Source organism: Sus scrofa, chromosome 2 (genome assembly GCF_000003025.6).
Source record: "Sus scrofa isolate TJ Tabasco breed Duroc chromosome 2, Sscrofa11.1, whole genome shotgun sequence".
Lineage (NCBI taxonomy): Eukaryota > Metazoa > Chordata > Mammalia > Artiodactyla > Suidae > Sus > Sus scrofa.
In genome coordinates, this window is record NC_010444.4 from 23,009,355 (window position 1) to 23,153,533 (window position 144,179).

The following is a 144,179-nucleotide window of genomic DNA, read 5'->3' on the forward strand; positions in this document are numbered from 1 at the left end:
ATTGTGAAATTCTTCACAGGTAAAGTAAAAAGATTGGGAGATATATTGACCTAATTACACTCACTGCCAAACCAAGACTTAGTCCCTGTACATACCTTCCCCTGAAATATATTCCACACTGTTTTAGTTCACTGTTCTGTCCTGTATGCCCAGGACCACAGAGTATGTGGTTGAAGCAGTTCATGCAATTTCTAGGCATGTCCCAAACACCATGCCAGAAAACAAAGCATTTCAGACATAAGATCAATTTTCTCCTGATCCTAAGGTGCCCACAGAGAATTGGAGATTCAGATACATATTTAAATTATCTATCTGTCTCTCTATCGTCTATCTGACTGTATTTTTAGAGCAGTTTTATATTGACAGCAAAATTGAGAACAAGGTATAAAATGTCCCACATATCCTCTGCTCTCACACATGCAGAACCTTTTTCATTATCAACAGCCTCCACCCGACATGCATTTGACACAACTGTTGAAGCTACATGGACTCATCATTATCACCCACAGTCTGTAGTTTGCATTAAGTTGCTCTTAGTTTTGTACATTATACTAGTTTGAATAAAGGCGTACACTTACACAAAGTTGTTCATTGCCCTAAAAATCTCTGCCCCACCTATTCATCCCTCCATTCAACCTAATCCCTGGAAACCACTGATCCCTTTGGTTCCACAATTTTTCCTTTTTCAGAATATCATATAGTTGAAATTAAAACAGTATATGGCCTTTAACATTGGTTTCTTTCACTTAATATACATTTAAATTTCCTCCATGTCTTTTCATAGTTTGATAACTCATTTTCTTTTTAATGTTGAATAATATTCCATTGTCTGAATGTATCACAGCTTATTCATTCAATCACCTACTGAAGGACATCTTGGTTGCTTCCAAGTTTGAGCAATTATGAAGAAAGCTGTTATGTTAATTAATTGGGGTCCTCTAGAGAAACAGAGCCCTTTGGAAATGAGATAGACAGAGTCAGAGAGGAAAGAAAGAAATGGAGACAGAGATGGAGACAGAGAGAGGAAGACAGAGAGGGGAAGAGAGAAAGATGCTATGAGAAATTGGCTACCTGATTATATAGGCTGAGAAATCCCACAACAGGCTGTTGGCAAGTTGGAGACCTACACGGGAAAGGTGGTGGAATAATTAGTCTAAGTGTGAAGGCTTGAGAACTAGAACACCCAATGATTTAAATTCCAATTCAAGGGCAAGAGAAGAAGAGATGAGGTGAACCAGCACAGCACTGAAGCAGGGAAAAGAGGACAAAGCCCACCTTCCTCTGCTTTTTTTTTTTTTTTTTTTTTTTTTTTTTTTTTTTTTTTTTTTTTCAATGCAGGCCCTCAGTGGATTGGATAATGCTCAAAACATTGGAAAGGACAGTCTCTTTTACGGAATCTACCAATTCAAATGCTCGTCTCATCCTGAAAGAACTTCACAGAAAATGTTTAATCTGGGCACCCTGTGTGACAAGTCATTTTGCCACATAAAATTAACCTTAACTACTGCTATAAACATGACTAGCAGATTTTTCTGTGGTTTTCAGTTCCTTCGGATAAATACCATATTTGGTATGATTGCTGGCTAGTGTATTCAGAGGATGTTTAGTTTTATAAGAAACTGCAAAGCTATATTGGAATCCCATTGCTTTAATTTGCATGGGATGACACGATGTGGATATTTTTTCATATACTTATTTGCCATCTGTATGTTTTCTTTGGTGTGTGGTATCTTTGCCACATTCTTTCAAATCAGGTCATTGTTTACTCATTACTGAGTTTTAAGCTTTTTAAGAACCTTTTGGATAATGGTCCTTTATTGGACTTTTTGATATTTTCTTTCTTTCTCTTGAATTGTGTCTCTCATATAGCAGAGTTGTTAAACTTTAATAAAGTCCAGTTTCCAATTATTTCCTCCATGGATCTCACCTTTGATATCATATCTATAAAGTCATCACCATATCCAAGGTCACCCAGGTTTTTCCTGTTATCTTGGTCTAGGGGCTTTATAGTTTTGTATTTTACACTTAGGTCTATTATTCATTCAGAACTAATTTTATGAAAAGTATAAAGTCTATGTCCAGATTTCTTTTTGCATGTGAATTTCCACTTGTACCAATACCATTTGTTAAATAATATCTTTTTTTTCCACAGCGTTACCTCTGCTCCTTTGTCAAATATCAATTGACTATATTTATGAGGGTCTATTTCCATTTGGATAATTTCTGTTCTGTCTTCAAGTTTACTGATTTTGTTGTAGCCACTATGCCATGAAAAGCATCCAGCAATCTTTAGACTTAGATTTTAGATTTTTATTCTGGAATCTTTCATTTATTCTCTATTTCTATTTCTATATATAATTTTACCACTGCTACCATGTTTTTTCTTTATATCCTTAGACATAACAATAAATTGTTTAAAGTTTTTTTAATGATAATTGTGTCACCTCTGTATTATCTGTGTCTTGTGACTGAATTTTCTCCTGCTTACGAGTCACAATTTCCTTATCCACATGCCTCATAATTTTTATTATATTCTTGACAGTGTAGGTGCTGCATTATGAGTGCTTGGGTTTGGTTATCTTTCATTGAAGATGGTTAAGATTTAATTTACCAGATAATTTATTTTGGTATTGTCTTGATCCTTTCAGGACTTGATTTTTAAACATTGTAAAGTATGTTCTGAAGAGTTCTTATTTTATGTTGTGGTAGTCCCAATGCTAAAGTATTCTATTTACTGGTTTCTACTGAATCCCCATAATTTTTCAAGTCATATCTCTACATTTGCTGTCAGAAATCCAATCTCAACCTGGTACAATATTTGGGAATCTCAGTCCATGACCTTGGTAATTGTACTTGGACTAACCCTTCAGTCTTGCCCTATGCATGTGCATATTAATGTTTGACTAGGCTCAAAGGATTCTTTGTTTGGAATTCAGGCTTTTTTTTTTTTTTTTTTTTTTTCTGCACAGCTCTTTCTTTTTTAGTATCCTGTCTCATAAATTTGAAAACACCAACTTATCTTTTCAATTCAGGGATATCAATATCATTAGCTTCGGTTCCCTAGCACCTAAGCCATGGTCTGGAGTGATCATGCTGTAAGAATGGCCTTGTTTCTTTCCTTTCTCTATGAGATTATAATCTTGAACATTCCTATTGTCCAATATTTGAAAACAGTTATTTTCTATGTTTTATCCAAATTTATAGCTGGTTAATTTTGGATAGCTAGTCCAAGAGCAGATACTGTTTTGTTTTGTTTTGTTTTGTTTAATGGAAAAAATCATTTTTTCCTTAGGACTTGACTCCCTTTATTTCTTGTTAGGATATGCTCACTCCTTCTTCAGGAAATTAAGCCTTGTGGCATTGATGAAGTCAGCTTTCTTACCTCTCATTCTCAGAAAACCATTTCCACATATCTCATTAAGAATTACGTAACACTGTTGGAAATTCAGTATTACTCATCTGATCACAACTTTTACCTTACCTGTGAAAAAGCAGCTGTTAGTGGATGATCCCTAAGTAAAAGTCCATATTTAAAATTCAAATAGTCTAAGCTCTTATCCCTTAAATCCATTTCTGATATTTAAGAGAGAATTGAAATGACAGAATATGCCACTATTCACTAATTCTAACTTTGTTGAAATTAAATACTGGTATTGTCTGTCATCTTATACCTACTTTTCATTTTATGGACACACACAGTATAATGCATTGATTAAGATCATGGGTTTTCAAGTCAGACAGTTTAAGATTATAATCAAATTTATATATTTTATCAATTATGAGAAATTATTTAACTATTCTAAATTATAATTTTCTCTCTGCAGAGTGTTGATAATACATCCTAACTCTTAAAATAACCGTGGCCATGTCTGTGATTTTTTTTTCCATTTTATGCCATGTAACAAAGACTCAATAAATGACATCAATTATGATCCTTTACAGCCTTGAATTTAAAAAAGTTTACCTCAATTAGAATACTTGAAACAGTCTCCAGTTCTTTCTTAGCGATGTTTCAGTGTGTTTGGAAAAATGCTAAGAAAAATGTCTTTATATTATTAAATAGGAAGGGGAATAAATTAAATTATTTTGAAAATTGGCCTTTTTCACGCATGGCTATGACTTCCAGTACACACACGTTAAAAAAAAAAAAAAAAAAAAAAGCCTTATTCCTATGGCTAACAGTTCAGTACTCAAGAGATTGTTCACTAAGGAAGGCTTGTTATGCAGAGGAACAAATGCTGGTATTTGGAAAAAGTCCAAATTGGTTCATTTGGTGCTTCTGTATGAATTGTCAAGTCATACAAAAAGTCAGCAGGAAAATCCAAAACCACCTTAGAATCAATAACTAGTACCTCAAATACGTGACTTCAGCTTTGACCTTGACTTTGGAACATATTTCCCATTGTAAAGACTGTGAATCTGAGATTTCAGGCAATTCGCTTTTTGTAACCCAAATGTAATATTCTAATCAGCCACTGACTGTCATTTCTAGCACTCTGTAGGAGAACAAACATACATCAGATAGAATTTGTATTTCTGGAACACTAATGAGTATATTGTGAGGAGATTAGTAGCAAGAGCATAGTTGTTCTGAACCTGCAGACCCTTTTCAATCAAGAGTTTTAAAATGAGGTGCTGAAATTTACAATGTTATGTTTAGCCCCCTCTCCCAACAATAATCCAATAAACATGGGAGAATCACAGGACACTGATAACACCACCTACTGAGCAGCTTAGGCTGTCTGCACTAATGAGAGTTATTTCCAAGCCTGCCTGACATCCTGCCAATTTGAAAGTGTACTTTGCTTCAAACACACTGTTAAATTAGTGAACGTAGGGTAGTGAGGCACAACAAATCATGATGGGCTGCCAGAGTCCATCACCTTGAATTTGACAATGCTCCTTTAAAGGGCTCCTCCCATGCTCAAAATAAACACAATGAGCAGCTGCATTTTCAAGGATAAGAGTTGTGGAGGGCCATTTAACTTTATGAATATGTTTTATTCTTTTAACTTCAATAAAAAATCTGAGATCTACATTACAAGATTATATCCCTCAGAGCCTATATTTTACATCACATTACATCAACCCGGAAATGTGTTTTTCTATTCTTTCAAGTTTAAAATTTGCTTTCAACCTCCTATAAATAAAATTTGCCCAAGTCAAATAGAATTAGATCTACTTGAGATATCCACCAACATTTGATGCACTCTGTAAGGACGTGTTAAAATTCATTCTGCTACAGATGAAAACTGTAATTATTAAAAGTGTACACAGCCAAATGAATTAGCTGTGAAAATAATTAATTTTGTTACTATTTTAAAAAATAAAGTTTGGAAAGTGTCTTTAATTTTAAACAAGTTTCTCACTAAATATAAATTGTGGACACTAGGAAATTTATAAATTTATTATTAAAATAATAAACTAAGAATTTTTTTAGTGAGACATATAGTTCATCCATTAATTTCAATATTGCTTCTCTGGCAAAAAAAAAAAATAGGAACTATTTTGTGAGAAAACATTCATTTTGTTTGAAACACATTTTCAAGATTTTTTTTTTTCATGTTCAAATAACAAAAAACATAGGGGAAACAAGCTGTTTTAAACTGACATTCCATTTATGGCTCCTACATTTGCAAAGGACAGAATGCTACTTAATTTATGACTTGGTGAGGGATTGGGGAACAGGTGGTTTTGTTGAATAGGTAAACTTGCACTAGCAATAAAATGAAATAAATCACATAAGAACAGCACAATGAGCTTTAAGAATGGTTTAAAATTAAGCAAATGTTCCCTTGTGAATTTTTTTCCTTATTTCTGATATTGTTATCTCTCCTATCCCCCACCCATATTATTTTTCCCTGTTGGGATGGAAGGAATTTTCCTCTACCCTCTTAAGTTCTTTTGGTTAATCTCACCCCACCCCATCCCAGCTCTTAAAACTCTTCACTTAGTTTCATGTGTACTTGAGTTCAGACTCAGTTCTGGCCTTTCCTCTGTTACAACAGTTTTGTGAGAAGTCTTACTTATAAAGAATTCTCTAAATTTTTATTTAATTCTAATTAAAAATCTTTTGGAGATCTTAAGCTGGAGGATGTAAGAAATGTAGTACAAGAAATTTTAGTTTTTAAAATTTAAACAAAATTCAAATAGTACATTAAAATTTATACTTAAAAAGTCAGTGTAGGAAGCAAAAATAAATTATAGAAAATTCAAATGATTACATGTTTTATTTTGGAAATTTAAAACATATCTATTTGTAGAATGTACTAGGGTTCTCCAGAGAAAAGGAACCAGTGGGAGATAGATGATAGATAGATAGATAGATAGATAGATAGATAGACAGACAGACAGAAAAGAAGACTTATTTTAGGAATTGTGAAATTCCTAAAATTGTGAAATTTATTATGGAAAATGAGAAGTCCAACAAATTTGCTTTTTGCAAGCTAGAGAACCAGGAAAGCTGGTGGTATAATTTCTAATCAAAGACCTGAGAAACAGGAGTGGATGGGGGTGTAACTTCTAGCCCAAGGCCAATGGTCTGAGATATAGGGAGCTGCTGGTGAATGTCCAATAGCCTGAAGCCCTCTGATGCCTGAAGGTAGGAGAAGATCTGTGCTACGGATCAAGAAGAGAGAGAATTCACCCCTCCTTCACTTTTTTGGTCATAGTTGGTCCCTCAACAAACTGCATGATATTTACCCACATTGATGGAAGTAGATCTTTACTGTGTCAAATGCTAATCTCTTCCTAAAATACTCTCCAAGACACACCAGAAGTAATTTTTCCTAGCTATCTGGATGTCCCTTAGCCCAGTCAAGTTGATTTGTAAAATTAACCATCACATTGGGGAAAATTTTTAATGGAGTCCCTATTTATAATTAGATGGATTTCGTTATACTTTCCAGAATTGTATAGAGTTGGGAAAACTAAATTTGCAATAACAAAGTTGGTAGACTATCAAAGTAATCATAAATGATCATTAACTATTTGAAGAACTCTGTCTTATAAAGTACATGTAAAATGTGGATTATAAATGAAGGCAAAATTCAGGGTAAATGTGAATATTTGGGCTGAAAATTTATACATTGCTATGTTAAAAAAAAAAAAAAAAAAAAAAAAGGCAGGAATTCCTGTTTTGGTGCAATCCAACTAGTATCCATGAGGATGTGGATTCGATTCCTGGCCTCAGTCAGTGGGTCAAGGATCTGGCATTGCCGTGAGCTGTGGTACAGGTCACAGACACAGCTTGGATCTGGTGTTGCTGTGGCTGTGGCATAGGCTGGCAGCTGCAGTTCTGATTTGACCCCTAATCCGGAAACTTCCTATGCCACAATTGTGGCCCTAAAAAGAAAAAAAAGGGGGGGGGGAATGAAAATGTCCCTCAGTTAGCAAAAACTGATCTTATCCATGTTTGCTATATGGTAACACACCAACAGCACACTGTTTTTACAATTAAAAATAGTTCATAGTCTTATATGTAATTTTCAGCAACCCAAGAATCTGCAGCAACTAATAGGAAAAAATGGACCCATTTATAATTATTTTATGTTTAAAGATATCAAAGGATAAAAAAAAAACAATGAGAATATGTTTAAATTATTTTTCACATTTGACTAGCAATCTGTAATTTTGTTTTTTCCTGAAGCTATTTTCCAAATTACCATGGCCTAAGGATCTAGTCTTCCCAGGTAGAGAGCTTCTTCTGGGGAAAAGGAAACAAGCAAACATTTGAGGTTAGAGTGAAAAATTAGAAACTGTAAAGAACTCAAACACAGTACTGAATGTTCCAAAATTTTGGTGAGTTCAATGCTCTCTGGGAAAATAGATAGGTTAAAAGTTTCTAAAAAGCAGAGTTAAATCTCTCATGGTTTCCCAACAAAAAAGAAACAGAGTACTGCTGGAAAGGGATCCCCTTGAATAGCCACTGGAAAACTTCTTCAGATCAGACCCTGTTTGTAATGATAGTCCTGGACTGGAATCTCTGGACTGTGTTTCTCACAGTTTTTCAAAGCTGGAAAATCTTTGACCCACCAAACCCACAAGCAAAATCTTTAAAGCGGTTTCACCTTCAGAGCAAGGGAAAATTATACATGGATTGACTTCTACCAACATTGAAAATTAATGATGTTTCACTTCAGTTTCTGATCAGATTGGGGTGAAAAATCTCATGATTTTCCCAGAAGTAGATAATATCAGTAAGTGTCTCTGTATTTCTTTTGTACACAATATCCAATATATAATAAAAAACAGTAGACTTATAAAGAGGTAAAGATACCTGATTTGCAATTAATAAGAAAAGCCAACAAGCTATGATTCAGATATTGGATAAAAAGACTAACTCTGATGAACTTGTGAAACACAACATAAAGACCTAAATGAAAGATATAGAATTTATTGGAGTTTAAATTTTTTTTCTTGCTTTTTAGGGCTGCACCCACGGCTTATGGAGGTTCCCAGACTAGGGGTTGAATTGGGGCTACAGCTGCCAGCCTACACCACAGCTATAGCAATATGGGATCCAAGCCTCATCTGAGACCTACACCACAGTTCAGAGCAATGCCAGTTCCTTAACCCACTAAGTGATGCCAGGGATCAAACCTGCAACTTCATGGTTCCTAGTTGGATTCATTTCCACTGCACCATGACAGGAAGTCCAAGTTTAATTTTTAAAAGTAATAAATGGACTCTCTGAAATTTGAAAAAATGGGAGTTCCCGTCGTGGTGCAGTGGTTAACGAATCCGACTAGGAACCATGAGGTTGCGGGTTCGGTCCCTGCCCTTGCTCAGTGGGTTAACGATCCGGCGTTGCCGTGAGCTGTGGTGTAGGTTGCAGACGCGGCTTGGATCCTGCGTTGCTGTGGCTCTGGCGTAGGCTGGTGGCTACAGCTCCGATTCAACCTCTAGCCTGGGAACCTCCATATGCCACGGGAGTGGCCCAAGAAATAGCAACAACAACAACAAAAAAAAGACAAAAAGACAAAAGACCAAAAAAAAAAAAAAAAAAAAAAAGACAGAAATGCAAACAAGTAGAATAGATTAACATTGCTAGATTGCTAATGCAGGAACAGTTGAATGGAACTTACATATGTATAAAAGTAAGCTCTGTGGCAGAAAAAAAAAAAGAAATTTGAAAAAATGCAATACTTGAAATTAATATCATAATATGCATGCCTAACATAAAATTGGGAACAGAAGGACACTGAATTAATGAAATTAGCAAAGGTTAACAGAAAATACACGGAAAGAAACATGGATACATGAAGAAAGTAAGGGAGAAAAGAATAGAAATATAATAATAAAAAAAAAAAAGATGGAGTTCCCATTGTGGCACAGCAGAAACAAATCCAACTAGGAACCATGAGGTTGCAGGTTCGATCCCCTGCCTCGTTCAGTGGGTTAAGGACCTGGCGTTGCCATGAGCTGTGGTGTAGGTCACAGGTGTGGCTCAGATCCCAAGTTGCTGTGGCTGTGGGGTAGGCCGGCAGCTGTAGTTCCGATTAGACCCTAGCCTGGGAACCTCCATATGCCACAGGTATGGCCCTAAAAAGAAAAAAAAATATATTTATATATAATAAAAAAAGAAAAGTGGCTTGGAGTTTGAGACAAATGAGACATGATTTTAGAAGGAAAAAGAAAATAACAATCCACAGAGCCAATAACCACAGTAAACCAGAAGCGGAAGATCCAAAGATAGCTTTTCTTAAACACATTATAGTATAAATACTGAAAACCAAAAACAATGGGGAAAAAAATCTAAAATGCGATTTTAGTAGTGATAACACAACACATTGCTCTCAATGAAGCAAAGGGAAGATTGGCAGCTGACCTTTCAGCAGAAATGAGGAAAGACAGAAGGAAGTATAATCACATTTTTAAATTGCTAAAAGAATATAACTACCATACTTAGAATTGTATACTTAGAGGCCACACCATAAAGGAAGGTGAAACAAAGACGTTTTTGAATAAACCAAAACTGAGGGAATTTATTGTCAGTAGCTCTGCAATAAAAGAAAATAATTTCAAATAATAATGGGGGCATGTAGAAGGTAATGAAGAACAATATAAAAGGTAGATCTATGTATGCATGTAAGATATTGTCAATACAATAATGGTAATGTCTGTAAATTATGTATTTAAAATTAAAATACATGACAAAATGATGCAAAAGGTAGTAATATATCAAATTTAAAGGTTTTACTATTTGAGCAGACTAGACTAAATTACTTGTATCCAACAATAATAAATTAAGAATGCATATGCTAAACTGTAGAGTAACCATTAAAGGGGTAGTAAAAGAATGTATAACAACTAATAAAAGGCAAAAAAGGGAATTATAGAAATGTTTGATTAATCTGAAAGATGGCAAAAAAGCAAAATCAAAGAAACATAAAACAGGTAAGTATACATATAAAGTAAAAGTGAATAATAATATGAATATTAAATCAACCTCATCAACAATTGTAGTGATTACATGTAAATGTGTAAGTGGAGTATGCATGTGTATAACTAGATATAGCTATTAACTGCAAACATCTCTATCCTTTCATAACAGGATAAAATAGCTCCTTTCTTGAATACAGCTTCAATTTAATTTAATTCATTTTTTCTTCACTCTCACTCCATTGTTTGTGGTTTCGGACAGTAATTTTATTTTTTCTTATTTTGATTTGTCTTTTTCTGCTGCCTCAAAGGATTCTCTCACATATTAACAGTTGGGGATTGGTGAGCATTTGATATTCATCCACTCCATTCCTTTGGTGATCATATTCCCTCTTAGCTTTCATCTGTAAAGATTTATAAATAATGAATTTCCTTTTTCAGTTTAATCTTGTAAAGGGACTTTTCATTATTTCTTTAGCTGTTTTCTGCATTTCTCTCCCACTTAGGTAAAAAAGAAAATACAGTCTTGTAACTTACAAATAGGACATCTTTCAGAAGTCTAGGCACACCTACACCATGTTTGTAGATAAAAATCAGGTGTTGTCTATCCAACATTTGATGATCCTTTTTGTTCACAGTGGCACACAGGACACTTAGTTCCCTTCCATGAGTTCTAAGTTCAGAGGATATTATTTCATAAATATAATTTAAATTTCTCAATAAGTATAATGACTTAGATTTCATATAGTGAATTTTAGCTGTCATTCTTCTGTCTGTGTTATGAGATACTGAGCTATTCTGACCTTTTAACTTAAACATCTTGGAATTTCACTATCTCATACTGAAGGACCCAGGCATCTACTGAGGACATAGTCATTGGACTATGAGGTACAAGGAGAAGAAAATGTTATATATATTAAACCACTGAAATTTTAAGGTTGGTACATTATGTTGATGAATCTATTGATTCAAAAGAAATTATAAGTATACAGGCTATCCCTGTCAAATTACAAATGAAATTCGTTGCAGCACTAGAACAAAATACTGTAAAATTTGTATGGAAACAGAAAGACCCCAAATCACCAAAGCAATATTGAAAAAGAAAAACAGAACTGGAGGAACCAGGCTCTCTGACTTCAGACTATACAATGAAGCTACGGTTATCAAAACAGTATGTTACTGGCACAAAAACAGAAATATAGATCAATGGAACAGGATAGAAATCCCAGAAATAAACCCAAAGACCTATGGTCAACTAATATATGACAATGAAGGAAAGAACAACAGTGGAAGAAAGATAGCCTCTTCAGTAAGTGATGCTGGGAAAACTGGACAGCTACCTGTAAAAGAGTGAAGTTAGAACACACTCTAACAACATACACAAAAATAAACTCAAAATGGATTAAAGACTTAAATGTAAGGACAGATACTATAAAATTCCTGGAGGAAAACCTAGAACACTCTTTGACATAAACTGCAGCAACATCTTGTTTGATTCACCTCCTAGAATAAATGACAATAAAAACAAGATAAATGAATAGGACCTAATTAAGCTCAACCAATAAAACATATTTTCGTGTTATTTCACCTTATCCATGGAATCTCAAAGAAACTTAGTAACTGTTGGGGAAGAAAATTACTGAACTCAATCTTTTAAACCATATTAAGTTTACAATATCTTCTTAAGATATAAAAATACAACATTCATTTATATGAAACATAATTTTGTTTAAATTATAAATATATGTCATATATTAGATATAGTAAGGAATTTTGTTTTAGAGGTGTTTAAATATCCCTTACATATATAGTTATGGTATAAAATTTAAATATACCATTGTATTGATAACTTTTACAGTATGAGGTATTATGACAAAATTATAGTAAGAGATTATCTATCAAAGAGTTATGATGAAATTAAATAGCAAACATTAAATTCATAAGTCTTGTATTTTAATATTCCACTGAGACAAATATGATTGGAGTTTTATGGTATATAATATGCAGCAATTTACCTATTATAAAATTATAATTAAAACATTACTGCAAGGATGCAAATTTTGACTGTGGCATACTTTACAGATTTATTTATTAGATTTTTGACATAGCTCTATGACCCAAATATATTTTAATGATCATCTTTATTAAAAGGTAATTATCTTCATTATAGAAAATTCAGAAATGTGGAAAGCAATCAAAATAAACACTAATTTCTATCAGTATCTGCATTTTGTGTACAATTTTTTTCTTTTTTTCTTTTTTCTTTTTTTTTTTTTTTTTATGGCTACACCCAGAGCATATGGAAGTTCCCAGACTAGGGGTTGAATCAGAGCTGCAGCTGTCAGCCTACACCACAACCATAGCAATGTGGGACCTGAGCCCTGTCTGCAACCTGCAACACAGCTCATGGGAATGCCGGATCCTTAACCCACTGAACAATGCCAGGGATGGAGCCTGCATCCTCATGGATACTAGTCAGGTTATTAACCCACTAAGCCACTACAGGAACTCCTGTGTACATTTTTTAAAAATAGGAGATCCTTTAGAATATAATTCTACCTAAAATCCATCATTCTACTGTTAACCCACAATGTAATAGTTTGTACTTCTCATGAGGTGATACGAATAGTCTGGGAACTCTTGTCCATTGACAGTCTGGAGCCCTAATTCTATACATAATTCTCCAGGCTCTCTGGTTAGACTGTCCAACGGCCATCATTGTTCCATCATATGCTTGCTCTGTGAACTTAGACATAGTGTTTTTTCTGTATTTTGCTTTTTTCCTTTGGAAAACAAAGGTAATAACCTACCTAGCTCATAGTTAGGATTTTTTAAGAATGCCCAGATATACTACAATGATTAAAGCAAGGATAATAATCTATCTAACCCATACAATGAGTGACGATTCATTACAAACTAGATGTTAGGAGTTCATATGAATGCCTCGTACATAGTGCTTTGTTCCATAAATGTTTTTAAAAGTTTGTACAGCTTTGTCACTATGACTAGTAGTATTATTAAAGTTGTACAATAATCAACGTACACTTACCAAAATTGGCTGCCTATCTTCAAAAACAGCGAATGTTGAGACATCTGAATACCTTGTGCTTTCAGTACATTTCTTTGGAAGTCATTCATATTCTACAAACTTCAATGATAAGGAGAATCCAGCCTTTCCATGTCTGAAAAAAAAAATTTAAATTGTTCTTGGAGGTTACCATGGATCCTTACTTTCTTCTTTGAGAAAAGCAATATGGGGGGATAGATCATTGCCGACCGCTTCTCACCACCTTTGACTCTGAACATTACTGCCTTAGCTTTGGGCAGTAAGCATGACACCTTTGTCATCCACACTCAGACACCGAATGAGAAATAGCTGGTCTGAGGCCCACAACCATTCAGCAGATTAAAGAGCCCACAGACGTCTGAAAGCAAGGCTGTGATTTCTAGATATTGCTTGGCCTTGCGCTGAAAAAGAAATAAACTCTTTATAAAATGTATGGACTGGTTTCTATCTCACACTATCATCTTATTTTTGTTTTAAATTAGACAAAAAAAACAGGCGTAATAAACTGTTAAAACATTATGTTCCATGTATATAATATGTTTTATTATATACTCCATGTATATAATGTGTACACAGCTATATGCATTTTAACTGATGAATTATATTTTGAAAAGTACATATATATTCTACTGCACAATATAAAACTTAGAGCTTGATAAAAAAATACCTTTCAGTTGACTTTGAAAATTTATTTTGTTGAAGTATAGTTGATTTACAATGCTGTGTTAATTTCTTCTGTACAGCAGTGATTCAGTTATATATATTATTTTTTCATATTCTTTTGCATTATGGTTTATCAAAGATATTGAATATATTTCACTGTGCTATACAGCAGGACCTTGTTCATCCATTCTATTATGTAATAGTTTGCATCTGCTAATCCCCAACTCCCAGTTCATTCCTTCCCTACCCCTCCTCTCTTGGCAACCACAAGTCTCTTTTCTATGTTTGTGAGTCTGTTTCTATTTTGTAGATAAGTTCATTTGTGTCATATTTTAGATTCCACATATAAGTGATATTGTATGGTATTTGTCTTTCTGACTCTCAGTTGATTATTTGAAACAAACTTCAGAATTAATGCATTCAAGGATAAAAGTACTCATACAAATTTTGGGGAAAATATAATATATATATCCTCCTGATAAGGGGGAATAGGTAGAAATAAGGGCAAATTCACAAAAATAGAGCTTTGGGACCTTCTAACTTCATGGCTTTCCTTGGGTTTCCACAGAAAGCAGAAACTAAGTCAAGGGATCACATGTATATAACTTTTTGGCGAAGTGATTCCAGCATCATTCCCCTACTGGTCAAGTATCCTGCTCCCAAATTACAGATTCAGGAGTTCCCACTGTGACACAAGAGGAATCACAGTGTCTCTGCAACAACAGGTTCAATCCCCAGCCAAGCACAGTGGGTTAAGGATCCAGCATTGCTGCAGCTGTGGCATAGGTTGCTCCAGCTTGGCTATAGTCCCTGGCCCTGGAAATCCATATGCCATAGGGTGGCCAAAAAAGACACAAACAAAAAACAAATTACAGGTGCATAAGTGTTGGCATTTTCCTAAAGATGAGTGTCCCAGACCGAAGCCTCAGAAACAAGGTGGGGCAGAAAAAAGGAGATTCAGCAGAGGCAAGATAGCATCACAGCTGATTGAAGATGATTGCAACCAAAAGGCCAGAGTAAAAGACAAGCTTGGAATGGAATCTTGGGGATGGGACGGGCATGGGACAAAGGCTATGGAGTCTTGGAAGGCACCAGAGGTGAGCAATTCATCTATAAATATGTAAATCACCATTACTCTAAGAAAAAGTTTGGTTTTTTAAATCATTCTTTTTTTTTTTTTTTTTTTCGTCTTTTTTGCCATTTCTCAGGCCGATCCCACGGAATATGGAGGTTCCTAGGCTAGGGGTCAAATCGGAGCTGTAGCCACCTGCCTATGGCAGAGCCACAGCAACACTGTATCCAAACTGCGTCTGCAACCACACCACAGCTCACGGCAAAGCCGGATCCTGAACCCACTGAGCAAGGCCAGGGATCGAACCTGCAACCTCATGGTTCCTAGTCGGATTTGCTAACCACTGCGCCACAACGGGAACTCCTTTTAAATCATTCTTTATCCTAAAAGATATTATAGTTCTGAAAATAAACACTGAGAATAAGATTAAATTTCCTCTGTAATATTTTCCAGTTGTTTGGGAGAATCCTGTGTACATTTACAATGTTTGCACTCTTTTTTATTTCTCTTTGTAAGAATTTAATTACAGTGTTTGCTTCTTTTAATTTCCCTTTCTCAAAAGACAAAGCATAGTTGAGTATTAAAAAAATACATAAGCATTCTTATATGTTGTGTGTTTGAGAAAAGAATATAAGATGTGCATCTGAAAGATGCTACCGAGTAACCAAGTATCCCTCAGTAAGTTATCTAACCTCAGTCTGTTTTTCTATCAATGTAGTTTATTTGGTTCAAATAATATACACAGTCTTGGTTAAGAGAGCAGAGCTGATTTTGGACTTGTTTAAAAGCTGATTAATAGGATTACTCTCTTATTAATTGTGTGATCCTAGTTATATCACTTAGACTCTCTGTGCCTCAGTTTCCTCATTTAAAAATAGAGGAAAATCTGGAGTTCCTGTCCTGGCTCAGTGGTTAATCTACCAGACTAGCATCCACGAGGACATGGGTTTGATCCCTGGCCTTGACTGGTGGGTTAAGGATCCGGCTTGCCATGAGCTGTGGTGTAAGTCACAGATGCAGCTCAGATCCCACATTGCTGTGGCTCTGGCGTAGACCGGCGGCTACAGTTCCGATTGGACCCCTCGCCTGGGAACCTCCATATGCCATGGGTGTGGCCCTAAATGGACAAAAATAAATTTTTTTTTAAAAATCGAGGAAAGTCCACAGAAAAGAAACTCATGGACTTGGAGAACAGACTTGTGGTTGCCAAGCAGAAGGGGAAGGGATGGACTGGAAATCTGGGGTTAACAGATGCAAACTATTGCCTTTGGAATGGAGAAGCAATGAGATCCTGCTGTATAGCACTAGGGACTATGTCTAGTCACTTATGATGGAGCATGATGGAGGATAATGTGAGAAAAAGAATGTATATATGTATGTGTGACTGGGTCACTTTGCTGTATAGTAGAAAGTTAACAGAACACTGTAAACCAGGTATAATAGAAAAAATAAAAATCATTTGCAAAATACGAAATAAAGGAAAATAATAGTACCTATCAAATGCATGTAATGTGCTTAGAGTACTCATTTAAGTTTGAGAGCTAAGAAAGTACTTACCCTGAATGATGAACTAATTTGTCCAAGGTCATATAGCTTCTGATTAAATCTCAAGACTAGAACCCAGTCTGTTAACTTCCATCCCATTCCATTTCATGCCATTCCCATAGTGCCTCATACAGTAATCTTTATGGTAATTTTGTCTCTAATTTATTAGCATTAGTTTTTAAATTAGTATTTTAAATTATATAATAAGCTCATCAGTAATCACGAATCAAAAAGTTTTGCTAATCATTATGGATTTTTTTCATTGCTTTTGAGGTTATTTTAAAATATCTGGTTAAACATCCTTTTTAAGCAGTTATTTGGAAAGTATTTGGGATTGCCTGCTCTTAAGGATTTATTCTGATTCTTTAGAAGAATTTCTACATTTTAGAATCTCAAGCCTTATCCAGTTTGGGAAATAGAGAAGACTGACAAACTGATTCTCCAAATAGATTCTCTAATACCTTTTGGTGATACTCAGCATAAAATGGATTTATGATGCAGAATAAGACAGGAATCAACAATCTTAAGCTAAACACCTAGTAGGAGAAATTCCCTGGAGATATCACTATGGAAACCAAAGAAGCTCAAGTTAGCAATATCGGAGAAAGGGAAAGTACTGCACAGCAACAGAGCTGCAAACAAATTAAACCAAAACCCTGTGGTTGCAGCTGAAGCAGTATTTATAATCCCTTACAATGCATGCCTTTATTTCAAATTTATTCTCTCAAGATAGTGCTAGATTCCGTAAACCCCCCCTGGCTAGCAAAGACTAGGCATTCCAACTCAGAATCACTACTTCATAACAAAACTTATTTCAAGCTACATTAGGCATCCCCAGCTGGGCTAAACACCACTGTAATATAATGTTTGTTTCTAAAAAAATAAAAAAAGGACCTTTCACTCAGTAGCCAGTGAGCTGAGACTGCTGTATCTTAAAATCTCCAGTGAACTTCAGGATTATAAATTAGGTCCTGGTCTTCAGAGTTATAAATTAGACCCTGTTTTTTTCCCCCCTCTGCCTTAAGAGAATTTAGAAGAAACGATTCAAATAATTTGAGTGGTTTTACAGAACACCCACATCTCGAGAACTGTTTTGGGAAGGAGTTGATATCCCGAGATACCATAAAGGGGTAAAGAAAGATTGTTATTACTGGCCTTGAATGTGTTCAAGGTCATGTTGGTTTCATCTGTACATTGTTCACAGCATTTTCAGCAAGGGTTGTGCATTCTGTAGCCTAAAATTACACATATTTTGTGATTCTGTTGGTTCCAAGCAAAAAGTTTTATTGATGCATTCTAAATAGAGATGGTCAAATACTAGAATAAGCACAAATTTTAAAATATGTTAACATGCTCATATTTATTAATAGTGATCTAAGAATTACCTAAGGATTATTATTATTATTATTATTTTATTTTGCTTCTTACATATATCTGTCTCCAAAATTTCCTTGTTTCCTCCTATTGGACTAATGGATTCTTTTTTTGAGGTGGGGAGGGCAGAGATGCAGCATATAGAAGTTCCCAGGCTAGGAGTTGATGTACACTACAGCTTGTGGCAACGCTGGATCCTTAACCCACTGAGCAGGGCAGGGTGGCAGGGGGGCAGGGGGGGCAAGGATCAAACCTGGATACTAGTTGGGTTTCCACTGAGCCATGATGGGAACTCCTGATTCTTTTAGTTTGTATTTATTAATCCTATCTGTTATGCTTGGTCTTTTATAAAATTAATGTTGGTCTATATTTCCTTCTGATAGTCTAATATTAAGCAACTTGGGACTTTCAAAATTAAGTTGTTGATTTGTTTCAGAAATGTGAAGATAGAACATCAAGTTCTGTTCACCAAGCCTGTCATAAAGAACACTGCCTGCTGGAAAAACATAGATGGCAAATGCTTCTACTCCTCCTTCCCTGGAGAAAAGGGTATGTCCTGTGATATATAGAAATCTATATGGGTCTTCACTTTCCAGGTTACTCTGGAGTCTCTGAGGACAACTGATGACTCAAGTCATAACAGTCCAAACTGTAACATGCTCATAAACTCAGAGCAAGGAAGCTAACTCAGGGCAAGAAAATTTGGATTTCCAGTATCATTTTAAAATCAATGAGATGGAGTTCCCGTCGTGGCGCAGCGGTTAACGAATCCGACTAGGAACCATGAGGTTGCGGGTTCGGTCCCTGCCCTTGCTCAGTGGGTTACCGATCCGGCGTTGCCATGAGCTGTGGTGTAGGTTGCAGACGCGGCTCAGATCCTGCGTTGCTGTGGCTCTGGCGTAGGCCGGTGGCTACAGCTCCGATTCGACCCCTAGCCTGGGAAACCTCCACATGCCGCAGGGGCGGCCCAAGAAATAGCAAAAAGACCAAAAAATTAAAATAAAATAAAATAAAATAAAATAAAATCAATGAGATATGTGACTTGATAGTATTGTTGTTTAGGGAAATCCTATATTTTTTTAATTTTTATGCTGTGAACTATTAAATGATAAGTGAAGGCATATTAACAAGTTCAGAGTTTATTTGAGCAAAAATCTATTGGAATCAGACAGCAACAAACTGGAAGTGGTTGGGAGCACTTTGCCTTCCAGAGCAAGGGGACAGAGTTATCAGAGAAAGTGTGAAGCAAGGAAAGGCTATTATTTCACTGGTTAGAGCTTCAAACCTAGTTGGCTATTTGTGATTGGTTATCCTTAGTGTGTTGATACCATAACCTTGAGGCATTTTCAGCCTTAGATTCTGGTCTGTCACCATGACATGATGACCTAATCTAATAGTCTTGTTTAATTAGTTTAACACTATACTATATGTTTATTGGAATCAGAGAATGCATAAGATTAGGTCTTAGAGATGATCTATTTCAGTCCTCTCATGATTTAGCTGTAAACTCCACTAACACAAATATTCTAGGCTTGTAGTCATTTTTCAGAATTTGCCGTGATAGTATTGGGTCTCTATAGCTCCTCTCTTGTAAGCAGTACTGTTTTAGGATTTTCAGGGAATTAAAAGAGAAACAAATGGTAACTTGGCAAGAACTGTAGATGCAGTGCTTGCTGAGATTCCTCTTTTGGTCTGTTTAATGAGCCTTTATCACATTATGTATGTGATATATTCAGATGCGTGTGACATATTTCATTTATAGAGGAATATATTTATATATGAAAGAGTGCATGCAAAGCAGGGACTTTGTAAATAAAGTTAAATTACAATATATTCTAGATGGTTGTGCATAAGTATACGATGTTTTGCTTATTTTATAATGTATATTTGCCTTGGAGATTAAGTACTCAAAATATGCACTAGACAGTGGTACTAATTTTGAGAAACATTAGCTGGGGTCTAAACTCTACTCAACATTTTGTAATAACCTATGTGGGAAAAGAATCTGAAAAGTAATGGAAATGTGTATAACTGAATCACTCTGCTATACACATGAAACTATCACAACATAGGAAATGACATTGTAAATCAACTATACTCCAGCATAAAATAAAAGTGTAATAAATAAGCAAATAAATAAGTACATTGATAACCTTTTCAACAAATCCCTCACCTCAACTCATCTACCCATCCGGAGATTCTTAACACAGTAAACTCATGGCTCCGTTATAGATCACTCATTTGGAACATAATTTGAGAAGGCAGTGATATCTGAGAGAAGAATTCTCTGTCTGGGGAGGTGAGGGTTACATGGTAAAGGAATTGCTGCAAGCTTAGGTAGAGATGACTGTTTTTGCTTTTCACAGGAGGGAAAAGTTGTTCAAGAATTGTTCAAACCACAGAGCTAACAAAGAATGGTGTAGTGGTTGATGCACATAGTTTGAATGTAAGTACACTGCCCCTCTAATTTTTCAAAAAAAAATACTCAAATAACCCATTGCATAATTCTCCTTATATATTTTGAAACATTACAAATAACATTAAGATTAGATTTAAATTTTAACCTCGATTTGAAATTTTCTACACAAATATTTGTGGGTTTTTTAATCTATTCTTTCAGAATATTTTCTTCCCTATTAACAAACACATACACATGTCTGCACAGAAACACACACAGCTGTGTTTAATAAAATAAGTATTGCTTTTATGTGATGACCTTTTTTTTTATAAACCACAGCTACCATGCAAATTTACTAAGCTACTCTTTTAAAAAATTTTTTTAGAACAATAATTTTAGATTTACACAAAATTTGCAAAGACAATTACAGAGAAGGTTTCCATATATACTTCATACAATTTTTTATTAAGATCTTACTTACTCTGGTGCCTTTTTCATATTGCTACATTATTATTAAAGTCCATACTTTTTTTTTTTTTTAAGTTTTGATCTGATATCCTCTACTCTAGCTTAGGATCCAGGCTACAGTACCATTGTGTTTAGTTGTCATGTCTCACTGAATTCTTCTTGGATTTGAAAATTTTTCAGACTTTTTTATGACCTTGAGTTTTGCTAACCTGTAACCCCATGAAAAACAACTTGATAACAAGGAAACAAAGAAATGGTAAGTATACACAGTTCTTTTTGCCTTTGGCTCATTTCCAAAGTTACTTAGTTCAGGGACTTTTTCCCCCAATTCCCTTTAGTGATGTTGTTTTGTACATTTCCAACATGGATTGTTTTGTCACAGTTTACATTCTAGCCTAGGTTTCCCCAACTTCCTACATTTTTTCTTTAAGTTTGCATACTTAAGTATATTCCCTTTGTGCTGTCAAGTTCTGTCAAGTTCTGCTGACAAGTTAGTTTCACCAATTCCTCAAAGTGCCTGTGCTTCACATATTAAAAATTCCACATCCCCAAACCTCTGATAACCAGTTATATCTCTTGTCTCTAATGGTTGCTTTCTCCCAGTGTCATATAAATGGAAAGATACATACATTGTATAGTCTTTTCGGACTGGCTTCTTTCACTTAGCAATACGGATTTAAGATTCATCCATGCTTTTCCATGGCTTGACAGCATGTTAATTTTGAGTGATGAATAGTGCTCCATTGTATAAATGTGCTACTATTTATTCATTCATTCATTCATTCATTAACCAATTGAAGGACATCTAGGTTGCTTCCAGTTTTTAGCAATTATGAAAACAATTGATATAACATTCACGTTCCAATTTTTTTTGTAGATTTAAATTTTCATATAAATTGGGTAATATCTGGGAGCATGATCGCTGGATTATAAAGTACGGCTATATATAGCTTTGTAAGAAACTGTCAAACTGTTCTCCAAAATGACTGCAACGTTTTGCATTTCTACCATGAACAATCATGCCATCCGTAAACAAATACGGTTTTAGTTCTCTGTCTTAATAAGTACATCTTTCATTTTCTTTTCTTATCCTATTACGTTAGCTAGGACCTCCTATATGACATTGAATAGGAGTGGGGAGAGAGGATGTCCTTGCCTTGTTCCCACTCTTAGAGGGTAAGCATCTGGTTTCCATAATTAAATGATGTTAGCTGTTGGGAGTTTTGTAGATATTCTTGATCAAGTTGAGGAACTTCTTCTTTATTCTTAGTTTGCTAAAAGTTTTTATCAAAAAGACATGATGTATTTTGCAAGTCCTTTTTATGCATTAATTAATATAATCATGTTTTTTCTTTTTTATCCTCTTGATGTAGTAGATTGCTTTAATTAATTTTTGAATGTGAAAACTGCCTGGTATAATTGGTTGTAGTGTATAATTACTTATCTGTATTATTGGATTTGATATGCTAATATTTGTTGAGAATGTTTGAACTGTGTTTATTTCAGATGTTGGTCTTTAGATTTCGTCTTTTGAAATGTTTTTATCTAATTTTGAATTAGGGTAAAGCTGGCTTCATAAAAATGTGGTAGGAAATGTTCTGGCTACTTCTATTTTCTGGAAGAAATTTTGGAGAATTGGGATGATTTCTGATTTAAATATTTAGTGAAATTTGCCAGTTAAACCATCTGTGCTTTATATTTTCTTTATTGAAAGATTATTAATTTTTGTTCAATTACTATGAGATGTAGACTTTACTGGTTATCCATTTTCCCTTGTGTGAGTTTTGATAGTTTGTGACCTTCAAGAATTATTCCATTTTGGGGAGTTTCCGTTGTGTCTCAGTGGTTAACAAACCCGACTAGGAACCATGAGGTTGTGGGTTCGATCCCTGACCTTGCTCAGTGGGTTAAGGATCTGGCGTTGCCCTGAGCTGTGGTGTAGGTGGCAGGCGTGGCTCAGATCCTGTGTTGCTGTTGCTGTGGCATAGGCCAGCACAGCTCTGATTCGACCCCTAGGCTGGGAACCTCCATAGGCCATGGGTGCACCCCCTATAAAGACAAAAAAAAAAAAAAAAAAAAGAATTGTTCATTTTGATATGTTACAAAATGTGTGGGTGTATATTTGTGGAAAACATTCTTTTATTATCATTTTAATGTCTGTGGGATCATTAGTGATGACTTACTTCATTTCTAATAATTCTCATTCTCTCTGTCTTTCTCTTCTCTTTTTCACAGTAGTTATCTTGAGTACAGATACAGAAGTTTTATTGACTTGTTCAGGAACTAGTTTAGAGTTTGTTGATTTTCTCTATGGTAGCTTTGTTTTCAACTTTATTGATTTCTGCTGTAATTTGAATGTATCTTGCTTCTTCTTACTTTCAGCTTAAAGTGCCCATCTTTATCTAGTTTCCCATGATGGAATCTTAGGGTATTGATTTATGTATTTCTTTTTCATTTTTGTAAGTATGCATTTAAAGATACAGATTTCTCTCTAAGCAATGCTTTTGCTTCTTTCAACTTTGATAGGTTGCGTGTGTATTCACGTCCCTTTTATTCTATATATGTGTGTGTGTGTGTGTATTCTATTGAGAATTCTTTAATCCTTTGGTTATTTAGAAGTGTATCGTTTAATTTCTAGGTATCTATGAATATTCTGAAAATATTCCTCTTATTTATTTCTAGTCTAATTCCACTGATGGTCAGAGACACATGTTGTATGATTTCTATATGTTTCCTAGAGCTGCCATAACAAAGTACCACAAACTGACTGTCATAAACAACAGAAATTTATTCACTTGGTTTTGGAGGCCAAAAGTCTTAAATTAAGCCATGTCCCCTCTGAAGACTCAGAAAAGGATTCTTCCTTGCCCCATACAGCTCCTAGTAGCTCCAGATATCCCTTGGCTTTTGGCAACATAACACCCCTCCCTGCTTCCGTCTTCACATGGCTATTTGCTGTCTATATACCTCCACCTTCTCCATTGCTTTAAAGGCACCAATCATAGTAGATTAAGTCTCACTCTTCTATCCTTGTCTTTGATTACATCAAGCAAATAAGGTCAGATGCACAGATTCCAGGGATTAGAGCTTCAACATATTTTTTAACCTTTAACATTATTCTTAGAGTTTGCTGGTGGCTCAGTGGGTAAGGGATCTGGTGTTGTCACTGCTGTGGCAAGGTTTGATCCCTGTCCCAGGAAATTTCACATGCCTCAGACAAGGCCAACACCCCCACACACACCCAAAAAAAGAAATAAACATACCAAAACTTTAACATTATTCTTGTGAATTATTATTTTATTTTACTGTTTAAGGGCCACACCCACAGCACATGGAAGTTCCCAGGCTAGGGGTCAAATTGGAGCTGTAGCTGCCAGGCTATGCCACAAGGCACAGCAATGCCAGATCCAAGCGGCTTCTGCAACCTACACAACAGCTTACAGCAATGCTGTATCCTTAACCCACTGGTAGTGGAGCCAGGAATAGAACCCACATCTTCATGGATACCAGTTGAATTCATTACTGCTGAGCCACAACTGGAGCTCCATTCTTTTGAGTTTTTAAGATGAGTTTTATAACCCATTAAGTGGTTTATCTTGATGAATGTTCCATATGGGTTTAAGAAGCATGTATATTTTGCTTTAGTTCAGGGAGTATTATATAAACGGCAATTAGATAAGTTTATTTGACAATGCTGGTCATGTGATTTGTATCTTTATGAATTTTACAACTACATAATATATTAATTACTAACAGAGTGGGTTTTTTGTATCTCTAACTATAACGGTATATTTGTTTATATTTCCTTCCAGGTCTGTCAGTCTTTGTCTCCTATATTTTGGTGCTTTCTTGTTTAGTGCATACGCATTGAACATTTCTGTCTCATCTTGTAGAATTGACTACTTCATCATTATACAATGTGCCCTCTTGATCTCAGATAACTTTTCTTGCTCTGAAGTCTGTTTTGTCTGAAATTAATAAGGCTATTCCAGATTCTCTTAAATTCGTTTTCATATGTTGTATCTTTCTGCATCTCTTTATTTTCAACCTAGGTAAGTATTTTAAAAGAGGTGTCATGTAGACAAAATATAGTTGGATGATGTCTTCCAATCCACTCTGATGGTATATTTAGTTGGGTCACCTTTAAAGTTATATATTGATGTAAATGGATTATTGTCTATCTATAATGTTTTATACTCATTGATTTTGGTTTTTACAACTTTATTACTCTTTTTTGGATTACCTGTTGTTAACTGAACATTTATATGATATCATTTGTCTCTCCCACCCTTAAAATATACGATATTTATTTTAAAAAAATAATTTGAATGGTAATCCCACGGTATATATTTTATATTTTTAACCAATGTTAGAGTCACCTTCACACAAACTGCTTTATGTTTAGTGTAGGGACCTTAAACATTGCTTTCCAAATTCATTCCTCTCCTCCCTTCTGACACCCCCATCGTTCACTCCTCTCATCCAAATGCTGTGCTCCCCTAATGCATTGTTTCTATTGTAATATTAAATGTAAAGTTATCTTTCATTCAAATAAAAGTAAGAAAAATAAAAGATTTCATTCTGCAACATTTATTCCTTCTGACTCTTCTTTTTTGAGCTAGCTCTTCATTACTGACCTTTACTATTTTCCCACTGACAAAAAAGCAAAAAAAAAAAAAAAATTTTTTTAACATTTTTATAAGGAGGTGTAGTTGACATGTTCCCTCAGTTTTTATTTGTCTGAGAAAAATCATTATTTCTCCTTCACCTTTAGAGAATAACTTCATGGATGCAGAATTCTAGGCTGGTCAGTTTTTTTTTTCTCTGACACTGTAATGATTTCATTGCCCTCTCTTTATGCTTACATGGCTTCTGAAGAGGGTCTACTAGAATCCTTACATTTTTTCTGCTATAGGTAAGTAGGATCGATCTTTTCTATAAGCTCTTTTCAAGATTTTCTCTTAGTCTTTGTTTCCTGCAGTTTGAATATGATATGATTACATGTGTGTGAGGTCCGGGTGGGATAAGTTCTGGTTTTTATCCCACTTGGTTCTGTAACTTCTTGAATCTGTGGTTCCTTTTCTGTCCTTAATATTGAAAAGTTTGACTTTATTACTTCAAATATTTCTTTTGACCTTTTCTCTTGTTCTCCTTCTGGTATTTAAAATGCACTTGTGTGGGAGTTCTCGTTGTGGCTCAACGGTAGCAAATACAACTAGTATCCATGAGGATGCGGGTTCAATCCTAGGCCTTGCTCAGTGGATTAAGGATCTGGCCTTGCTGTGAACTGTGGTATAGGTTGCAGAAGGGGTTTGTATCCAGCGTTGTATGGCTGTGGCATAGGCTGGCAACTACAGTTCCTATTCAGCCCCTAGCCTGAGGACTTCCATATGTCATGGGTACGGCCCTAAAAAGACATACATAAATACATACATACATACATACATACATACATGCATGCATGCATGCATGCACCTGTGTTACACCTTTGATACTGGCACACTTCTTGGATGTTTTCTTGTTTACTTTCACTTTGTTTTGTTTTGTATTTCAGTTTGGAAAGTTTCTGTTGGCCCATATTCAAGCCTCTGATTCTCTCCTTGGCTATACTGATGAACCCAGCAAAGTTATGTTTCACTTCTGAAACAGTGGTTTGATTTCTAGCATATCCTCTTAATTTTTGCTTAGAGTTTTCATCTCTCTGCTTTGATTTCCCACTGCCCCTTCATGCTGTCACTTTCTTCCACTATACTATTCCTCATACTCTTCATAGTTACTTTTAATCCCTGCCTGATAAATCTGCATTTCTGTCACATCTGACTATGGTTCTGATGCTTCCTTTTCCTCTTCACATCGTGTTTCTTCTTGCCTTTGTAGGCCTTGTAATATTTTGTTGAAAGTCAAGTATATATCTGTAATAGGAAAGTAGGTAAACAGGCCTTTTGTGTAAAATTTATAGTAATCTTTCTAGAAGTTGGATTGTTTTTAGTGTTTGCTTTACCTGTGAATGAAAGAGGTTTCAATTTTTTCCAGTGGGTTTTTCTTTTCTTTTTTCTGTATTTCCTTTTGTCTCTCAGTTTTGTCTCGCCTACTCAGAAAAAAGTCTTTTTGGTTTTTTGGCCACACAGCATGTGGAAGTTCCTGCTGCAGGAACTGAACCTGCACCACAGCAGCAACCTGGGCCACTGCAGTGGCAATGCCTTTTCACAGCACCACCAGGGAACTCCAGAATAAGGCTTCTTCTTGAAGCTTTTTTTGCTGTAAACCACCGTTACCAGACTGGAACTCTGTTGTGGGGGGTATGGTATGAAGAGAAGGAGCATTCTACAATCTTCTGATTAAATCTCAGTCACTGGTTCTGGATGTAAGTTATGTAACATTCACAAGAGTTTCTCTTTTGGCATAACTTCCCACCTACTCCCCGCCTCTACACCTACCTTCTCTCTCTGTCCTCTACCCCTTTCTGGGACTGCAACATTGTATTTTCTCTTGAAACCCTTAACCCCTGTTGAATATTCTTGCTGACCTTATATGAGTCAAGAAAACTTCCTGTCATGGCTCAGTGGTTAACGATTAACGAATCCGACTAGGAAACATGAGGTTGTGGGTTCGATCCCTGACCTTGCTCAATGGGTTAAGGATCCGGCGTTGCCGTGAGCCATGGTGTAGGTTGCAGACATGGCTTGGATCCCACATTACTGTGGCTCTGGCGTAGGCCGGTGGCTACAGCTCAGATTTGACCCCTAGCCTGGGAACCTCCATATGCTGCGGGAGTGGCCCTAGAAAAGGCTAAAAGACAAAAAATTTAAAAAAATAAAAATAAGAAAGAAAGAAAGAAAGAAAGAAGAGAAGAGAAGAGAAGAGAAGAGAAGAGAAGAGAAGAGAAGAGAAGAGAAGAGAAGAGAAGAGAAAAGAAAATTATTAAGTGTAGGAGTGGAAGGAATGTCATTTTTCCCCAATGGGAGAAGACTATGATGAGGTTTTATCCTCTGGAGCATAAACTTTCCTTATGGAGAAGATGCTGAGGTTATTTCAGAATTATTAATTCTCCCTACCCTGTCAGATCTACATGGGGATCTTTTTTGGATTTTCACTGTAAGAACCTGGGGTAGGGTTGGGGGCGGGGGTTCCTAGGGATAAAGCTCATGAAGTATGGAGTCCCTGGTAATACCATTATCTTCAGGAGTTTCTCAGTCTCAGGCTTTTTTACACTGAGCCCCCAAAATATATCAAAATTGATACCAAGCAAGAAAATACGTCACCTAAAACAACTGACATTAAGCATTCCTTTCATTTTATGCTATGTAAAACGATCTTGGTTGTGTCTTTTTGGGTGAAACTGTCTCCCCAGACTTCAGAGTGATTATTTGCCCTGCAACCTCTAATTTCTAATGCGTTCACACAAATTTATTGTTTTCAGTATGACAGTTGTTTCTTGTAAAAACAAGAATAATGACTCCCAAAGCTTTTTACTTTTTGGAGCAGAAATCAGAATCCCGACTACTTTTTTTTTTTTAATTTTATGTATTTATTTATTTATTTTTTTGCTTTTTAGGGACGTTCCCATGACATACGCAAGTTCCCAGGCCAGGGGTTGAATCTGAGCTATAGCTGCTGGCCACAGCCACAGCCACAGGATCTATACCACAGCTCACAGCAACTCTGTATCCCTGACCCACTGAGTGAGACCAGGGATCAATCCCGTATCCTCACGAATACCAGTCGGATTCATTTTCCCTGCACAACAATGGGAATTCCCCAACTTAATTTTTGTTTTTTGGTCTTTTTGTCTTTTTACAGCCACATCTGCAGCACACGGAGGTGCACAGGTTAGGGGTCCAATCGGAACTGTAGCCACAGGCCTATACCACAGCTATAGCAATGCGGGCTCCAAGGGGTCTGTGACCTACACTACAACTCATGCCAACGCTGGATCCTTAAGCCACTGAGCGAGGCCAGGGATGGAAACTGTGTCCTCATGGATGCTATTTGGGTTCGCTAACCACTGAGCCACAACGGGAAAGCCATCTTAATTTTTAAATACAGCAATACACTTTGCAAATGTTTTTATGTTGAGTGAAGTATTATAGATTATAGATATAAAAAATATGCACCCCTTTGCCACGTTTTAAAATGAGTATCTAGGTGTTTCTAGTGTTGTTGTTGTTTTTATTTATTTTCTCTTGCAAAATAAAATGGAAAAACTACAGTGTTCAGGTTTTTTTAATTTCTTATATTTCTTAAAATAATGTTTCCTTCACACTTTATTTTCTCCATTTTTCAGTCACCAATTATCCTTAATTTAAGCTCTAATGTGCCAAGATCACTGACACTCTATTTAATTTTTTTCAATCTTTTTTCTATTTTTGGGGGGATTGAATAATTTCTTCTTTGTTTCTGTGTAATGGATCCTTTCTTATCTATTTTCCAATTGGACCCCAATCTCATCATTTTAGTTTTCCATTCACTTTCCATTTGATGGATTTTTATAATTTATGTAGTCATTATGCCATATTTATGTTCTTGAACATAATGATAATAGCTTAGTCCTTGTCTGCTAATTGCAACATCTAGGATATCTTACATCTAATTTCCATGGAATGCTCCCCCCCTTAGATTTTTAAGTGCAAGTCTAATGTTTGTTTTGTGTTGGTATTAAATGCTGAATACTGTGGAAGACATGTTACAGAGAGTCTGATTTATGTTATTTTCCTTTAAGGAGTATTGAGTTATGCTCTGGCAAGCATGTACCTTACTGTATGCAAATGTTCTTGATCTTGTCAAACTTGGCTTCACGGAGCACAAGGTAAAATGTATTCTGCTATTGCCCTGAACTTTACTTTACTTGGAAATTATGTTATTCCTGGATCGTCAATTCAATGTCCACAGATCACAGTGAGATCTTTATGCCCTTCTTACGATAGATCTCAAAAGTTCCCAAGCCTCAGTGACTTCTGATACTTCTTTTGGGCTCTTAGCCTCACAACCTCTGCTCTCTACCTGGCCTTTCAGAGTCTTGCTCTGTTCTTGTACAGCCTCCTCCTCAAATTCTACCTCTTTATGTTGTGATTTAAATAGTGCCACCAAGCAGAAATCCAGAGCAAGTGTGGCTTTCCTTTTGTTTGAGTATCACATTGCAGAGTTAACTGTGGTCCTGTCCCTGAAAACAATAGTGTCATCTCTATTGGCAGTTTTATAGTTGGTTACAGTAGAATAAGACATAGAATTCATTTTACTTCATCACTATAGGAATCAAAGGTTCTGTGAAACCTATTCGCCTTGCAACTTTTGCCATAAAAAAAAAAATGTATTCTTATGTAGCTCGTTTTAATTCCTTTTTATTTAAGGCTTTCCATTTTGCAGTATTTATAAAGAAGATATTTCTGCCCTGAAGTGGGGTACAGTAAGGACTTGTTCTAGTTTTTAGTTCATACAAAGTTTTCCTTTCTTTTTTTTTTAACACTTGCAAAATGTATACTGTGTCAACTTGGACAAAATATACCCCAAAGTAGTCCTTTCGGTGGTGTTTTACTCATTGTTATGCCTCCTCCTGCAATACAATAGCTTCCCCCAAAGAATCTTTACCTCCTTCTCATTTATTTGTACTTTTCCATCTTTATGCATCTTAGAATACCACTCTCAACTCCTCCTATAATATCTCCATAGAATTATATTGTTTCTTTCAAATCAGGCCTAAGAATCAGGCCTCTTTCCAGTCTAAACATCCAGATCTTTTTTACTTGAACTCTTCCTGCCTTTTATGTGCACATTCAAAATTCTCATTTGTTGAAAATGCCTTGAAAGCAGGGAGTCTTTGTCTTGCTTACCATCGATAACCATTTCAGCAACGAAAAAATACTTCTAACTTATCTTGTGCTAATTAGGAAACCCTATGGTGTGTGTGTGTGTGTGTGTGTGCATATACAATATATATATAAGGTTCCTTTTGAAATATATCAAATAATACTTTGTATGTAATAACTTGCAGACTTTTAAGTTACACAATTCTATACATTTTAACAGTTACACACACCCAGGAAATCACTACCACATTGCAATGCAGCACATTTTCATCAACTCTAATATTCTTGATGCTCCTCTGTAGTATAGCTCTCCCCTTTTCTTGATGTTTAGGCAGCCTTGAATCGGCTTTGTATCTGATAGTTTAGCTTGAATTTTATATAAATAGAATCACACACTTATTTTCTGATTGTGTATCTGATTTCTTCCATCATGCATGTATCAGCAGATTTTTTTTCATTATCCAATAGAATTTCATCATATGGATATAGTATCTGTTGTAAAACATTTACATGATAAATGTTGATGGACATTTGCACTGTTTCCATATTTTGTCTATCACAAACTACACTACTATGAATATTCATATAAGTTCTCTGTGTAGACAAATGTTGTTAACATTTCTTGAGCAAATACCGAGGATTGTAATGGTTTGGTCATATGGCAAGTGTATTCTAAATTTTTACCAAGCTGACAAACATTTTCTAAAATGATTGTTCCATTTTCATTCCCACTCATACTCCATGCAAGTTCCATTTGCCCCACATCCTTACTAACATTCTGTATGGCTAATCTTTTAATTTTAGCCATTCTAATGGTCACACAGTGGTATCTTGTTTTTTTTTTAATTTTCATTTCCTAATGACTATCAAAGTATAATTTTGTGTATTTATTTTTACTTAAAATATTCAAAATATTTTTAGTTACTACTTCAAGTACCTGATTAAAAAAAGAATCATATACGTTAATAAATCTAGATTTTTCTCACACACAATCATATATCATAAAATCTCTATTAAAATTCTCTTGAAATATATCATGTCCAATACCATAATCTTTTAACAATCACAGAAGGAAAGGCATTACAAGTACAGATCTTAGTGAAGTTCTTTGACCTGACATCAGTTCTACTGAACTCAAATCCTAAGATAGTCACAGAATGCAGCTCCTAGGCCATGCATTTTACTAAGACTATGTCAGTAAACTTGATTTGATAGATCAGATATTTGTGTTCTCCTTATACTGAATGTGAATTTATGTGATGATATTTAATGGACGTGGGGTCTTTGGGAGGTGAATTAGGTCTGGGGTGGAGCCCTCCTCAAGGAGATTAGTGCCCTTATAACAGAGACCCCAAGAGAGCTTCTACTCCTCTTCTGCCACATGAGGACACTATGAAAAGATGGCCTTCTCGGAACCAGGAAGCAGGATCTCACCAGAGAGATCTACAGCACTTTGATCATGTACTTTACAGCCTCTAAAACTACAGCACTTTGATCATGTACTTTACAGCCTCTAAAACTGTAAGAAATTGGTGTTTTTATAAGCCACCCAGTTTATGGCATTTTGTTAGCACCAAAATGCTAACCACCCAGTTTATGGCATTTTGTTAGGCTGGCTAAGACACATTCGTAATTTACAATATACCTGTCTTCTTAAGAACTGAATAGGCATATCCAAATAAAAGCACTGCTAGAGGCTCAAGCTAAAACTTAGACTTTCGGCATTTCCATTCTCATAACTTTTCCTTGTGGAGAAATCACGTGACTAATTAAAAGGGATTATGATAATACCAATGATTTCTACCCTTTCCTTTGCTGTTCTGTCCTTCAAGTACTGTGTCATCTTTAGGGTGACCCACTCAGAGAGAACACTGGCAGTCAAAGTCCTCTCAAAATATCTGGCAAACCGTGGTTCATTGATAGAAAACTTTGTTTCATAGTGAAATATGGGCATAAAAATTGAGCAGCTACCCACCTGCCCAAACTTTGCCATGGATGGGTGAAAAAATATTAGCCACTAGATCTAAATGCTCAGATTTTGGAATTTAAGTAAAATTAGAATGAGACAATTCCTTTCCTTTATGACTGTATACTCATTATGATATTGGGGCCTTCTTTTTTCTCTGAGTAAATCATCTTCTTTATGGATTTTGTTTTTTTTGTGGATTTTTTTTTTTTTTTTTTTTTGGTCTTTTTAGAGCCGTACCCATGGCATATGGAAGTTTCCAGGCTAGGGGACAAATCAGAGCTGTAGCTGTTTCCTTATACCACAGCCACAGCAATGCGGGATACAAGCCATGTCTGTGAACTACACCACACTTCCCGGCAATGCTGGATCCTTAGCCCACTGAGTGAGGCCAGGGATGCAACCTGCGTCCTCATGGATGCTAGTCAGATTCATTTCTGCTGAGCCATGATGGGAATTACTAAGTTTTTTTCCCCCTCCTCATTTCCCATTCATCAAATGCGTTCATCCATCCATGGCAAAGTTTGTGCAGGTGGGCAGGTTTACCTCCAGCCCATTATAAAAAATCTTGTACCCTAAGCTCAGGATTAGAAAGGCAATCCACTATGGAATTATGTGTCTAATATTGGAATTCTTGGTTTCTTGAATATTTATTTTGAGTCTATGTGTGTGATGAGCACTTTTATTTTTTATTTTAAAGAATTTATTAAAATATAGTTAATTTACAATGCTGTGTCAATTTCTGCTTACAGCATGTTTCTTGAATATTTATTTGTGCTCATTTGTAAAAGATTATGTATAATAAATAATATACACAAATAAGAACAGTAATGTTTTTCCATAGGTAAAATGTATTGTTCCATTTCTTATGTGAATCAGTAAGTATAAATTATTTTATTTATATTTTATAAACATCGTTTATTTAAAACTAGTTTATAACTACTCAACAACAAGCAGAAATTATTAAAAAAAAAAAGAAATTCCATTTACCACCTGAACTTACTCATTTCTAAGGAGATGTTAACATACTGTAGTTTTAAGGCAGTATGCAGTTTCTCCTTTAATTCAGTAAAAGATGAATCTTTTTTACAAAAATTGCTGTTCTGAAAATATCCTAATGCCTAAGCTATGTAATTCTCATTTAAAAGGATAATGACAGAATCAATTTTTATTGCCTCCAATATGATTTAGAGGTGTCTAATAATCTCAACTATGAAAAAGAAGAAAAGTAGCAGTGATTTACCATGTTAGCTTTCCATCAGCAACTGCTTCTGTAGGGCAAAGACGATTAAGCAACTCACTCAATGGGCAGCCAGTGCCCTGAAAATCATTTATTTAGCATTCTATTGGTGGTTTCCGTTTCATAAATGTATAGAATTATCATTATTTCTTTAATGTTATTCATTGTCCTACCCATCTAGTATTTCATTCAGACATATGTTAAATGGCCTAACACGAGGGCCAGGTTGTTGAAGTTTCAACCTATAATTTGTGAATCAATTTGGATAATTTCTATTGCTCTGTCCTTGAGTTTGTAGATCTTTTATTCTTCATTGTCCAATCAATCTCCTGTTAAGCCCAACCACTGAAATTTTTATTCTGAATATTGCATTTTCCAGGTTTAGAATTTTCATTTTATGTACTTTTTTTTCAAAGTCCACAGCCTTTTTAAATTTTTTTCTTATAGTTGATTTGCAATGTTCTGTCAATTTCTGCTGTACAGCAAAGTTACCCAATTATACACACCTAATACCTATATATACACACACATTCTTTTTTCACATTATCTTCCATCATAAGTGTTTAGATATAGTTCCCTGTGCTATACCATATTATCTCATTACTTATCCACTCCAAATGCAATAGTTTGCATCTACTAACCACAAACTCCCAGGCCATCTCATGCCCTCCCCTCCCCCTTGGCAGGCACAAGTCTGTTATCCATGTCCATGAGTTTATTTCTGTTCTATAGACAGGTTCATTTGTCCCATATATCAGATACCAGATATAAATGATATCATATGATATTTGTCCCTCTCTTTCTGACTTACTTCACTTAATATAAGAGTTTCTAGTTCCATCCATGTTGTTGCAAATGGCATTATTTTGTCCTTTTTATGGCTGAGTAGTATTCCATTGTGTATAGGTACCACAACTTAATCCATTCATCTGTCATTGGACTTTTAGGTTGTTTCCATGTCTTGGCTATTGTGACTACTGCTGCAATGAACATAGGGGTGCATGTATCTTTTTCAATGAAACTTTTGTCCAGATATATGCCCAAGACTGGGATTGCTGGATCATATGGTAGTCTATATTTAGTTTTCTAAATAGCTGCCAGCCTATACCACAGCCACAGCAGTGCTGCATCCTTAACCCACTAAGCAAGGCCAGGGATTGAACCTACATCCTCATGGCTACTAGTCTAGTCAGGTTTGTTACTATTGAGCCACTATAGGAACTCCCATTTTATGTAGTTTTTTTTTTAGGGTTTCCATTACTCTCCTGACATTTTCCTCCATGTGGAAACTCTGACCTCTCAATCTTCAGCTTATTAAGTCTGCCACTTTCTACTTGAGCTCTATTCCTCATTAGCTTTGTGAACTTTGGAGTTCTTTCAGGGGAAAAATGAAATATATGTGGATCTTGCCCCCTGTGTTTCCTTCATTTCAAAAGCTGTTCCACTTCTAGTTTCTGCCAGCTTTGGTTCTTTTGTTTGCTTTCCAGTGCCTTCAAACAGTTGTTTGTTTGATTGATTCTTTTCCAAAGTTTATGCTTATTACATGTAAGAGGGTACTTGTTGGAAGCTAAAAGTTCAGAGACACATATATTTAATTTTTCATCAATTTCTGAATATTAATTTATTGCATTTGATTAATATAAAATCTTATAGGCAGGTGTTTGCCTTTTATCAACATGCAGTCTCTTTTTATGTCATAGAACATAGTCCTAGAAGGGGAACTACTGTATTAAAATTATAAATATAAAAAAACTTCATTAATACACATTGATACTTATTGCTAAATTGTTTCTGGAAAGAGTATATGAAGTTTACATTACATTTATAAGAGCAGCCTAATAACAGTCTCACTGTATCCTCCTTACATTAAACATTGTAATTACATTACTCTTTCCAAATATTACAGGTAAATTATAATAGTTAAAGTTGGTTTCATATTAAATTTCACTTACTTTATTATCAATAAGATGAGGCTGCCTTTGCCTTTCTTGTTCTATGGATTGCCATTTGGCTGGTAGGTTTTCTAACTTAAGAAGAACTGATTGGCCAAACAAGATATTTCATTCACATAAGGCATGTTGACTTAGACAAGGAATGTTGTTTTTATCTTGTCAAATTGTAAAATTTTCATATTCAACCTAGCTGATAGCATTTCAGCTTGGGCTTCTAAAGAGGCATTTCAACCCAACAGCTGCCACTAGGTCAGACGACTGAAACAAACAAACAAACAAAAAATGACAAAGGGATAAAGCAAGGCCAAAGTCGCTAAAATATTTACTGATATTTCCAGACATGGTTAAACACGATAAAACAATGTTTTTGATAGGAAGTGTGCAAAAAAAGAAGATAGGATATGACATTTTTTTACTATCACCTAAAGTGGATCTACAGAAGACAATTTTTTTATCGTATAAATTATATGTCCTGCTTAATAAGTTTCCAGTAAGTTGCAGGATGCCTTAAATTCTAGAGTACAGGCCAGGGAAAGGGGTGTTGTTCTAGGTGAAAGAAGTTGAAATAATGTTAAAACACTTTATTTTCAATACCATTAAATTTAACGGCATTTTAATTCAACAGTCAGGTAGTGAACGAGCATTTTCTATATACAATTTTAGTTAATTATCACAGTGAAGTAATTATTAGTATTATTAACACCTATATGGAGGAAAGTAAACAAGACGCTAAAGTGCACACTTAAGGCAATCACACAGATAATGTCGTTTCAGGATTCCACCCAAGATTAGCAGCCTTTAAATAGAATCTAATAGCAACTTTATTATATGTCCCCTAAAAAATATAAGATATAGAAATAGAACTTTCTGGATATAGACAAGCTATTCCTCACATTAATTTGAAAGACATCTTGACATTTTTCCATTTGTATGTATAGTAATTATAAGTATACATACATAAGCATTTATATTTTATGTATAGGTATGTGCAAATATGTCTAGTATTAAATATTTATATATGTCATGTATATGTATGTGTGTAATATAAATCTAGTGTTAGGAGTTCCCGTCATGGCACAGTGGAAATAAATCTGACTAGGAACCCTGAAGTTGCGGGTTCAATCCCTGGCATCGCTCATGGGTTAAGGATCTGGCATTGCTGTGAGCTGTGCTTTAGGTTGCAGATGCGGCTTAGATCTGATGTTGCTGTGGCTCTGGTTGTAGGCCAGCAGCAACAGCTCCAATTAGACCCCTAGCCTGGGGACCTCCATATGCTGTGGATGTGGTCCTAAAAGGACAAAAGACAAAAATTAAAAAAAAAAAAAAAGTTTAAATTAAAAAAAAATCTAGTATTAAATATTTATCTGAAATTCTTCTAGATCTATAAATCAGCTCGTGGATACAAAGGAGATCACATCTGGAATCATAATTCAATTTTAGATGACTTGGAAACCCTCATCTGCATCACTGCAAAGTACAGCCTTTTCTTACCAAAGTGTCTGAAGCCTTAGAGGAAGGCTCACTTGTCCTCAGAAATGACTTTGTTTCACCCAAGTGCTGTTGTTTCCGGCCAACCCACTAAGCACCTTCAAGCCCTTGAGGGCGCTCTACCATATCTGTTCTCTCTCTGATTCCTGCTCAGTGTGTTATCCTCTGTCTCTTAAATGTGACAATTCCTGGAGGTCCCCTTGTGGCTCGGCGGTAACAATCCTGACTAGTGTCCATAAGGTGCAGGTTGTATCCCTGGCCTTGCTCAGTGGGTTAAGGATCTGGCATTGCCCTGAGCTGTGGTGTAGGTCACAGATGTGGCTCAGATCTGGCAGCGTTCCTGTGGCTGTGGTGTAGTCTGTGGCTGTTGTGTAGGTATAGCTGTGGATATAGCTGTAGCTCTGATTCAGCTCCCTAGCCTGAGAATTTCCATATGCCATGAGTGTGGCCCAAAAAAACAAAACAAAACAAAACAAAACACAACAAGCTAACTATTCCTAAAGTAACATACTGCTATATTTTCTTTAGTCTTCTCTACTTTAGCAGTTATTTAATTTTGTGCTTGATATTATAAGATGTTCTTCTCCTCTGTAGACAATTTATAATTTATGTCCCCCTCTATACCCAAATATAATTACTTTTATGCTTTTTTCATCCTTTTTCACTCCCCCCCCACTTAATTGAAAAAGAATCATTGTTTATTTTAGTTTTTACCTTTGTATTAATTTGATGCTCAAAACCTTTCCTGTAGTCTTTTTTTTTTTCCCCCTTTAAGCTTAAAACATTCTTTATTTTCAGTTATAAAAGAGGAGGCAATTTGTGAGCGATTTTACTTCCCACCATCGATATGGTCAGACCACTCAGGATGGCTCTTCTCTCACTCTCTGTATTTCCCCCTGTTCCACCAATGCCCGCTTCACTTACCTCCTCTACACAGGGCTGACCTTCCTTTGTACTTGCCCCAGACCCCAGCTAGTGACAGCTTTTCAATGGAACAGTGAGGGGCATAGCCCTCTGCTGGTTTCCCTGGTAGTAATGAGCCAACCTGACATCAATTTCCCCTATAACTGGCAATATTCCCTTCCCCCAGGGAGCAAAGGCTGCCACCATGTCCCACCCACTGTCCACTGCACACAGTGGGGTGTTGCTCTAGTACCTTGCTTCAGACATGTAAGCTTCCCCATCCATTACATCATACCTCTGTTGCTGACTCCAGGCTCCTTCTTCGGTCTTAAAGCTGGGCAAGCAGCACAGGGCCTTGTAGGTGTTTGGGGTGCAGCCCAACACCATCTTTCTGCTGTCTTCTCAAACTTTGTAAGTTCTTTCTCCATTTTTGACCATATAAAACAATTTTTTTTTTTTGTCTTTTGTCTTTTTAGGGCCATACCTGCGGCATATGGAGGTTCCCAGGCTAAGGGGAAAATCAGAGCTGTAGCTGCCAGTCTATGCCACGGCCATGGCAACGCGAGATCCTAGCCACATCTTCGACCTACACCACAGCTCATGGCAACACCGGATCCTTAACCCACTGAATGAGGCCAGGGATCAAACCTCCGTCCTCATGGATGCTAGTCAGATTTGTGTCCACTGAGCCACAATGGGAACTCCCTAGACCTTATAACATTTGTATTCTGTCCTGTCAACCTTATACTCATTATTGTTTGTTTGGTTTTTGCCTTAAATAGATCCATTGTTTATTACTGCACTTTTTAAAAAGTTTCCCCTGTCATATTTGTTCAGTTCAAACTTGTCTTATAGCTGTTTCATTGACAACGACTCGTACGAATGACATTCCCCAAGCTCTTCTATTTTAAGGTTAATTTTGTTCAATATAAAAATCCCGGCTCATATTTTTTGTTGTTGTTCGAGTGTCTGGTGTTTCATTACTCCAGGGGAATTGTGATGCTAGCTAGCCTGATTTTCTAACTCTTAAAAATCAAGCCTCCATACATTCTGCTTCATAACTGGTATTCACTGTAATTATTAATAACAAAAAACTTTACTAACAAAAGTTTCCAAATTAGGAGAGCCCTTGTGGTGCAGTGGGTTAAGGATCTGGCATTGTCACTGCAGGGGCTTGGACCACTGTTGTGGTACAGGTTTGATCCCTAGCCGGGGGATTTCCACATGCTGCAGGTCTGGCCAAAAAGAAAAACAAGTTTCACAATTAGATAATAAATAATATGGTTATACAGTCTATAGGTAATTTACTTATTTTGTCAAAAACATTTTTCTTTTTTGACCCAGATGATATTTTTCTTGATATTAAAGATACATAATATTACAAGACTCTCTCTCAGTGCTTAATATTCCTGGTCTTTTTTAAAGTAAAGCTAGACTAAGTTATGTTGCATTTTAAAGATTTATTCTATGGGTTTTATACATCTTTTATTGAGTATTATTAAATATTTTTATAAATTTATTATTGCAAATATTTTTCAAATTCATTATATAACTGCTTATTGTTTACATAAACAGAAATATTTATTTCTCTGTATTAATTTCATGTTCTGCTTTACTGAATGTCTGTAAAATTTATGTTAATCATTTTTTTGAGTTTTCCAAATATACATACTTATGATAGGCAAAATAGAAATAGTTTTACTCATTTTTCAATTATTACATCTCTATTTTTTCCTCTAACCAATGATCATATTGGTTAATATGCACACACGTATTAAGTTTTAGTGGACAGAGTGGAATCCTTGTCTTGATCCTCACTTAGTGGAACTGTGACGTTCATTTTATGTGTCAAATTGGCTAGGACTTGGTACCTAGATATTTGATCAAATAGTAGTCTAGATGTTGCTATGAAGATATATTTCAGTTTATTTGCTTTTGGTCTTTGGAACCGTAGCTGCTGGCCTACACCACAGACACAGCAATGCCAGTTCTGAGCTGAGTATGTGACCTATACCACAGCTCATGGCAACACTGGATCCTTAACCCAGTGAGTGAGGCCAGGGATTGAACCTGCGTCCTCATGGATAATAGATATGTTTCTGCTGAGCCACCATGGGAACTCCTGAAGATATATGTCAGATGAGATTAAATAGGTAGACTTTGAGTAAAGTAGGTTATTCTCCATAATATGAGTGGGTTTTGTCCAATCAATAGAAGTCCTAAAAAGAAAAAAAAAAAAAAAAAAAAGGATGATGAGGAAATTCAGCCTGAAATTAGCCTTTGGACCCAAACTGCAATAACAACTTTTCCCTGGTACCTAAACTGCTAACCCACCCTGCATATTTTCGACTTTGCAGCTTCTCCATAATCACTTGAGCCAATTTCTCAAAATAAATCTCTCTTTTCCTCTCTCTATCACACGACTGATATTGCTAATCTTGTCATCCACATAGCACTGTTCTCTGCAGTGGTATCTATTTTCTTGTTTATGTTTTTGTTTTTGTTTGTGATATTTCTCCCACTTCATTTTACCCTCCCTCTAAATACACAAACACACATACAGAAACAAATGAGTAAACACTTTGAGGGCAGAGACATTTTGTATCTAACTCATAACTTGGTAGGTAGTATCTAGAGCAGTGAACAGTTCTGGATACATAATGGATACTTAAAGTTACTGGCGTACCCACTGTGACTCAAAGGATCAGGAATCCAACTGCAGCAGCCTGGCTGCTGAGGAGGTGTAAATTCAGTCCTTGCTTGGCCTTGTGCAGTGGGTTAAAGGATCTGGCAAGGCTGTAGCTGTGGCATATGTTTCAGCTGCAGCTCAGATTCCGTCCTTCAGTCCCTGGCCTAGGAACTTCATACAACATGGGTGCAGCCATTAAAAAAAAAAAAAAAGTTATTGTTTGGCTAGTCAACTTATAAGAAAAAAAAACAAAAACAAAAAAGCTGAAGCAGTAAAAAAAAAAAAAAAAAAAAAAAAAAAAAAATGCTGCATATCCACTAGATACCTTTCATTTGTAAGTCAAATTTTTTCAAATTTTTATAAAGCTAAAAAGTGGTTTACTTTTGAGATATATTAGATTTATTGTAGTTTTCAAACTATATTTCAAATAAATGAGATATTCAAAGTTGAAATCTCTAGATCTGTTGTAGTGTAACAGAGATCATTAATGGGCTTGTGTTTTTCTTCTCCAATGTTTATGTTTTACTTATCTGTCTTAAATAGTTAGATTCTTGATGTATAATAATTCTTTTGTCAACTGAAAAATAACTCTGGAGCCCTATCACAACTGTTTGTTTTTAGTTAATGGTGCTCCAGGAATTTTATTATTAAAGACTATAAGCTCCTCTCCATGCTATGTTTACTGATGCTAAAATATACTAAGTTTCCTTGGGGGGTGGGGAAGGCCTACAAATGAAGCATGCATGTACCACGAGAAGAAGAATGTCCTGTTAAGTGACATTTAAAGATCTACCAATGTCTGAATGGTCTACTGTTTCCCAATTCTCTTTATCCTTGGGAGTTTTTCTGTAATGATACTCCTGTAAAACTATTTTATTTTGTTTCTAAATCTATGTATTTGCCAATGAAACAGCAGGGTTTAAGTGTAAAAGGATTGAGATAGGAATCTAGTCACCTATGTTTCTATCAGGGTTTCTGGTTTGACCTTCTGAATGTTGCCCAACCTCAGAAATACTTTTCTTGTGTGTAAAAGAAAGATTAGATATGATATCTATGGCCAGTTCTATTTTCTGATAATTTCCTTTTGTCTGATTCCTTCACTTTATCTGTGTAAGATTTAAGAAAGCTACAGTCAAAAGCCAAAAATAACAAAACAGTATTTGGGATAATACTCTATAGTTTCCAGAACCTGAGACTGAACTACTCCCTGACAGTGTCCCTTTTACCAAAGGATCATTCAGTCTTAATTCAAGTTGATGTGGGTCAGGTAATATTTTCACACACAAGGAACCAAGTGATTAGTAGTCCCAGGAGGACAGTCAAATGGGCCATTTGATTCAGTAATTTTAGACTGATAAAAATTTCCATTGCAGACATATTTTTTCTTAGCAGGTGAGTCATGAAGAACAGGTACTAAGCACATTATATTCTCTTTATAAAAGGACAGAATTATTAACTGGAAATAGGAAATAATACATTCTTTTTTTTTTTTTTTTTTTTTTTTTTTTGCTTTTTGCTTTTTGCTTTTCAGGGCCTTACCTATAGCAAATGGAAATTCCAAGGCTAGGGGTCAAATCAGAGCTACAGCTGCAGGCCTATGCCACAGCCATAACAATGTGGGATCCGAGCTGCATCTGTGACCTACACCACAGCTCATGGCAACACCAGATCCTCGACCCACTGAACGAGGCCAGGAATTGAACCCACATCCTCGTGGATAATGGTTGATTTCATTTCTGCTATGTCACAGTGGAAACTCCCAATAATATATTTCTTTTGTGTGAAAAATCTGATAAAGTTCCATTTGGTGAGGTTGGAGAAGTCCTATGACTTTTCAGTCTTAATTTTCTATTTTGCAAAACTAGATGCTCAGAATATCAATGACAGGGCAAAGTGACTAGTTCATTGTGTGGCATATAACAGAAAATAAATTTTCTGCAAGTTTCTATTATTTGATACAAAGGAAATATTAGGAAAAATCAGTAAAAGAAAAGTAAACATTTTCAAAATGGAATACACATCTTGGGGATCTTTTGACACATCCTGGAAAAGATGAAAATGTACCTACTCAAGCATGGAGCCAGGGAAGGATGACTGCTCACTATTCTTTTTCCAAAATTTTCACTAGTTAATAGCTTATGGCTAGTTTAAACTAGGAATCAGTCTACACTACATTTCTCTTTCTCTTTTTTTATTTTTTATTTTTTCTTTATTTAGGGCTGCATCCCCAGCACGTGGAGGTTCCCAGGCCAGGGGTCAAATCAGAGAGACAGCCGCCGGCCTACACCACAGCCACAGCAACACCAGATCTGAGCCATGTCTGTGACCTATACCACAGCTTACGGCAACGACAGATCTTAACCCACTGAGCGAGGCCAGGGATCGATCTTGCAACCTCATGCTTCCTAGTCAGATTTGTTTCTGCTGCACCACAACGGGAACTCCTCTTTTCTTTTTTTTTTTTTTTTTAATGCCAAACAAAGTACAGAAGGGATAGTCGGTGGTGGCAAGAGGTCAAAATATGTAATCTAAAATGAGCTAGACTTCCTCCAGTGGAAGCGTAGCATTCCTTTGCATATATTCTTTGGCTTGAGAAAAAAAAAAAAAAAAAGCAAAATACTCAGCTTCAGGAAAGGTAGAGAAGAAAGTGGTATGACTGCAAAAGAGAACTCAAAAAACAAACAAACAAACAAAAAAACCCCCCAAACTCATTTTGATTGCTATAGGCAATCTAGGAAATGCCCGGAAATGCCAGAATAAAAATGACTTTGGGAAATGCACAAGGGCTTTGATATTGCATTTTCTTTCCAGAAAGCCATTAAATGTTGGCTTTGTCAAGGCAAGAAAAGAGAACAAATAAATATTTTATATCAGACACCTTCAATTCCCAAAGTTAAAATCAGTATTATTACATTGGCTTATAACATAAACCAAGGAAAGGATAAAAGAAAGAGTCAGAAAAACTTTTTGTTTTTGTTCTGACTTGGGGGTGACTCTGTAATGAACTGCATCTGAAAGGAAGAACAATATAAATGTCCACCCACCAGGCTGGGAAGAGAGAGAATAAAACTCATTTATCTCAATTGCTCCATAAGCCAGAGATATTTTAGGCAGAAGTTATAAACTGATGCAATTTTTGTTTATCTGATGTGAATAATAAAAGGAAAATACTAGATGCCAACTTTGCATACAGAACGAAAACTACATTTGGTCACCGAAAAGACAGACTCTCTTGTGATGGCAGGTTTTTAAACAAAGATTTAGGGAAACAACTCTTTTTTGTGAAATCAAGTAAACACCACTCTATCAGGTAAACACTTTTTGAAGAAAGTAGGGTATTTCTTTTTCATTGTATGATAAGAATGGATGAAATAATTAGTTTAATTCAGAGCAATCTGCAATGATACAGCTTGTGAGCAATGTTTAGAGTTCAGATAGAGAATATTATATAAATCTTACCGGTCCTTCAAATGTCAAGTCCAATCATACTTCATTCCTAAAAAAAAACAATCTCTGTTAAAAGAGGATGTTTTTCTCAAGTGAGAAAGATCCTCTTCTTGTTCAATGGTAAACAAGTACTGTCTTCTTTTAGAAACACCACACCATCGATCTAGTCCTTCTTTTGTAAGATAAGATACAGGGAGTGACATTCTGAAAGTTATTCTTTTAATAAAATGACACCATGGTCAAATTATTTCAGAAAATACTGCATGCTGTATCTCCTATTTGGAGAACCTCCAAGATGCCTTAAAGTATGTCTGTTAGAGGCTGTGTGATACTGTGTTGACTTAAAAAAAAGCACAACCTGTAAGTTGAGAGTTAAGTTTTACTTGGGGTAAAATTAGGACTTAAGTTCAAGTCAGAGCATCTCAGGTAGCACTGAGAAACTTAGGCAGGGGGGGCAAGGCACAGAAAATATTAGTTTTCACAAAAAAGGGAAGGTAGTAGGAACAAAAGGTTTACCAGTAACCAGATTTACAGAAAAAGATTTACAGGAAACCAGTTTCTATGGGAAGATGCAAAGGTCTGGGCTTACTGGAATCACTCCTTTGATATGTACCTCAGCTGTGAGCCGGTATCTTTTGGAGTTCCCTCAGGGCTTACCAGCCCACCCTTGGGCTGCATTGACTCATGACCAGGACATCTTTTGTTCTGTGCACTAAACTACAGCCCAGATGGCAGTATTTCAGACAGCTCTGAAGTATCGCCCCAAAGAGGAAAGGAGAAATATCAAGATATAAGTGACAAAGGTGAAGGGGGAGGTGCATGCAGCCATGCACACATCATACAATATTTGCTGCTGGGCTCGTGAAGGTTACTGCTAGTCACGGACATCAATCATTGTTGAAGGATTTGAGTGTTTTTCTAGATATGAGAAGATCAAAGAAGTGGGCTCATAAAATCTCCTAAAAATATCCATCTGAAGACCTGCTCTTCCAGTTTCCCCAGAGCACAGAGTGCCTCACTCCTGGTCTCCACCCTGAGCTCCACTCAGGGGGTGCTGCAGGTTGGCAGCTGCAGTAGCTCATGTTTTTCTCCATATAGAAGCTGATAGCAAGTGCCAAATTTCTGTTCACCACCCAAAGAACATAGTTGTCAAATGTTTCTCTTATGTTCTGTTCACAGCACAGTTTCAGCACAAGCCCTTTTATTATAAAAAAAAAGATAGGATTAAATACAACACAAGAGAATGCCCTAAATAAACCTTGAGTGGATTTGAACACAGAAATGGAAAATCTCTTTCTTGAAGGCTACATGATGAGTCAAGAACTGACCTATCTATGATACAATAAAGAAAAAAATATATTGGAGATCAAAATAAGGAACTGGGACAATGAAATAAATCTGACCAACACTTTGTACTTATCTTTCTTGTCAGAAAGTCATGTCAGTGCTTTCTATTTCTTTAGGGAATCTTTTTATTATAGCTAGAAAATGTGACTGTTTGGAATACAGTAATTTTTCTAGAACAATCATGTCTCAAAAGAGAGATTGGGATTAAATGTATAAGAAAAACTCCTTTTAAAAAGGGAGGCAAAATGGTTTGTAGGGGTTAAAAAATGTGCTGGAGGGTTAAGATAAATTTTATAGCTTTTAAGGGAATAATCAAATTTGAATTTATTTTGCAATGTAAGATTGCCAAATCTTTACAACCAGAAAATAAACATCAAAGAGCAGAACAATCTTTTTAAAAACAGTTTACAGTTTTTGAAGAGGCACAGAATTTTTCAATACATAAGATAGAGAAATAAAAAATGTATAATGAATACCTAATCATTCAGTGTGTTTTATGGTTGAATACCGATAGGTATTTGGAGGAAATTTTTGAAAGAAAAGATTGCTTTAAAAATTTAAGGCATATACTAGGTGGAAATTATACCCCATTAAACTGCAAGGTCTTTTTAAATTAAACTTATTTTCTCATAAAGTTAATGGCATAGATTAAAACGCTAAAATTGAAAATCAAATATGGCTGAGGATGAGTTCTTCCTATTTATGCAATATCTATACTTAGCAATTGTTATTGAATCTATAAATGAACTAAATTATCAAAATACTTCATGTGATATACTGTAGATAGAATTTAAAATTTACAGTTGATGAATCAGATTAAAGAATTTATTAGGTTGATGAAATTTGCATGATGTATCAGATAAGAGAGGCTAGATTATATTGCAGCAACTAATGGCCACAAAATATGAGTGGCTTAAAATAACTAAAGCTTATTTTTTCTTTGAATTACATACTCATCTGGAGGTGGCTACATTTCACTTCCTCATCACCTCTACTTGTGATCCTATTCTAACAAAGCCTCTTTTTCATGGAGAAGGGAAAACACATCATGGACACCTGCTCCTCTTAAATCTCCTTTCCAGAAATAGCACATAGCAGCTGTGCCCACATTCCCCTGACCATATCAATCTCATGACTGCTTTTGAATTCTCCAGAGTCCAGTCTTACAATCTTCTCTCAGGCTGGGGCACGTCAGCAAGGAACCAAAGTACTTGGTGTTGGAGTTCCCGTTGTGGCGCAGCAGAAACGAATCCAACTGGAACCATGAGGTTGTGGGTTCGATCCCTGGCTTCACTCAGTGGGCTAAGGATCCAGCATTGCTGGGAGCTGTGGTGTGGGTCACAGATGCAGCTTGGATCTGGCATTGCTGTGGCATCAGCAGAGTCATCTCTGTTTTTAATAGGAAAAGGGGCAAAGGTCTCTTTTTCTGTAGCTTCTTCCTGCTGAACAGGGGCATCAATTAGGGGGTGGGGGGAGGTGGAAGGAATTGGTGGTATCTGTACGTCTGTAAGGCCAGAATAGAGTTGACCCATTTGTCTGTGATTTGATGGTTTTGAGTCAGGTCCAGGATCTTGGGCCAGCTATCTACTTCTGATGTCTTCTTCTCATCCTGGTATAGTTTTTCTTCCATGTGAGCATGATTTTGTCAGTAGTCCTCTCTACAAACCAGTCCAGTATAAGAACCTAGTTCAGCATTATGATCTGATAATCAGGAAACTTGTATTTTCCAAAAAACCCTTGAAGAGAAAGGATTTTTTTGCAAAGGCCTCAGAGTAGAGCCATTAACTGCCTATAGTGACGAAAGACTTAAGAAGGCACATTTAAGATCTGATTACAAAACAGTTGACAAAGAAACTTGGTTATAGTTGAGACAGCATACTATATAATCTGAGGAGGCTTATCACTCATTTGATAATGCTCTCCATGTATTTTCCTAGTTAATTTAACTCTCCTTCTCCCCCACCTCTGGGATGCCTCTAAATCATTCCAAAGTTCGCTGAAGTAAAAAAAAAAAAACAAAAAACAAAACTTATATTAGAATTTGATAGAAAGTTCATTAAAAACATTCAGACAGAATTATAGGTCACTGTGGATAATACTTTTCCCAAAGTTACAAAGATCTCAAAAGCAAATACAGATCTCTTAAATACAAAGGACTTCACATAATCTGTTGACAAAAGTAGCATTCCAAGAAGACTCTGTGCTCTTAGCAAGGAGAGAAAAGCTAAATTCAAGTTTTGTACCAGCTTGCTTTTAAAATTAATGTATTCATTAAATTTATTCTGAACTTAGTCCCAACTCTTCACAAAATTATTTTCTCTGTGTCCGCTTCCCACAAAATTTCCATCACTTTCTGTATCCATACTAGTCTGTCCCTTATTTTTCCATCCAAAGCAACAAGCTACAAGACAAACTTGCTTTCTTTTCCCTTAATAAAATGCAGTTCCATTCCTCATTCTTTCTTTATTGAAAACACACAAATCCTAATTTTCTAAAGCAATCATGGACTGTCTTTTATGAAAAACAAACAAACAAACATGTTTTTCTTATGGAGAAAAACATGGCACCAATAATTTGATTAATAGTCCTAAATACCTTTAGGTTTTGTTTAGTAATTGATGTCTCAGTATCTCATTTGACTTCTATTAAAACTAGATACAGTAAGATGTTATACTTAATGTTTATAACTCTAAAGTCATGTCTATATTAATCCAATTAACAAACTAACTTTAATACAAGATATTAATTTAATACTGAATACTTCCCAGTTCTTGAGAACCTAAAATTAATTCTGACAAGTTAATTCCCTTTCATATTTTGACAATTTATATATGCACTTAACTTCCTTTAAGCCAATTAAGTAGGGCTCATTTACATTTAAACTTTGATAATACCATCCCCAAATTAAGACATATATGATGCACATACAAACCCATAGACAGACACAGAGATCCCATAGCTTCATTTTCTAAGCTTAGTCATGAGTCAGATGTTGCAAATAAAACTCACTAGTTTATAAATAGGTTTGAAAAGCATCTTTCCCTCCCCCCCCTTTTTTTTCCTTCAGTCTCAGGAATTAGAGATGGTCTAGATAAGATAGGTGTTCCTCAGAGCCAGGTCTCAAGGCACAGGGTGAGAAAAGTTCTCCCAGGACTTACTCCCTCAAGGTCAGAATTCTGAAGAGAATTTTCTCAAGCTTGCTTTTTAAAAATTGTTTATGCAAAAAAGAGTAAATGGAAATGTCTTGGATCTTCACAGGTTTCAAGAGGAGGAAAAGAGGACAGCTTGAGTTTGAAAAGAGAAAAGGGAGAGGGGAGGGGAAAACGTCAACAAAGTCTCTTGTCCCTTACCTGGTCGGGGCACTCTGGCCCATTGTCCCCATCAGGAGGAAACCGGGAACTAAAGGGGTCCCAGTTATGGCCACTGGGTCTGGTTCGTCAGTGGACAAGTTGGTCCTCAGCTATCCTGAGCGGTTAATATTTGTGGCTAAGTCTTAGCCAAAGAAATGTGGGCTGTCTCTAAAACCCTCAGGAAGGACCGTCCAGGTTAACTGAGAGGCTGAAAGAGTGGTGGGGTCAGTCCATATGAAAGCAAATAAGTCCTGGAATGCAGGGTCTAGAGGGATTGTAAAAAAGGTTTCTTTTATGTCAAAGAACCAAGAAATGAGAAGTGTTAGGAGGTATATGAGACAGGAGAGATTTGGGACCAATGGGTGAATGGAAAGAATTGCCTGTGTGATGAGGTGAAGATCCTGAACTAATCAGAAGGATTGATCTGTTTTTTTTACAGGAAGGATAGGAGTGTTGAATGGAGAGTAAGTATTTGAGAACATTAGCCATAAGGAGGCATTGAATTATAGGCTTTAGTCCCCTCTGAGCTTCTGGGATAATAGGATATTGAGGTTGGTTAGGAAATTTAGTAGGATCCTTTAGTCTTATGAGAATGGAAATACCTTGGCATAGTGGTATTCCAATCAATGGGATTTACATCGGAGGGGAGGTGGGAAGGACTGGGAAGAGTGGGCCCCAAATCTGGCTGGCGCAGTGGTAGGAACTTTGTGTTTGGTTGTGTAGGAAATTGAATATATGCTTGGAACTTGGAACCTATTGTAGGGGTTGGACATGTGGGAATAAGTAGGAATGAGTGGCAAAAACTGGTGTTAAAAAGTGTGCAAACTAAAGGTCTCTGGTCTTTTGGGATGTCGTGGGCAACCCATTTAACCCTGTTATAAAAGTGGGGGGGTGTACCCTGGAAACTAGGTAATGCTGAGTATGATGCTCCCATGTCCAGTAAGCATGAAACAGTCTTACCTGCTACTGCATAGATACCAGAGGCTCCAGAGTGGTGGTGGGAAGGTGGAGGCCTGGTGGCCTTGGGCACCATCACTCTTCCATGGCCTGGCCCAACAGGTAGTGCATGTCATTGGTCTCCAAGGTGGGTTTTGTGGGGGGGACAGTGGGGTGCCCTGGCTTCCCACAGTTTCCCTGCCAATGTCCAGTTTGACTGCATTTAGGACAAGGGCCTGAAGGAAGTTTGGGGTTAGGGCATTTATTTGCCCAATGCCCCTCCAAGCCATGTTGGAAACAGGCCCCCAGAGGGGAAGCTGTTCTCTAAGTTTATATGCCTTGGGAGACAGCAGCGGGGAGGTCCATGGTCTTGTTTTTGATTTCCCTATTATTTGTCATGGACTCCTTTAGTTTTTGAACCTTTTGTTCTTCTTCTCTATTGTTAAAAACCTTAAAGGCAGCTTTAATGAGGTCACTTTGTGGGGTCAGAGGATCATCCTCTAGTTTTTGTAATTTTTTTTTCTTTATATCTGATGCTGATTGGGAAATGAAATGCATATAGAGATATTTTTTTTTCCTTCTTCACTGTCTAGATTTGGGGCAGTATACTTAAGAATAGTCTCTGTAAGCCTGGACATAAAAGTGTTGGATTTTTTTTTTTTTTGGAGTTCTTCTATTATTTCTCTAATTTTATCATAATTAACTATTTTTAATGAGGACTTCTTCATTCCTTACATTAGGTAAGAGATAAGGTGGCCTCTCTTGCATCTTCCTGGGGAGTCCACCTGATAGTTACAATTAGGGTCCACATGAGGAACAGCTAGAGTTCCAACAGGATCATGAGTGGGCACAGTTTGTTCTGTGGGCACAGTTCTGTGGGCACCTATCATAGGGGTTGGACATGTGGGAATAACTAGGAATAAGTGGCAAAAATTGGTGTTAAAAAGTGTGCAAGTGTGTTAGTGGGATCTTGAGTATGTAAGGTGTCTGCATGAGCTTGGGCTGCCAGCCAAATTTGTTCCCTTTGGTGGAGAGAGTAGAGCTAAAGATAACATAAATATCATGCCGAGTTAAGTCACAGGAGTGAATAAGAAATTAGAACTCTTTTGTGTAAGTAGTTGGGTCTGAGGTGAAGGAACCTAAGCATTTTTCTATTTGGGATAAATCTACCAAAGAAAAAGACACATGAACACTGACTATTCCTTCAGTTTCTTCAACCTCTCTTAAAGGAAGGATTGGGGCCTCAGGGATTATTGCTGATTGAGATCTCATTGCAGGGTGGGGTGGGGATAAAAGGGGTTGTTACTATGGGAGGGGGCTGCATGGGAGGGGAATTGAGATTCTGGGGGCAGGAAGGAGGAGGAGGAAGAATAATTGCGGGAGTGGGAGAAGAAGGTGTAGGGGCTGTAGGAGCTGGAAGCACAGAAATGGCGGGAGGGGGAGGAGGAGGATTATGGTTATGAGGGATTGAAGGGGGAGGCTGAGGCATTGATAGGATCAAAGTCAGAGATAGAGGAAAGATAAGGGGGAGGAAGTTTAGTTTCTGCCTAGGGAGAGGCGAAGCGGGAGGAGGGCATTCATTTAACAGAAGAACCTGATATGAGTTACAGTCAGAGCAAAGAGAGGGTCAAGATCTTAAATAGATGAAAGCTTGAATGTCAGGAACCTCTGACCACTTCCCATTGCATTGGAGAAATTCTCAAGATCACGTTGAATTTGGAAATCAAATTGGCCATTCTCAGGCCATTGGCTCCTGTTATCTAATTTATATTGGGGCCAGGTCACATTACATAAGAAAAATGAGATGCTTGGGGTTAATATCTGGGCAGAGTCCCAGAGTTGAAAGGTTGCAGAGAAGACACCCTAAAGGTGTGTTTCATGGAGGTTGAGAAGAGGAGGCATCCATAGCATTAATTTGGGAGTGGAAGTTTGAAATAAGGAGTCTAAAAACCCACCTACATGCTCCAAGAGGCATCCTCCTGAGAGGGCCTAGGATCTGAATGAGATAGACCACCAAGACATTCAGAGAGGCACCCCTCTGTGAAGTCTAGGATCTGAATGAGGCTTGCCCCTAATCAGGAAATGTCTTCTCTGAGAAGGGGGATCACCTGGTCCCTGCGACCAGATGGAAACCCGGCTGACTGGATGTCCAGATTTTAATGAGGAAATGAAAAATGGGCAATGCGATAGACCAAGTTTGGGAAGAGAGTAGGGGAGGTATTTATTCACCTTCCACTCGTCTTGAAATAGAGGCCAGTGGGGGTGCAGTTTGTCAGGAATCTTCAGAGGGTGCTTCAGATCTCAGAACTCTATGGTCACAAGGAAGAGAAGGAGACTTTCACTCTTCTGAGTGGTAGTTAATGGGAGAGAGAGCTAGAGAAATCTTCAGAGCTCACCATGGAGTAGCCCTGGCCTGAGTCTTCAGCTGTTCCAATAGTCTCATTCTGTTCACTGAAATTCTCTTCGGCTTAGGACATAGAAAGTAGGAAAAAAGTTTAGGAACAGAGGAGGCTTCCACCCTTTGGGCTAAAACTACTTGCCCCTAGAGCCTAGAGGGACATTCAGAACACCCCAGAGAGTAGCTCTGGCTGGTGGTGTCTTCAGCTGTCCCTCCAAGCCTTGAAGCATTCACGGAAGCCTGGAAATTGGAAAGGAAGAGCTAGGTAACCCTCCTGAGTTTTGGCACCAAAATGTTAGCAAGCCAGGGAAAGAAAAACAGTTGACCAGAGAAGTGGGGTCTTAAGCAAGGTTTATTGACCAGCAGAGTGGTCGGGAGCACAGAGCAAGAAGAACTCAGAGCCCCATGCCATTGGGAGAGAACCAGGTTTTATAGGCAGGGGGTCATTTGCTGAGTTCTGTAGGTCTGGGATGGTGGTGGAGATCAAGGTATAAAATTTAACTTTCTCCTTGGGGCTCTCTTTGTCCTTGGGAAGCCAACCACTTCATGGGGTTGGCTTTTTCACCCGTGGAGGTCTGATAAAGTAGAGATTGCAGGTTTGGGTCTGGGTCTGGGTGGGTCAATGAGTCATGTAGACTTATTCTTTTTTAGGCCTTCCTTTTAATTTCCAGAGAAGACTTCCCAGATATAGAAAAGCTCTAAAACCATTAACTGAGATACTTGATCCTCTTGTATGGCAGCAAACATTGATATCTTGTCTTCATGTGACTTACTAGCCCAAACTCACATACATACTGGATCTTCCCCTCCATCTTCAGAGCAGTTCCTCAGAGAAATCTGAGAGGCTGTATACCGGATTGTACAGGACTAAACTCAACCCACAGCTCCACATTGTGCATCTGCCCCCACCCACCCACCCCACCAAGTGGACAATTAAAAAAAAAAATCTAGGCAATATTTAGTACTAGAAACAGGATTAGAACTAAAGACATTTGACAATTCATTCAGAATAGTTTGCTTCATTATATATAACATTTTAAGTATATTATTATATATTATTTGTTTTAATAAATACATGGATATGTATATATGAATTAGAAAAATATTGGTAAAGTGGATATCAATTTCATCCTACTAATTGTTTGCATTTAAAATAAAATCAGGAGGGAGTTCTCATGTGGCTTAGCAGGTTACAAACTCAACTATTATCAATGAGGATGTGGGTTCAATCCCTGCCCTTGTTCTGTGGCTTAAGGATCCAGTGTTGCCTTGAACTGTGGTGTATATCACAGATGCAGCTCAGATCATCCATTGCGGTGTCTGTGATGTAGGCTGGCAGCTGCATCTCCGGTTCAAACCCTAGCCCAGGAATTTCCATTTGCCACAGGTGCGGCACTATAAAGTAAAAATAATAAAATGGGGAGATTTCCATTTCCATTCAATAAAAGATTCTTATAATGATAAATGTCCTCCTGCTTTAGCAAATAGAAAACTGGAAAAATACATAAAACTATTTTTGGACATTAGATAACAGGAACTACAGGAAAAATAACCCCTAAGGGAAAAGCAACAAACAAAGTGAACTTTTTATTTGGTTTACTGTGTAGAAGCATTTTACAACTTCAGCAACACATGGGAAAGCCCAGCAAAAACCAGCAGTGTCACTGAGATAAGGAGATAGAGATAGGTCAGGGAGAACAAGCCAGGTAAAATATTTCAGAAAGGAGTCTTTGAAAATCAATACACACATGTGTCAGAAAGCATAAAAGCTGGATATGAAAAAACACCAAGAAAGAATAATCATAGAAGAGCTATAAGATGACATTAAAAACTTACACAATTCTGGTATCAGTCAAGTTACAACTAGTAATATGGAACTAGCAAAAATGGCTGCTAACATTATACATACATTAAACACATTCGAAAAGTTCAAAGAAAATGTGAACATGAGAATGAGCTAAATGGAATTTATTTAATAAATATTGAGAGATGAAAAATAGAATATTTAAAATAAAAATATGCCAACTGAGATTAACAACTGATTAGAAATAGCACAAGAAAAGATTAGTGAACCTGAATACATAACAATAGAAATCATTTAAAATGAAGAGCAAAGACTGAAAAATTAAACTGAGTATCAGTGAATTGTAAGCTATATCAGTGGGACTAAAATATATGTAATTGGAGTCCCAGAAGTGAGTAAGAAAAAAAAAATGAATTAATGGCACAAAATAAAATTTAAAGCAAATAATGCAGAAAAGAAGAAATAGATCATATACTATAATTAAATAAACAACTTAACTTTGGTTTAAAGTAGGAAACTTAAACCAAAAGCATAGTGAAAACAAAGTACAATCTACCTACATGCTGTCTATAAAATACTTTAAATAAAAATATACATGAAGGGTAAGGGTAAAGTTAGAAAGCATATACTCTGCAAACACTAATTAAAAAATAAAACTGGAGTATCTGTATTAATATTAAAGTACACTTCAGAATAATAACAATTGCAGATGGTAAAGAGGGACGTTTTATCATGATAAATGAGTCAATTAATCAGAAAACACTGCAGTTCTAAATGTGCCTACATCTAATAACAGAGCTTGATGATATATGAAATTAAAATGGTGAAACTGAAAAAAAAGATGAGAAGCTGGGCAAAAAGGCAAAACATTTAATATAAAGACCATTAAAACACACCCTATACATACTAAATCTGGGATTATTTTTCTATTTTGATCCCCAGCCCTTCCATTGGTTAACGTCTTCTGCAAGTACTCCATCCTGTTCTCAAATATGCAATAGGGAATTAAAATATAAAGTATTGTTCTTATTGAGATAGTTCTTTAAAGTATTTTGAGGGGGAGTTGTAATTTCAGAAGGTGTTAGAATTAGTAGGTAATGGAAAGGAAATACAAGGGGTAGAGAGGAATTTTGGATATACAACCCAGCTACCTGATCCTACTATTGATGGCACTGTGGACTATAATTGGATGTAATGGACTGTAATGGATGACAGTGTACTTGGAGTTACAGCTGACTTTATTAAAATAGTAGTTTTCTTGAACATTTTCATCTTATATAGTCCTTAATTCACAGCTTGTTTACTGCCTTTTTTTCACTCTAGAAATTTAAACACTGTGGTAAAGACACTGATAAGCTCAAAAAGTATTTGTTACTGGACTCAGTGCCAGACATAATTTCCAAGCCTCCTTTGTAGTTATAAGAGTCCTGGTGATTGAGCTCTCATCACTGGAATGCACACAGAAATGATGTATTTCATTATCAGACCAAGTATCTAAAAAAATTATTGAGATCCTTTACACTTTTCTCTTTCTCATTGGCTATCTGAATACAGACAATACAGCAAAGGACTGCAAGATTCAAGAGAATTGTTTTTTATTTTATTTTTTAATTTTTATTTTTAATAGTTATTTCCCCAATACTTTTTTTCTACTGTACAGAATGGTGACCCAGTTACACATACATGTACAAATGCTATTTTTGCACATTATCATACTCCATCATAAGTGACCAGACATAGTTCTAAGTGCTACACAGTAGGAAATAGTTTGTATCTATTAACTAATCCATCCCAAAGGCAATAGTTTGTATCTATTAACCCCAAGCTCCCCAATGACCCCACTCCCTCCCCCCTCCTTCTTGGCAACCATAAGTCTATTCTCCAAGTCCAAGATTTTCTATTCTGTGGAAAGGTCCATTTGTGCCATATATTAGATTCTAGATATGAATGATATCATATGGTATTTGTCTTTGTCTTTCTGACTTACTTCACTCACTATGAGAGTCTCTAGTTCCATCCATGTTGCTGCAAATGGCATTATTTCATTCTTTTTTATGGCTGAGTAATATTCCATTGTGTATGTATACTACCTCTTCCTAATCCAATTGTCTGTTGATGGAAATTTGGGGTGTTTCTATGTCTTGGCTATTGTGAATAGAGCTTCAGTGAACATGTGGGTGCATGTGTCTTTTTAAAGGAAACTTTAGTCCATATATATGCCCAAGAGTGGGATTGCAGGGTCATATGGTATTTCTATGTATAGATTTCTAAGGTATCTCCATATTGATCTCCATAGTGATTGTACCAGCTTACATTACCACCATCAGTGCAGGAGGGTTCCCTTTTCTCCACACCCCCTCTAACATTTGTGATTTGTGGACTTATTAATGATGGCCATTCTGACTGGTGTGAGGTGGTACCTCAGGGTGGCTTTGATTTGCATTTCTCTAATAATCAGGGATGTTGAACATTTTTTCATGTGCTTGTTGGACATCTGTATATCTTCCTTAGAGAAATGTCTATTCAGGTCTTTTGCGCATTTTTCCATTGGGTTGTTGGCTTTTTTGCTGTTGAGTTTTTAAGTTGCTCGTGTATTCTAGAGATTAAGCCCTTGTCAGTCACATCATTTGGAACTATTTTCTCCCATTCTGTTAACTTGTCTTTTTGTTTTCTTTTTGTTTCCTTTGCTGTGAAAAACCTTGTCAGTTTGATTAGGTCCCATTGGTTTACTTTTGCTCTTATTTCTGTTGCTTTGGGAGACATCTGTGAAAATATTCATAAGGTTGATGTCAGAGAATGCTTTGCCTATGTTCTCTTCCAGGAGTTTGATATTGGCTTGTCTTATATTTAAGTCTTTAAGCCATTTTGAGTTTATTTGGGTGTATGGTGTGAGGGCATGTTCTAGTTTCATTGATTTGCATGCAGCTGTCCAGGTTTCCCAGCAATACTTGCTGAAAAGACTGTCTTTTCCCCATTTTATGTTCTTGCCTCCTCTGTCAAAGATTAATTGGCCATACGTGTCTGGGTTCTCTATTCTGTTCCAATGGTCTATATATCTGTTTTGGTACCAGTACCACACTGTCTTGATTACTGTGGCTTTGTAATATTGCCTGAAGTCTGGGAGAGTGATGCCTCTTGCTTGGTTTTTGTTCCTCAGAATTGCTTTGGAAATTCTTTTGTTTGTTCTACTTCTGTGAAAAATGTCATGGGTAATTTGATAGGTATTGCATTGAATCTGTAAATTGCTTTGGGTAGTATACCCATTTTTACAATATTAATTTTTTGAACCCAGGAGCATGGAGTATCTTTCCATTTCTTTACATCTTCATTAATTTCCGTGATTAATGTTTTATAGTTTTCAGCATATAAGTCCTTTACCTCCTTGGTCAGGTGTATTCCCAGGTATTTGATTTTTGGGGGTGTGATTTTTAAAAGATATTATATTCTTGAATTCCTTTTCTAATATTTCATTGTTAGTATACAGAAATGTGACTGATTTCTCAATGTTAATCTTATATCCTGCTACTTTGCTGAATTTGTTGATCAGTTCAAGTAGTTTCTGGGTTGATTTCTTAGGGTTTTCTATATATAGTATCCTGTCATCTGCATACCTTGACAGTTTTACCTCTTCTCTTCTTATTTGGATGCCTTTTATTTCTTTTGTTTGTCTAATTGCTGTGGCTAGGACTTCCAGTAATACGTTGAATAACAGTAGTGGGAGTGGACATACTTGTCTTGTTCTAGATTTTAGTGGGAAGGCTTTCAACTTTGCTCCATTGAGTGTTATATTTGCTGTGGGTTTGTCATAAATGGCTTTGACTATGTTAAGGTATGTTCCCTCTATACCCACTTTGGCAAGGGTCTTGATCATGAATGGATGTTGGACTTTGTCAAATGCTTTTTCTGCATGTATTGAGATGATCATGTGGTTTTTGACTTTTTTTTTTTGTTAATGTGGTGTATGACGTTGATTGATTTGCATGTGTTGAACCATCCTTGTGAACCTGGCATGAATCCCACCTGGTCGAGCTGTATGATCTTTTTTATATGTTGTTGGATTTGGTTGGCTAAAATTTTGTTGAGAATTTTTGCATCTATATTCATCAAAGATATTGGCCTATGGTTTTCTTTTTTGGTGACATCTTTGTCTGGTTTTGAAATATGGGTGATGGTGGCATCATAGAATGTCTTTAGGAGTGTTCCTTCTTCTTCAACCTTTTGAAAAAAATTAAGGAGAATGGGTATAAGTCTTTCTTTGTATGTTTGGTAGAATTCACATGTGAAGCCACCCGGTCCTGGACTTTTATTTGTAGGGAGTGTTTTTATAAGATATTCAATTTCCTTTCTAGTGGTTGGTCTGTTCAGTTGATCTATTTCTTCTTGATTCAGTTTTGGCAGGCTGTAAGTCTCTAAAAAGTTGTACATTTCATCTATGTTGTCAGATTTGTTGCCACACAATTGTTCATAGTATTTGCTCATGGTTTTTTTTGTTTGTTTGTTTGTTTGTTTTTTGTACTTCTGTAGTATCCATTGTGATGTCTCCTTTTTCATTTCTGATTTTATTTGGGTTTTTTCTGTCCTCTTCTTAGTGACTCTAGCCAGAGGTTTGTCGATTTTGTTTACCTTTTCAAAGAACCAGCTCTTGGTTTTATTGATTTCTTCTATTGTTTTTTTTTTTAATCTCTATTTTACTGAATTCCTCTTTGATCTTTATGATTTCCTTCCTTCTGCTGACTTTAGGTTTTTGTTGTTGTTCTTTATCTAATTCACTTAGGTGGTGGGTTAACTTGTAGATTTGAGATTTTTTTCTTTTTTGAGGAAGGCCTGTATTGCTATGAATTTCCCTCTTAGCACTACTTTTGCAGCATCCCATAGATTTTAAGTAGATGAGTCTTCATTATCATTTGTCTTGATGTATTTTTTAATTTCCTTCTTGATTAAGACTCAAGAGAATAACGGAGGCAGGAGAAAAGAAGATGCAAGTTCCTTTAATACATCATTTATAATGAGGTGCCAAGGAAGTTGAACAGAATGAGCACATCCTACCTTTTGGCTGTATGAGTGAAAAAACAGGTTTCTCTTGTGTTAAATTACTGAAATGTTGGCACATTTGTTGCAGCTCTCTACATAACTGATTAATAAATCCAGTTTGTGGTTAAGCAAGATATTTTACTCTATTCTGGGTGCACAGTGCTTTAGTACTTAATGCAAAGCACTTCTTTATGAATTGGCTTTTTATGATGGTAATCTGGATCTCATACTCCTTTGTATGATACAATTTAATATAGACAAGTAGTCTTTTATTTTTACTATATATTTTTTTTTTGGCTATGCTTGAAGCGTGTGTGATTTCCTGGGCCAGGAATTGAACCTAAGCCACTATAGTGACCCATGCTGCTGCTGTGACAGTGCTGGATCCTTAACCTGCTGTATCACAAGGGAACTTATAAACTAATATTCCTTGTAAACAGATTCATCTCAAAGCCATCACTTCCATATAAGGTAACTGTGGTTACTAGATCCAAATACGAGGCTCTGTTGTAATTAGAAAATGATCCTGAGATTTTTTTTCTCTATTTACTTCCTTTGTATAAGCTATCAAATATTACACTAGCCTGTTAGATTAAAATTTAACTCTGAATAAAAATGTTATCACAAAATAGCTATACTTAAATTAAAACAATACTGTACTACTGAAAAAAACTGAAAATAAATTTACAAATTTGATCAAATTAAACAAAGATTTTTTTTGACCAAGAAGATTTAAACATTTTTTTTTGAAAAGCTATGATATGCTGTTATTAATCATGATTTGTTTCTTATACAGAAGGCACATCTTCAGATAATGGTCACTGAGTTAATTGCTTTTTGTTTGGTTTGGTTTGGTTTTCTGCATCCATGGCATATGGAAGTTCCTGGACCAGGGATTGAGTCTGATCTGCAGATACAACATACCAATACCTGATCCTTAACCCACTGTGCCAGGCTGGGGATCAAACCTGCACCACTCAGAGGCAATGCCGGATACTTAACCTACTGCCCACAGTGACAAATCTTACTTGCATTTAAAATTTTAATTATCTTCAGTATTTTATTTGGAAAAATATTTATGATGGACAAATATTTATTTGGACAAATATATTCTATGATCTGCTACCAGTAGATCATAGAAAATATTATATGGTGAGTAAACTGAATAATTGAGATTGAAGGTAATACTTATATACTAGATTATTAATGATTTATACCTCCATGGATATTTTCTTCTTTTTGGTTTCTCAATTGTTAGATATAAAATGGAGTATGATGTATGTGTTAGTGTCTTGCACACAACAATTTATAGGATTGAACAATTTCATTTTGAGGTACTTAAGGTATTTAAGAATGGTAAAACTCACATATAAGGAAAGAAAATCCTTTTTTCAGTATATTCACATAATGATGCAAAGGAGAAATTTTTTATAGGCTCTCTGGAATCTGTTGCTCATTAAAAATCATATGTACATTTAATGTTTGAAAATTATTTTACTTTTCAAAGAATTCTAACAGGCAGTTAGAATTTTCCTGACACATGAACCTGCTGTAGATTTTATTCTATAGAAACTGATGAAATGTGTCATTTTAAAATTTAAAATTACTTTAAGATATGAATTTGAATCATTCATTTAAGCAAAAACCTAATGCTATTTTACTTTTTAATATTAGAATTTAGATAATCACTATTTAAGATCTAAAAGTATTTTTTTTACTCATTTTTTTTTCCTTCAGACAGTCCTGAGAACATAATTCATTGTTTGTTTGGTCTACTGGCTAAAATAAATTACAGTTTATCAAGGTTGATAAAATGTTATGTTTTCATGTCTATTTTATTTCTTCATAACTACAATGACTCCATAAGTGTCCACAATAAATGCTTAATAAAACAAGAACAAGTCAAGGTAAGTAAGTTGCCCCGGGTCAAGAGGAGACTGTCAAAATTATATCCAGCTTCTTAGATGAAGAGATTATTATATCATCTAATTTTTATAAAGCTAAAGGAAATTATTTTTACCATTAAAATACACACATACACACAAAAATATTCAGGATCACCTCTAACAGTGAATAAACCTATCTCTCCAGCCATCAGCTTCTCTTAATCAGGTTTCTGCAGGAATCTCTTCCTTGATCTCCCTGTTTCTCCTGTGTCTACCTTTGCCCTCTTGCAATAATTATCTGCAAAGCAGCTATGAAGAGCACCTTAAAATGTAAGTGAACATAGCTCATGCCTATGTCCAAATTCTTCTATTTTCTGTCATTTCACTGAATATGAAATCAGATTCCTTATAATGACCTACAGAGCTCCACTCATTTTGTGTCCACACTTTACCTCCAAAACTTACTTCTGTCTTCTCAACTCATTCTGCTTCTGTCACACTGGCTTCCGTACTATTTATGCAACATCCCACATACTCACCTGCCTCAGAAATATTTCAGAGGTTTTTTATTTCACGTGGAAAGTCATATCCTCTAGATATCTGCACTTTGATCACTTCCACAGAGTCTTCTGTAAAATATATCCTTCCTAATGAGACAAACTGAATACCTTACAGAAAATTACATATGAACACGGCCAATCCTCCAGATAACTATTACTTACTATATTTTTATTTTACTTTTTAATTAACAGGTTTATTGGGACATAATTAAAAACAACAAAATATATCTGCTTTAAATTTACAATTTAATTATTTTTAGCATATTTACTGATTTGTGCAACTGTAACCATAATATAACTTTAAAAAATATCTATAACTCCCCAAAGAAACCCTCTGTCCATTTACCATCATTTCCTAGTCCCTAAAACAGCCTTAGGCAATGATTTATCTATTTCTATATGTACAGATTTGCCTTTTTGGACATTTCATATCAGTGGCATCATAAAATACATATTATTTGGTGTGTGACTTCTTTTATCTAGGATAATGTTCTTGTGTTTTATCACATTGTAGCATGTAGCAGTAATTTTTGGTTGATGAATAATATTCCATTGTATGGATATTTTTCTTTTGTTTACTCACCATTTGATAGACATTTAGGTCATTTCTATGTATTGGCTGTTGTGAGCAATGTGCCATGAACATTCATGTACAAGTTTTTACATGGACATATATGTTCATTTTTCCTACACTCCAGTTTTAGAGCATCCATGACCTTCTTACAGATCATAAAGGTACTATTTATTCTGATAATTGCTTGTTGACTTTCATCAAGCCCTAGAATATAAATTCAAGGATTTCTGTTGCTTCTATTCAGAGCGCCTGGTGGTATATTGTAAGAAATCAAGATGTTTGTTGAATGAATAAAGCAGTGTTCAGATATAGAGTGCATATTTCTATTTCTAGGTCAGACATTTTTTAAAGTAGCATATATCTTCATCTTCCATTTTTTTCATCAAGATATATTAATATGTATAAAAATGTGTAGGTTGGTATGGAAATAACTTTCAGATGGTAAAAAGAAACTTTGACAGGAAGAACAAACCCCTGAAGATATCCACACACTGATCCCCAGAACTTGTGAATATGTTTGGTGACAAGGCAAGAGTGAATTAAGGTTACAGATGGTGTTAAGTTTGCAAATCAGCTCACCTTAAAATAAGGAGAGTATCTTGAATTATCCAGTGGGCTAGACGTAATCATGAGAGTCCTTTGTAAGTAAGAGAGGCAGAGTCTGAGTGAGAGTAGAAAATGGATTATGGAAACAGAATGCTGGAGTGATGTGGCTGAGAAAGGCCCAGTCTACCATTGCTGACTTTGAAGAGGTAAGGGCCAGGGAATATGGCAGTCTAGACTCTGGCAAAGGCAGAACATAGATAGATTCTTCCCTAGAGCTCCCAGAAATGAATGGAGCCCTGCTGATCCCTTCATGTTAGCTTGGCCTATTTCAGATTTCTGATCTCTAGAACTGTAAAATAATAAATTTGCATTGCATTAAACTACTAAGATTTTGGTGCAGCAGCAATAGAAATCTAATAGAAGGACCATATATACTAACTATGCAGAAAGATGGGAGGAGGGGCCTGAATCCCCATTATGCTAATAAATTCTTGCTCTTGTGTGCATTATACTTAGCCCAAAATAAATGTCTAAAGAAGTAGGAGTCATGGTCTCTGCTCTTAAGGAAAAAAGTTTACAAACTAGTCAGATTTTCCAAGGGAAAGCACAACCATATGGCAGAGATGTTAGAAGCACAAAATTGTGCCAACAGGATAATCAACCATCATTTACATGGCCAGCCATCCCAGAGAACTGGCAAGCAAGGAGCATCACTGTAGCAGCTGTTTCCATGGCCTCAAATCCTATGATAGTGACTGAAAAAGAAACAAAACAAACAAGCAAGTAGAAATCCTCTGAGATCTTGAACTTGTAAAACTGAGAAGCCACATGGTGTAATAAAAGGGAGTGTAGAGCAACGTTAGACCATCTGGATACTGATCTTGACTCTGCCCTCACAATAGGCATGTGAACTTGGATAACTTACCTAAGCATCATCTCTGTCCTTATCTCTAAAATGACCTTGAACCCTTCTAGCTATTTTCTGGAAACTGGTGAAATCACTTCCAAAGTAAGCTAAATATTTCTTTCTTTCTCCCTTCTTCCCTTCCTCTGTCCCTTCCTTCCTTCCTTCTTTCCTTTCTTTCTTTCTTCTATAAAACAGATATAATCAAAAATAATTTTAGTACCAGGAAAAAACTTACGTGTACAATTTACTTAACAATATTCAAAAATATTTAACTACTTATATTTTGCCAGTCTGTTTTACACCCTTAGAAATACATTAATGCCTGCTTTTATATACACAAAAGCATAAAATATAATTTATTTAGAGAATATTGACATTTATATAGAGTATGTATATGAAGAGGGTATAGTTAATAATGCATCATAAGGGTTTTATAATTGGAATTCCCATCGTTGCTCAGTGCTAACAACCTGATTAGTTAGTATCCATGAGGGTTCAGATTTGATCCCTGGCCTCACTCAGTGGGGTAAGGATCTGGCATTGCTCTAAACTGTGTTGTAGGTCACTGACCCGGCTCAGATCTGGCATTGCTGTGGCTGTAGTGTAGGCCAGCAACTGCAGATCCAATTCAACTCATAGCCTGGAGAACTTCCATATGCTGTGGTTGTGTCCGTATAAAAAGCAAAAAATAAAGTATGTGGGAGTTCCCTTGTGGTATAGTAGGTTAAGAGCCACTGTAGTGGCTTGGGTCGCTGCTATGATCTAGGTTCTATCCCTGGCCTGGGAATTTCCATATGCCATTGGCACAGCCAAAAAATATATTAAAGTACTTCTAAAGGCGAAGAAATGAAAATATTCCATAATCAACAACTCCAGGTCACCAAAAACAATAAAAACTTTTCCAAGTCCAATAGAATATTTTAAGAAGAAACACTCATTAAAATAAATATTTACTCTCAAATATCTCTACAAATGTATGTACATAGATTGCACATATTTAAGCCAAACTAGGAGTCTCTTATTCAGATATTATTTTAGTTATTTAAAATTATAATTCCCAAGTGTTTCTTGAGACTTTATGATCTTTCTTGGTAAAGCCAAATATTTTCAAAATTATAATAGTTGTTTTTGACAGCATGAATGAATTAAAACTAGCAATTGTTGCTTTCCTTTATTTGCAATAAAGTTTAATACAGTTTAAAATATTAGTCAATTATAGAGCATGTTCTCTTATCTTCTGCATATATTTTTAAAATGTAAGTCTGCAGTAGTATGTGTAATTTAGCTAAAGCAACTAGGGAAAAAAATGAAGATATCCTTACACAAATTAAATAAAATAATAGCAAGAACTTCAAAAATACGTATTTCAAAGGCTCCTCAGTTTTATTCAAATGAGAAGTATGAAATTATTTTAAATAAATAGCATTTATTAAAAACTGTCATATTCTCTTCTACCTCATTATATATACAGTATTTCACTTATTATCACAGAAATCCTATTTGTTAAATATATTATCATATTTGTAAAGTAATACACTCGTAAGCGCATAATTATCTGGTGATAGAAATAGGAATGCAAATTCAGGTCTGTCTTCCTATGAATCATTAGTCTTAAAAATTCACTCTAAGTTTTCAAGTGATATGACTTAGTCTCGCTTTTCTCATCAGTAAAACTGGAATAATGATAATGGGTTCAGTCGTGTGTATATGTATGTATATATGTGAGGTGAATGAGTGTCTAATTAGATAAAATGTTGTGTGAAACTCGTCAATTGAGTTTCAGGCAAAGACTAGGTACGACCACCGGCATCTCACTAGAAGCTCTTAGACAAACATTACCCATCTGGGTCTCTGGTTTATTATCTCAAGTTTATTATCTCCAGAAAGAGAGAAATGCATACTTTACTGTGTTGAAATGAGGAGTACTTGCCATAATGTGTATGAAAGTTCCTCATGATGGATAATGTGTATATGTGTATATACATGTGTGGGTTTATGTACAATATATATAATCAATGTGACAGCTGTTTGTTGAAGTTCTTTATACTTTTCAGTTTATATAACACTCTAAATGTGTTTACTAGTAGTATAAATAATTCTTCATGTTACATATTATTTCTCCTAAATGGACACTGATAATTGAACTTCTCTATACTAAACCAGCTTTCCTGTTTGTTTGTTTGTTTCTTTAATGACACACCTAGAATAATTTTGTTTTTAATGAATGGGATGATTGCTTCATTCCTTTATAGGTGTGAACTGTAGCCCTAATGACTTTATTCGCTAATGAATATTTTCCCCAAGTACCCCCCTCAATTTCCTTTAAAAAGGTCTTTTTTTTTTTTTTCCACACTTGCAGTATATGGAAGTATCTGGTCCAGGGATTGAATATGAGGCACAACTTGAACAAGGCCCCAGCTATGGCAATGCCAGATCCTTAATCTACTGTGCCTGGCCAGGGATCCAACGCATGCCTCAGCATTAACTCAAGTCCCAACAGAAACAATGTAAAAAGGTATTTTTTTTTTAAATAAGCCATAACCTATTGCTATAAGAATATAAAGGAAAACTATTTCAGCAAAAGAGAGGCATTTTTGCTTTGGTTTTTAAATTGGTGGCTTGAATTATTTAATCTTTATTATCAAGGACATGAACGTCAGGGTTATAAGATATTATTGATCTGATCCCAATCCAAAAAAAAACTCCATTCAACATTGAATATTTCAAAAAATATAATTTTTGACTAATATTGGGTGCTCAGTGTACACAGACAAATCAGTCTTACCTTCTGACAAATAAAAGCTCAAATATTACTGTCAGGGATACATGAAAGAATACAAAGTGGTAAGTGCTACCAATAAATATGTAGGGTGATACATAAGCTATACATTAAGGGAAAATGATATGCTGATTTTTAAATTTTTTGTCCCTTTTGAGTTTTATTTGTGTATTATTGGTTTACACATTATGTCAATGTTACGAATGCCACAGTACATTCTTGTAATTATTTTTTTTCTTTTCATTGCTTACAAATTTATTTTATTTATTTTTTTATCACATCTGTAGTTGTATAATGATCATCACAATCCAATTTCACAAGATTTCCAACCCACAACCCAAGCATATCCCTCCACCCCCCAAACTGTCTCCTCTGGAGACAATAAGTTTTTCAATGTCTGTGAGTCAGCTTCGGTTTTGCAAAAAGTTAAGTCTGTCCTTTTTTCAAATTCCACATATCAGTGAAAGCATTTGATGTTGGTATCTCATTGTACGGCTGACTTCACTTAGCATGATAATTTCTAGGTCCATCCATGTTGCTAAAAATGCTGGTATTACATTCATTTTGATGGCTCAGTAATATTCTGTTGTGTATATGTACCATATCTTCTTGATCTACTACTCTCCTCTATTGATGGACATTTAGGTTGTTTCCATGTCTTGGCTATTGCAAATAGTGCTGCAATGAACACTGGAGTACATGGGTCTTTGCGAATCATGGTTTTCTCTGGATAGATGCCCAGGAGTGGAATTGCTGGATAAAATGGTAGTTCTATGCTTACTTTTCTGAGGGATCTCCATACTGTTTTCCACAGTGGTTGCACCAATTGACAATCCCACCAACAGTGGAATAGGGATCCTTTTTTTCCACACCCTCACCAGCACTTATTGTTTGTAGACTTTTGGATGATGGCCATTCTGGCTGGTGTAAGGTGGAACTTCAGAGTGGTTTTGATTTGCATTTCTCTAATAACGAGTGATGCTGAATACCTTTTCATGTGTTTTTTGGCCATCTGTATGTCTTTGGTGAACTGTCTGTTTAGATCTTCTGCCTATTTTTTGATGGGGTTGTTTGTGTTTTTGGTATGGAGCTACAGAAGGTGTTTTTGGTATGGAGCTACAGAAGGTGTTTACAAAGTTTGGAGATTAATCCCTTGTCAGTCGGTTCACTTGCAAAGACTTTCTCCCATTCTGTGGTTGTCTTTTTGTGTTCTTTAGGGTTTCCTTTGCTGTACAGAAACTTTTAAGTTTGAGTAGGTCCCATTTGTTTATTTTTGTTTTTATTGTCAGTACTCTAAGAGATGGATCTGAGAAGATGTTGCTATCATTTATGTCAGAGAGTGTTTGGCCTATGTTTTCCTCTAAGAGTTATATAGTGTATGGTCTTACATATAGGTCTTGAATTCCTTTAGAGTTTATTTTTGTATATGATGTTAGGGAGTGTTCTCATTTCATTCTTTCACCTGTGGCTGTCCAGTTTTCCAAGCACCACTTATTGAACAAGCTGTCCTTTTTCCATTGCATAGTCTTGCCTCCTTTGTCATAGATGAGTGGGCTGTAGGTGCATGGGTTTAATTCTGGGCTTTCTATCCTGTTCCACTGATCTATATATCTGTCTTTGTGCCAGTACCATACAGTTTTGATGACTGTGTCTTTGTAGTATAGTCTGAAGTCCAGGAGCCTGATTCCGCCAGCTCCATTTTTCTTTTTCAGGATGTCTTTGGCTATTCTGGGTCTTTTGTGCTTCCAAAAAAACTTTAAAATATTTAGTTCGAGTTCAGTGAAAAATGTCCTTGGTAATTTGATAGGGATTGCATTGACTCTGTAGATTGCCTTTGGTCATATAATCATTTTGATAATATTAACTTCCAATCCAAGAGCATGGTATGTCATTCCATCTATTTGTGTCCTCTTTGATTTCTTTCATCAGCAGCTTTCAGAGTACAAGTCTTTTGTCTCTTTGGGTAGGTTTACTCCTAGGTATTTTATTCTTTTGTATGTGATGGTAAATGGGATTGCTTCCCTAATTTCTCTTTCTGGTCTTTCATTGTTAGTGTATAGAAATGTCGTTGATTTCTGTGTATTGATTTTGTATCCTGCGACTTTGCCAAATTCGTGGATGAGCTCTAACAGTTTTCTGGTAGAGTCTTTAGGATTCTCTAGGCATAGTATCATGTCATCTGCACATAGTGATAGTTTTACTTCTTCCTTTCCAATTTGGATTCCTTTTATTTCTTTTTCTTCTTGGATGGCTGTGGCTAGGACTTCCAAAACTATGTTGAAGAGTAGTTGCGAGAGCAGACATCCTTGTCTTGTTCCTGGTCTCAGCGGGAATTCTTTCAGCTTTTCACCATTGCGAATGATGTTAGCTGTGGGTTTGTCATAGACGGCCTTTATTATGTTGAGCTAGGTTCCTGCTATGCCCACTTTCCGAAGGGTTTTTCTCAGAAATGGGTGTTGGATTGTGTCAAAGGCTTTTTCCACATCTACTGAGAGGATCCTATGGTTTTTATTCTTCAGTTTGTTAATGTGGTGTATCACACTGATGGATTTGTGGATATTGAAGAATGCTTGCCTCCCTGGGATACATCCGACTTGATCATGATGTACAATCCTTTTAACGTATTGTTGGATGTGTTTGCTAGTGTTTTGTTGAGGATTTTTGCATTGATGTTCATCAGTGAAATTGGCCTGTAGTTTTCTTTTTTTGTGGAGTCTTTGTCTGGTTGGGGTATCAGGGTGATCGTGGCCTCATAGAATGAGTTTGGGAGTATCCCTTCCTCTGCAATTTTTTGGAATAGTTTCAGTAGGAGAGGCATTAACTCTCCTCTAAATGTTTGATAAAATTTGCCTGTGAGGCCATCTGGTCCTGGACTTTTTTTTGGTTGGGAGTTATTTTTTTTGTCTTTTTGCCATTTTCTCAGGCCGCTGTCGCGGCATATGGAGGTTCCCAGGCTAGGGGTCGAATTGGAGCTGCAGCTGCCAGCCTATGCCAGAGCCACAGCAATGCAGGATCCCAGCCGCGTCTGCAACCTACACCACAGCTCACGGCAATGCCGGATCCTTAACCCAATGAGCAAGGCCAGGTATCGAACCCGCAACCTCATGGTTCCTAGTTGGATTCGTTAACCACTGTACCACGAGGGGAACTCCTTGTTGGGAGTTTTTTAATCACAGTTTCAATTTCAGTTCTTGTGATTGCTCCATTCATCTTTTCTATTTCATCTTGGTTTAGTCTCAGAAGATTGTACTTTTCTAAGAATTTGTCCATGTCTTCTAGGTTTTCTGTTTTATTGGCATATATTTGCATATGTCTGGATGACCTCTCCATTGCTGTAAGTGGGGTGTTCAAGTCCCCCACTATGATTGTGTTATTGTTGATTTGTCCTTTTAAGGTTGTTAGCAGTTGCCTTATATATTGTGGTGAACCTATGTTGGGTGCATAGATATTTAAAATTGTTATATCTTCTTCTTGGGTTGATCCTTTGATCATTATGTAATAACCATCTTTGTCCCTTAAAATAGTCTTTGTTTTAATGTCTATTTGGTCTGTCATGAGTATTGCTATTCCAGCTTTCTTTTGATCCCCCTTTGCATGAAATATTTTCTTCCATCCTCTCGTTTTCAATTTGTATGTGCCCCTAGAAGTAAAGTGGGTCTCTTGAAGGCAGGATATATATGGATCTTGTTTTATATCCATTCAGCCAGTCTATGTCTCTTGGTTGGGGCATTTAGACCGTTAATATTTAAGGTAATTATTGATATGTATGTTCTTATTGCCCTTTTATTAATTGCTTTGGATTTGTTTTTGTTGCCCTTTTTTCTTCCTTTCTTTTCTTGTCCTCTCCTCTCTGGTTTGATGACTATCTTTAGTATTGTATTTGAGCTGATTTTTCTTTGTGTATTAATTGTAGATTCTTAGTTTGCAGTTATTCTGAAGCTTTGATATGAGTCTATATGTATATGAGACTGTTTTAAGTTGTTGTTCTCTTAATTGCAAGTTCATCTCCAGTGTCCTGCATTTGTAGCCACCTCTTCTCATGATTTCGGATTTTGGTGGCATGATTGTTTATGGAGGATGTCGTATCTTTACTGTATATATACCTTTACTGGTAAGCCTTGCCATGTGTGGTATTTTGGTTCCTGTTTCTGTCCTTTCTTTTCTCCCTAGAGAAGGTCCTTTAGTATTTGTTGTAAGGCTGGTTTAGTGTTGCTGAATTCTCTCAGCCTTTGCTTACCTGTGAAGGTTTTGATTTCTCCTTCAAATCTGAATGAGAGCCTTGCTGGGTAAAGGAATCTTGGTTGGAGGTTTTTTCCTCTCATCATGTTAAGTATATCATGCCACTCCCTTCTGGCCTGCAAAGTTTCTGCTGAAAAATCTGCTGATAACCTTACCAGGGTTCCCTTGTATGTTATTTCTTTTCCCTAGCTGCTTTCAAGATTTTCTCTTTGTCTTGAATTTTGGTCAGTTTGATTAATATGTGTCTCAGTGTATTCGTCCTTGGGTTTATTTTATATGGTACTCGTTGTGCTTCCTGGATTTGAGTGAGTGGTTCCTTTCCCATGTTAGGAAACTTCTCTCTCTCATCTCCTTCTAGCAGCCCTAGAATACGATGTTGGTGCATTTTACATTGTCCCATAGTTCTCAGAGATGCTCTTCACTTTTCAATCTTTTTGTTCTTTTCTGTTCCACATCCATAATTTCTACTAATCTGTCCTCCACATCGTTTTTTCATTCTTCTCCCTCCTGTATTCTGCTGTTAGCTGCTTCTAGTGAATTTTTTATTTCAGTTATTTATTTTGCATCTCTTCTTGTTTACGTTTTATATCTTGTATCTCTTTGGTCAGTGTTTCCCGTAAGCTATCCATCTTTTCCTCCAGTTTATTTCCAATGTCTTGCATATTCTTCAGCATCAATAGTCTAAAGTCTTTTTCCTGGAGGCTGAGAATCTCATCACTTAGCTGATTTTCTGAGGTTTTTCCTTTCTCCCTCATCTGAGTTATAGTTCCCTGTCTTCATTTTTATGGGTTTTTGGTCTGGTGCCTTTTTACAGATAATAGAGTTGTAGCCTCTCTTACTTCTGGTGGCTGCCCCCCTTGTGGCTGATGTTGGTACAGGGGCTTGCCTAGGCTTCCTGATGGGAGGGACTGATGCCTGCCCATTTGTAGGTGGAACTGATTTTAATCCCTCTGCTGGGTGGGGCTTTGTCTCTGGATGGGATTAGAGGCAGCTGTGTGCCTGAGGGGTCTTTAGGCAGCCTGTTTACTGAGGGGTGGGGCTGTGATCCCACCTGGATTGTTGTTTGCCCTGGGGCTTCTCAGGGCTGACTGATGGGTGGGGCCAGATTGTCCCCAAATGGCCACTTCTAGAGAAAGGCATCCTGCTGAATATTCCCGAGAGCTTTGCTTCCAATGACCTTCCCTCACAACAAGCCACATTCACCCCTGTTTTGCCAGGATGTCCTCCAAGAACTGCAGTCAGGTTTGACCCAGACTCCTATGGAGACTTTGCTTTGCCCTGGGACCCAGTGCATGTGAAAGTCTGTGTGTGCCTTTTAAGAATGGTGTCTCCGTTTCCCACAGTCCCATGGAGCTCCTGCACACAAGCTGCACTGGCCTTCAATGCCAGATGCTCCAGGGGCTCTTTCTCCCAGTGCCAGATCTCCACATATGGGATTTTGATGTGGGTCTCAGAACTCTCACTCCTGTAGGTGAGTCTCTGTGAACCAGTTAGTTTCCAGTCTGTGGGGCTTCCCACCCAGGAGGTATGGGGTTGTTTATATTATTTAATCTCCCCTCCTACCTCTTGATGTGGCCTCCTCTTTGTCTTCTGGAGTAGGCTATCTTTTTGAAGGTTTCCAGTCCATATTATTGAAGATTGCTTAGCCTTTAATTGTGAATTTTGTTGTTTTTAGGAGAGAAGTTGAGCTCCAGTCCTTCTATTCCTCCATCTTAATCACATCCAAAATGATATGTTTAGATTAAGGATTTTTTTTTTTCTTTTTCGTACCTCAAGTTGGGCATTTGAAAATTCTCAGGCTAGAAGTCGAATTGGACTTACAGCTGCCTGCCTATACCACAGCAACAGCAACACCAGATCTGAGGTGCATCTGTGACCTACACCACAGCTCACGGTAATGCCAGATCTTTAACCCACTGAGCAAAGCCAGGGATTGAACCCACACCCTCATGGATACTAGCCAAGCTCGTTACTGCTGAGCCACAATGGGAACTTCCTAGATTAAGAATTTTGGATCTTCAGAAAGACACTAATAAAGCCCATAATTTTTGAGACAAATGGGATAGACAGAATAATTCCTATCCAAACTTAGGTTTAAAATTGTTTTGGCATAAATTTCCAAGGAAAACCATTATAAAGCTGGCATAAGCTATAAGTCAAATAACCCTTTTAGATACTAAGCAGGGTTCTTGCTCTTAATTTAGGAGTGAGTTATTAAAACCCAAACCTTAAAGAACTCTTAAGTGTCCAGACACTCTCTTAGGGAGAACCTCTGCAACTGTGATTATCCTCTAATGAGGGGATCACCTTCCTGGGGGTATGGGTCTTGACCATACTGCATCTTTGCCCCTCCTACCCATCTCTTTTTGATACTTTCTTTATATCTTCACTGACGAACATCTTTTCTGCTACTCTTAAGGTGGTTCTCATAAATATCTGCTCTGTACATAGTTGTAATTTGGGTGCCTGTGGGAGTAAGTGAGCTCAGGGTCATCCTGCTGTGTCACGTGGCCACACTCTCTTGAGGGACACATCTTAATTTTAAACTAAACAAAGTTGGAGAGTTGAGACATTAGATTAGTGATATTGATAAATAACTTGGTTTATCCCATAAACATTCTGCATATACTCTTTTCAATGAATAAAACTATCTCATGAGTCACAGTGACCATGCAGCCTAATGTTTCAAGTCAATGTAGGCTTCCAGGACTAACAGCAAAGTGCTTATCTTCATCACTTGGTAGAATTTTGGTTCAGATGCAACACTTTTGCATTTTATGTTTTTCCTCTAGATCTAAAGTAGCCACATAAGGAAATGTATGTTTGTTAGAATCTACTTCTATCTTTTCAGTTTGCTTGCTTTTTTCATTTGCTTGCTATCTGCCTATATTCAAGGTAGTTTACACAGATCTGGACATTTTTCTGCCACCTGTAGTTATTTTATTTTGGGCATGCAGATTACTAAATGCCTGTTGTCTCAGATTTCCTAGCAGAGTTTCTGTGAGATTTGAGCTCTGTGGGATGTATAAGCTGATGTGATTTTCCCTTAAGTGTTTATCTTATATACATTGACTGCACATTGACAGTAATTACCTATACCTACATACAACAAAATCCAGGATGTTCTGCTTATGTGTTCTATCATTTTTCAAGAGAAGTCAAGTTTGGGCTTGCTTATTTTAGGAACTTTTCCAACACTAGTGATCAAAGTTCTAGGTGGTTTGAAATGGATTCCTCAGAAATAAAAGCTGAAGTTGGACATTTGTATTAGGAAAAAAAACAGCAAAGAAAGAAGCAACTGTCAGGACTTACACTGCGATATTGCATGAGTTTATTTATATGAAATTCAGTATAAGGCAAAAGCAATCTATGTCAAAATAACTCAGAATAATGGCTTTCTATATGGTGGGATTAAGAGGGATTTATACATAAAGTATCATTCTTAGATAATGGATATGTTCTATTTCAAGATTGGTGGGATGGTTGCATCTGGGTATAATTATCAAAAACTTATCAAACATGTACCAAAGATGAATGAGTTTATTTTACATAGATCATGTCTCAATATCAAAAAATCAGATTTATGTTAAGTTATTAATTACAAGAACCATTCTGGAGGATTATTGATTTCTGCAAACTGTAACAAAACTTAAAGTTCAATACAGTTGTTAGAATGACTAGTATTTGGTCGATTAAATTCAAAATTGATCATAATGTAATGTCATTAAAAATAATGCATATATATATTTTGAATACCTTTTTAGTTAAAACATGTAGGCTCATCATTAGCCAGATTTTTTTGGTAGGAACAGATCTTTTCAGAGCATGTGGTTCTGCTGATTCAATTTCACTTTATTTTCCTGTGTTACATAAATTGTAATGTAAAATAAAATTAATTTGCATTTTTAAAGAAATAGTAAGAATTTAAAGAAATTACAAGCTATGGGCAGAATCCTTCCAGATTTTTATAATCATTCAACTCAGTTTTTTACATTTACCTGCGCCATATCTAATTTATAAACTCTTCTTTAAAAAAAATCACTTTAACTTAGTTTTCACAGAAACATCAGAAATTAAAACTCTTGCTACACATAAAATTCAACATTGAAAATAATGTTTTATAAATTATCTAATTATAATAAATACAACAGATATTAGCTGGTTTAGAAATTCATGTCCTCTCTTTTGGTGGGAATAAAAGTACATATATGTGGTCAAATCACAGTTTTCATACATTTTGGTCTCAATATCCATTATAGTCTTAAAATCTATTAGGATCCCAAAGAGCCTTTTTTTATAGGTTTATGTCTACCAATACTATCTGTATTTGACATTTTTATAATATTTATTTATTAAAATAATAAACCCTTTAATTATTGATAGACTAATATGACTATGAAAGATAGTTGTATTTTTCAAAACGAAAATAATTAGTAAGAAAAGAAGCATTACTTTATTTTTTTTTTGCTAATATCAAATATTTAAGGATTTAATAAAGATAACTGGATTTTCATATTTTCATAGGCATGCAGTCTATTGTGATGTGCTACATGTTGAGTACATGTTAAAAAACAAAAACAAAAAAAAGCCTCACACACAGATATACATTTGGCAAGGAGAATAGTGCTGGAAAAGCCTATTAATACTATCTTGGATATCACTGTTCATGTTATGAGAAAAACACCAAGGGATAATTTCTTAAAGGTTAATTTTATTTTACTTTTTTTATTTTTTATTTTTTATTTTTTTGTCTTTTTGCCATTTCTTGGGCCACTCTCGCGGCATATGGAGGTTCCCAGGCTAGGGGTCTAATCAGAGCTGTAGCCACTGGCCTATGCCAGAGCCACAGCGACACGGGATCCGAGCCGCGTCTGCGACCTACACCATAGCTCACAGCAACGCCGGATCTTTAACCCACTGAGCAAGGGCAGGGATCGAACCTGCAACCTCATGGTTCCTAGTCGGATTCGTTAACCACTGCGCCACCACGGGAACTCCTTACTTTTTTAAATTTTTAAAAACTTTTTTCCACTGTACAGCATGGGGACCAAGTTACTCTTACATGTATACTTTTTTTCTCCCCCCACCCTTTGTTCTGTTGCTATATAGGTATCTAGACATAGTTCTCAGTGCTACTCAGCAGGATGTCATTGTAAATCCATTCCAAGCTGCATCCAATAACCCCAAGCTCCAGATCCCTCCCACTCCCTCCCCTTCCCCTGGGCAGCCACAAGTCTATTCTCCAAGTCCATGATTTTCTATTCTGTGGAAATGTTCATTTGTGCCGTATATTAGATTTCCAGTTATAAGTGATATCATATGGTATTTGTCTTTGTCTTTCTGACTTATTTCACTCAGTATGAGAGTCTCTAGTTCCATCCATGTTGCTGCAAATGGCATTATGTTGTTCTTTTTTTTATGGATGAGTAGTATTCCATTGTGTATACATACCACCTCATCCTAATCCAATCATCTGTTGATGGACATTTGGGTTGTATCCATGTCTTGGCTATTGTGAATAGTGCTACAATGAACATGCAGGTGCATGTGTCTTTTTCAAGGAAACTTTTGTCTGGATATATGCCCAAGAGTGGGATTGCAGGGTCATATGGTAGTTCTATGTATAGATTTCTAGGGTATCTCCAAACTGTTCTCCATAGTGGCTATACCAGTTTACATTCCCACCAGCAGTGCAGGAGGTTCCCTTTTCTCCATACCCCCTCCAGCACTTGTTATTTGTGGACTTATGAATGATGGCCATTCTGACTGGTGTGAGGTGGTATCTCATGGTAGTTTTGATTTGCATTTCCTTATAATCAGAGATGTTGAGCATTTTTTCATGTGCATGTTGGTCATCTGTATGTCTTGCTTGTAGAGCAGTCTCTTCAGGTCTTTTGCCCATTTTTCCATTGGGTGATTGGCTTTTTGCTGTTGAGTTATATAAGTTGCTTGTATATTCTAGAGATTAAGCCCTTGTCCATTGCATCGTTAGAAACTATTTTCTCCCATTCTGTTAACTTGTCTTTTTGTTTCCTTTTTGGTTTCCTTTGCTGTGCAAAAGCTTGTCAGTTTGATTGGGTCCCATTGGTTTATTTTTGCTCTTATTTCTGTTGCCTTGGGAGACTGACCTGAGAAAATATTCATGATGTTGATGTCAGAGAGTGTTTTGCCTATGTTCTCTTGTAGGATTTTGATGTGTCTTGTCTTATACTTAAGTCTTTCAGCCATTTTGAGTTTATTTAGGTGCATGGTGTTAGGGTGTGTTCTAATTTCATTGCTTTGCATGCAGGTTTACCAGCAGCAATGCTTGCTGAATCGACTTTCTTTTTTCCCTTATTATGTTCTTGCCTCCTTTGTCAAAGATTAATTGACCATAGGTGTCTGGGTTTATTTCTGGGTTCTCTCTATTCTGTTCCATTGGTCTGTCTGTCTGTTTTGATACCAGTACCACAGTGTTTTGATGACTGTGGCTTTATAATAGTGCTTGAAGTCTGGGAGAGTTATGCCCCCTGCTTGGTTTTTGTTTCTCAGGATTGCTTTGGCAATTCTGGGTCTTTTGTGGTTCCATATAAATTTTTGGATTGTTTGTTCTAGTTCTGTGAAAAATGCCATGGGTAATTTGATAGGGATTGCATTGAATCTGTAGATTGCTTTGGGTAGTATGGCCATTTTTATGATATTGATTTTTCCAATTGATGAACACGGAATATCTTTCCATTTCTTTACATCTTCTTTGATTTCTTTGATTAAAGTTTTATAGTTCTCGGCATATAGGTCCTTTACCTCCTTGGTCAGCTGTATTCCAAGGTATTTGATTTTTTGAGGTGCAATTTTAAAAGGTATTGTATTTTTGTATTCCTTTTCTAATACTTCATTGTTGGTGTATAGAAATGCAACTGATTTCTGAATGTTAATCTTATATCCTGCTACTTTGCTGAATTTATTAATCAGTTCAAGTAGTTTTTGGGTTGAGTCCTTGTATGTATAGTATGTATAGTATCATGTCATCTGCATACAGTGACAGTTTTACCTCTTCTCTTCTTATATGAATGCCTTTTATTTCTTTTGTTTGTCTAATTGCTGTGGCTAAGACTTCCAAAACTATGTTGAAGAGCAGTGGTGAGAGTGGGCATCCCTGTCTTGTTCCAGATTTGAGTAAGAGTCTTTCAGCTTTTCTCCATTGAGTATTATATTTGCTGTGGGTTTGTCATAAATGGCTTTGATTATGTTCAGGAACGTTCCCTCTATACCCACTTTGGCGAGGGTCTTGATCATGAATGGATGTTGGACTTTGTCAAATTCTTTTTATGCATGTATTGAGATGATCATGTGGTTTTTGACTTTTTTTTTTTTTGTTAATGTGGTGTATGACGTTGATTGATTTGCATGTGTTGAACCATCCTTGTGAACCTGGCATGAATCCCACCTGGTCGAGCTGTATGATCTTTTTTATATGTTGTTGGATTTGGTTGGCTAAAATTTTGTTGAGAATTTTTGCATCTATATTCATCAATGATATTGGCCTATGGTTTTCTTTTTTGGTGACATCTTTGTCTGGTTTTGAAATATGGGTGATGATGGCATCATAGAATGTCTTTGGGAGTGTTCCTTCTTTTTCAACCTTTTGAAAAAGTTTAAGGAGGATGGGTATAAGTTTCTTTTTGTATGTTTGGTAGAATTCACATGTGAAGCCACCCGGTCCTGGACTTTTATTTGTAGGGAGTGTTTTTATGAGAGATTGAATTTCATTTCTAGTGATTAGTCTGTTCAGTTGGTCTGTTTCTTCTTGATTCAGTTTTGGCAGGCTGTAAGATTCTAGAAAATTGTCCATTTCTACAGATTGTCAAATTTGTTGGCATATAGCTGTTCATAGTATTCTCTTATGTTTTTTTTTTGTATTTCTGCAGTATCTCTTGTGATTTCTCCTTTTTCATTTCTAATTTTGTTTATTTGGGTTCTTTCTCTCCTCTTTTTAGTGAGTCTAGCCAGGGGTTTGTCAATTTTGTTTACCTTTTCAAAGAACCAGCTCTTGGTTTTATTAATTTTCTCTATTGTTTTTTGAGTCTCTATTTTATTGATTTTTTTCTTTGATCTTTATAATTTCCTTCCTCCTGCTGACTTTAGGCCTTTTTTGTTCTTCTTTTTCTAATACGTTTAGGTGGAGGGTTAAGTTGTCAATTTGGGATATTTCTTCTTTTTTGAGCAAGGCCTGTATTGCTATGAATTTTCCTCTGAGCACTGCTTTTGCGGCCTCCCATAGATTTTGAAAGGTTGTGTCTTCATTATCATTTGTTTCAAGGTATTTTTTAATTTCCTTCTTGATTTCTTCATTGACCCATTGGTTTTTTAGTAGCATGTTGTTTAGACTCCATGTAGTAGGTTTTTTCTCATTTCTTTTCCCATGGTTGATTTCTAGTTTCATGGTATTGTGGTCAGAAAAGATAGTTGAAATAATTTTTATGCTCCTAAATTTGTTGAGGTTAGCTTTGTGTCCCAATATGTGGTCGATTCTTGAGAATGTTCCATGTGCACTTGAGAAGAATGTTTACTCTGGTTTTTTTAATTTAGTGTCCTGAAGATATCAATTAAGTCTACCTTTTCTATTGTTTCCTTTAGGATCTCTGTTGCTTTATTGGTTTTCTGTCTAGAGGATCTGTCCATTGATGTGAGGGGCGTATTAGGGTCTCCTACTATGATTGTTTTCCCATCAATATCTCCCCTTATGTCTGTTAATATTTGTTGTATGTATCTGGGTGCTCCTATATTTGGGGCATATATGTTGATGATAGTAATATCCTCTTCTTGAATGGATCCCTTAATCATTAAATAGTGTCCTTCTTTGTCTTTCTTTTGTTTTAAAGTCTATTTTGTCTGATATGAGTGTTGTAACTCCTGCCTTCCTGTCATGTCTATTGGCATGAAATATTTTTTCCCACCCCTTCACTTTCAATCTATATGTGTCCTTTGTCCTAAGGTGAGTTTCTTGTAGGCAGCATATTGAAGGTTTTTGCTTTTTTATCCACTCAGCCACTCTGTGTCTTTTGATTGGGGCATTCAGTCCATTGACATTTAAGGTGATAATTAATAGATGATTATTTATTGCCATTTTAAACCTCGTATTCCAGTTAATTCTATGATTCTCCAGTCTTCCTTTTTTTTTGGTTGGATGGTCTCAAATTATTTTCTGCTTGAGTGTTTTGCTTTTCATTTTTTGTAAATGCAGTGTTTGGTTTTGATTTGTGGTTGCCCTGTTTTTTAAGTATGCTAACCCCTTCCTATAATTGTGTGTTTTAGCCTGATAGTCCTGTAGGTTCAAACACTTCATTACTATACTAAAATTAAGAAGAGAAACAAAAAGAGAGAGAGAGAAAGAAAAAAATTTAAAAAGAATCTATTTCCTTGCCCACATTTTATGATTTTGATGACTCTTTTTTTCTTTTTAATTTTATTTTGTTTGAAACATGTTCATGATTAAATCTATGCTGGATTTTTTGAGTGACTGCTCTCTGATTGTGGTTTCCTCAATCCTCTCTTCTTCTTTTTTTTTTCCCTTTCTTTCCTTCCTTTCTTTTTGGTTTAGAGAAGCCCTTTCAATATTTCTTTTAGCCTGGGTTTTGTATTGCTCTATTCTTTTAGCTTTTGTTTGTTGGAAAATAATTTTTATTTCCCCTTCTGTTTTAAATTATATTCTTGATGGATAGAGTATTCTAGGTTGTGTATTTTTTCCTTTTAGCACTTTCAATGTCTCTTGCCATTCCCTCCTGGCCTGTAGAGTTTCTGTAGAGAAATCAGCTGATAACCTGAAGGGGGTTTCCCTTATAGGTAACATTCTGTTTTTCTCTTGCTGCCTTTAGGATCCTCTCTTTATGATTAACTTTTGCCATTTTTATTATACTGTGTCTTGGTGTGGGTCTATTTGGGTTCTACTTGTTTGGGGCCTTCTGTGCTTCCTGTATCTTGAACTCAGTATCCTTTAGATTTGGGAATTTTCCAGCGATAATTTCTTCAAATATATTTTCTATCCCCTTATCTTTTTATACTCCTTCTGGAATTCCTATTATGCATAGATGGGCCTGCTTTATATTATCCCATAGGTCTCTTAAATTGCTTTCATGTTTTTTCATTTGGTTTTCTGTCTACTGTCCTGTTTGGGTGATTTCCATTATTCTATCTTCCTAATTCGTTCTTCTGTATTATTCATTATGGTTTTTACTGCCCTTAGCTCAGTTTGTATCTCTGCAAATGAATTTTCTAGTTTTTCTTAGCTCCTCCTCATATTTTCTAGTTCCTTTCTGAGGACAGCCCTCCTGGATGGCAGGCAGCCTCTGGTCCAGCCCGCATGCGTGGGGTAGGTGGAGGAGGGATGCACTGGGAAGCACAGCTTTCTGATAGCTGGCGGGCAAGTGAGCTTACTGTGGCATACGGAGTATTTTATGGCAGCCCACCCCTCCTCCTCTCCCCTCCCCAGCACTGGCACCTTGTCTCACCAGATTCTTGCCATTATTGGACTTTAAGTTCTTCTGCCAGCGATTAATTGCTGTTCTGTGCGAGTCATTTAACGTTTTTTTTGTTGTTGTTGTTGTTGTTTGTTGTGTTTGTGGGAGAGGGCGAGCATGTCCCCCTACTCTTCTGCCATCTTGCCTTCCTCTTAAAGGCTAATTTTAATGTAGACTCTGAGTCCATATCAATGAACATTTCTTGCTGTATTACATTAAAATCCACTGAATTGATCTTTTACCACTGAAAGAATATATACCAACATGAATTCATCAACTGGAAACATTGGTTCACTGAGTCATGTAGAACTTCCAAATGTTGATCCATTTTGTAATATTGCATTTGTTGAAAATCCCACAGATATTATCAGATACATCTTAAGTATTGAGAAACTGTCAATCTCATATGGCAGAGGTTTTCCAAATTCCTTTTTTCCTCTTTTTTTTGTTTTAAAATATAGTTGATTTACAGTGTGCCAATTTCTGCTGTACAGCAAAGTGACCCAGTCATATATATATATATATATATATATATATATATATATATATACACACACATTATTTTTCTCATGTTATCTACCATCATGTTCTATCCCAAGAGATTTGATGTAGTTCCCTGGTCTATATATACAGTGGGATCTCATTGCTTATCCATTCTAAATGTAATAGTTGCATCTACTAACCCCAAACTGCCAGTCCATTGCACTCTCTCATTCCTCCCCCTTGGCAACCACAAGTCTGTTTTCTATGTCTGTGAGTCTGTTTCTGTTTTGTAGGTAGGTTCATTTGTGCCATATTTTAGATTCCATATTCTCATTTCAAACATCCAATTATATCATTGGTTACAAAAAAAAAAAAAAAAAAGTCTACTGTTTTCCTTACAGGGATCAGCTGACTTTGTTTCTTTTTGGAGAAAAGTACACAAATACCTTCAATACCCAATGTTTGCCTGTCAGACACTTTTCCAGGGAGAAAAAAGATGTTATGTGAAAAAAAAAAAAAGTAGCTAATTCAGCATGACTCAAACAACCTTACAAGTGCTTTCCCTAGAGATAACCATTTACTGTTGTTTTCAACAGAAGTGGTTCCCATTTTATAACCCAGAATACTAAATAAAATAAAATGTACTGCAATGTCAAGATTTTATAAGGTTAGTGTTATCCACACTTTCCTCAAGGAAATTCCTGTGTATTACTGGTATAGATTTTGTTAGTGTGTGGTGGTGAAGAACACAGTGACTACTTAATGCGGTCTGCTGTGGCTGCCATGATTCTTTCTGTAGCTATTTTTACCACGTTTGTTTTGTAAAATCAGTATTTATGTCACAACATTGGAAAAAGGCCATTAATGTCTTAATGTTGTTATAAAAATAATTTCATCTCATACTCTAAAAGTATGGTAAGAATATGTCCCAAACTTCCTTAGACCACACTTTAAGAATCACTGTACTAAAGGGGAGCCAACATGCCATAAATGTGTAGTGGGCTTTGAGCATCAGTTTCTTTTCTAGAAGAAGAGCTCTTAATATTTCAAATAGTTGATTAATTAGAGTTTTATTAAAAGAGCCTCTGCTATTCATATGAGTGATATAGAAAAGCACATCATTTTGTTTTTCAGTGGGAATATTTCCAAATTCGCTACCAATTCTCTTTATAATTTGTAGGACCTTTTGAATGGTGACTATTATTAGCCCTAATTTATAGATTAAGAAACTGAGACTACTGTTTGGTTGAGACAATAGTAGACATTAATACGTAGGAGTAGGATCTTGTTTAAAAATGTTTTGGTCTCCAGAGTTCCCTGGTGGCTCAACAGGTTAAGTATCTGGTGTTGTCATTGCTGTGGCTAGGATCACAGCTGTGGTTCTGGTTTGATCCCTGGCCTGGGAACATACACATGTCATGGTGGTGGGGTGTGGGTGCAGCCAAAAAAATATTTTAGTCTCACATGGGAATTGGGAATTCAAGGAAAAGATTGTTTGTGGTCTATTTTCACTAAGAAATATAATATTTATATTTATAAGATCTTATCTTTTAATGATCAAAGTTGACGATAGTAAAATATCCAGGAGACCTTAGTTCAAACAAACAAGTAGCTGCACTTAATTGAAGGAGGTCATTGTTAATCCTAGTCAATAAAATGGCTAATAGATAACCCTTTTTAAAAGATAACAGCTCAAATTCAGTCTTTACAATGACATTTTCTCCTGAAAATCTATAAAGATGAGAAGAAATCTTTAAATGAATTTTATTTTTTACTTTAAAACTTAAAGTAACCAATTCTGTTATTTGAAGTTTCTTTAGTGCAGTTTCCTCTAATACAATGCATTACTTCATTAATCTCATTGTTTGCTATTCTAAACCAATATTGTTTTATTAGGTTTGTTTGTTTGCTCTGGTGCCTGCTCTAGGTAGAAAATTAGTTTTTGAACAAATTCAATATATCTGAAAAAAAGTAAACGTCCCAAATTACCATTATGTTATTCAAGTGGAATTTTATTTTTCTACAGGTGAACTTTGCAAGTGTCAGTGTCTTGAACTTATGGAGCTGAATCACAGCCTCTTCATTCTGGAAAGTGATAGTTCATAGAGATGTAAGCACTTCTTAATTGGTTAGAATTTTGGCCTTTTGTTCTGTCCTGTGTTATATTCTGAGATACAAATAGAGGATAGTAAAATAAAAGTTTGGTTCCTAGACAAATCTTTGTATTATGCTTATAATACCTAAACTATTGCCTCCAAGCATCAGTCAATGGCCTATAACAGCATTCTGTGCAAAAAAAGGCAGCCTGCTAGTTAGAACTTCTTACTTCATGATTGCCCTGGCAGTCACTGCAACAGCCCACTTACTTTACATGTAGTCACCCTTGATTTAAGAACCCTGGCATTCACATGAACTTTAAGGTGTTCTAAAATACAAAATCTCCTCACAACTTTAGTGGCAACAAATTATTCTTCAATGTACTGAACGTGGCATATCTTCAGTCATATACATGTATTAGATGACTTAAATGTACTTTCTATTGAAAGATAGTCTTGGTTATCTTGTAGAGCCATTCCCAATATCCCTTGAACAGCTGTCCAGGTTATCCTTTACTTCCCATTGCTTTTTACTAACAGGGTTTGATTTTGAGGGCGTGATTTTTTTTTTTTGAAGGAATGTTCCCCCATTTTTCTCTATATATCTTCCAGGATGAACAATACAACTGTCTTCTCCATTAAAGTATTGAAAACCACAGCCTGAAAGCAGCCGCGATTAAATCACAAGCTCTCACCATGGACTCAGTCGAAAATTCTGATTTATAAGGTGAGAGAGGCCAAGTGACAAAGCAGCAGCCACCAATTATACCAGAGAAGTGGCAGTTGACTTATCATGCACTGTGTGTTTTGCTAATATGCAATAATATTTAAGGATCCATGAACCAGCCCCAGAGTAAAAACGTACAATTGACAGAGGCTTGACTGCTATCTCTTCCCGTTTTTTTTTTTTTATCTGCAATAATATTCTCATCAAAATTCAGTGGCAATTCTTAACATTTTACTAGGAAATTAAACTGAAGACCAGGTGAGTTGTTTCAGTAAATTAGAAATTGTAACAGTGCATCAATTTCCTTCCATTTCTCTTGAATCCATACTGCTTTGTTATTTTCAAGTTAAAATCCTTTATTTCTTTAACAGTTGTTTATTCCCTTATTCATTACTACAAAAATGTCTCAGACGCTATAGATATAGAACCTAGTAAGATGAGGCACCTGACCTCAAAGGGTTTTAAGCTAATTGGGTAAATCGATAGTTAGTGTAAGTGCTACATGAAAAAGCAATTGTGCCCAATGGCTCCTTTTCAATAACTTTTGTCAAATGTGACCCTTGGAACATCATGTCTATAAGTTTACCTAATTAGTTGGTGTGGGATAAAAAAAAATGAAATTTCTAAAGCATTATTGTCAATAGATCCATAATAGTGGATTTAGTGCCCTGAAAGTGCCCTCAGTTTTTAAAAACCTGAGGAAAGTCACTTTTACTAAGTCACTCAACCTTCCTAGCCCCACCTCTGCCACCTGAAAAAATATAGGGAACAATTATTGAACAATCTCCTTTGACAGTTTTGCAGTTTTCTGACGAATGGATGCTTCCAAGTCCCCATTGTTTACCATCTCCTCAGACAGGACTCAGTTAATGAAATGGCTAATTAGATTTCTGTAATCCTGGAGTCATTGTGTGTGAGGTGACATTTTGTCAGCAGTCCTCCTGTGGCTCCTTCAGTGTGATAGGGAACATTTTCCCTTAGCCAACTTGGCTTTAGTTGTTTTGCTGGAATGGCAGTTCCCTCTGTTGGTGTAATGAAATCATTGCCCTCACAAATACAGCTCTGCTACTCAGCATTTACATAGAAAAGAATAGGAAAATGATCATCTGATTAGTCAAACAGGCCCATGTTCAAAATCCATTTCCACAATCAAATAACAGAATTGGATTGAGTTCAGAGTGGAGGAATGACTTAGGTATTACTACATCCTGTAGTACATATTCATTGACCAGCAGAATGTGGAAGAATTTAAAGTCCTAAATTCTCATTCTTATGATCCATAAGAAGTAAATTCTTAAAAGAAAATAGTGGGGAATATTCTAGATTTTTTAGACCCTAACGACTATATTATAGTGAAAGATGTCACCAAAGTGACAATTCAGGTACCAAATCAAAATTATTGAAAATATTGGGATGATAAGTTGATAATTATTAAGTATAAAAGTCATAGGGATTTTATGTGTTTGAATTTTAATTAATTTAAATGTATTTTCTAGAAATTCTATTAATTTTTATTTTGAGCTACCTTTCTATCAGGGAGGCAGAAATTTGGTATTAATCATGTTGAAAGTCATTCTCACGCTTTTCCAGGAGATTGTGTCCAAGATACTTTTGGACTTGATCTGAGGTTAGACATTGGGTGTAGTTCTCAAAGCCAGCAAGCTACTCAAGCTTCCACTAAGATATCTTCAATCTATTCAGATCTCAGGCCTAAGCTCACATGGTTATACCTCAGATACTTCTTTAGGTCCAAGAATGTCCCCTGCTGCTTCTGTGCTATTCAGACACATGGGAGCCATTACCTTAGCTTCAGGCCAAGTATAGGAAATATCTTCAGTTCTAAAAAATCATACCCTCAAGATACACAATAGGGTGCATCTCTACATTCCATTTCTGCCACTTGGCCACTTTGTTCCTGGGCTCATTGAGTGATGACAGGGATGACCTAGAAAGACTGGTATCTACCGTACATGTCATCTTACCCACTTGGCTATTAAAATTCTCCTCTGCTGAGGTCATCCTCTGGAGAGCTTTGACATAGGACACAAATATCTTCATTTTTTTTTTTTTTTGCCCATTCAGAGAAGTCTATTCACATAGCACTTCCCCAGTTTTTCTGTCCCTAGTTTTCCAATAACGATCCCTTCAAATCCCTGACCTTCAGATAAACCACTGGCTATGGCCCATGAATCAGTTTATAATCACATGTCTGACCACTTCTCCTTCTAAGTAAACAAACACTTTTTTCCTGACGTTCTGTCCACTATGAGAATTCCTCATCCTCCCTGTCCTTCAGGGTTGCTCCAGACAGGGACTTGTAGTGACACAGCTGTCTGCTTTGGGTGGTGCCGGGATATCCTGCAGAACCAGCTGTAAACAAGGCCTTCTCTTCCTCTGTCAAATGATGATTAGGAATGTCCCACCAGACCAGAGTTGCAGGCTGGGAGAGAAAAGGCAATATGGCAGGCATGAGGACCATCGGCATTTGGACCACTTTTTCATGTAACTACTTTGTGCCTTCAGTACCTCTCATTCATGATAGAGACCAAGAATACCCATGATCTGCTGCCTGGAAGCTAGAAAACCAGTGGAAAGGCAGTGGTGTAATTCACGTTAAGTCCAAAAGCCTGAGGACCAGAAGGAGTCCAAGAGTGCAAGTCCAGGTCCAAGGTGAAGGCCTAAGCATGTCCTGATGTCCTGGAGTAGAAGATCAAGTCTCAGCTCACATGGAGGGCAAATGTGCTCTTCCCCCACCATCCTGACCATTCAGTCTACCAGTTCAAATACTAACCTCCTCCAGAAACATCCATACAGACACATCCAGAAATCAGGACACACTGAGCCCAGTCAAGTGGACACAAAATTAACAATCACAACACAAAAAAACATCCTTCAAAATCAGCTTCTCAGCCATGAGATCCTGCTGTATAGCACAGGGAACTATGTCTAGTCACTTGTGATGGATCGTGATGGAGGATAATGTGAGAAAAAGAATGTATGTATGGCTCCCAGCATAACTACTTGGAGTTGCTTCTGTAGTAGCTGTGGCTCGACCCCTAGCTTAGAAACTTCCATATATATGTATATCACTCTTTGGTGTACAATAGAAACTGACAGAACATTGGGGGGAAAAAAATGGCAACTTATCATCTATACTGAGTAGCCCAAGACATTCTATGTATTGCCTAGAATATATTCTGGTCTTTTTTTTTTTTTTTTTAACATTGTTGAGTATTTAATTTTATCCATGCATTTTAAGACTTTAAAAGAAACGTATTTGTAAAAAAAGAAATCTGTACATTTAATCAAGTGGATTCTCACAAAAATATTTAGCCATTATTGTTTCCTTATGTGGTCAGTGACATAAGTATATTCTTGGTCGTATTCTTAGCAAATTGTAGATCAAAGCAATGAAGGCAATAATCCATGTAAAGAAGCAGAGTAAAAGGCAAAAACAAAGTAATCACCCCAAAATAATAATTATTATTATTATCACTATTATTTTGCCTAACAATAATCATCTTAATGAAGACCATTATACTTTTTTTTTTTTTTTTTGCTTTTTAGGGCCTCACCAGTGACATATGGAAGTTCCCAGGCTAGGGGTCAAATGGGAGCTATAGCTGCTGGCCTATGACACAGACACAGCAACAAGGGATCTGAGCTGCCTCTGTGACCTACACCAGAGCTCAAGGCAATGCCGGAATCCCCACCCAATGAGCAAGGCCAGGCATCGAACCCACATCCTCGTGGATAGTAGTCAGGTTCATTTCCTCTGTACCACAGTGGGAACTCCGAGACTTACTATACATTTTGACAGAGAAAACTAACTGAGAATTTTCCTCTTTACATTAACAAGGAGAAAGTAAGAAATAAAAGGATTTTTGCTTTTAATGAATGCTTATTTATTTGAAGCAGGCTATCAAAATTGCTTTAAATTCCAAATGGAATTTTCAGTACTGGCAATGATGTAAACGTAGCCATTTACTTCAAGGGGGGAATAAATATAAAGGGGGAGACATTTGAGAAAATCACTTCAAAAATACAGACCACAATTTTACAATTGGTTTTCAAGCTGCAATCATGCTTAAGGACAATAAAATGTGACGAAAGTAAAGGACTTCAATTAAGAGTCATTAATATTCTATTCAAGTTCAGTAGTCAACAATCACTTTTATTTTGATGTATTTAGTCCTTGGTTCACTTGTAATATTTCTGAATATGCTAAAATAGACCTGTGAATTGCACAAAAGAGAAGCTAATTTAGTATCTGCTGAAGGAAGAACATTTTTTTAAATGCCCAATTAAATGATTATTAAATGTTTTAATTTCCTTGCAATCATTATAGTCTCCAATTCACATAGATAGAGTGAGAATAATAAAGCCATCTTACCATTTGACATTCTTTCTAAGCCATTAACACCATTTTTTTTTTTTTTCTGTTCAGATTACTCCCATCACATTGGGGAAAATACTATTTGCAAATAAATAGCATGTCCTTTAAACCTCTATTGCTGTGCAATTTAGGATAAGGAAATAAAGAATTTATCTCAAAAAATATTAATGGGTCTCTACTAGATCTTATTTCAGATAAATTCCCATTGCTTGCAAAGATTCTTCTGATTTCTCTTAGGATAGTTGTAAAAAACATGATTATCTTTTTTCTTAGTGACAGATTCATCTGTCAGGCAACATCCCCAATGACGGCATGTGCACTGAATACCTGAAAAATATATCAGAAGTAAAAGCACATGCAATGAAATGCCTTTTTGCAAATTGTGTCCCATTTAACTTGTCTTCTTATGTTGATACTGTGGCTTTTAAAGAGTTTTAAAAAGTGTATTTGGGCTTATACATAGGAATGGGGGTGGGAAAACATGCTAATTTGCAAGTGAGTCAAGTTATTCACACAATTTTTGCCCTAAATAGGGAGTAATTTTAGGTGTGGCCACTTTTATGATTTAAATACTCAAGGTATGCATCAAAACTGATCCAGAACAGATAAAGATTTAAAATAAGAGTATAGAAGAAAGAAATGATGGACAAATGCACTTGGTAGTAATAATGTTGAACTCATTCTACTTATCCTTTTTTGTATATTTTATCCAAATCTGCTGCATAAGTGTTATATTTGGTTTAGTGGAATAAGCAGAAATTATAGAGCAACACAGAGCTGAATTTAAACATTGTTTAGCCAGACTCTGGGCAAAATAATTATCCTCTAAAAACCTAAGCTTTGTCATCTATGCAATGAATGTAATAATGGCTGTCATATATTTGATAATAGCATTGCATGAGATAAGCATAAAATTACTAGAAAAAGATTAAAGAACAGGATTAAGAGCCAGAAATTAACCCACATGCTATAGTCAACTGATCTTTAACAAAGGCATGAAAGCTATATAATGGAGAAAAGATAGCTTCTCAACAATGGACATCCACAAGCAAAAAATTGGACACAGACTTTATACATTTCATAAAATTAACTAAAAATGGATCATAGCCCTAAATGTAAAATGCAAAGTTCTAAAACTCCTAGAAGATGACATAGGAGAAAATATAGATGCCCTTGAGTTTGTCAATGGATTTTCAGATACCGCCTTGAAGATACCACCAAAAGATAAATAATTAATACGATGAGCTTCATTAAGATTAAGAACTTCTGCTCTGTAGAAGACACTGTTAAGAAAATGAGAGAACAAGCCAGACTGGGAGAAAATATTTACAAGAGGTATATCTACTAAAAGACTACTATCTCAAATATATAAAGAACTCAGCAATAAGGAAACAACAATTTATGATGAAATAGGGCAAAATATCTGGGGTGAAGTGTATGAATATACATGTCACCAAAGAAGACACTCTGATGACAAATAAGTATATGAAAAGATACTCCAAGTCATATGTCATTAACGAAGTGAAAATCAAAACAATGTGATACCACTACACACCAAGTAGAATGGCCAGAATACAAAAACACTAGCATTAAATGGAGATGAGGATAGGGAGCAACAGGAACTCTCATTCACTGCTGGTCATAATCCATAGTATTGCCATTTTGGAAAGCAGTTTGGCAGATTCCTAGAAGATGCAACATTCTCTTACCAAAATATTCAGCAATCACACTCCTTGGTATTTACCCAGTGAGCTAAAATCTTATGTCCACAAAAAACCCTACCTACAATTGTTTATGGCATCTTTATTCATAATTGTCAAATCTCAGAGTTCACCAAGATATCCTTCAGTAGGTGAATGGATAAATAAACTGTGGCATATCTTTTCATATACTTATTTGTCATCAGAGTGTCTTCTTTGATGACATGTATATTCATACACTTCACCCCGGATATTTTGCCCTATTTCATCATAAATTGTTGTTTCCTTATTGCAACAATGAAATATTGTTCATGGGAAAAAAGCAATGAGCTGTCAAGACCTCAAAAGACATGAGGAACATTTAGAGCACATCACTAAGTGAAAGAAGCCAATCTAAAAAAAACAAACAAAAAGACAGAAAACAACCTGAATACTGTCTAGTTCCAACCTCATGATGTCCTACAAAAGGCAAAATTATGGAGACAGCAAAAAGAAGAGTGATTGCCAGGGGTTATGTGATAGGTAAGGATATATTAGAACACAAAGGATTTTTAGATCGGTGACACTAGTCTGTATAAACCATAATGGTGAAACATTTGTTAAAATTCATAGAATGTACAGCATCAGATGGGAACCTCAAAGTAAACTATGGACTTTGAATGATAATGCTGAGTCAGTGGTGATCCATTGTTGTAATGAATGTACTTCTCTGGTGCAGGGTATTGACAGCAGAGGAGGCTGTGTGGAAGGGGGCAGGAGACATATGGAAACTCTCTACTTTCCACTCAACTTTACTCTGAACCTAAAACTGCTCTAAAATAGTGTATTAAAAAGTCTTGTAAAACAGAACTATAACTAGCTTGGAAGATAAGAAACTTTCTAAAAGTTTTTTTTTGTTTTGTTTTCATTTGCTTTATTAGAAGGTATTCTTTGGCCCATTTATTGGTAGAAAGAAAGGGATTTTAGTTTTTTTCTGAGAAAGACCATGGACATAAATCTTCTTTATGAATTTAGAAAAATCAGATTTATACATCTTTGGTAGAAGGAATAATGTGGGTGAGAAACCAAGGGAGGACTGGGAAAAAGACAGTGCAGGGAACTAAAAGCAGTGGTTTGGGAGCAAGGAGATGGCCCCAGCAAAAGATCTTTGAGTGGGGCTGAGCAGGAATGCTGAAATACTCCCATGCACAGCAGTATTTAATCATCAAATGAGGTAGTAAAATAAAAAATCCTCACTAGCCAAGTGTCCTATATGTAAACCGAGGGAATCCCACTGTACCCTGAGTTCCCACCCATCAGGAGTAACACAGCCTTGCTCTGCGATTATGTGCCCACCCTGAGAGACTATATCCTTTAGTATCTTCCTGGCAAGTGTAAGATCAAAGGCATCCATCAGTAACAAGTGACAGGGCCCATATCTGTTGGTGGGAGTTACTAGATGCTAGAGCACTTCATACTGTCAGTGTAAGTACAGATACCAGGCAAAGAAGGAGCACGGAGCATACATGAGAGTTCACATAACATAACCAACTTTGTATGGGATATACACTAATTCAAAAAACTGGTAATGTAAAAACTGGTAACAAACTATTGCTCTTTGGAAAAGAAACACTGTTCATGGACTGGAATTCCAGCTTCAGGACTTATGAATTGACATCTCCATTCATTCATTCATTCAAAAAAGTATGTTCAATGTTCCAGACACTGGATTATATGACTTCAAGCTATTTTCAGTCATTTTTCTAATCCTCACTTTTCATCATTTATAAGAAGGTGTTGATAGTAATTGCCTGCCTAAGCAGTAATTTTAAAAATTGATACCATACATACTACTGTACATAATAGAAAACTAGCAAGGACTTACTATATAGCAGAGGGAGGTCTACTCAATAATTTCTAATAACCTATATGGGAAAAAAGAATGGATATATGTATAACTGACTGACTCACTTTGCTATAAACCTAAAGCTAATACAATATCATAAATCAACTTTATCTCAATAAGATTTTAAAAAATTAAGTGATATGTTTTCAATACTTTAATATACTATGAATATGATAGTTATTGTTAAATAATAATAGTCATGTCTTCTATTGTGATACAAACACAATTCACATTTAATCTTTGTCTTTCCTAACCTGTATAATCCACATGGAGCCACGTTTTTTTTTTCCCTAATCATGGAATTTTACGCTTTCATCTACAATTACCTAGAATGGAAAGAATTTTATTACATTTTGATGCTCAGTTTCTCAAAGGTTTTTTAATTTTATGTGAGAATGAGGTGGGGTCAGGTATTTATTTCTGTCCAAGACCTACAAATTCCATAAGACAAATGCCACAGTTGGAAACTGAAGTCCCAATTCTAGGTGACTAAGAAGCACAAAAGGAAGTGAAATTAAGGATTAAGGGCTGCCTGCCACTAAGCTGCAGAACACTCCCTGTACCAGAGATGAAATGATTCAATTCAATTCCACTGCAGAATGATGTGAAAATGAAACTGATGGGAGAGCAAATGGAAACAGCTGTGTTTTACTGCAACACAGACAGTCTGCACATTTTGCTACTTATTTATAATAAAAACAGAAATTGTAAGTGACGGCTAAGAGCAGTTTATAAAGCAAACATTTTGAAGCCTTGGAGGTGCTGTTGCTTTATGAAAGGCAAGCAAGTTTTTTTTTTTTTTTTTTTTTTTTTTTTTAAAATGCATGGTCACTGAATTCTCTTAAAAATGATGGAAACAAACACTTTCATATCAAAAGGAAAGTGCTTGGAATTAAAGTAAAACAAAGTTCATAGAGCCCCATGTGTCTGTTAGGATTTTCTAAATTCTAAACTAGAATAAGTTATCGTTCAGGACATATCTGATTGATATGCCTTGGGCATGAGACCTTGGAGAGCAGGGTCTCTTGCCCATGTACCAAGTTCAAAAAATAGGCAGAATGATGCTGATGCCATGATTCAGTGTTCTGGATAGCAATCCAGGATTTTTCTCTGTTTTCTTCTTTTCATGTGGATTTTCTCCTCATGTTCTCCCATTTCCTGCTATACCTCCAAGCTTGAGTCTTAATTGACTATCCCTACATGAAGACAACTAAGGAAAAAGGGTTGAATTTTGGTTGAGTCAGCAATTAGACAGAACCTAACATGTAATGAGTAAAAGTAATAATATTTATTGTCCATATCTCAGAGGAATTACCTGTATGCCTAAGTAAATCTGGCAAATAAACATATTTTTGTATGATGGTACCTCTTTGCTTTGGCCCTCTTACTTCAAGAGTACAGAGGCAGTTTGGCTCTGAAGTTGGTCAACTACAAACTTGCACTGTGACTGCCAACCATTTTCCTTCTTTCTTTCTTCCTTCCTTTTTTGTCTTTTGTCTTTTTAAGGCCACACCTGCAGCATATGGAGGTTCCTGGGCTAGGAGTTGAATTGGAGCTGTAGCTGATGGCCTACACTACAGCCACAGCAACACAGGATCTGGAGCATCTGTGCACCACAGCTCACAGCAATGCTGAATCCTTAAACCACTGAGCAAGGCCAGGGACGGAACCTGCATCCTCATGGATCCTTGTCAGATTTGTTAACCACTGAGCCATGATGGGAACTGCACCAACCATTTTCTTTAACCAAGAGGCTTGCAGCCGAGTCAGAATGCATTCTTACATCCTTTATTATTCTACAAGACTTGTTTTATAAAGGTCTGTTGATCCCTTCCTGCCTTGTTAACACGGGTAGGAGGATCTTCTAAAATTCGCTGTCACACACACACATACACACATTGGATCTAAGTGGTGATGTCTGCTTACACACGAACACAATCTTAGCCCATCTTTTGACACCCTGAGAAGAACTGTGTTCTAATACATTTAGTTTCTTCTTTGGTACTTTGTAAAAGATCCGTTATCTTAGCTTTATGATAATTTAAGTCTGGCTTATTACAAGAATTCATAATGAGATATCCATTCATATACTTAAAAGTAAACTGGCCAAATTTTATAATAAGCCCAGCTGGGAAGAAAAGCATTCATCCAAAAAAAAACTTTGGAGAGATTTCTCCAAAGACATACAGATTGCTAAAAGGAACATCAAAAGATATTCAATGTCACTAATCATCAGGGAATTCAAACTGAAATCAGTGAGATTGTGTCTCATACCTGGTAGGGTGGCTATTATTAAAAAAAAAAAAAAGTAAATGTTGTAGAGGATGTAGAGGAATTAGAATCCTTTCATTGAAGAGAATTCCTTCAGTTGAAGGGAAAGCAAAATAATGCAGCCATTATGGAAAACAGTATGGAAGTTCCTCAAAAAACTAAAAAGAGAACTAACAAATGATCCAGAAATCCTAATTCTAGATAATTATTCAAAAGAATTAAAATCAGGATCCTGAGTTTATCAACAGTCCCATGTTCACCACAGCATTATTCAGAGTAGTCAACATGTGGAAACAAACGGTCCATCTGCAGAAAAATGGGTTTACAAAAATGTGATATAGACACACAATGAAATATTATGTAGCCTCAAAAAAGAAACCACGCAATATGTGACAACATGGATGAACCTGGAAGATGTTATACAAAGGCAATCACAGGAGAAAAAATACTGCATGATTCTACTTATTCTAAATATTTAAAATAGTTAAAGTCATAGTAGCAAAGAGTAGAATAGTGGCTGCTAGCAACAGGGCTGAGGGGAAATGAGTTGCTGTCAAAGGTTTAGTTATACAAGATGAATGGTTTATGGATTTCATCTATATAACATTGTGCACTAGATGGGATTAAGATGGCAGAATAGGAGGACTAGAGCTCAACTTCTCTCCTAAAAACAACAAAATTCACAATTAAAGGCTAAGCAATCTTCAACCAAATGGACTGGAAACCTTCAAAAAGATAGCCTACTCCAAAAGACAAAGAGGAGGCCACATCAAGAGGTAGGAGGGGAGATTATGTAATATAAACAACCCCATACCTCCTGGGTGGGAAGCCCCACAGACTGGAAACTAACTGGTTCACAGAGACTCACCTACAGGAGTGAGAGTTCTGAGCTCCACATCAAACCCTCACATGCTGGGATCTGGCACGTGAGAAAGAGCCCCTGTAGCATCTGGCATTGAAGGCCAGTGCAGCTTGTGTGCAGGAGCTCCATGGGACTGTGGGAAACGGAGACACCATTCTTAAAAGGCAACACAGACTTGCATGTGCACTGGGTCCCAGGGAATCTGGGTCAAACCTGACTGCAGTTCTTGGAGGACATCCTGGCAAAACAGGGGTGAATGTGGCTTGTTGTGAGGGAAGGTCATTGGAAGCAAAGCTCTCAGGAATATTCAGCAGGATGCCTTTCCCTAGAAGTGGCCATTTGGGGACAATCTGGCCCCACCCATCAGTCAGCCCTGAGAAGCCCCAGGGCAAACAACAATCCAGGTGGGATCACAGCCCCACCCCTCAGTAAACAGGCTGCCTAAAGACCCCTCAGCCACACAGCCGCCTCTAATCCCATCCAGAGACTAAGCCCCACCCAGCAGAGGGATTAAAATCAGTTCCACCTACAAATGGGCAGGCATCAGTCCCTCCCATCAGGAAGCCTAGGTAAGCCCCTGTACCAACTTCAGCCACAAGGGGGGCAGCCACCAGAGGTAAGAGAGGCTACAACTCTATTATCTGTAAAAAGGCACCAGACCAAAAACTCATAAAAATGAAGACAGGGAACTATAACTCAGATGAGGGAGAAAGGAAAATCCTCAGAAAATCAGCTAAGTGATGAGATTCTCAGCCTCTAGGAAAAAGACTTTAGACTATTGATGCTGAAGAATATGCAAGACATTGGAAATAAACTGGAGGAAAAGATGGATAGCTTACGGGAAACACTGACCAAAGAGATACAAGATATAAAATGTAAACAAGAAGAGATGCAAAATAAATAACTGAAATAAAAAATTCACTAGAAGCAGCTAACAGCAGAATACAGGAGGGAGAAGAATGAAAAAGCGAGGTAGAGGACAGATTAGTAGAAATTACAGATGTGGAACAGAAAAGAGCAAAAAGATTGAAAACAAATGAAGAGCATCTCAGAGAACTCTGGGACAATGTGAAACGCACCAATATCTGATCTCTTTCACAAGATGGCGTAAGAGTAGGGGGACACGATCGCCCTCTCCCACAAACACAACCAAAAAAGCACATCTACAGGATAAATGACTCACACAGAACAGCAACCAATCCCTGGCAGAAGAACCTAAACTCCAATAATGGCAAGAAGCTCGTGACATTACTAGGTAAAACAAGAGAAAAGAGGAGAGTGAGAGAAGGTGAATCTGAGCTGGACAGGCGCTCCCGAAAGGGAACTGAGGAGGAGAAAGGGATCCTGCACCCTGGAAAGTCACCTACTCGGGGGAAAGATCAAACGAACTGGAGGAATCTCCAGATGCAGAGAAGAGCGTAGCAGTAAGTTGGAGTACTGAAAAGCAGATCGAGAACCAAACGGAGCATCTGAACTACGGGCACAGTCACCAAAAATTGAGATGCCTGGGTGGGGCTGGGCACCGAGACCTCGGCTCCGAAGGCTAGTCCCCAGGAAAGGGCTGGAGGGGCGGGGCGGAGCGGAGACTGCTTGGGAGGTCTAGAAACCGGTCTGTCAAGTTTGATGGGGCAGAGACTGCCTGGGAGACTAGAAAATAAAGCTGTCGCAGAGGAAGGGAACAATACTCTAGGGCCGGGGAAGTGGAAAGCCGCATCAGAGGGAACCTGGGAGAAGAGCCTGGTCTGCACCCGTGCTGGGGAGAGGAGAGAAGAAGGGGTGGGTTCCCATAGAATACTCCCCATGCCACAGCAAGCTTACAGGCCCACTGGCTAGCAGAAAGCTGTGCTTCCCAGTGCATCCCCGCCCCCAACTCTCCCACCCAATCGCCAGACCTGGGGCTGCCTGCCATCTGGGAGGGCTGGCCTCAACAATTGCCTGAAGCCTACCACCACAGGGGCTGTCCCTGCACAGGCCTGCTTGTCCTTTGGAGGGGCTACACCCCCACAGAGCAGCACCAAACACCACCAGCCCCCAAGAAAAGGCCTGCAGCCCAGAAATGCTAGAACAAGCCTAGCCAGGCCGTGAAAAGATCTGCCTAATTCTCGGACAGTCTTTCTGAGTTGGGCTGCCCTGAGGAGGAGCCTCTTGGGTTTTCAGCAGCCCAGCTAACCTCCCAGGCCCTCAAGGTGTGCCACACTATTGCAGAACAGATGCAAAGGACTGCCAGCTCTCTGCAGGACCCCCTGTAGCCCAGAAAAGCTACAACAAGCTTGGCCAGACTGTTAAAAGATCTGCCTACATTCTCAGGTCGCCCTTCTGAGTTGGGCTGCCCTAGGGAAGAGCCTATTCAGTTCTCAGTGACCCAGATAGCTGCTCCAGCCCCCAGGGGGTGCTGCACTCCTGAGGAACAGCTGCCAACACCACCAACCCCCTGCAAGAACCCCACGGCCTAAAAACACCAGAGCAAGCTCTGCCTGACTGAGTGAAATCTGCTACCATTGTGGTGTGGACCTCCCAGTCCTGTCTGCCCTCAGGAAGTCTTCCTTTGCTTCAAAGAAACACTGTTAGCCCCATCAACACTCCAGAAAAGCCACACTGCCTAAAAAAGACTGACCAACAATGCCAGCCCTCAGGAAACATTCCACAGCAGTGACAAGGCAAACACTGCCCGGCCACAGAGACTACAACTCCCTCAGGAAAAAGAAAACAACAAGCAAGATGAAGAAGCTGAGAAACCACCCCCAGTTAAACCAACAGGAGAACTCACCTAAAACAGTCAACAATGAAACAGATCTCTTCAGTCTGACAGACCTGGAGTTCAAAAGAGAAATAGTGAAAATACTGAAGGAATTAAGAGGAGATATGAACAGTAATGCACACACCCTCAGAAAGGAACTAGAAAATATAAGGAGGAGCCAAGAAAAACTAGAACATTCATTTGCAGAGATACAAATGGAACTAAGGGCAGTAAAAACCAGAATGAATATGCAGAAGAACGAATCAGTGATATGGAAGACAAAATAATAGAAATCACCCAATCCAGTCAGCAGACAGAAAACCAAATCAAAAAACAGGAAAGCAATATAAGAGACCTATGGGATAATATAAAGTGGGCCAATCTACGCATAATAGGAATTCCAGAAGGAGTAGAAAAAGATAAGGGGATGGAAAATATATTTGAAGAAATTATCACTGGAAACTTCCCAAATCTAAAGGATACTGAGTTCAAGATACAGGAATAACAGAGGGCCCCAAACAAATTGAACCCAAATAGACCCACACCAAGACACATTATAATAAAAATGGCAAAAGTTAGTGATAAAGAGAGGATCCTAAAGGCAGCAAGAGAAAATCAGAATGTTAACTACAAGGGAACCCCCATCAGGTTATCAGCTGATTTCTCTATAGAAACAATACAGGCCAGGAGGGAATGGCAAGAGATATTTAAAGTGCTAAAAGGAAAAAATATGCAACCTAGAATACTCTACCCAGCAAGAATATAATTTGAAATAGAAGGGGAAATAAAATTTTTTTCAAACAAACAAAAACTAAAAGAATACAGCAACAGAAAACCCAGGTTAAAGGAAATACTGAAAGGGCTTCTCTAAACCAAAAAGAAAGGAAGGAAAGGGAATAAAAAAGAAAAGAAAAAAAAAGAAGAAGAGGAAGAACTAGGACTGAGGAAACCACAGAGAGCAGTCACTCAAATAAGCCAGCATACAGATTTAATCATGAACAGGCCTCAAACAAAAGAAAAAAGAAAAAAAAATAAAAAAGAGTCATCAAAATTATAAAATGTGGGCAAGGGATGTTAGGAAATAAATAGATCCTTATTTTTGTTTGTTCGTTTCTCTTCTTAATTTTAATATAGTAATGAAGTGTTTGAACTTACAGGACCATCGGGCTAAAACACACAATTATAGGAAGGGGTTAGCATACTTAAAAAACAGGGCAACCACAAATCAAAAGCAAACACTGCATTTACAAAAAATGGAAAAAAAAAAACACTCAAGCAGATAATAACAGGAGACCATCCAACCAAAAAAAAAAGAAAGAAAGGAAGAATGGAGAACCATAGAATCAACTGGAACACAAGGTTCAAAATGGCAATAAATAATCATCTATCAATTATCCTTAAATGTCAATGGACTGAATGCTCCAATCAAAAGACACAGAGTGGCTGAGTGGATAAAAAGGCAAAAACCTTCAATCTGCTGCCTGCAAGAAACTCACCTTAGGACAAAGGATACATATAGACTGAAAGTGAAGGGGTGGGAAAAAATATTTCATGCCAATAGACATGACAGAAAAGCAGGAGTCGCAATGCTCATATCAGACAAAATAGACTTTAAAACAAAAGACATAAAGAAAGACAAAGAAGGACACTATTTAATGATTAAGGGATCCATCCAAGGAGAGGATATTACTATCGTCAACATATATGCCCCAAATATAGGAGCACCCAGATACATACAACAAATATTAACAGACATAAAGGGAGAAATTGATGAGAATACAATCATAGTAGGAGACCTTAATACCCCCCTCACATCAATGGACAGATCCTCTAGACAGAAAACCAATAAAGCAACAGAGATCCTAAAGGAAACAATAGAAAAGTTAGACTTAATTGATATCTTCAGGACACTACATCCAAAAAAAGCAGAATACACATTCTTCTCAAATGCTCATGGAACATTCTCAAGAATAAACCACATATTGGGACCCAAAGCGAATCTCAATAAATTGAGGAGCATAGAAATTATCTCAAGTATCTTCTCTGACCACAATGCCATGAAATTAGAAATCAACCATGGGAAAAGGAAAGAGAAAAAACCTACTACATGGAGACTAAACAACATGCTACTAAAAAACCAATGGGTCAAGGAGGAAATCAAAAAGGAAATTAAAAACTACCTTGAAACAAATGATAATGAAGACACAACCTCTCAAAATCTATGGGATGCTGCGAAAGCAGTGCTCAGAAGGAAATTTATAGCAATCCAGGCCTTTCTCAAAAAAGAAGAAAGATCCCAAATTGACAACTTAACCCTCCACCTAAATGTATTAGAAAAAGAAGAACAAAAAAGTCCTAAAGTCAGCAGAAGGAAGGAAATTATAAAGATCAAAGAAGAAATCAATAAAATAGAGACTCAAAAAACAATAGAGAAAATGAATGAAACCAAGAGCTGGTTCTTTGAAGAGCTAAACAAAATTGACAAATCCCTGGCCAGACTCACTAAAAAGAGGAGAGAAAGAACCCAAATAACCAAAATTATAAATGAAAAAGGAGAAATCCCAACGGATGCAGCAGAAATACAAAAAACCATAAGAGAATACTATGAACAACTATACGGCAACAAGTTTGACAAGCTGGAAGAAATGGACAATTTTCTAGAATCTTACAGCCTGCCAAAACTGAATCAAGCAGAAACAGACCAACTGAACAGACCGATCACTAGAAATGAAATTGAAGAGGTCATAAAATCACGCCCTACAAATAAAAGTCCAGGACCAGATGGCTTCACAGGTGAATTCTATCAAACATATAAAGAGGAATTGGTGCCCATCCTCCTTAAACTCTTTCAAAAGGTTGAAGAAGGAAGACTCCCAAAGACATTCTATGAGGCCACCATCACCCTCATTCCAAAACCAGGCAGAGATACCACCAAAAAAGAAAACTATCGCCCAATATCATTGATGAATATAGATGCAAAAATTCTCAACAAAATCTTAGCCAACCGAATCCAACAACATATCAAAAAAATTATACACCATGACCAGGTTGGGTTCATCCCAGGTTCACAAGGATGGTTCAACAAATGCAAATCAATCAACATCATACACCACATTAAAAAAAAAAGTCAAAAATCATATGATCATCTCAATAGACACAGCAAAAGCATTTGACAAAGTCCAACATCCATTCATGATCAAGACCCTTGCCAAAGTGGGTATAGAGGGAACGTTCCTGAATATAATCAAAGCCATCTATGATAAACCCACAGCAAATATAATACTCAATGGGGAAAAACTGAAAGCCTTCTCACTCAAATCTGGAACAAGACAGGGATGCCCACTCTAACCACTGCTCTTCAACAGAGTTTTGGAAGTTCTAGCCACAGCAATTAGACAAACAAAAGAAATAAAAGGCATCCATATAGGAAGAGAAGAGATCAAACTGTCACTGCATGCAGATGACATGATACTATACCTAGAAAACCCTAAGGACTCAACCCCAAAACTCCTTGAACTGATTAATAAATTCAGCAAAGTAGCAGGATATAAGATTAACATTCAGAAGTCAGTTGCATTTCTGTATGCCAGCAATGAAATATTAGAAAAGGAATACAAAAATACGATACCATTTAAAATTGCACCTCAAAAAATCAAATACGTCGGAATACACCTGATCAAGGAGGTAAAGGACCTATATGCCAAGAACTATAAAACCTTAATCAAAGAAATCAAAGAAGATGTAAAGAAATGGAAAGATATTCCATGTTCCTGGATTGGGAAAATCAATATTGCAAAAATGGCCATACTACCCAAAGCAATCTACAGATTCAATGCAATCCCTATCAAATTACCCATGAGATTTTTCGCAGAACTAGAACAAACAATCCAAACATTTATATGGAACCACAAAAGACCCAGAATCGCCAAAGCAATCCTGAGAAACAAAAACCAAGCAGGAGGCATAACTCTCCCAGACTTCAAGAAATACTACAAGGCCACAGTCATCAAAACAGTGTGGTACTGGTATCAAAACAGACAGACAGACCAATGGAACAGAATAGAGAATCTGGAAACAAACCCTGACACCTATGGTCAATTAATCTTTGACAAGGGAGGCAAGAACACAAAGTGGGAAAAAGAAAGTCTATTCAGCAAGCATTGCTGGGAAACCTGGACAGCTGTATGCAAAGCAATGAAACTATAACACACCCTCACACCATGCACAAAAATAAACTCCAAATGGCTGAAAGACTTAAATATACGACAGGACACCATCAAACTCCTAGAAGACAACATAGGCAAAACACTCTCTGACATCAACATCATGAATATTTTCTCAGGTCAGTCTCCCAAAGCAATAGAAATTAGAGCAAAAATAAACCCATGGGACCTAATCAAACTGAAAAGCTTTTGCACAGCAAAGGGAACCCAAAAGAAACCAAAAAGACAACTTACAGAATGGGAGAAAATAGTTTCAAATGATGCAACTGACAGGGGCTTAATCTCTAGAATATATAAACAACTTATACAACCCAACAGCAAAGAAGCCAATCAACCAATGGAAAAATGGGCAAAAGACCTGAATAGACATTTCTCCAAAGAAGAAATACAGATGGCCAGTAAACACTTGAAAAAATGAGCAACATCCCTGATTATAAGAAAAATGCAAATCAAAACTACCATGAGATACCACCTCACACCAGTCAGAATGGCTATCATTCATAAGTCCACAAATAACAAGTGCTCGTGGGGGTGTGGAGAAAAGGGAACCCTCTTGCACTGTTGGTGGGAATGTAAACTGGTACAGCCACTATGGAGAACAGTTTGGAGATACCTTAGAAATCTATCCAGAGAACTTCCATATGACCCCGCAATCCCACTCTTGGGCATCTATCCGGACAAAACTCTACTTAAAAGAGACACATGCACCCGTATGTTCATTGCAGCACTATTCACAATAGCCAGGACATGGAAACAACCCAAACGTCCATCAACAGAGGATTGGATTCAGAAGAAGTGGTATATATACACAATGGAATACTACTCAGCCATAAAAAAAGAATGACATAATGCCATTTGCAGCAACATGGATGGAACTAGAGAATCTCATACTGAGTGACATAAGCCAGAAAGACAAAGACAAATACCATATGATATCACTTATAGCTGGAATCTAATATCCAGCACAAATGAACATCTCCTCAGAAAAGAAAATCATGGACTTGGAGAAAAGACTTGTGGCTCCCTGATGGGAGGGGGAGGGAGTGGGAGGGATCAGGAGCTTGGGCTTATCAGACATAACTTAGAATAGATTTACAAGGAGATCCTGCTGAATAGCATTGAGAACTTTGTCTAGATACTCATGTTGCAACAGTCCCCACAATGGGTGGGGAAAAAAATGTATTTGTAATGTATACATGTAAGGATAACTTGATCCCCTTGCTGTACAGTGGGAAAATAAAAAAAAATAAAAATAAAAATAAATGCACCAATATCCATATTCTTGGGCTTCCAAAAGGACAAGAGATAGAGAAGGGGACAAAAAAAAATATTCCAAGAGATAATAGCCAAAGACTTCTCTAACATGGGAAAAGAACCACTCACTCGAATCCAGGAAGCACAACGAGTACCATATAAAATAAACCCAAGGACGAATACACTGAGACACATATTAATCAAACTGACCAAAATTCAAGACAAAGAGAAAATCTTGAAAGCAGGTAGGGAAAAGAAATAACATACAAGGGAACCCTGGTAAGGTTATCAGCAGATTTTTCAGCAGAAACTCTGCAGGCCAGAAGGGAGTGGCATGATATACTTAACGTGATGAGAGGAAAAAACCTCCAACCAATATTCCTTTACCCAGCAAGGCTCTCATTCAGATTTGAAGGAGAAATCAAAACCTTCGCAGGTTAGCAAAGGCTGAGAGAATTCAGCAACACTAAACCAGCCTTACAACAAATACTAAAGGAACTTCTCTAGGGAGAAAGGAAAAGACAGCAACAGGAAAAAAAAATACCACACATGGCAAGGCTTACCAGTAAAGGTATATATACAGTAAAGATACGACATCCTCCATAAATAATCATGCCACCAAAATCCGAAATCATGAGAAGAGGTGGGTACAAATGCAGGACACTGGAGATGAACTTGCAATTAAGAGAACAACAACTTAAAACAGTCTCATGTACATATAGACTCATATCAAAGCTTCAGAATAACTGCAAACTAAAAATCTACAATTGATACACACACAAAAAAAAAATCAGCTCAAATACAGTACTAAAGATAGTCATCAAACCAGAGAGGAGAGGACAAGAAAAGAAAGGAAGAAAAAAGGGCAACAAAAACAAATCCAAAGCAATTAATAAAAGGGCAATAAGAACATACATATCAATAATTACCTTAAATATTAATGGTCTAAATGCCCCAACCAAGAGACATAGACTGGCTGAATGGATATAAAACAAGATCCATATATATCCTGTCTTCAAGAGACCCACTTCACTGCTAGGGGCACATACAAATTGAAAGCGAGAGGATGGTAGAAAATATTTCATGCAAAGGGGGATCAAAAGATAGCTGGAATAGCAACACTCATGACAGACCAAATAGACATTAAAACAAAGACTATTTTAAGGAACAAAGAAGGTTATTACATAATGATCAAAGGATCAATCCAAGAAGAAGATATAACAATTTTAAATATCTATGCACCTAACATAGGTTCACCACAATATATAAGGCAACTGCTAACAACCTTAAAAGAACAAATCAACAAAACGCAATCTCAGTGGGGGACTTGAACACGCCACTCACAGCAATGGACAGATCATCCAGACAGATAATCAACATGGAAACACAGGCCCTGAAGGAAGCATTAATCCAGATGGACGTAATAGATGTTTATAGGACATTCCATCCAAAAGCAACAGAATATACACTCTTCTCAAGTGCACATGGATCATCGTCTAAGATTGATCACATCCTGGGCTACAAATCCAACCTCGATAACTTTAATAAAATTGAAATCCTATCAAGCATCTTTTCCGACCACAACACTATAGGACTGGAAATCAACAACAAGAGAAAAAAAAAACTGCAAAAAACAGAAACACTTGGAGACTCAACAACATGATACTAAACAACCAATGGATCACTGAAGAAATCAAAGAGGAAATTAAAACATACCTAGAAGCAAGTGACATCGAAGATACAACACTCCGAAACCTATGGGATGCAGCAAAAGCCATTGTAAGAGGAAAGTTTATAGCAATACAAGCCCACCTCAGGAAACAAGAAAAAGCTCAAAGAAACAAGCTCACTTTACAGCTAAAGCAGCTCGAGAGAGAAGAACAGACAAGACCTAAAGTTAGTAGAAGGAAAGAAATCATAAAAATCAGGGTAGAAATCAAAGAAATAGAAATGAAGAAAACCATAGAAAAGATCAATGAAACAACAAGCTGGTTCGTTGAAAAGATCAACAAAATTGATAAAGCCTTATCCAGTCTTATCAAGAAAATAAGAGAGAGGACTCAAATCAATAAAATTAGAAATGAAAAAGGAGAAGTAACAATGGACATCACAGAAATACAAAGGATCATTAGAGACTACTATATGCAACTATATGCCAATAAAACAGAAAACCTAGAAGAAATGGACAAATTCTTAGAAAAGTACAATCTTCCAAGACTAAATCAAGATGAAATAGAAAAGATGAACAGACCAATCAGAAGAACTGAAATTGAAACTGTGATTTAAAAACTCCCAACAAACAAAAGTCCAGGACCAGATGGCTTCACAGGCAAATTCTATCAAACATTTAGAGAAGAGCTAATGCCTCTCCTTCTGAAACTATTCCAAAAAATTGCAGAGGAAGGGATACTCCCAAACTCATTCTATGAGGCCACCATCACCCTGATACCCCAACCAGACAAAGATACCACAAAAAAAAAAAAAAGAAAACTACAGGCCAATTTCACTGACGAACATCAATGCAAAAATCCTCAACAAAACACTAGCAAACACATCCAACAATACATTAAAAGGATTGTACATCATGATCAAGTCAGATGTATCCCAGGGAGGCAGGGTTCTTCAATATCCACAAATCCATCAGTGTGATACACCACATTAACAAACTGAAGAATAAAAACCATAGGATCCTCTCAGTAGATGTGGAAAAAGCCTTTGACACTCCAACACCCATTTCTGAGAAAAACCCTTCAGAAAGTGGGCATAGCGGGAACCTAGCTCAACATAATAAAGGCCGTCTATGACAAACCCACAGCTAACATCATTCACAATGGTGAAAAGCTGAAAGAATTCCTGCTGAGACCAGGAACAAGACAAGGATGTCTGCTCTTGCCACTACTCTTCAACATAGTTTTGGAAGTCCTAGCCACAGCCATCCAAGAAGAAAAAGAAATAAAAGGAATCCAAACTGGAAAGGGAGAAGTAAAACTATCACTATGTGCAGATGACATGATACTATGCCTAGAGAATCCTAAAGACTCTACCAGAAAACTGTTAGAGCTCATCCACGAATTTGGCAAAGTCGCAGGATACAAAATCAGTACACAGAAATCAACGGCATTTCTATACACTAACAATGAAAGACCAGAAAGAGAAATTAGGGAAGCAATCCCATTTACCATCACATCCAAAAGAATAAAATACCTAGGAGTAAACCTACCCAAAGAGACAAAAGACCTGTACTCTGAAAACTATAAGCCACTGATGAAAGAAATCAGAGAGGACACAAATAGATGGAACGACATACCATGCTCTTGGATTAGAAGAGTTAATATTATCAAAATGATTACATGACCAAAGGCAATCTACAGAGTCAATGCAATCCCTATCAAATTACCAAGGACATTTTTCACTGAACTCGAACTAAATATTTTAAAGTTTGTTTGGAAGCACAAAAGACCCAGAATAGCCAAAGACATCCTGAAAAAGAAAAATGGAGCTGGAGGAATCAGGCTCCCGGACTTCAGACTATACTACAAAGACACAGTCATCAAAACTGTATGGTACTGGCACAAAGACAGATATATAGATCAGTGGAACAGGATAGAAAGCCCAGAATTAAACCCATGCACCTACAGCCAACTCATCTATGACAAAGGAGGCAAGACTATGCAATGGAGAAAGGACAGCTTGTTCAATAAGTGGTGCTGGGAAAACTGGACAGCCACAGGTGAAAGAATGAAATGAGAACACTCCCTAACACCATACCAAAAATAAACTCTAAAGGAATTCAAGACCTTTATGTAAGACCAGACACTATATAACTCTTAGAGGAAAACATAGGCCAAACACTCTCTGACATAAATGATAGCAACATCTTCTCAGATCCATCTCTTAGAGTACTGACAATAAAAACAAAAATAAACAAATGGGACCTAATCAAACTTAAAAGTTTCTGTACAGCAAAGGAAACCCTAAAGAACACAAAAAGACAACCCACAGAATGGGAGAAAGTCTTTGCAAGTGAACCGACTGACAAGGGATTAATCTCCAAACTTTGTAAACACCTTCTGTAGCTCCATACCAAAAACACCTTCTGTAGCTCCATACCAAAAACACAAACAACCCCATCAAAAAATAGGCAGAAGATCTAAACAGACAGTTCACCAAAGAAGACATACAGATGGCAAAAAAACACATGAAAAGGTATTCAACATCACTTGTTATTAGAGAAATGCAAATCAAAACCACTCTGAAGTTCCACCTTATACCAGCCAGAATGGCCAGCATCCAAAAGTCTACAAACAATAAGTGCTGGTGAGGGTGTGGAAAAAAAGGAACCCTATTCCACTGTTGGTGGGATTGTCAATTGGTGCAACCACTGTGGAAAACAGTATGGAGATCCCTCAGAAAACTAAGCATAGAACTACCATTTGATCCAGCAATCCCACTCCTGGGCATCTATCCAGAGAAAAGCATGACTCACAAAGACACATTTACTCCGATGTTCATTGCAGCACTATTTGCAATAGCCAAGACATGGAAACAACCTAAATGTCCCTTGACAGAGGAGTGGATCAAGAAGATGTGATAAATACATACAACAGAATATTACTGAGCCATCAAAATGAATGTAATACCAGCATTTTTAGCAACATGGATGGACCTAGAAATTATCATGCTAAGTGAAGTCAGCCATACAATGAGAAACCAACATCAAATGCTTTCACTGACATGTGGAATCTGAAAAAAGAACAGACTGAACTTTGCAGAACCGATGCTGACTCACAGACATTGAAAAACATATGGTCTCTGGAGACAGTTTGGGGGGTGGAGGGATGTGCTTGGGTTGTGGGATGGAAATCCTGTGAAATTGGATTGTGATGATCATTGTACACCTACAGATATTATAAATTCATTTGAGTAATAAAAAAATGTAAAAAAAATTGTGCCTATATTTAACAATACTGTGACTTTTTTCAGAAAGCCAGCAGGCCAAAAAGTTGGTAAATGAGTGTCTTACAGAACCATCCTGCCTGGTGCTGGTTTCTTTATGGAACAAAGAGTGTGTGTGTGTGGGGGGGGCGGGGTATGGGTGTGTGAGTGTGTGTGTTGGCGGGGGGAGGAAGTAAAGCATAAAGGCAGTATGTTGTTGCAAATGTTTCCTGGTTCCAGCCTGTTCCACTCCTGTTTCCTGGTTCCAGCCTGTTCCACCCCTGTTTCCTAGAGTGGTATGTTAATTTCAACCTCCCTCCAGCCATTCATAGGTCAGGATGTTTCCTGTGAGCTAACTCTCAGGCATCATAGGCAGGGTTCCCAGAGATGGGCCATTATACATCCTTCAAGCTATAGGCAGCTTCCCTTTAGTAATTAATTTGTATCCAAAGCAATAGAATACAAAGACAAAAGTGAAAGAATTATATCCTGTATGGAATCAGATTTGTTCATCCTTATTGTAATAGGAAGGTCAGGACCAGTAGCAATGCAATTTCCATGCTATGTCATGTTAATGCATTTTACTATCACATTTTTCCCTCAGAGAAGAGGAATGAATTTATGGAATTTCATCAGTTATGAGATTGAGTTAGATATAATTAGATAGTCCAGAATTGTATACATTTCATATGTATTACAGCCAAAAAACTAAAAATAAGGCTACGACTCAGTCCCTTAGAAATATAAACACTATTTATTTTTCCTCAAGAAAAAAAATAATTAAAATAACAATAATAACAGGAGTTCCCATTGTGACTCAGTGGGTTAAGAACACAACATAGTGTCCATGAGGATATAGGTTTGACCCCTCATCTTTTTCATTGGGTTAAAGATCACAGTGTTGCTACAAGATGCACTGTAGGTCACAAATGTGGCTTGGACCTTGTGTTGCTGTGGCTGTGGCTCTGATTCGACCCCTAGCCCGGGAACTTCCATATGCCACAGGTGTGACCCTAAAAAGAAACAAAACAAAACAAAACAAAAACAGAATAACAACAACAATAAATATAATAGTTTGGGAATAAATGTTGAAGGCAATGGGAGAATACTTGTTGCTTCTTTTAACTATTTTTTTTTTTACTGGTAATAAAGAATTATCTACATTCAGAAGATTTTCACTTGGAAGATAACATAATCCAACTTGGATTTTTGAATGCTGTCTCCCAAAGCAGAGTGGAGTAAAGCTTAGAAAAGACCTGGTGTTTAAAAGTCAGAACGTCTGTTAAGTAACTGGTTACAATGAATAATTTTTGGAGATTCATTGTGCTAGAAAGGAAGCATTTAAAATAAGAGGTATAAAAATTTAATTTTATATCATTTTAAGATAGTCCCTGTGGTTAGGAATATAATTCTATAAGACTGGTTACCAAAAGAGAAATTTTTTAAATTCTAGCTTTCAATCCACTGTGTCTAGTATCTTTTGTACACTCAAAAGGATAAAACTCGATATTTATTGCTATCTCTTATATTCAGTGTGTAATTATTTCATCAATATTTCTTTGCCAAATAAACTAGATATCCTTACTTCTTAGAAGTTTAATTGCAGGTACATATTATTTTTAATTGTAAATTAAAATCTTTTTATTTTGGGCTCCGTATTTCTTCGGGACTGAACTATAAGAATTCAAAAGCAGGAGGAGGAGGAAGAGGAGGGGGAGGAGGAGGACAAACCATGCTGGATTGGGCTAGGTAGGGTAGAGCTATCCCCATTTTTGATCTATGTCATTTTTAGGTCTCTGTATCCAAACATTTATTGAAGGAACAAAGCAATAGGATTAAAATCATCCTAATTATTGTGTTTTTTCTTAAAACATAGTTTATTGAATTTTGTTGTTTTTGTTCAGGGCAATTGAACTTTCTGTTTTACAATCACCTGGATTTACTATGTCTTGTCTGCAATTCTGATATTTTCTTCTTAGGTTAACACAGATGAAAATAAACAACATTAAATACATTATCAGGATCTGTTGAACTAGTGACTATCCTAACATTGCTGCAAAAAGAGAAGAAAAGAGAAGAGAAGAAATGATAATTGAGATACACAACTGTGCTCACTCTCTCTCTCTCTATATATATATATATCTATATGTAAGAAGGTTCAAGTTTTGAGGTTGGATATAGGTAGGTTCTAACCTCCATTCTATCACTTATTAGAAGTATGATTAACCTAGTTACTCAAACACTCCAAACATGAGCCTTCTCATCTGAAAATGAAGATAATTATATCAACCTTATAATTTTTTTGGTGAGGTTTACATGATAAACAGTGCCTAAAGTATTAAGGAAGTGTATGTCCTCAAAAGAGTGGTGACTGTAATTTGCTCTCCAACAGTGCACCTCCCAACAATGGAAATTTGGAAATAACACAAATGGCATTTGGCTGTCGTCCTCTACAGTTACTCAGAATGAGCATTTCATCAACCTTGATAATGCATGGTATTGTTAGATTTGCAGTGGGAGGAAGGCACAAGGCCAAGTCAGTAAAGCAAGAGAGATTTATTTATTAAGGCATCTGAAAGGGATGTGCTGACCTCAAGATGGAACCAGCCCCCAACTGCTAGGTGTTAGGCTTATAAAGGATCTTTGGTGGGAACTCATGGAGGGAACAATGAAAAAAGAGGGAGGGGAAGGTGGGGGGAGGGGTAGAGGGTCAAGTCCCCTGACAGAGGGCAATTAATCTTTGTAGGTGGTTAATCTATACAAGCAGTTGTTTTCTGCAGGCCATTGTTTCTTGCTGCCCAACTTGAGCATCTACATTCTAGGAGAGGGTGTAAAGCTTGTGCTTGGCCACACCCATGTCCACAGTAGGTCTCCAAGTTGAACAGCCACATTTGGGGGTGGGGGGGAATCTGTCACCATCCTCATGAGAACCTATCAGGTATGTGATTGAACATTTGAGGGTGAATTACAACATTTTGGCATTTACTCTAAGCTATTCCATTACATTTAGGGAAAGAGCCTGTATTATTGCAGTCAGGAGGGAGAATTCACTTATCTTGCACAATGCATTTTTGGACATCATATCTAATATGATATATTAGATACTATATAGTTTCGTAATCCACAGAATGGGAATAATCACACCTAATAACCTTAGATGAGCTGATATAATTCTTTTCCATTTCAGAGCAAATGGACTATAACTTTCCAGCATAATTTTTCATTGTAAAAAGACTTTCTGTGAATTGTTTGATTTACAGCACAACTAATTATTCATTTTAGCACATAGGAATTGGTAACAAGTTAAAAGGACAGTATCAGCACTGTATTTTAGCAGCTGGTATCTTGCTGCTCTACCAAAAAAATGTGCTTTAGCTTCGCTAGACTCTTCAGAGAATTTTATAGATCCAATCTGATTTAACTTTTTCTGAAGTTTCTTCTCCAAATGAATGAAAGATGACATTCAAAATATCTCCTGGGTAGAGCTGCGTGATTTCTGAAGCTTTCACTTTAAAAGTAATACAGGTAACATAAGGGTGAAACAACTAATATGGCCAAAACTCCAACTGTTTAGGAAGTTATTCAGTCTTTTAACAATATGTCTCTCTATAACTTAAGGCCAGACACATGTTTTGACAGATTCTTTTTTGATCTGGCTATATATTTTTTGTATATTCACTGAAGAATTAACACCCCCGAGTTATTTTTTCTCATTGATCTGGTCCACTGACACCACACTCACAGTGGATTTGTCAGGTTGATGAGAGCAGCTGTGGCAAATCACTATTTCTTTCTCATTTTAAATTTACTGATTCAGCCAACTGCACTGTATGATTTAGAGAAGAAAAATACCCTATGATGGGCCTAAGAGTGCTTAACAAACATCACTGCAATTCTGAAAATGCTTTTACTGTCTGTTTTATATCAGCCTCTGCCAAGAATACCTATAGAGCAGGTTTAATACATTATAGTATAATCTTAAACCTCAACACAATGGGAGAAACACTCCAGCTTAATATCGAATGAAACAATATTGGATTCTTTGTGTCTATTACAATACACTTTTCTACTGATGCATGCCTCATAAGTTTTATTTCATTTTTCGGCCTTTAACAAAAAGAGATTTTGATTGTTTTCCCCTTCAGATGCACCTGCATTTTTACCTCTACTCTTTTAACAAGCGATTCCAAATATTCCTCAAAAAACACTGAAACTTTAAGAGGAAGAAATGGTAAATAATAACTGGGGGTAATAAAAACTGGGGTTAGGGACATCCTCACACACAAAATATATATACATATATACATACTCAATTTTTTGCTTCATTAACAAGCACTACCCTTCAACATCATTAAGTGTTGAATTTTCTACAGATACATTCATGGATGTAGAAGCTTTGATTTATGTAAATTATGATTTTAAGAAAGTAGTATTACTTATTCAAATACGAAAGTTACTGCTGATTAATATTATTGTATCAGTGTAAATTGCCCCACAAAATATCTCTTTAATTTTTTTCACTCATTCATGGTTATTTATTAATGTCATTTGCAGCCACATGGATGGACCTAGATGAAGTCAGAAAAAGAAAGACAGATACCATATGATAACACTTATATATAGAATCTAAAATATGGCACAAATGATCTATGGAACGAAGCTGATTCACAGCCATAGAGTATAGATGTGTGGTTGCCAAGGGGGAGGGACATGGGGGAAGGATAGACTGGGAGTTGGGGATTAGCAGATGCCAAACTATCATATAGAGAATGGATAAACAAGATCCTACTATATAGCACAAGAAATTATGTTCAATATCCTATGATAAACCATAATGGAAAAGAACATGAAAAAGAGTATTTTATATGTATATACATACACATACACACACAACTGAATCACTTTGCTGTATAGCAGAAATTAATATAACATGGTAAACAAACTATACTTCAATAATTAAATTTTAAAAGACCAGTTATTTGTTAAATGCCTAATTTGTACTACTTGGCACAACACAAGATCCTGGACATAGATAATAAGTAATATATATTCTTCTTACCTACTTGGTATTTTATTCTTTGGTAGGTTACACAAATGTTCATCTAATAATGACAGACATCTGTAGGTAAAGATGGTAGAAAATGATATGAAGAATGAGTAGTCAGTTTTGGAGTTCCGGCTATGGTGTAACAGGATTGGCAGTGTCTCTGGAGCACTGGGATGCAGGCTCAATCCCTGGCCTGGCACAGTGGGTTAAGGATCCACCATTGCCACAAGCTGCAGCATAGGTCACAACTGTGGCTTGGATCTGATTCTTGGCCAGGGAACTCCATATGCTGCAGGATGGCCAAAAAAGAAAAAAAAAAATAGTTTCGTAGAAGCATTAACAAAGGAGACTGACTGGGTCAGGAGAAAGTTTATCCCCCATAAATAAATAAATAAAGGATATTAAAGTATATAAGTGGATGCTAATCATAAAGACAGAAGAAGTACATTCATGTGCAGAAATCCTATAGATGCATATCTTTTAATGCCCTGAAGATTGGCCTTGGTAGATTTGAGAGAATAAAAGATAGTTGGCATGGGGCTTCAGAAAGAGGGAGACCATCCATAATGCAATTTGAGATGGTGTCAGTAAGCCAGTCATGCAGGAACTCACAGGCCATGGTAAGGATGTCGTGTTTGTCCTATAAGCAATGAGAAGATACTGAGAAGTTTGAATCAGAGGGTCCAGTCAAGGTGATTTAAACACATGTGTATTTGTGTGTGTTCATAATATTTGTGGGATTTTTTTTGCAAAGGACATTTGTATTTCAGTAAGAGGGATGCATTTCTTCCATATAAATTCATAAGTAATGGCTTTTTTACATTTTAAAATTCCATTATAATTGTTTCTTATTAGTTTTGAAAGTGCAATATCTTATATTTTAAAAATATGAATATATAACAATGTGAATTAGTACATAATAACTTGCCATAGCACAAAGCACGAGGCCCACATGGTTTCGAGGTCTATTTTTTTTTTTTTTTTTTTGCCTTTTCTAGGGCCGCTCCTGCAGCATGTGGAGGTTCCCAGGCTAGGGGTCTAATCAGAGCTATAGCCACTGGCCTACATCACAGCCACAACAAGCGGGATCCGAGACGCCTCTGCAACCTACACCACAGCTCACGGCAACACCAGATCCTTAACCAACTGAGGAAGGCCAGGAATTGAACCTGCAACCTCACGGTTCTTAGATTAGTTAACCACTGCACCATGACGGGAACTCCTCAAGTTCTATTTTATAAAACATTTAAGGATGATTTTATCCATTTTTCCAGAAAATAGAAGCAGAAGGAACATTTCCAACTCATTCTATGAAGCTAGCATTATACTAATCCCCAAACAAGGTAAAATGCTTCAAAAAGAGAACACTACACACCAATACCTCTCATGGATATAGATGCAAAAATCCTCAAAAATATTTTCAAACTGAGGGAGTTCCCATCGTGGCTCAGTAGTTAACGAATCCAACTAAGAACCCTGAGGTTGCGGGTTTGATCCCTGGCCTTGCTCAGTGCGTTAAGGATCCGGTGTTGCTGTGAGCTGTGGTGTAGGTTGCAGAGGCATCTCGGATCCCGCATTGTTGTGGCTCTTGGCGTAGGCTTGGCAGCTATAGCTCCAATTAGACCCCTAGCCTGGGAACCTCCATATGCTGTGGGAGGGGCCCTAGAAAAGGCCAAAAAAAAAAGACAAAAAAAAATTTTCAAATTGAATCCAATAATGTGTGAAAAAAAAATTGTATTAAAAGATCAGGTGAGACATTCTAGGTATGCAAGCGTGATTCAGCATTTGAAAATCAATTAATGTAATCCATCACATCAACAATCTCAGGAAGAAAAACCATATAATCATATTAATAGATGCAGAAGAAGGTTTTACAAATTCTACCACCCCTTCATGTTAAAAACTCTCAGTCAACTAGGAATAGAGGCAAACTTCCTCAACTTCATCTTAAATATCCACAAAAAAGCCTCATGCTAACAAGATAAGTAATGATGAGATACCAGATGCCCTTCTCTTAAGATTGGGAACAAGGCAGAGTTCTTCCCTCTCACCATCCCTATATAGCATTGTACTAGAAATCCTAGCTAAATCAATAAGAGAAGAAAAGAAAAGAAAATGTATACTGACTGGGATGGAAGAAACAAAACTGTCTTGTTTGCAATTATCTACGTAGAAAATCCCAAGGAATCAAACAAAAAAAGAAAAAGAAAAGATAAGAACACTTGGAACTAACAAGCAATAAGAGAAAAGCTAGAGGATTTAAATTTAATATGCAAAAGTCAGTTGTTTTTATATATATCAGCAATGGACAATTGGAATTTCAAATAAAAGACATTAGCATCCTAAAAATAAAATACTTAGATAAAATGTAACAAAATAAATAAGATTTATTATGAGGAAAAATACAAAATTCTGATGAAAGGAACCAAAGATGAACCAAATAAATGAATGGTATTCCATGTTTATGGATTAAGAATCCTTGATATTATTAACATGTAAGTTCTTGATTAAAATCATTTGAATAAAAAATTTAGCAAGTTACTTTGTAGGTACCAACAAATTGATTCTAAAATTTATACAGAAAAGCAATAGACCCATAGTAGCCAACACAATATTGAAACAGAATAAAAAAGAGGACTAACAACAAATTTCAAGACTTGGTATAAAACTACAGTAGTCAGGACAGTGTGGCATTGGTTAAAAGAATAGACAAGTCAATGGGACAGAAGCCAGAGCCCAGAAACAGATCCACACAGATATAATCAATTGATTTTTGATAAAGGAACAAAAGCAATACAGTGCAACAAGGATTATCTTCTCAATAAATGGTGCTGGGACAACTGGACATTACCACCAAAACAAAAAACAAACAAAAATGAATCTGACACTGCCCTTATACCCTTTACGAAATTAATTCTAAATGATGGTAGACCAAAGGTCAAATGCAAAATTATACAAATTTTTGGAAGATAACATAGGAGAAAATCTAAGTGAGCTTGGGGTTGGCATTGAATTTTTTAGTTACAAAAGCATGATCCATGAAAGAAAAAAAAATTGATGTTAGACTTCATTATAATTAGAAACTTCTGCTCTGTGAAAGTCACTATTAAGAGAATGAAAAGACAAGCCACAGACTGGGAGAAATCATTGCAAAACTGATATCCGATAAAGGACTGGTATTAAAACACATAAGCAGACTTCCCCTCGGCCTACAGCATAACTACATGCCTCAATCCCTGGCCCTGGAATTTCCCTATGCCATGGATGCAGCCAAAAAAGAAAATATATTATATACATATACATGTAGAGAGAGAGAGACAGAGAGAGAGAACATTTAAAATTCAAAAATAAGAAAACAACAAAACCTAACTAAAACTAGAGATCTTGCTGTGGCACAATAGGATTGGTGGAGGCTCTGGAATGGTGGGATGCAGGTTCAATCCCCGGCCCAGCACGGTGGGTTAAGGATCCTGCATTGCTGCAGCTGTGGTGTAGGTTCCAACTGCAGCTCAGATCTGATCCGTGACTGGGGAACTCCAAATGCCATGGGAAGGCAAAAATCAAACAAACAGACAAATAAAAAACCCTAACTGAAAATTGAGCAATATATCTGAACACTTCACCAATAAAGACAGACAGATGGCAAATAACTATGTGAAAATATGCTCAACATCATGCCATTATGGGATTGCAAATAAAAACAACAATGAGGTATCATACACACCTATTTACCTATCTCAATGGCTAAAATCCAAAGTACTGACAACACTTATTAAGTTGCTGGTGGGAATGCAAAATGGTACAGCCACTTTGGAAGATACTTCGGCAGTTTCTTACAAAACTAAACCTACTGTGACCATATGATCCAGTAATTACATTCTTTGATATTTATTCAAATGAGTTGAAAACTCATGTCCACATGAAAATATGTGCACAGATATCAATAGCAGGTTTATTCATAAGTGTCCAACATTGGAAATAACCAAAGTATCTTTAATAGGTAATTTAAAGAGAAAATTAAAAAAAAATTATTGAAGTATACTTGACTTACAATTTTGTGTTAATTTCAGGTGTGCAGCAAAGTGAATCAGTTATACATACATATATATATATATATATATATATATATATATACATTAGTTTTCAGGTTCCTTTCTCATATAGGTTATTACACAGTATATTTCCCTGTACCATACAGTAGGTCCTTGTTACCAATCTATTTTTATATATAGTGGTGTGTATATTTTTTCCATAAAGCGCAAAGAGAAAAAAAATCACTTGAATTTTGAAAGAGGTGAGCAAATATCTTAAATCCTATCGGTGTATGAAAGTAATTAAGATGCACATGGGGAGCTCCTGCTGTGGCACAACAGAATCGGTGGCATCTTGGGAGTGCTGGGATGCAGGTTCAATCCCTGGCCCAGCACAGTAGATTAAGGATCCACTGTTGCCACAGCTACAGTGTAGGTCACAATTGAGGCAGGGATCCGATCCCTGGCCCAGAACTCCATATGCCCCAGGAAGCCGAAAAAGGAAAAAAAAAAAAAATGATTTCACTGGTTTCCTAGAATATGAATATTCAAACTTGAATTGTTAAGAGATTCTTACTTTACTTAAAGCATATAAAGTGTATATAATTTGTCAAATAAGACAAGTTTTTTTTTTATTATGTAAATATACTATACAATGTCCTTTGTTTTATACTTCAGTTTCCTGAGAAGATAACAAGGCCTATTCAAGTTCCCTTGTGACTCAGCAAGTTAAAGACTCAGCATTGTCACTGCTGTAGCCTGAGTTGTTGCTGCGGTATGGGTTCTAATCCTGGTCCAGGAACTTCCACACAGCTGTGGGCATAGGTTAACAAAAAATGTAAATAAAAGAAAAAAGACAAAAAATAATACATATTCTTAGGTTCACCTTAATAAATAAAGGGGGAAATAGTGCATCTAAATAGCATTTGATAATAAGCCTTGGTTTCTTTCACTGCTCCTGGTTTATTCAACTATACACATGGAAGCACTTACATATCCAAATACAAGCTTATATTTCTCATAGTTTCAGAACTGTGGTTAGGGGGGAAATAAAACCACAGCTCTCATCTGAAGGAGGGGTCAGACAAACATGGAGGCCGTGGTAAACTCTGTTCTTGGACAGTCAGCTGTAGAGGGAGGTTATAAACCAGATGATCTGAGAATGTAAAACACCTCACAATTTCACACCACGTGTGCGCCTCATGAAAGCAGTCCCAGCCCGGCTCTATTCACAGAGGCTCCCTTGAATTGGAGGCCCTGAGCGCTGAGGATGTCTGAAAACACCGGGCGAAGATCTCCAACTGGGGGTGGTGGTCAAACACTTTCATTTCCGGGGAATAGTATAAAAGATTTTGCAATCTAGATAAGCCTCTTTTCCTAGATTGAATCCTCTCCAAAGGGCATGTGAACTGTTGATAGCCATCGACTCCTCGAGGCCGTTTATTTTCTAAATCCCAATGCCTTGTGTGTCTAATATCCACTTTCATTTTCTCCTCTTAGTGGAAATAATGTTCATATTGTTCAGCTGTCAGGAAAAATGTATCAATGGAAACTTAGGAGGAAATTTGTTCTGACACTATAAACAGTAAATGATTTCAGTCTGTTTATACTGATGAGGAGGCTGATGTGTCTTCTCTGTCATTTCCCTCTCTCTGCTGTTATCACTGGCATCTAATTTTGTAAGCACGGTCTGTGAAAAATGATAGCAGCAGCTGGCCTCTTTTAGAGGGGAGGTCAGTTTCTCATTGTAGGTATAGACCCTGGATTTGCTGATGGCTTGATGGTGTTGCAAGGTACCATCCAGTCCTTTGTCTTCTAGGATGTTAAGCAGCAGCTCTTGCATGCATAATCCCAGCTTTGTTTTGTTTTTTGTTTTAATTTCACATTCTGTCTGTTGCAGATTCCTTCTCTCACCCTCTCCTAATTCCACATATTGAGATTAAAAACATCACAGGATCCTCACTTCAGGATGAATGCCCCATACCCTTTGTGAGGTCCAGTAATTTATTCAACACTGAAAAAAAGGGGTGGGGGAAGGTTGTGCACCTTCTACCAAACAGGCAATGGGTTTAGCAGAGGAGCTAAAACGAAAAAGATAAATATAACCTAACCACATGAAGGTTACATTCTAGAGACACAAATAGACGATAATTGAAGAGGTTATGGAAACATTGGTTATGAATGTTGTAAAGAAAACAAAGAGCTGGAATAGAGAGTAATTACATGAATTGGGCAAGATTTAATTCAGGTAGGGGCTCAACAAAATTCTGTTAAAGGTAATAGCTAAGCTGAAACAGAAGAAAGAGCAAAACAGGCAGATGGGGTGGGAGAAATAAAACTTCCAAGCAGAGATAAAACCATTGCTAAGCCAGAGAAGAGCTTAGTAGATGTCAAATATGAAAGATCAGTTGGGACATAGTTCAGGAGTGATGGTGGAAATTATACAACATGATGTTGGAAACAGTGGATCAGGCCAGAAAGGGCCAGTCAAATGGAAAGTGTAGGAATGAAGTTTCACACTTATTTCTACTTCACCAGCAGACCATGGAAATAGTTAAGCCAGAAGTGATAGACTTACATTCAGATTTTAAAAATTAGTCATTGCTATGAAGTGGTAAATAGATTAGATTTGGCTAAGAGTAGTTGATGTATCAGAAAAATGCTGGTTTGGATTATAATAGTAGATGGGGCGGTATGGAGAAGAGGAGCCATTCAACACCCACCTTGGAAGCTGAATTGATAAGATTTGCTGATGGACTGCATGGAAACATGAGGGAAACAATAACTGAAATGGATAAATTTCAAAAAAAAAAGGAAAAGAAAAATTAAAGCCACCAACATAATAAATACTATTTCTTAAGAGTTTACTGTGCATATAAATACAATTTAGAAACTGTTGTGAAATTCCCAATTTAAAATGAATAGGAAGCTCAGGGGCTTGATGCTATTAGGATGGCTTATAAAGTGAAAATGAAAAAGTTGTTCAACCATTAGAGTGATTGTCTGTTGCCCAGGGGGTTTCTATATGATGGGGGTTAACCATGACTGTCTTATACCATTTTTAGGAAGATGACATGTCTTTTATGATTATCAGAGGCATTGACTAGAAGTAACCTAATTTAAGTTTCACTTATGTTCTAGCTTATTAAGCTAGATTTGGATTTGGTTTATGTGGTGTAAATGATTTTCTCTTCTCAGGGAATTCTCAAATCTAGTCTCAATTTGTATTTTTAATTTTAACCATTCCTAGATTTGTGGCACGGAAGGTTGGATTATGGTGGTGCCATTTCCTGAGATAGGAAAGCTTAAAGCAGGGGCAGCGAAATCAGTTATTTTAGAGTCAATTTAATTTTGAGGTGCTCAGAAACATCAACTAGAATAAACAGTACAGTTATAAAGTTACATAACATAAAAAAGATTATTTATTCAGGAGTGAAGGAGATTGCCTTGAGATGGAGTAGAAAAAGAGAGACACAGATGACCCTCTGGGCAACTCAGTGTCAAGTGTTTGAAAACAGTGTAAATCCTATTCCTCCTTGATTTATCCAGGTATAGCATGATGAGTGTTTTTATATGTGTTTATGGTAAAGCACAGCTTATGTTTTTCTTTTATTGTTGTTGAATGCCGCAAACAGACACCATCCTAAGTTTAAACTTGTATTTCTTTAAGTCTACCAAAAAAAAAAAAAAAAAAAAAAAACCTATTTTATGGAATCATGGCACCGTCCAGATTTTTCTATTCAGCCCTTACATTTTCACTGAATAATTGCACCATGTTTAGTTTCCTTTGGCTAGTGGAGGCAAAAATTGAAATTTTAAAAGCTAGGACACAGGGGAAGGGAGGTACTCTTCCTCCAGAGAAATTATGCACAAACCTAATTTCACTTTGCAATTTTTGTTCCCCTCTGCCAAAGGCACACTTCTCAGGAATAATACTGTATACAGGTCCCTGTGTAATACTAATGCTTGAGGTAAGGATGTTCCAGCCAGATAAGTAACAGGCGCCAACCTTGTTAGAAGATCAATGTGTTATAACAGATTTTGCCTAAATATGGTAGTTGTGTTTGGGGGGACAAATAGCATCTGAGTGTTTTTTAAGATAAAATGAGATTTACAGTCCATCTAATCTTAATTTTTTAAATTCTTAAAAGTTTTATTGAAGTATAGTTGATTTACAATGTTGTGTTAATTTCTGCTGTGCAGCAAAGTGATGTATATATATGTGTGTATGTGTATATATATATTCTTTTTCATATTCTTTTCTTTTCCATTATGGTTTATCACAGAATATTGTTATAGTTTCCTGTGGCTATACAGTAGGACCTTGTTGTTTCTCAATTTTACAGAACAAGAAACTAAAATTCACAAATGCTAAGTTGGTTTCTCAAGGTTATACAGATAATTAGGGGCAGATGTGGAATCTGAACTCAAGTTTTCAGACCTGAGCCCCTGATTTAACCTAGGAAGCATCTGCATTTCATGGAGCAGCCACTTCATCAATGAACTCCTACTGATCTTATCTGACTTTTGGCGATACCGGTTGCTTAATTGGAGTTATAACCCTTTCTACCAGTAAAAAAAAAAAAAAACAAACCTCTTAGGGCCTAAGGGAGGTCTCTTCAGAGTTTAAGAATACAGGATCATCTTTGGGGCCAAGTCATTTCCAAAATCATTTTTACTTTCTCCCAATTCACAGGTTGCCATTCCTTCTAGGTTTTGAACAACTGCCTCTTTACCATTGTGACTCTGAGATTAAGACCATAAGGGTTTTGAAAAGCACAAAAATCAATTATCTCCACCTCACATATTGCTGAGGATTTTTTTTTTTTTTTTTTTTTTTTTTTTTTGTCTTTTTGCCTTTTCTTGGGCCACTCCTGCGGCATATGGAGGTTCCCAGACAAGGGGTCGAATTGCAGCTATGGCCACTGGCCTACGCCAGAGCCACAGCATCGCAGGATCCGAGCCGCGTCTGTGACCTACACCACAGTTCAGGCAACGCCGGATTGTTAACCCACTGAGCAAGGGCAGGGATCGAACCTGCAACCTCATGGTTCCCAGTCAGATTCGTTAACCACTGCGCCACCACGGGAACTCCATTTTTTTTTTTTTTTCCTGAGGATTTTTTTAAAAATTTTTGATGTCGGGAAGAGCTTTGGATACAAATCAAGGTACATCCATTTAGACATGCAAGAAACATGATTTCATTTTTAAAAGATAATTGATGGCAATTTTTATCCAGAATCTCAATTCTGACAGGTAGTGAAAATCCAATCTTTGTCAATTAAGTATTTCTACCCTAATAAAATACAAGTTACCGTAGTCTCCTTGTAATACTGGAGGGGGTCAGGTGTGGAAGTCTCTGAGGTGTGAGGTTGAATGTGTGGTGAGTTGGAGGAAGGAAGGAATATTCCTTTTCCATATTGTCTTCACTAATTGGTCCTTAAAGCCTTCTCCTGAATCTTCTTGTTCCTCACCTGGTGCTGAGTACCTCAATGCTACCCAAGTTGCACCAATCAAATGACAAAGCTGGGTGTCTCACTGATGAATGTATCTGTGGTAGCACCTGCAATAACTCTAAAACTATTCACCAGACAGCAATTTCTGAGATATGTAAATTGCTTAGGTTGTATTGTACAATCCTGTGGTGGCAGAGTGCTGCTCTTAAAGTCCCAAACTTTTTTTTGGGGGGGGAGGGGTGTCCCATTACCACCCTTAGGGCTTTCTAGAAGGAAAAACCTGGTGAACAACCAGCATCTAAGTTCTCTTTAATTCCCCTCTCACTTCACCAATATCGACGAAAACTGTCACTGAGCCTGAGGTCAGCCTAACCTGGAAGCTCATCAATTCTTCCAAACCTCTTTTTTTAAGCTCAGAATTCATCAGAACACGAAGTTTTGCAACCCAAAAGCCATTTCTTTATTTCTCTGCAAAAGCAAACCATTTGAAGAACAGAAGTCCACCTAAAATCTAAATTTTTGTTTTGCTTTTGTCTATTTTTCCATACGTTCTAAAATTTCTACTTATTTGGAAGTGTTCAGTGGGGCATCTTCACTTGTGGGCTAAGCACATTAATTCACAAGATAATGATTCTATCCCCAGAAATGTCATTTCGGTAAACTGCTGTGATACAAAGAAACAATATTTTTTTTAACATTTTAGAAAATCTGTAAAGATAGTACAGAGGTTTCCTACATACTCTGCACTCAGCTTCTCCTCTTGTTAACATCAAACATCACAATGGTATACGTGTCACAACCAGTGAACTAGTAATGGTACATTATTTTTAAGTAAACTCCGTAATTTATTTGTACTTCCTCAAATTTTCCTTAATGGCTTTTCACTTTTGTGGTTCCAGAATCCCATAGTAATTTTAGCCATCATGTCTCCATTGGCTCCTCTTGGATGTGATAGTTAACTCAGACTTCCCCTGTCTTCTGTAACCTTGAAAGTCTTGAGAAAACCTTTTTGTCGTCCTGAAAAAGAATATTGTGGATCAAACCTGAGACTTGTCTGACATATTTTTCATGACTAAGACTGGGGTTATGACTTTTGGGGAGGTCAAATGCCATTCTCAGCACAACATAGCAAGAATGCCTTGATCAACTTGACTTGTCACTGATGATGTCAGCTTTGATCACCTGGCAAAGACAGTGTTTGTCAGGTTTCTCTCCTGAAAAGTGGCTCCATTTTCCCACTCCTTCTGTTCTGTATACTTTGAAAGGAAGATACTATGTGTCATTCACACTTAAGGGGTAGGAGATCATGGTCTACCTCACTAAGAACAGATAAATTATTTAAACATTTTCTGTGTGGAAGATTGGCCTTCCTCCACCTCCATTTATTAATTGAATAGCTTATATGAGTATGGACTTATGCATATTTATTTTATACTCTATATATTATAATTCAATACTACACTAATTATTTTGTTGCTTAAAAAGTTCTAAATTTGACCATTGGGAGTTTTGTCAGTTGGTTCCTGTGTCTTTTTTTTTTTTTTTTTTTTTTTTTTGTCTTTTTAGGGCTGCACCTGTGGCATACGGAGGTTCCCAGGCTAGGGATTGAAGCAGAGCTGTAACTGCCAGCCAAAGCCACAGCCACAGCAACGTGGGATCCAAGCCACGTCTGCAAGCTATAGCACAGCTCACCACAATGTGGGATCCTTTACCCACTGAGCGAGGCCAGGGATCAAACCTACATCCTCATGGATACTAGTCAGATTCATTCCCCCTGAGCCACAACAGGAACTCCTTTTTGCTTTTGGAGCACTTTCATATTTTCTGAAACCACAAGATGCTCCAGTCTCATCCTGCATACTCCCTTTATCCATTTCTGAAAGCATCCATTTCTTTCAGGAGCCTTGGTTGCCTTTACTGGTTCTACTATCATTGAAGAATGATGTGAGAAACCAAGTTCTGGGTTCTGAGCATGCTCATTGCTAAAGGAATGTCAGCTCACTGGCCCTCTTACCGACAGAGCTAGGAAGTACATGCATGCATACTAACTCATGTATACACAAATATCTATAGTTATATTTGTAATATTTTCTATATATTTCTACCAGTATCTATTAAGCTAAATATTATATTTTCACATAATTTCAGTTATCAAAATTTGGAGGATGTTTTACTGGAGTTTTTTTTTTTTTTAACCTGCATATTCTCTGCTTCTTGATTTATGAATTGGTGTCTTTCCTAGATACATAGGCTGTTGAATTAGAGAGAAAAAAGTACAAACCCTACTTGAACTCTGATTACTTTGGCTAGATATTAAACCTCCTTCAGCCTACGTATCCTCACATTTATAATGGGAAAATTTGCATCCATTTTATGGCATTATTCAGAGAAAGATATAAAGCATAAAACAAGAGCATGGAAACCAGCAAGCACATTATAAGCACAAAGTATGTAACTAATATCACATCACCTCTAGTAAAGAACTTATCACACTTCATTGTAATTGTTCAATTATTTTCTGCCCAACTGATGTGTAAGCTACTTGAGGACCAGAGCAACTTTCTCGGCAGTTATTTGTAACTTTGTATTCAAATCAGAGACCATAAGTTTTAAAATCATTAACCACTTAATTTTCTTATTTTTTAATTTTTATTTTTTATCAAATGATTTTTATGTTTTCCATTTTACAGATGGTTTACAGTATTCTGCCAATTTTCTACTCTGCAGCAAAGTGAGTTAACCATTTTAAAGCTGCAAAGGGATATTAAGCATTTCCTTGCTTCCTTATAGGTAGTACATTGAACTTAATGAATTGCCTTCATAATTTTTCCAGTCTTTTGTGAAAGTCTGTTCTTTAAAAAAAATATGTTGAAAATCTTCATGCTCAAGGGATCTTTGATTCTTTTCACCTTCTTTTTGTTTTGCACCAGTATTCTCTCTCATTACATGTTATTATTATGTGATTTGTAGTTAGTAATGTGTAAAACTTAGATTTAATACTTATCAGTACACTATTTCATTACAGGGAGCACTGATAGAGAGGGATATGGGCTTAGGCATGCAAACTCGAATTTGCAAAGTAAGTCATGGATTGGCAAATTACATTTTCTACAAAGGCAGGTGATCACTTCATTGTCAGATGGAAGAATTTTTTGGAAGGTGAAGTGTAGTGTACCATTATGGAATGGTATAGGGATTTGTTTTTTATAGGAATTTGATACAACACTGGTATTTAAATATTTAAGGAAAAAGATACTCTATATGTTAGATCACCATCATGGAGCAATTTTCCAGAAACCAAAGATAAAGATAGCAGGAATCATTTGCAAATTACCAGAAACTGACCAAAATATATTAGCATGTATACACAATTGCTATCTAAGGAAAACCAAAAATGAGCCTATATTATGAGCTTTTGCCATGTTTTTCTGAAATAGCTAAAACATTGAAAATTAAGTAGTAGAGAATTAATAGTTTTAGTCAAAGAAAGGACAGTTCAGACATCAATCATATAGGCAGTATGAATGACCTCAACAAGAGATAGGAATGTAATGACTTGCAGCAATGACCCTCGTCATAATTTAATATTTGCATAACTTTAAAATGCTGTAGAGTGTTGGCTAGAATGATAATTCATAATAGTTCGTAACTTCCCCAAATAAAAATCTGCATTATTGCATTTGATCAACACAAGGATGCTGTATTGTCAAATGGAAGCTTGGCAGCCTCTTATCATCCGTTACCATTTTCAGGTAAAGAATACTTATCTACAGCTAGTCGATGACAAGTTTTGACCTTGAACCTGGTTCTTTTGGTTTCAAAGCTCATGCTATCTATAACATTTCTCTATGTCAAGGTAGAATGGTAATTCTACCTGACAAGTCATATTAAATAATCACGTTTAGCTCCTTATATTTGTAGTATGAGGTATATATGCAAACATAAATACTTACTGACTTTTTTCAATAAACTGAATTTTAAAATAGATATTTTCAAGGTCAAGGTTAAAAATATCAAATAGCACCAGTAAGTTTTAACATTGAAAATCACAGTCCTTTGGAATCCTTCATGCCAGCTTTGTTCTCAGAGGCAAACATTTTTAAACATTTTAGTTTACCTTTATAGTCTCCCTCAGTCCTTGTAAATGCATTTTCACCTGGATCATCTTCACTGATATCTGATTTGGATTGATGTTTTTTTCTATTAACTCCACCCATTTCAACCTATTGACCAGTGATGCCCTAGGTGCTTTTCTGACTCAGATTTCCAGCAAGCCACATTCTAACTAGTAATAGCCTTAGAACCTCAGGTTTCTCTTTTAGTTAAAGAAAGAAGTTAGTCTTTTGAATGTTTTCATCAGTTGTTAATCTGACTGTATAAGCAAGATTTATGACACATGCTAAGTTCTTGCCTCCAAATTCTTTAAAGTCTACTTGAATAAACTTATCACTGGAAGCAAGTAGGTCTAGAAGTTCTGGTATTGGGTTCAGAAATAAGGACTATCCTTATGGTTCTGAGATGGAGTAGAATTTAAGATGCTAAGAAACTTTTACTTTTTAGGGCCACACCCATGGCATATGGAGGTTCCCAGGCCAGGGGTCGAATCGGAGCTACGGTTGCCAACCTATACCACAGCCACAGCAACACTGGATCCAAGCCACATCTGCGACCTACACCACAGCTCACGGCAATGCCAGATCCTTAACCCACTGAGCGAGGCTAGGAAGAACCCATGACCTCATGGTTCCTAGTTGGATTCATTTCTGCTGCACCACAATGGGAATTCCTAAGATGCTAAGAAACTTTTAAAAGAATCAAAGGATCCATAGGACAAATAACCCTGCTCTTGTCCTTTATTTGTCCTTGAACTCTTTTTTTTTTCTCACTCTTGCAAATCCCCACCACAGAGAGCCACAGACATATGAAGGCAAAAGGCTATAACTACAGTAACCTCAGCACACATTAAACCAAGCATTTTATCATATACTCTTACCATAAAAAACACCTATTTAGATGTTTCAAAATCAAATTGCTTTGTACCTTAAAGACATTTCTTCTTTTATCCTCTCTTTGATCATGAAAGTTCTCAAGATCCAATCAATAGTTTGAAACCCTTTTTCATACTTTGGAAGGTGTAGGCTAATATTGGAATAAGTTTACCAGTAGACATCAAAACTGAAAAACACAGGAGTGTTCAAAATGAAAGCCAGTTTCATGAGGATCATCATTAGCTGACCCAGCTGGGTATCCGATATAAGATGTAGAGACCAGGACAAAGGGGAGACCACTTGTTCTAGGGCACATGTGTAATAGTAATGCACCGGGGAGCCCTCTGATATGTCTGTGATATCAATTCTAGTAGTAGGGTTCATGTCATGAAAATGCAGCCTGGTCTAAAAATAAAAGCATCATATTTTGGAACTCACAGTAGGAAAAGTTAGGAATATATGGATTGTATATGTTGAGAAGGAAGAATTTCCTCCTCTACCTCTCTTGAATTCTTGTGGATGGACTAATAGTAAAATTGACACAATATTCTCTTAATAATAACAAACCTACATCTATAAAAATCAATACGAGAATAGCAATGGGATCCTGCTGTGTAGCATTGGGAACTCTGTCTAGTCACTTATGATGGAACATGTAATGTCAGAAAAAAGAATGTATACATGTATGTGTAACTGGGTCACCATGCTGTACAGTAGAAAAAATATGTATATATAAATTAATGATAAAAAAAAAGAATATCATCTTTGTGCATTCTTAGCATTTCTGAGGAAATAGACTAATACAATAAATAAATAAATAAAATTGACATAAGACAGAGAAAAATAAACAATTTTTTTTTTTTGTCTTTTTAGGGCCACACCCATGGCATATGGAGGTTCCCAGACTAGGGGTCAAATCGGAGCTACACCACAGCCTACACCACAGCCCCAGCAACACAGGATCTGAGCTATGTCTGTGACCTACATCACAGCTCATGACAACACTGGATCCTTAGCCCACTGAGCGAGGCCAGAGATCAAACCTGAGTCCTCGTGGATACTAGTCAGATTCGTTTCTGCTGAGGCACGATAGGAAATCCCAAAAGAAACAAATTTTAATTAATGTGTATGATGAGCTCATAGAAATGAGACCTAAGAAGTGGCCATCAGGAAGTTTTAATAGATTTTAGAGAAAGAAAAAATAAATTTTTGTGAGTAATTGACAAGATGAAAACCTCAGGTTTTGAGTGCCCAACTGGTGAAGAATTTAAACAGAGTTTGGGCTTGGGGTAGTACATAAAGAGTTACTATGCTTGTTAATACAGGCTCCTTGGCCTGAATTCCCTACCTGGTAACAAGGATGTCTGTTTATCTCTTGGTACAGGGAGGCTACTTTTCACATGGACGATTTATTTCCTAATTTCTGGGAGACAGTGGAGAGGGTCAGTGTCCATGCTGAGTTGACCATTTCTTAAATAATTTTACTTTAAAATAACATGCCATCGAGGCCCATTTTTGGGCAGCTTATCCTGAATTCCAACATTTTTTTTCCATGGAAAAAACTAACACATATTTTCCATGTCTATCTTTTTGTCTCATTTAAAAAATCTTATAATGAGGAGTTCCCATTGTATCTCAGCAGATTAAAAGCCCAACATAGTGTCCGTGAGGATGCAAGTTCAATCCGTTGCCTGGCTCAGTGTGTTAAGGATCTGGTGTTGCCACAAGCTGCAGCATAGGTTGCAGATGCAACTCGGATCCAGTATTGCCGAGGCTGTGGCATAGGCCTGCAGCTGCAGCTCTGATTCGACCCCTAGCCTGGGAACTTCTATATGCTGCAGGCGTTACTGTAAAAATAAATAAATAAAATAATGTCTCATAATGATGGAAATACAAAATTACCTTTAGACAATCATTACAGTAATAATTGTTGCAGACAAGATTGATCTGGCAAGATTAATCCAGGCAAGACTAATGAAAGCTCAAATCTGTGGGTGAATGACCAAGCAATACTTGCGTACTCTCACAGTATCACCTCTGAGATATGTACTAATTACAAAGAAAGAAAAGAGAAAGCCAGCAGTCATCATTTTAACCAAGTGATTGAGGTTATATCAGCAGTAGTAAGACATAGAGACATTATGTGTCCCTTGATATGAGGCATTGAGAAGGGCATAACACTTTCATGGTATTCAATCTAATCATCAAAGTATCAAACCCATCTTCTGCATAAGACCTCAACAGTCCTATTCAAAATGTGAAAGTCATGAAAGAAAATAAAGAACTGCGAATCTGTCATAGAATAGAGGAGACAGGTGTTTACGGCAATGAAGTGCAATGTGGGATTCTGAAATAAATCTTGGAAACCAGAAAGGACATTAGTAGAAAAACAAGTAAACTGTGAATAACAGCTGTAGTTTCATTAACATGATTGTATAAATATGGATTTTATGGTTTTAATAACCACATTATAGTATATATATACTCATGACCTGGATTCTGTGAGAATGGTACATTGGAATTCTCTGTATGACTTTGTATTCATCTGTAAGATTCAATTAATCTAAAGTTACTTCCAAATAAAAAGTTAAAAATCATAGCCTAAATATGCATACATAACATAATGTTATGTTTTAATATATTTTAATTCACTTTTCTATGGAGGGATATTATCCATATAAGGAAACATAGAAATTATAAATACACATTTTGATAAATCACCATTCAACTACCACTCAGGTCAAAAAATAGAACAATACCAGCAGCCTAAAAGTATGCCTTATGACTCCTCCAAAAAGTACCCCGACTCTTCTCCCCAGAATAACCCCTATACTGACTTCTGATACCATAAAATAGTTTTGGTTTTAAATTTTATATAAGATAATATAACAAATTACAATCTATCCAGTAACAAATGAGAATTTTATTTGTTCTATACTCTCATCAACACTTGGTTTTGTCGTTTTAATTAAACCATTCTGGGAGTTCCCATCGTGGCACAGTGGGTAATGAATGTGACTGGGAAGCATGAGGTTGCAGATTCGATCCCTGGCCTTGCTCAGTGCATTAAGGATCTGGCGTTGCCATGAGCTGTGGTGTGGGTTGCAGAGGGGGCTCAGATCTGGCATTGCTGTGGCTGTGGCGTAGGCCTGTGGCTACAGGTCCGATTAGACCCCTAGCCTGGGAACCTCCATATGCTGCAGGAGTGGCCCCAGAAAAGGCAAAAAGACAAAAAAACAAAAACAAAAACAAAAAAAACGAAAAACAAAAAACAAAAACAAAACAACCTTTCTGGTACATGCAAAGAAGTTTCTGTAATAGGTTTTTTGTTTTTTTTAATCCCAGTGTTGCACATGGCTTTATTATACCTGTAGAAGAACTTCAATGAAAACAACGAATTCATATAAACACTTTAAAATGATTCAACACATGGAGTGACTTTTATGTTAATCACATTCTAAAATCTCATTTACAGATCCCAGAGGAAGTCAGAGCTTTCCCCAGAAGATTGGTCTAAACTCTAAAGTGAAACAATAGTGTTGAACACAACATGATTTGGGATTGTTTAGGTGTTGCATGCTTTCATTTAATGGTAAAATTCTTTAACCATTTAGGTCTTGAACATGATACAAAATACACACAGAAAAGTAGAACATTCTCCCATGATAGAAAACATTTATAACTCTTTTAAAGATATAGATATTCTGCACCCATTTTATCTCAATACACATATTATATTTTTACATGTATGATATTTTTCCAAATAGAAATAGAGAAAAGTAGCCCAATGTATCAATGCCATGTATTGATAATCCTGAAAAAAAAATTTTTTTTTTTGGTCTTTTAGGGCCACATCAGTGGTATATGGAGGTTCCCAGGCTAGGGGTCCAATCAGAGCTGTAGCCGCCGGCCTACGCTACAGCTACAGCCAACACAGGATCTGAGCCACGTCTGCAAACTATACCACAGCTCACAGCAATGCCAGATCCTTAACTGAGTGAGGCCAGGGATGGAACCCACATCCTCATGGATGCCAGTTGGGTTCGTTAACCACTGAGCCACAATGGGAACTCCAATCCTGAAAAAATTTATAAAATATTTGTATATTATTTTAACATTCCCTTAACAGCTCAATAAATCTTTCAGAAATATATTACAATGACTTGCTATAAAACAGAACTATTTTTGTAAACAAAATTGTCTGAGTTAGAGCAAGAATGACTGATAAAAAATAACAATAAAAATGATAATGCACATCTAAGTAAATCTTCTTATATAATTGATATACATATTTTAAATCATTTCCCCACAATATTCTGAGATTCTTTTTTATAATTCTCAGTTGTATGTTCAGCCCCGAAGAGAATTATACATGTCAATATGCAATTTGATTCATTTATATTTTTTGAATTCTTATGGCTCTATAATCAGAGTACATGGCTTATTATAGTGTATTTTTTGCCCCAAACAATAAAAGAGAAGGAAACAAGTCAAGTTATCACCGGCTTATTGTATTATTATTTACTTTTATAGCTGAAAAATTTGAGATTACAGGCAAAAGGCTACACAGCTATTACATGGTGAAGTTTCAGTCTGAATTACGCTTGTTTATTTATTTATTTATTTATTGGGGCCTCACCTGTGTCATATGGAAGTTCCCAGGCTAGGGATTGAATCAGAGCTACAGCTGCAGGCCTATGCCACAGCCACAGCAACATCCGATCTAAGCCGCATCTGCGACCTACACCACAGCTCACAGCAATGCCAGATCCCCCACCCACTAAGCAAGGCCAGGGATCAAACCCAAGTTCTCATGGATACTAGCCAGACTCATTTCTGCTGTGTCACAATAGGAACTCCCTGAATTAAGCTCTTTTAATTAAAACGCATTATGGGGAGTTCCTGTTGTGGCGCAGTGGTTAACGAATCCGACTAGGAACCATGAGGTTGCGGTTTCGATCCCTGGCCTTGCTCAGTGGGTTAAGGATCCGGCGTTGCTGTGAGCTGTAGTGTAGGTCACGGACATGTCTCGGATTCCGTGTTCCTGTGGCTCTGCCATAAGCCGGTGGCTGCAGCTCCGATTTGATCCCTATCCTGCGAATCTCCATATGCCGCCGGAGCGGCCCAAGAAATAGCAAAAAGACAAAAAACAAAACAAAACAAAACAAAAAAACAAATAAAACGCATTATAGTATTTCTACTTGCTCATCACCATATTTATTCTACAGACTACAGTCTTACCATATAAATTTCCCCCGGAAGTAATGAAAAGAGCCAAACCAGAATTTCTGAAATAAATAAATTGTGAACTTCATAAGACTTCCAACATCGAAAACTGTGAGTTGTGGGGTGGGGAGGAATGGATTTTGGGGGCAGGTGCGGAGCCAGAACCAGGATCAAACCTGTGCCTCCTCAGTGACTCCAGCCACTGCAGCTGGATCCTTAACTCGCTGCTGCCACCCTGTGCTTTCTCACTGTCTACTGTCTTCTCTTCCTTTTTCCTTCCTGTACTGCTCACCTTCCTTCCACCCCCCAGCATTTCCTTTTTTTTCCTCCTCAAGTCATTAAGAGATAAGCATCTGAGATAAGAACAGTTGGCTGGTATTTTCAGAACATGACCTATTAGGGCTACCAAACCAGACAGAATGATCCTCTGCTCAGTCCCACAAGAAGACACAAAGGAATTTTGGTGCTATCCCAGAACAAAAGGCAACTCTAGAGTGTCTGTGAAACAGGAGAATAAGAACTTAACACGGAGGATCTGGCAGCCAGGGAGGGTTGTACCTGAACTTTCCGTATGCATCTCACAATTGGACCAAGTTTGGGCTATTATTTGCCAGCCTGGAACCAACGCCACCTTTCTATTCTGCTGATATTATAGGTTTTGAATCTCTGAAAATTTGATACCAAAATTTGACACTTCCAATCCCACCTGTACCATATGATTCCCACATATATGTGTGTTTTGTTTAATTTGCTTTGACTTGGTTTTGAGAAAGGGGTTTTATGCACTTATTTGTTTTGTCAATGAACGCCAGTATGTAAATAAAGATGAGGTTTGTCTGCATGTATTAGAAAATTCCAAAATAAATGAAACAAAAATTTATTTCTCTCTCATTGGAGATTGGCTTTCAGGGTTTGGTATAGCAGCTTAATAATATCAACAGTGGCATTCCCTTTAATATCATGCACTGCTACCATGGAAGCCACTATGTGGCTAAATACAGCTTTGGAACACATAGCAAAAAAGCAAAGATGAGGAATTCTGTAACCTCTCGCTTTAAGGAATCTTATTGGAAATCACAAATAAAAAAAACAAACAAAAAACCTGTGTGTGTATAATTATAAGTACATATGAATATATATACATATATTCCAAAGTGGAAATAAGTTGGAATTTGTATATCCTACAGTTTGCAGAATTTGGGAGTGAGGGTAGCAAGCACCTCAAGAATCTGTTAAAGGAATATTTCTTTAAGTCAAAATATTACTGTCCACAGGGAGGCAACTGAAAATAACAAACATTTCAAACTGGCTAACTAAAAAATGCAACTTTTAAAATAAACAATAGAAGAAACTAAAAAAATACATTCTTGAGAAAAATACCACTGATTCTGTACTGGATGATACAACTTTTTTAAAAATGTGGAAATAATAATTAAACCTATTTTTAATAATTGGAAAATCATAAGAAAAATTTTGCCAATTTTAAATATTCAAGTAATCAATACATTTTGATATTTAATATGTATGTATATGTGTTTTATTTTAAATGTATGTATAATTTGGAAAATACTTTTTGAAAAGAACTATTCAAGGGAACCATAATCTAATAAAAATATTTTGTTGGTCAATAAATTTTTTCTAAATATTGTATTCTTTTACTTATTTTGAGAATAAGTTTTCAGCTTCGAAAATTTGCAAACTTGGGAGTTCCCGTTGTGGCTCAGTGGTTACCGAACCCGACTAGTACCCATGAGGAGGAGGCGGGTTCAATCCCTGGCCTTGCTCAGTGGGTTAAGGATCCAGTGTTGCCATGAGCTGTGGTGTAGGTTGCAGATGACACTCAGATCCTGGTTGCTGTGGCTCTGATGTAGGCGGGCAGTTACAGCTCCGATTCCACCCCTAGCCTGGGAACCTCCATATGCCACAGGTAGCAGCCCTAAAAAGACAAAAAAAGAAAAAGAAAAATTTGCAAATTTGGAGAATAGATTGTATGGTTCTAGATAGTGTTCAATGTCAGTGTTTTGGGTCAAATTTTGTATTACACCTATTTTGAATTCCTTCTTGTAAAGTATCACTTAAATTATAGAAAATGTGGCCATTAATCCCAACAATTTTTGTGAAAAGTCTGCTGAATCCTCCATGCACATTTCACCTTTTTAAGCCTAACATTTTCCCACAGTACAGAGACAATAATAATCACCTTTTAATATTGTTTTGTAAACTCAAATTATGTGTATGCATTTGTGCAATATAAACAGGGTAAACACTATACAAACAAAATATTATAAGTGTCTTAATAATTTAAAGAATATGGTGGAAATACAAGTAAACACATTTTCAAAAACAGGAAATTCTATAGATAAATATATCATTCCTCCCCCGCCCAATTCAAGTAGTGATATTTTTAGCAACTCTTTTAGTTTCAGAGAAAATATGTACAAAGCAACACCCTTAGGAATCTGTTGTTGTTTTGTTTTGTTTTACATCTCAGAAAAATTATCTAGGAAACCAGAAATCCCCCCAGACTAATGTTCTCTTGAATTTGACATTTTAGACGTCAAGATTAAAGGTAATAATAATAATTCCCCCGAACAAAATGCAATTTAACATGCAACTTCCCCTACTCCCTCCCAGGCCACTCAGTCCTTGTGGTGAAGGGTTGTAATTGGATTTATGTGAAGATGTTGCTGATGATGAGGGAAGGAAGAGAAAAGGCAGTGGCTTCAGAGCTGGCCCCATCTGTACCACCGCTGCCATGCCAACTGCAAGGAAAAAAAAAGCACAACTTGTTTTTGTTGGTAAAGTCAGCAGATGTGACCTGAAGACAAATAGGGAGCAGATGTGATGAGTTAGTTTGCTTTTCCATTGACAAATGTGGCCACAGCCATCATAATTGAGAAAATGCTTTAGCTGCAAAATCCGCTCTGTCTCCTAAGTGCCAAGTTTATGTTTTTCACTCTCTTAGCAGTTCTCAAGGAAGCATAGAGAGCATATCAAAACTCTCTCTGAACTATCATCTGGGAATGCCGATAAACAAAATTCATGTAAAAAAAAGTTTGAAAAGGCATGTGTTGTCTGTTACACAGATTATAATGAAATATACTCTGTTGGAATTTCAACTGTGAAAGGAAGAACAAGAAAAAACAACAGAGAAATATGTTTGGCAGAACTGGTATAGGAAATAAATAGGAATGAAACAGCTATTGTGATGGAGTTGGGAGACAAGGAGTGTGGAAAAGGAATGCAAACAAACCAACCCTATCCTTAGATATGGTGGGCCATTTTTGAAAGTGACATTTGTTTCCTTGGAAAAGTCCAATATGCTCAGGTGTCAAGCTTCTGACACTTTCTTCTAAATACTGTAGGAAGCTGCTGATCAGCTATGCCTCTGCTGGTGTAGCTGTCTGACCGCAGCTTTTTTATTTTTTTTTTTGGTCTTTTAGGGCTGCACCCACGGCATATGGAGGTTCCCAGGCTAGGGGTCCAATCGGAGCTACAGCTGCTGGCCTACACCACAGCCACAGCAACATGGGATCTGAGCCATGTCTGCCATCTACACCTAAGGATCTATAGCTCATGGCAATGCTGGATCCTTAACCCACTGAGCAAGGCCAGGGGTCGAATCTGCATCCTCATGGACACTAGTCAGATTTGTTAACCGCTGAACCACAACGGGAACTCCCTGGCTACTTATACAACCCAACAGCAAAAAAACCAATCAATCAATGGAAAAATGGGCAAAAGACCTGAATAGACATTTCTCCAAAGAAGATATACAGATGGCCAACAAACACATGAAAAAATGCTCAACATCACTGATTATAAGAGAAATGCAAATCAAAACTACCATGAGATACCACCTCACACCAGTCAGAATGGCCATCATTCATAAGTCCACAAATAACAAGTGCTGGAGGGGCTGTGGAGAAAAGGGAACCCTCCTGCACTGCTGGTGGGAATGTAAACTGGTACAGCCACTATGGAGAACAGTTTGGAGATACCTTAGAAATCTATACATAGAACTTCCATATGACCCTGCAACCCCACTCTTGGGCATCTATCCGGACAAAACTCTACTTAAAAGAGACACGTGCACCCGCATGTTCATTGTAGCACTATTCACAATAGCCAAGACATGGAAACAACCCAAATGTCCATCGACAGATGATTGGATTCGGAAGATGTGGTATATATACACAAAGGAATACTACTCAGCCATAAAAAAGAATGACATAATGCCATTTGCAGCAACATGGATGGAACTAGAGAATCTCATACTGAGTGAAATGAGCCAGAAAGACAAAGACAAATACCATATGACATCACTTATAGCTGGAATCTAATATCCAGCACAAATGAACATCTCCTCAGAAAAGAAAATCATGGACTTGGAGAAGAGACTTGTGGCTGCCTGATGGGAGGGGGAGGGAGTGGGAGGGATTGGGAGCTTGGGCTTATCAGACACAACTTAGAATAGATTTACAAGGAGATCCTGCTGAATAGCATTGACAACTTTGTCTAGATACTCTTGTTGCAACAGAAGAAAGGCTGGGGGATAAATGTAATTGTAATGTATACATGTAAGGATAACCTGACCCCCTTGCTGTACAGTGGGAAAATAAAAAAAAAAAAATAAGGTGGAGAAAAGGAAAGGTGATCTCTGCATCTGAAGGAATTTCTCAACTCAAATCACAGAATCAAAGGAAAGAAACTGATATCAATTCTGCAAGCCAAGTATGGAATTAACTCTCACCCCATCCTTCATTTTGTCTGAGTGATACACTAGGTGGGCAAGTGATGCAGTTAATAGCATAACACTGAATTATTTCTCACCTATTCTTTTCTTTTTTATCAAAGCTTAAACGATATAAAGATAAATGATAATTAAAACATTGTTCCAATTTTTTTTCTACACTCAGCCATTTTGTTTTCATTCTGGATGCCGTGGGAGTGAGATTCCTGCTATTTGATAATCCAAGTTATCCTGGTATCTGTTTTACTTTTATAGGCTCCATAATAAAATAATATATTCCAGCCATTTTCCTTACTATTACCTTCCATGTACACTGTCAAACTCAGTGTAAGGCTGCAGCAGCTAAAACTCTGTCCAGAGACCTAACTGGAAGGGACCATAGGATTTTCCAATGCAAACTGCATTCACCTGCAAGAAGGATGGGATAAAACAATCTCCTGATAAATGATTCGTTTTAATTTCTATGAATGATGCTAAAACTTCAATGAATCATGATATCCCTAAGTCCATAAAAAGGAAGCAACAATGACACTTGCTGTCCATCTTGAGCAATGTCTTGCTTTTTGTTGCCTGGGCCTGTTTCTCCAAAAAGAAAATGAAGATTGTTAAGCCCTAACGTGTCTGGAGTTAGAAGATGAAGTCATGTCTCATTTGTATAAGGCATCTAGTCCAAAGGATCACTCAGCACAATGGGGTCTGATGGGCTGATTCCTGCTTTTAGTAAGTGTGTCACTGGAGAAGCTCCTTAACCTCCCGGGCTTCAGTTTCTTCATCTGTGAGATAATAACTACATCTCACATGGGCTGAAAATTAAATAAGATAATAACCAATGAAGTGGTTAGAGAAGTGCCTGGCACATTGAAAAGGCTCAGGAAATGTTAGCTGTTCATCTTAGTTCTCTCTTTCTTTAATTCAGTCCCCTCTCTTCACTTCCTAGAGGGAATACAGTGAAGGATCATATAGTAATGGGCCCTTGATACCCTGAGAACTTTCTGACATCGATCTCTAGGTCCCAAAGCCCAAAGCTGCCCCTAAGTGTCTGTAGATGTGGATTTTGTTCTAACACATCATGATTCATGTTTCATAAACTCTTTTTCTGCTCATGTTTGCGTGTCTACAATGATGTTGGCACATTTATTCAAAGTCCTTGTTTTATCCTCCTGTATCCCAGAGCCCTGCTGTTTGTTCAGAACCAAAATGAGCTTATATTGTAATATTAAGCAGCTCCTACTTAGTCAATACAAGTAAGATGCATTGCTCTATAAAGTTAACTTCCAATTCATTATTATATTTTATGGGGGAGGGGACTGAAGAGCCAAAGAGAGGAGAGAATTCACAAAGTCCATCCAACACCCTGACTCTCTAATGTGAGGGACAGATAATTATACTTTACATGTATAAAGAACTTTTCACATAATAATAGGTCTACGTGTAAGAAAATCCTGTATAAAGAACTTTCCACATAATAATAGGTCTATGTGTAAGAAAATCCTGAAATTCTAAGCTTCCTGGATATGTGTGATAGTAGAAATTAGAAAATGAGGGCTTTCATTGTGAGTGAGGAAGTTACCAGCTAAGTTACTCAGAATAAGTTACACATTTCCTTTGAACTTCAACTGGCTTATCTACAAGCTAGAGATGGTAATTAAACCTTCTCTAAATTCTTCAAAATATTGAAGCATTTTCACTGAACATCGCAGCACAACAGCGCCTGCTTAATTTTCTCTCCACTCTCAGTCCTCAGTAACTTCATTTTCTGATATAGAGAAATCTCCAGCTGCACTGTCGCTCCTCACTCCCAACATCAGTGATCACCTTCTGTCACTATGCATCAGCCACATTTCATTTTGTCCTCATCCAGGATCTTGTTATCATCTGAATTTTTTTTTTAACCTGTATAACCAAGTCAGGTAACTTTCTGACAACAAACTGTATTTCTTCTATACCATTTTGACTGTATACCCATACCTACAGAATTCACAGTTTTTTGAAATCTATTATTCTTTCTATTCCGTGATTCTTCACCTTTCTTCATTTCCTTATTTTTTCAGCTAAGATCCCAGGCCTATTATTCCATTAAGACTTTTGACAACACATACATAATCTTGGTATGTATATGCACACATAAATATATATAATTTTTATATCATCTAACAAAATACCAAACCTAGATTCCACTATTCCGTATTCTGTATATATACATTTATTTCAATTAGCAGGAGCTATTGGAAAAGTCACAAATTTAGTATTACTACAAATTCATAATTATCAACCTCAAATAAGTCCCTCAGATTGTACGCAAATACTACTTTATACCACAGAAAAGCCCATTCATGAAAATGAACATAATTAGTATTTGTAGATAGTCACCTCCCTATAGGTATAATATAGATCAATAAATAGATAATGGAGGAGTTCCCATCATAGTAAAGGGGAAATGAATCCGACTAGGAACCATGAGGTTACAGGTTCGATCCCTGGCCTCACTTAGTAGGTTAGGGACCTGGCATTGCCGTGAGCTGCAGTGTAGGTAATGGAAGTGGCTCGGATCTGATGTTGCTGTGGCTGTGGTGTAAGCCAGCAGATGTAGCTCTGATTGGACCCCTAACCTGGGAACCTCCACATGCTGAGGATGCAGCCCTAAAAAAAAAAAAAAAAAAAAAAAATCAAAAATAAATAAATAAATAAATAGATAATAGATAGATGAGACATAATTAGGTAGGTAGAAAGATGAATACATATATTTATACTAGGGAAATACTTTTAGAAAAATACAATCACATTGCACACTATATTCTAGAAAATAGTATTAAATATACATGAATTTAACAAAGAAGAAAAAACTTAATAAATTTGAATGAGATTTGAGATTCTAAGAAATTTTCCTAAAGATATGGATGTCTTTGATGTATCTTAAACTGTAGTTTTAGATTTTAGATACAACAAATCTACCCTCCCCTTAATCACAAACCACCCATTTCCTGTCAGTAATACTAATGTGTCCTGTTTGAATGTGCTTTTGTAACCATAATTCTCCAGTTGTTTAATTTTAGCCTGACATTTATCTAGGTAATATACTTTGCTGTCTTCTTACCTTGATGACTTTATTATTGAGATCTTTGCTAGTCACATCTTTTTGCATGGTTTCTTTTATTAGAGCTGTTTTTTGTTTAGTTCAGTTTGTTTTTTTGCTTTGTTTCTACATTTTAAAATGTGTTTATGAATGTCATAATGTCTATGTTCTTGCATTTTCTTTCTTTTTTTTTTTTTTTTGTCTTTTTTGCCAGTTCTTGGGCTGCTCTGGTGGCATATGGAGGTTCCCAGACTAGGGGTCGAATGGGAGCTACAGCTGCCAGCCTACACCAGAGCCATAGCAACTCAGGATCCGAGCCACGTCTGTGACCTACTACACCACAGCTCATGGCAACGCCAGATCCTTAACCCACTGAGCAAGGCCAGGGATCGAACCCGCAACCTCATGGTTGCTAGTCGGATTTGTTAGCCACTGAGCCACGACAGGAACTCCTGTTCTTGCATTTTCAAAAGTTTTTTTTTTCTAATTAATATTCATACACTGTCCATATCCTTATTTAGGATAAAATTTTCAAGAGGGCACAGAATTTTCTGGTTCACTGCTAAGTTTCTAAGGCCCATAACAACATTCAGATATATTAGAATCCCCATCAATATCTATCAAATTAATGAATTAATATTATGTGTATGTATGTATGTGTGTGTATATATATATATATATAACCAAACCACAGTCAGGAGTTTGAACCATATCTGAGGCTTTTCCTATAATGTTCAGAATGACTAAAGTCACATAGGATAGGAACACCGTTACTTTATTAAGATATTAAGTGACTTAAACCTTAGGAGTTTTTGTTTAAAGTTTAAATGGTTCATGGTTAAGAAAAAACATGATATTTTAAAAAGCTCTTCCAGTAGGAATGGCTTCTGTTTAGAGACAACTGCTGATAGTAAAGTTATCACAGAATTTATAGAACTATTAAGAGTATAAGAAAATAGGAGTTCCTGTGGTGGCACAGTGGTTAACGAATCTGACTAGGAACCATGAGGTTTCGGGTTCGATCCCTGGCCTTGCTCAGTGGGTTAAGGATCCAGTGTTGCCGTGAGCTGTGGTGTAGGTCACAGCCGTGGCTCGGATCCTGAGTTGCTATGGCTCTGACGCAGGCCGGTGGCTACAGCTCTGATTAGACCCCTAGCCTGGGAACATCCATATGCCGTGGGAGCTGCCCTAGAAAAGGCAAAAAGACAAAAAGAAAAAAAAAAAGAGTATAAGAAAATAAGAAATAGAGTCTATAAAGAGATCTTAGATACACAAGGTGACTGACGCAGTCTCAGATTTAACATTATGTCTTTGATTTTATGACAGTTAATAGAGATAACATCAGAAACATCTTGGTTGCTATTTTTCTGTACAATTAAGAGACACTATAATGACAGCTCACAGGGATTGGTCACTTGTTCGAAAAAGGCAAGCACTTAGATATAGGTCTACTACACTCCCCATCAACCCGTGAAATAAGGGAGAACATCCCCAGAATTTGCTCTATAATAATCATGCTTGCATTTTCATGCCATTTTTATAAGTTAAATGCATATTTATAGCCATTGTCTTTCCCACAAACATGTCAGTAGAATGGTTAACAACATTACATAATCAAGGTTGCTGAGGCTACAAGAACATTATATTCTTAGCCAAGAAAATGGGCCCATTAAGGATGAGAGGTGGATTTTATACTCAAGTCTTCTGAATACATGACTGTTCTTATACTTCCGTGAACTTTCTCTTCTAGCTTACAAGCAATTGATGCCAGGGTCATGCTTTTATGCTCACTCAGGTTATACAAGTCAAGTCTGTCCTTGAGTTTATATTTCAGGTGTTCTTAAAATATCAAGGACACTAAAGCAACCCTAAATCAAAAGAACTGGTATATTCCATTTTACAATAACGAGAATTCAGTCGGAATCATTTCAAAATAAGGAGGAAATACTCCATTGTAAATATATGCTTGAAATGATTTTTTTATTGTGAGGTTTTTCTACACAGCACGTATTTATTGAATCAGACAAGTGTGTATATATACATATATATAACATATGTACATATACACCCATATATGATGTGTATTTGAAAACAAGTAAATAGCTCTTTTTGAGTATTTATCTTCTCATTCACTAGTGTCTACACCAAGAGACCTATCCTCCTGCAGAATCTGGAACTCCATCTGCTGACAAATACTCTTCTGCAGGCACATGTGGCTAAAGGAAAGTTTCAAATCCAAAAGCTGTTAATCCAAAGGGGATTTCCAAGAACATTTTTGCAAAGTAGCGTGTGTGTGTGAACATATTTGAAAGTAAAGTATAGGAGTTCCTGTTGTCACTCTGTGGATAAAGAGCCCAACTAGTATCCATGAAGATTTGGGTTCCATTCCTGGCCTCCCTCAGTGGGTTAAGGATCCAGCATTGCTGTGAGCTGTGGTGTAGGTCACAGACACAGTTTAGATCTGGCATTGTTGTGGCTGTAGTGTGGGCAGCTGCAGCTCCAATTCAATGCCACAGACCCCTAAAAAGAAAAAAGAAAATGATTTCTTTCTTTCTTTTTTTTTTTTTTTTTTTTTTGCTTTTTAGGACCTATCTGCAATGGGAACTCCTGAAAGTAAATTATTTCTTACTTGGCCACATTTAATTAGAAATTAGACAAAGCAACAGGGTTAACAGTATATTAAAATGGAACTCTCCAAGTACCATTATTTAGAGGATTATTTGAT

The 144,179-nt window shown here is 36.7% G+C and overlaps 1 long non-coding RNA gene across 2 annotated transcripts; it reads left to right on the forward strand.

Annotated features, from left to right (window-relative positions):
- Positions 18,546-85,774, forward strand: LOC100522921. 2 transcript variants are annotated; one of them, XR_002341499.1, is made up of 4 exons: positions 18,546-18,653; positions 21,151-21,226; positions 83,821-83,904; positions 84,503-85,774. It is a non-coding gene; the product is annotated as an uncharacterized LOC100522921 (long non-coding RNA). The 2 variants fall into 2 exon arrangements; XR_002341500.1 differs by lacking the exon at positions 83,821-83,904.